The sequence below is a fragment of the Mytilus edulis genome, chromosome 7 (assembly GCF_963676685.1).
Source record: "Mytilus edulis chromosome 7, xbMytEdul2.2, whole genome shotgun sequence".
Classification (NCBI taxonomy): Eukaryota; Metazoa; Mollusca; class Bivalvia; order Mytilida; family Mytilidae; genus Mytilus; species Mytilus edulis.
In genome coordinates, this window is record NC_092350.1 from 92210897 (window position 1) to 92337835 (window position 126939).

The 126939-nt window shown below is 32.6% G+C and overlaps 1 protein-coding gene across 1 annotated transcript; it reads right to left on the minus strand.

Moving 5' to 3' along the window:
• Nucleotides 1–1409: 1409 nt before the first annotated feature.
• LOC139482479 (uncharacterized) lies at nucleotides 1410–95723 on the minus strand. The gene is made up of 19 exons (XM_071266390.1): nucleotides 95607–95723; nucleotides 88869–88930; nucleotides 87620–87838; nucleotides 71069–71209; nucleotides 64492–64515; nucleotides 63558–63647; nucleotides 50052–50153; nucleotides 49073–49257; nucleotides 48140–48241; nucleotides 45185–45280; nucleotides 43467–43542; nucleotides 34916–35173; nucleotides 27474–27947; nucleotides 7543–7700; nucleotides 5924–7150; nucleotides 4977–5054; nucleotides 4175–4255; nucleotides 2600–3080; nucleotides 1410–2036 (listed from the first exon to the last, which is right to left on the minus strand). Exons 8-19 carry the CDS (start codon nucleotides 49088–49090, stop codon nucleotides 2005–2007), a joined length of 3081 nt encoding a protein of 1026 aa, XP_071122491.1. The 5' UTR covers nucleotides 49091–49257; nucleotides 50052–50153; nucleotides 63558–63647; nucleotides 64492–64515; nucleotides 71069–71209; nucleotides 87620–87838; nucleotides 88869–88930; nucleotides 95607–95723; the 3' UTR covers nucleotides 1410–2004.
• Between the last annotated feature and the right edge of the window lie 31216 nt (nucleotides 95724–126939).

A 126939-nucleotide genomic window follows, 5' to 3' on the forward strand; every position in this document is an offset into this window, starting at 1 on the left:
TTTTTGATCCCGATTGTTCATTATAATGTGAGCTTTTCAAATGATGTAGCAGATGACAGTTTTGATGCCGATTGTTCCATTATAATGTGAACTTTTCAGATGATATAGAAGATAACGGTTTTGATTTCGATTCTTCATTATAATGTGAACTTTCCAGATGATAAGCAGATGACGGTTTTGATCCCGATTGTTCATTATGATGACAGGCTGTTACAACACTGTCCCAGGTTAGACAAGGGTTGAGCGCTCACGAACATGTTTTACCCCACCACATTATTAATATGCCTGTCACAAGTCAGAGGCCTTTAGTTAAGTGGTTGTCGTTGGTTCGTGTCCGTCATATTCTTTTTTCGTAAAGTGTTTTGTTATAAATAAGGCCGTTGGTTTTCTCAATTGATTTTTTTTATTTTTCATGTTGGGGCCTTGAATAGCCGACTACACGGTATGGGTTTTTCTCATTGTTGAAGGCCGTACGGTTGCTCATAATCGCTCACTTTATTTGAACTTCGGTTGATAGTTTAACTTGTCTTATTCAAGTTATTGGCAAGCATACTACATCTCCTTATTTTCATATTGTTTAAAGTAACCACGATGGTTTAAACATTTTTCTCTTATTTTTGTGCTAATTTCACATTTCTTGATCGGTGGCACTAATAAAATACCGTAGTTTCGTCAATAAATTGTCTGATAATGGTGATTTCCGATTGATCCCTAAAACATGATAACCAAGCATTGTCTGATAATAGTGATTACCGATTGATCTCTAGAACATAATAATCAGATATTGTCTGATAATTTTTTTTTTAATTCACCCCAAGCACATGATGACCAGACATTGTCTTATACTGGTTAATTCTGATTGCATACTTTGGCAATTGTTATATTATAGTTCGCTTCAGCGTGTGTTACATTTTAGTGTTGTGTCGTAGTTCTCCTGTTATATTTGATGTGTTTCCTACAGTTTAAGTTTGTAACACCGGATTTGTTTTTTTTTTCTCAACTAATTTATGACTTTTGAACAGCGGTATACTACTGTTGCCTTTATTTAACTCATTATTCAGACAATGTCTCAAAAAATCGATTGCTTGCTCTTCTGCACACAACAACGAACATCATTTGAAAAACACAGTTCACTACATCCATGGTAATGTAAAAAGGGGTCCAACCGATTAAAAGGATCTGTGTAATATCATATGTGTTATCATAAACTTATACTCAATAGGTCAACACGCACACATTGCAATAGATTTGTCTTTTCATGGTTTATTGCTTATTTTCATTTTGGTAAAACATTAAAACGAAACAAAAAAAAAACTGGCAAATATTTCAAGCAATACATTGCATTATTAAGACTATCAAACAACTACCTATATTTATTTAATTTTCCTTTTATTATGAATGACGGTGGATATATGTAAAAAAAAATCTGGGATAGACACATAACAAAACAATATTCCAGCCATAAAGGGGTGCCTAGATAATAAAGCTGTGAATATATATATATAGCATCAACACCTGATGCCCTTATGGACAAATATTTCTGATATCTTTCTCATGAAAAACAAAAAGAAAATGCTTTCCTGTTTTGTCTTATGTTTCTCACGGCAGTATACAATTTTTGCTGATTTCACTGTTAGAATACTTATAGATACAAGTTTATAAAGTTTCACACATATTTATTAAAGTATGTACATAGCAATTATATGATTAGTATGTTATTAGCAATATTAATATTACAATATTTGCTGCATGTGAATATTTTTGAAAAAAAACCAGTAATTATACAGTCACATATTGGTCAAATCTTTAACATTAGTCCAATATTTTTCACTTGGTTCACATTCTTCATCTTGCTGTCTATAGTTTTATGAATAGATAGTTTCAACCTGAATTTTAGATTTATGTTTCTATTATACATGTTATAGATGATCGACTTCAAATCCGTTACTTTGGCAGACTGTGTACTTCTTATGATATGTTTCTCTATTGTGGTTGAACATTGATTTAGTGCTCAATTTCAACTTCAATCGTCATCCCTAAAATAAAATGATAAGCTACTAATTGAACGATTGTTGTTATTTAATGCCCAGTGGCATTTGTATAATGCACATTTACTGATTAGGACAGGAACAATTTACCAAAGTGCAATTGGTATGTCATTTAATAGGTGCTCCATTTTTACTACCGGTTTAAAGAAGACTAAACATGACAATATTTCTATTCCCGAGTTACCTTTGTTATAACTGTTTCAAATTATACTTCAAATATTTATCACTGGCAAAATCAGTAGGCGAAGCTAGAATGACTACTCATATCAGGTAACGGAACAAATAAAATATATCGCAACAGGGTCTTAGCATGCTTAGCAAATCTCAACTTTATTAAATTGTTAAGTCTGCATACACTTACATTTTAATACAAACAAGTCTTCATTTACCATGTTTACCCTTGTTCTTTTACAAACAAGTCTAGTAATGGTCATTGTCATTTCTCGGAAATCACGAAAATAGCCCAGATTATATTAATGGAAATTAAACATTACAGGAAAAACGAAAAAGGCTAAGAAATACAAAAAAAAAACGATTAAAAACATATGTACCTGATATTTCATTTTCAATTGATTTCACGTCCTCTTTAGAAATAGATTTAGCCAGAATTTCCTTCAGTTGATCTGTATACAGCTTTGTTGGTGTGTTATGGCGATCAAATCTTTTTAAAAGGTCACTTGATATATTACTTAATTCATTGAAACGTATTTCGTCAAGTTTAAATATCTGAGAATGTTGTAATTCGTTTCTTGTCAGTCTTATGCGCTCAATATCATCTCCAATAGCTATGTCCGTATTCTTAAAATCTTGCCAACATCCTCCCCATGGTCCAGGAGGACATCGTCGGTGGTTTGAATTACTTGGAACATGTTTATTAAGTTTCCTGTGTTCTTGGTATAAGTATGTTATATCACATTCACACCTTGGACGTAGATGTGGTTTATCTGGTTTTAATAGATCATATAAAACATCAGCAAAAATATTCAATGCTATCATTCCCATCTTGGTAAAATTAATTTCCTCTTCTGTGAACTGGAAAGAATATAAGAGTTAAGAATTGTGATGTAAAACAAGAACAAGATAATCTACATTAAGACTTCACATAAGTTTTGGTTGAATCAAAAGTAAAAACACAAAAATACTGAACTCCGAGGAAAATTCAAAAAGGAAAATCCAAAATCAAAAGGCAAAATCAAAAGTCCAAACACATCAAACAATTGACAATTAACTTGGTCAAGTACTCACAGAAGTTTTAGCAAGAAACCAAAAAATAAACAGTTTATATTAATCAGTAAAACTTTAAAGGAACTGACACCAAGGACGAAACTAACTTTTGCTCAATTGGAGAAATCTGTGAATAATGTTTCAAAATAATTATTGACAAAATCTTGCCGATAATATTTAATTTATAAATTTATGTTTTTTTTCTTACATAGGAAAACCATAATAATTAAACACATGTATCATTTATTGATATTTTTTAGCATCTGGTCTAACAATTTAAAACATTCATGCTAATATGATTGCTTCAACTTAACTAACAGCAGTATGATGACTATCAAAGGGGAAAATTCCACAAAGGCAAGTGTTGAACCGAAAATAATGCCATTATTTAATGATGAAAAGGATTTATGTTGAAAAATAAAGTAACATCACAAAAATACTGAACTCCGAGGAAAATTCCATCGTAAAGTCCATAATCAAATGGCAAAATCAAATGACAAAACACATAAAAAACGAATGGACAACAACTGTCATATTCCTGACTTGGTACAGGCATTTTCAAATGTAGAAAATGGTGGATTGAACCTGATTTTATAGACATGTAAGAAAGAGAAATAGAAATAAATCTGTCAACAATTCTATTTCAAGCGTTTGAATTTACATTTTTAAATTAATTCACAATAATTTTTGTGGAAGTCAACATTTGTTCAACTTTAACCATCGATAAAAGAACACTTACATTTAATTTTTTTAACATTTTTTTTCTTCTTCTATATATATCTAGTCATTGTTCAATCCTTAATTTATTATGATATTGAATGGAAAACTGAACTTCTCCTGTTTTATTATTTCGATTTTTAGGAAATAAATATAGAACGAAAATATAATGTGGTGTTACATACCCCTTTCGAAATGGCTGTTCCTGTTGCCCTTTCATTGACATTCGAAAACACCCTCTCACCAGCTTGGACACGGACATGTACCTCAAAATAAAAAAAAAGTATGTCATTCATTTTCAATAGAAAATAGTTGGTAATATTCATGAAAAGTTTACGCAGACAATTTGTAAATGTAGGTGGCACCTATCCTATTCTTTTATTCTATTTTGATAATGATAGGTTGAATAATCGACTTATCCAAGCATGCAAGTATGTCTAAATTCTTTGGCTATGTATGCATATTAGTAAAACGAGTTAGATTTCTTTTCAGAGATGAGTTACCTGATAAAACTGGAAATTAGTGTACAATTTGGAGTCTAGTATGGGGTTCATTATCACTGAACCAGTATATATCTGCTCTATGGTCGGGTTGTTGTCCATTCTCAATTTTATTCCTATAAGTGTCATACAACTGAAGGAAATGTTTGTTTTTTTACAGCGACGAAGGTAAACGGCGCAAAATCATAGAAATAGCCTACTCGGTCAGTAATGCTAAAATGCTCAAAATGCTCAGTTAAGAGTATCATGATTTTATAACATGAATTGTCTCAATAGTTTGCATTTTGATGGAATAAACTATTACAAAGCATATAGTGTCAATCCAAAGACAATTGCTCGATTTGAGGAATGCATGATATTTTCTCAAGAATTTGTTTTAAGTAAAACAAGTAATACATATAAACTTATCTTATTTGACATTGCACTTTATGTAATACTTACTACTAGTTATACAAATATGCTATACAATAAAATAATAGCTTGTTACCTTGGTGGATTGAACTGTAGTTTGGGTTTGACTTGAGCTTTCGATATAAAGATTAGATCTGGGAACATTTTCAGAACTCTGTGACAATAAAAAATAATTTTTAAACAAAAGTTAATAACCACTATCGGTTGACCACTACTACCTTATATTTAATTAAAACATCACTCTACTTAAATCTATGAATTATTAATGAAAATAATCATAAAGTTTATGTGGTGAGAGCAAAGCTTTAATCCAATATAGAATTTACTTAACCCATATATATCGAAATCTAACATGATGTCCATTACACCCTTTGAGTACACACCCGTGGTAAAATATGAATATATTGTTCGGGCGGTTCCTATTGTACCCCCACGTCATATGTTTTTTTTTGTCACATGCAAGTAATTAAGCTATCATTTAAAATCATTCAAACCTATCTAAATACGTTATTGAAATAGTTAAAGCATGCCACTAGTTCCATTTGCTCTGTTCTTTAACGTCTTAATAGTACGTTATTTATGGGAATGGCAATTCGTTTCCTACACCGAGAGCGCCTCCATCAAAAGGAATTGCCATATTTATTCTATTAGAATAGAAATAATCCATGGGGGCTTGCATTTATACTGATTTTACCACGGGTTTGCCCTTTATGCTGATATTTCAATCTCACTGTAAAATATTCGGCATAAAGAGCTAACCCGTGGTAAAATTAATATAAATGCAAGCCCCCATGAATTATTTCTTCAATAACAAACAGTAACACACTGACCTGTTAAATTGCAAATAATATTTTTATCACTCAATAACTATAACTTTAGTACCCAGAAGAAAAGCAAGGAACACTTTCATAGGATAAAGGTAGATGGAAGGACTGAAAGATGGTAACCAGTGTACAATATACTTACACATTTTCTATATAGAATACATATAACATGTAAAATATGAATAAATCTGTAACTTACATCAGATATTTTATGTTGTAGATCTGACCATTCACCAGTGAATGTGTGGATAGTAGTACATGTCTCACAATAATATTTTTTTTCCTGATCTTCACTTAAATCAAATGATCCTGTCACACACTCTGGTTTTGTTTGGCCACATTCCCACTTCAACTCAAATCTTACATTGGACATCTTGAATCTTGTACTTATTAACTTGATTATTTCCTCTGTCACAAAGTCTGCAATGTATTTGAACAAACCTCTTTCAACTTGCTTCCCAAACTGCCAAATCTGAATTTGAATAACATTTTGACCTTTCATAATAAGTAATTTTCTCAATTTTGTCGTTTTCTGTAACTCAAAGACAGCTGAGCTTCTGAAAAGAGCAATTTGTCTTTTCTGTTCCTTAGTGACAACTTCTGCAACGTTATATTTCCTGCACAGTGACGCAATTAAATGATTCATTAAATGGGGTGGTAGAAACCTAAACATATAACATAACCAGGTAGACTTAGTACATACGTTTTCCATCACATTAAACATTTCGTATATATCACATTCGGGTTCTGATTTAATCATACAAGGTAGATAATAGAGAGGTTGGTCATCACCAGCCTCTCTTTGGGTTTCCGATGTGTTAGGACGTATAATGATATCAAATTTCTCCATTACATTCAGGATATGATCCTTGTGTTTGGAAAAAATGCTTTCACCTTTTCTAAATATGTCGTCTAAAACCTCGCTATGCAATTTGCCTCTACTATACAATTCTTTCCATTTGTTTCTATTTCTTGTACTAATAGCACTAAATTTTTTGGCTGTGACAATACATCTAAAAACATCAGACAACCACTGTGTGTCTAAAATAATATAAGAAGGAAGATCTTTGAAATAAACTAAGGCTCTGATCTCATGGTGAAATTCCAGGAACAATCTAAGTTCTTCATCATTAAGTGGCTGAGGTGTATCAATAGCAATATTCTGAATTTCTTGAAAGGAAATAATAGGTAGCACCTTCTTCTTTTCTTGAAGTCGTTTTTCAAGCTGAATAAATTTTAAAGGATAATCTATATTCCATGTTCTCATTGTTCTTGCTAAATTTAGGATGTTTTCTCGTATTTGCTGGAATACACTGGGATCATCTTCTGTATTGGAAATGAAGTATTCTTGCCTGATATGTCCTAGTTCATCGTCTGAGATATTCTCTGTATACTTAAAAATATTTTCTCTGCATGCATCATCTATCTAAAAAAAAACGTAATCCTCTTATCTATATACATGCATGATGGGTTTATTGTACTATATCATATTTCAGAAATTGTTGAAAGATCTTTTGTAAACTATTAAAACGGATTGCTTTTCCCATAAACACTTTTAACCTTACAATGTGATAAAGCTTGCATTTATATATTGTCAATATATGGCATATGTGTTGGTCTGGTGAAACAGTAAAACAGGTATCTGTACAAATAAACACTTTGCTGTTTGGGCTTTTCTCATTGTTGAAGGCCGTTCAATGATCTATAGTTGTTAATTTCTGTGTCATTTGGTCTCTTTTGGAGAATTGTCTCATTGGCAAACATACCACATCTTCTTTTTCTATACAAACATCTGACAACATTTGTAATTTCCAATACCTCTTCTTCATCACAGATCAAGGCATCTTTCCAAGTGCCAACAATAACTATCGGTGGATCAAGATCATCTGATGTTCTCTTGTTGACATCAGATTTATTTCTGTCCTCTTCCAATCTACTGTAACAGTGTATTGAATCCATCCATAATTGGAATAAATCTACAAAGAAATGTGTATAACATGTATATAGAATTCATATCACCATTCATTCAAGTTTAATGTCATAAATGTGGTATGATGGATAATGAGACAGCAATTCACAAAAGATCAACAGACCAGAAGATAAACAGCTAAAGGTCACTTTTCAACATTTTCAAATTATAGCAGATTCCAGCAATGGAGGAACGAATTCACAAAAAAATAATTATTACAATATAACAAGTTGTCTGGCTTAAAAATAACATTTTATTTTCGGCTTTTATAATGGACTGTGTCAATGATTTTCTACTATTAATTAATTATTGACCTTTTTTTACTGTTTCTATTTTACTGTATCATCAAAATTATTGCCAAAGAAATTGTTTCAGATGTAATTTAAGTGCATTGTTCTATCATGGGAAACAAGTTATGTATTCTGTCTCTATTTGTCTAAAAATGTCTTAATTCTGTTTGAGTTTGTCTTACTAATTTTGTGCGTATGAGGCGCTTTTCTAGATTAACATGATTACATGTAACCTTCATAAGGAATGCTCAAATTCAAAGATTCGAAAGCCTAATGTATAAGACCTAAACACGTTCAGAGCTGTATAACCAAAAGGCATATACTAAATAGAAAATTTCATCTAAAGTTAACTTAGACTGATGGAATTGGAACCTTAATTATTTCTTAATTTATCAAAATTGAGGAAATTCTCAGTCAGCCCTTTAATTCACATACAAAAAAAAAAACCCAGTTCAATGGTTTTCAGCACTCGAAATTATTTAATTCATAAATAAGTCATGAATTGGAGGTTTAATACCTTACTCTGAGAAAACCTAATAAGCAATATCTATGGCATTTGTTGGTAAACGGTTTTATTTGACCGTGACCTTATTTTCAAGTTTGTTTCTAAGAAACTATAAGCGACAAATCAACTATAGTTTGTGTATCAAATGATTGTAAGGTGCATATGTATTTTGGTTTAGTTTATCTGACTTTGGCTTCATGTTCTTTAATTATGTTAATGTGATACCTGTAGTAAAAGTATATATTCAGATATTTCGGACTATCAACATAAAATCAATGAACATGCGCGACATTTCAGCGTGTTCACTCTTGTTATATCTGTTGTGTATCCACTTCCTGTTTGCTAACAGTTTATCATTTTACAACACTCATTGTAAAATGAAATTTGTACAAGTTTTCTTGGCTTTTTTTAAGGGAATGATAATGTATATTTGGTGTGCAGCTTCAGTATGTTGAGTTGTAAAATATTTCCATACAACAAATACAGTTGACATATATTGCATATAGTATTATAACAAAAAGACCAAAACAAAAAAACTTCACCACTGAACCATGAAAATGAGGTCAAGGTCAGATGTCACCTGCCAGTTGGACATATGCACCTTACACTCATTCTATACACCAATTATAAAAGACTTATTGCTTAAAGTATCTGATATATGGACTAAACCAAGGAACTTAATCTTATTCACTGGTCCATGAAATGAGGCCGAGGTCAGATGAAAACTGTCTGACGGGCATGAGGACCTTGTAATGACATTAACGGTACCAATTTTCCTGCACCAGATGCGCATTTCGACAATATATATGTCTCTTCAGTGATGCTCATGGCGAAAATATTTGAAATCTAAAGCATATATAAAAGATGTAGAGCTATACTCCACAAGGTCCAAAAAGTATAGCCGAATCTGTGAAAGGAATCAGAGCTTTGCATGAGGGAGATACATTCTTAATTTATAATAATTTCTAACATTTTGTAGCAGTAAATTTTAATAACACAAAAAAATCCGTATTTTCATTCCAATACCAAAGTACTGGCTGCTGCGTTGGTGATACCCTCGGGGACTAACAGTTCACCAGCAGAGACATCGACCTAGTGGTAGTAATAACATTAACGGTACCAATTTTCCTGCACCACATGCGCATTTCGACAATACATGTCTCTTCAGTGATGCTCGTGGCCAAAATATTTGTAATCCAAAGCTTATATAACAGATGAAGAGCTATAATCCACAAGGTCCAAAAAGTATAGCCAAATCCGTGACAGGAAGCAGAGCTTTGCATGAGGAGATACATTCCTTAATCTATAATAATTTCTAACATGCATGTCCTATATATTGTTATCCTAATATGCTTAATAAGAGAGAAATTTCAAGAAGTAACTGAAGCATGAATATGAGGTCAAGGACAAGGGACATATGACAGACGGAATCTTCATAACATAAGGCATCTATATACAAAGTATGAGCATCCAAGTCTTCCACCTTCTAAAATATAAAGTTTTTAAGTAGTTAGTTAACGCCATCGTCGTCGCCAGATCACTATCCCTGTGTTGTGCTCTCTGCAACAGAAGTTGCAGGCTCGACAACAATTGCTTACTCGCTACAACTTAACACTATCAAGCTGCAAACACAATATCAAATCACTCCCTTTTACAAAAGCTAAGACAATTCTGTGATAGATTTCTTACGAACAGATGGGGTCGAGCCATTACTAGATCTCCTTCCATCTTTGGCGACGCAGGTGAAAACCGACCACAACAAAACAGACATAGTGCTGAAAGTGGTGTTTAACACCAAGTAATCAATAATTCAAACAATCAATGAAATAATTGTATTGTACAACTGGTATTAATGATCTTGTTTTACCGTTTACAGTTTTAAATAATCTATAGGAGGTTTAGAAATAATCTGCAAATGATACACATTTGTAAAATAAAACTATTACTAAGTGCAATAAATCCAACAAGGAGTCTGCTAAATTTCACACTTTTTTACTTTCATATTGATCTCAGAGAGTTTCATTCATAAGTTGTTAATGTCACAAACTCATCCGGCTGATCATTTTTCTATTTTTTTCTAAACTATTAGAGTTTTCAGGAAAATATCTAAAAATGAATTCTATAACCAGTATATTTTAGATGTCAGAATGTTAAAATGTGGAATTCAAATCATTGTTATAATTTAGTATTATAGTTAAGATATTTAGCACTAGCTTAAGAAATAATTTACTTGATAAATAGTTAATATAAATCTTCACAATTTTAGATAAGTGTAAAGCAAATTATTATGTAATCCCCTGAGGCCTAAATGACAATAGAGAATTAAGGATTAAAGAAGTGTTATATATACAAAAAGGATTTCTTACTTTTTAAGATGATTTAAGTTATGTCACAAAGACTTGATATTTGGGAATATAGATAAATAAGCATTATTATGTAAATTAGCTATTTGAGTATTAATGTTATGTAAATTGAATAATGAAACAATATATATTAGTTGACCATGTAGTTAGGGACACTTGTTTTGACAGTCACATATTGGACACTTGTGTTTTATACTTGGATTTAGACAGTTGTATTGAATTGATATTAGACATGCTGTTTTAATATGTCTCATGAACTTATGATGTGATTTAATTGTGATTGATAACTTTACTGAATGCTGATTAATAAACATTATATATTGAACTTTGAATCTGTGTTACGTTGACATGTATTCATATCAAAGCTACCAGCTAGTTCCCCCAACCTAGCAAGATGAATAACCAGGTCAGGAACGTGCAATGTACTGGCCTTGGTTATACGTGGCGGAGTGACCCAGCTTTCCGGTACTAAGGAGGGATACATGTAGGATGCGAACCTGAATACCTGAAGACAAGAGTCAGCATATCTCCATATAGGAAACAGTGCATTTTCCTGAGTGTGCAGAGGTGAGTCAACCTTTTATTTATGATCTTATATGACACCAAATCTTTAAATTTTACTTTATTTTGTAATTAAAGTTGTCAAGATCTATTAATAGGATTTTCCCTCAAAAAAAAAAAAAAAAAAAAAAAAAAAAAAGACTCAACATGTCTAATTCAGTTTATCCTGACCCCTCCTTAGCTCTAATAGCCCCCCTTTCTAAAAATATTATACATTTGCAATTAGGTAATAAAACAGTTGATTCGTTAGTTGATACAGGTGCTTCAATTTCTTGTATATCATTAAAATGTTTACAAAAATGTTTGAAAAACATCAAAATACAAAAAAGTACACAATCTGGAATTTTTACTGCTTGTGGAATGAGCTATCCAATTTTAGGAAAAGTAGATGTTGAATTAAATATAGATGATTTAATTATATATCAAGAATTAACAGTGCTTGAGAATTTGACCTTTAATATAATTTTAGGAATAGACTTTCTTAAAGCTAATAAAGCTCACATAAATTTTGAAAATAATACCTTAGCAATTCAAGAAAATCTATTGAATGTACCTTTAAATAATATAGAGACTATGGATGAACATTATGCACATGTAAAAACTATAGCAGTAGAAGTTATTCCCCCACACTGTGAAATGATTATACCCGTTAGGCTTTCTGTAAGGCATCGCAATAACAGTACAGTAATTCTTGAACCAAACTTTTCAAATGATATTAAAAATTTGGTTGGTTCAAAAGTGGTAGTTAATGTACAAAATGGAAAGGCTTTGTACAGAATTCTAAATCCTACTGGATTAAGCATAACATTATATAGGAATAAGAAAGTAGCCAAGGCTTTTGAAGTAGACAAAAATGGTATTTTTGCCTTAAATGATAATAATTCAAAAGAAAAATCTATTAAAGTTAATAAATATCAGAATGTTGAAAAAGAGTTGGGAATAAAAATAAATGAAAACTTAAATGCAAATCAAAGGAAACAGTTAACTGAGCTTCTATCAAGGAATAGAAACGTTTTTGCTAAAGACATTACAGAGTTAGGTAAAACTAGTTACCACTACCACAGAATTGATACAGGTAATGCACCACCTGTACAATCAATGCCCTACAGGCAAACACCACAAATGAGGCAAGAAACAGAAAAACATATTGATATAATGTTAAAAAATGACATTATAGAGGAATCAAACTCTCCATGGTCATCCCCAATTGTATTAGTTCGCAAAAAGAAAAGTAATATGGATGCAAAACAAGAGTATAGGTTCGCGGTAGACTATCGTAGGCTTAACAAATGCACATTAAGGGCAAAATTTAGTATTCCTAGGATAGATGATGTTTTTGACACAGTTGCTAATTCAAAAGCTGTAATATATTCAGTACTGGATCTCATGAGTGGATTTTTTCAGACACCCTTAGATCCAGAAACAAAACACAAATCTGCATTTGTAACACATCAAGGTATTTACCAATTCAAAAGAATGAGTTTCGGGTTAACAAATGCACCAATGGCTTTTCAAATGCTCATGACAAAAGTTTTAAAAGAATTGAACTGGAAAGTTGCTTTAGTATACATAGACGACATTTTGATTTTTAGTAAAAATTTTGAAGAACATTTAAAACATTTACAATTAGTTTTTGACAAACTAAAACAGGCAAATCTTACACTAAATCCAACAAAATGTCATTTTGCAAAAGAAGAAGTACATTATTTAGGTCATATTTTGTCCAAAAATGGTATTAAAGTAAACCCTGAAAAAACATCTGCTGTGCAAACATACCCAATACCTAAAAATATCAAACAATTACGTAGTTTCTTAGGATTATGCAATTACTACAGAAAATTTGTGCACAATTACTCAAAAATTGTAACCCCACTTACACAATTAACTCAGAAAAATAAGAAATACATCTGGACACAAGATTGTCAAGCAGCTTTCGAAACATTGAAGCACAGCCTTGTCTCAGCTCCAATCTTAGTGTTCCCAGACTTTGAGAAACCATTTGTGTTGTCAGTGGACGCTTCTGATTATGCTATTGGCTATGTCCTTGGACAATTAAATCCAAACACAAAGCTTGAACATGTCGTAGCCTATGGTGGTAGATCACTGAATAAAAATGAACAAAAATGGCACATAAACGAAAAAGAAGGGTTAGCACTTAAAGAGGGAATAAAACATTTTAATCCATATTTGGCCTCACACAAATTTACAGTTTATACAGATAATATAACTGTTCGTTGGATAGATACAATTAAAAATATACAAGGGAGACTAGGTAGATGGGCACTTGAACTTCAAGGATATGACTTCGAAATAATGCATAGACCTGGGAAGAAAAATAATGCAGATGCCCTGTCAAGAAGAGAGTATGAAAAGATAGGTCCAGAATATTTTCCGCAGAATGAAATTGAACAAACAGTTGCAGCCATGAGCAATAAGAAGTACGAAATCATAACATTTGATTACAAAGGAGATGACGAACAGCAACCCAACATTCTTACAATAACAGATACTGGTAATATTAATGAGGATGATGAAACATTAGAAAACATTGACCCAGAACAGTTTAAGAAGCGTAAAACATTTCGGCACCTTCAAAGACATTGCCCAGATTTTGTTGAAATTTTTAATTACAAATTAGATGGCCAAGTACCTGAGGAAAGACAGAAAGCTAGACAACTGGATGCGAAAGCCTTCCATTACGAAATTGATAATGGTATACTTTATCATTTTTTTAATGCAAGATCTAGAAGCCTACCAAAAGGACAAAACATGGTTAAGCAGCTAGCAATACCAAGAACCCTACGGAAGGAGGTTTTAGAAGCTTTCCATGACAATATTGTTGGATGTCACCAAGGAGAAGAAAGGACATATGAAGCTGTACGTCAACGATATTACTGGCCAAACATGTATACAGATATCAAGACATACATTAAGACCTGTGAAATCTGCCAAAGATCTAAAAGAAATACACACAGCCATCCATTGCCATTGAAACCAATGCCAATAGAAGAAGTTTTTTCAAGATGGCACATGGATATTTTAGAACTCCCAGAGACTCCAGAAAAATATCGCTATTTATTGTTGGTGGTTGATAGCGGATCCAAATGGTGTGAAGCTTTTCCCATGAGAACACAAGAAGCAACAGAAGTAGCCAACATCCTGTTTAGAGAGATAATTGCCCGTTTTGGTGCACCGCGCTGTATTGTATCTGATCAAGGTGCCAATTTTCTTTCAAAGCTAGTTGCAGCTTTATGTGAGCTTCTCCAAATCAAACGCCACTATACAAGTGCATATCATCCACAAACAAATGCAGCATGTGAACGGATGAACTCATTCATTGTCCAATCTTTGAGAGCTCAACTGGAAAAACAGACAGATTGGCCAAACTATATAGCACCTATAATGATGGCTTATAGAATGACACCAGCTACTCAGTCTACTCAATACTCACCTTTTCACCTTCTCTTTGGACAAGAAATGAGAGCACCTATTGATGTTGCCTTAATTCCAAAGTCAACATTGCCTAAAAACCATAGAGAATACCTCAATAAATTTATTAAGGACCTCCTATTAACAAGGGATGTTGCTGCAGAAAACACAAAAAGAGCACAAGCAAAATACAAAACACAGCATGACAAAAGAGCAGTGAAACCCACATATTTACCTGGTGATAAAGTAATGCTATTTTGTAAAAAGGTTAAAAAAGGTCAAAGTCCAAAATTAAAAGTTAGGTGGACAGGCCCATTCACAATAACAAACCTTGGACCCCCCGACTGTAATACTTTTAAACTAAGAAAGGACAGCGATAACAAAATCTCAAAGAAATTAGTTAATGCAAGTCGTCTGAAAGTATTTAACAGTAAAACAGACCGCCCTGACTACCTCCTAGATGACACTGATGATCCATTTGAAGAAGATGAGGATGATGAAGGTGAAAATCAACAAGTCCAGAATGAAGGCCCTGAAAATCTAACACAAGACACAATATTGAATTCTCAACCCAAAAATGCACCCAAGAATAATCAAAACAAACATTGTCAATCAAAACTTTCAAAGCAAAATAAAGCAGTGCCTCCTCACAATTCTATAGAAAACAAACAAAATACAAATAAAACTGCTCAACAAGCTACAACAGAAATACAAATTACACCTGATGATGTTGAAAAGATTATATCATCGGCATGGGTAAACAAGAAACTATGCTACAAAATAAAAATTAAAAACATGTCAAAATCTGAATGGGTACACCAAGATAAAATCCCAGAGAATATGAGAAGAGAATTTCATGAAAACAGAACGCATACTGGTAAAAAGAGAAAAAGACCATTACTAGGAAACAAACATAAATTTTTTGAACCTTCAAATGAACCACAAAATGTAACTGCAATAGACCAAAACAATGATGTTAAATATAAACAAAGACCAAAAATAAATTGGGATAAATTTCCAGTGCAAGCTGTAAAACTAGAAAATAACAGATTTTTCGTCAAAACCATATTGAGAAATAATAGGATATCACATTATCAACCCTTACACAGAGTAAATGGAGAAGATCAGCATGCTTTTACAAACTTGCTTGATTATTTTTATGGTGACCAGTTTTATAACATTATGCTGACCCTTACAGGCAATTCACAAACAAAAGATATGGGACCAGCATGTTTTGTTACAGGCTCTCACATTACACATTTTAAAATAGAAAATAATGTCCCAAAATGTTTCATACACTATGAGGAAAAACATATTTATGATCCAGAGTGGGTACCGTTTGAAACTTGTCCCCCAGGACTTCTTAAAATTTTCCAAAATAAATATGAAAATGAGTGGTTGAGATGTTATAACTAGATATTCAAGTAGTATTATACATGTTATGAGCAAACATAAATGCATTGTGACAATATTCTTTTGTATCATTGAAAAAATGTTATTTTTGTTCTGAATTTCGGGTTAAAGTACACAATATTCAGATTAGTTATAGTGTCTGTTAATTTAATCCTGCTGGACAAATGTATTGATTACATTAGTAGTTCTTACTATTAGATCCTTAAATATTGCAGGTGGACGGCACATCTACTGATGTACTTTTAAACCAAATTTACTTCAGATTATACAAAATGTACTTTATCAATGATACAAATAGAACTATCAAGTGTTCCCTATACATACATTGTGTATAGGCATCACTGTTTTGAGCTGTGTTTTTTTATTATGACTTAAAAGATTTTTAGCTAAAAAGATAAAATAATTAAGGAGTACTTAATAAGGAAGTACAAAATAAACTGGCATACAGTTGCTAAATATATAAATTAGAAATAAGAAGAGAAAGTATAGGAAATTAAGGAAAAATATAAAGGGAAGAGAATTAGACATTCTTACATGTAGTATGTTATTTATTGTAATATTTATAAATAGGTAGTTCAGTTACTGGCCTAAAACTGTGGTATTCTAGTGAATATTTAAGAGATAAATAAATAAAAAATCCCTCGATTCAAATGAATTAATTATAATAAGAGATAAGGGTTAATTGGTGTCATGTATGATTATGATATTGGTTGCACTTACATTCATGAAGTAACCTTCCAATGGTGGACCCACACAATGATGGAATGGTGGACCCACAAAATGATGAAATGGTGGACCCACACAATGATGAAATGGTGGACCCACACAATGATGAAATGGTGGACCCACACAATGATGAAATGGTGGACCCACAAAATGATGAAATGGTGGACCCACAAAATGATGAAATGGTAGACCCACAAAATGATGAAATGGTGGACCCACAAAATGATGAATTAGTGGACCCACAAAATGATGAGATGGTGGACCCACAATATGATGAAATGGTGAACCCATAGAAGTGACCATATTGTGCTTTTAAAAGTTAATGAAGTCAAACAATGATGGACATATAATATTTATCTAGTGAAAATTTATTTAATATTATAGGAACAAATTAGCAGAGATTTGTGATATATATATAGTGACGTTTTTATAACTGTACATGAATAGTGATGAAGATGAAGAGACAATGAGATGTTAAAGTGAAAACTTGAACCAGAAATATATGAACATTAAGCCGAAAAAAAAACCTATCAATTATATGTTTTCCCAATATGAAAAAAAACAAATTGCGTTTGCATGGAAAATGATGATTGAACCCAAGAACAAAATATTGCTTACACATATGTATTGAATATGTATTTAATACAAAAACAGTTATTATTGCTTAATGCTTATTGATATGGTTTGCTTATGAGATGTTATTAATTAATGTTTTGTGTTTTAGTTATATTAATTAGATAATTGTTTGATATATTTCATACTTATGGGTAAGGCATAGAGTAATTTTATTTTTAAGAATAATATTTATGATATGATTACTAATATTTGTAATTTTTAGCTGATGACCGATATGGATAAAACATTGATAATCTTATATTTCAGCTGTATTGTATATATTGCTATTTTTATGCCCCCTTATGCACCCAGAAATACTTCATGAAGTATGCAATGAGCTCATTGTCATTAATTATGTGAGAGTTGGACTTGTCAATATTAGTGAACTTCAGAGACCTTCCCTGATATGGACAACCTAAACTTGATCATTCTCCATCCAGGAACATGTATACATATATATATTTAGTAATGTTTTATTACAGGAATCAGTGAAATTTATTAATGTTTTCACAATTTTTTTTTTTATATATATTGTAATATTTCATTGACAGAAATCAGAAATTCAATTGTTGGTATATGATGTGTGTATTATATTAATCATTTTTATGATGCATTTTGTATTTTAATTGAAGATTGCAGGAGCAATCTTGGCGACGAAGGGAAGGGTATAACCAGTATATTTTAGATGTCAGAATGTTAAAATGTGGAATTCAAATCATTGTTATAATTTAGTATTATAGTTAAGATATTTAGCACTAGCTTAAGAAATAATTTACTTGATAAATAGTTAATATAAATCTTCACAATTTTAGATAAGTGTAAAGCAAATTATTATGTAATCCCCTGAGGCCTAAATGACAATAGAGAATTAAGGATTAAAGAAGTGTTATATATACAAAAAGGATTTCTTACTTTTTAAGATGATTTAAGTTATGTCACAAAGACTTGATATTTGGGAATATAGATAAATAAGCATTATTATGTAAATTAGCTATTTGAGTATTAATGTTATGTAAATTGAATAATGAAACAATATATATTAGTTGACCATGTAGTTAGGGACACTTGTTTTGACAGTCACATATTGGACACTTGTGTTTTATACTTGGATTTAGACAGTTGTATTGAATTGATATTAGACATGCTGTTTTAATATGTCTCATGAACTTATGATGTGATTTAATTGTGATTGATAACTTTACTGAATGCTGATTAATAAACATTATATATTGAACTTTGAATCTGTGTTACGTTGACATGTATTCATATCAAAGCTACCAGCTAGTTCCCCCAACCTAGCAAGATGAATAACCAGGTCAGGAACGTGCAATGTACTGGCCTTGGTTATAATTCACAGTAATTATTCTAACAAGGAATAATGTGACGATTTCCATCAAGCTGATCTGTTTGTTGATCTTATCTTGCTGCCTACTCTTAATTCCTCCCTGTGTGTTTAGAGGTTAGAAGACAATTTACCAAACAATAAACAACTCAATGCAAGATCGTCATTAAGAACAAAACTTTTCCATTACTTTATTTTTATTTCAAGACATTAAACAAACAATACAAAAATAATTGCTAAAAATGGACAGTTCAGGAGCAATGACTTCGAAACAGATTGTCCATTTTCCCGGAATTTTTCAGAGAAGGAAGACCTCGACTTTTGATCAGTTTTGCTCTAACTGTTTGAGATATACATCAGATACTGTTTTTTCATTAGTTTTCTATGTTGTATTTTGTATACTGTTGTTTACTTTTTGATCGTTTTTTTTTTATCTTCAGTATCTTTCACTTTTGTTTGGCATACAGTTCAAAAAGTAACAAAACTTTTCCAAACAAATCAGTCTATAAATAGTTGCTATGCCCTTGACCTTTAACTTACTGAACCGAAAAAATAATAAGTGTGTTTCCAATCACATCTGGCATGTTAAACCAAGTTTGGTTAAAGTTAAACATAATATTCAACAGATACCATCTGGAAAGATACATTTTGTCAACACTTTAGACTACTTTAGACTATCAATCTGCTGTGGACTTTGACCATCTTGACTTTAAATGTATTCATTCAAAATTCATCACCGAGTTTTGGCATTTACCAACCGAGTTTGGTAACTGCAGGTAGCCTTTATTCAAAAGATAACATCCGAAAACCAAAATTTAGCTTAATGTCTGTCAATAAATAACTGTTGTGACCTTGACCTTTGACAAACCAGAACTCATATCAGAATACATTTAATATTTAGTTAATGTTGAAATATTAACAAATTTGATTGTGAATTAATCAATTAAAATAAACTGCGTTGGATAATGTTTACCTGGGTTGTTGATCATTCCAAAATAAATAAATAAGCATTTGGCAGAACCATCAATGATAACAGAAAAGTGGAGATTATTGCTTTGTTATCATTGACTTAACCACAACTTTAGGAATATCATTGTGACACAATTGGCACATGCTATAGACTCCTTGCAGAAAAGAAAGATTAATTTATAAAAGGAATTGCTGTAGTTTTCTTTAATGAGAATTTAACCCAACGTCTGGTGATATCTAACTATTACAATGCATTGTATATGTAATAAAGAGCTGCTCAATGAGCACATGATATGCCAGTCGCTTTTTGAACAAATAAAGTTCTATAACTCCAGGATCCTCAATGTTATATCATAAATTTATAAAAATAAACTGTAATCACAGAGTTATTTCTAACTTATTAGTTATTTTTATAATGCAAATGTTGAAATTAAAATAGCAAAACTTTAACATATGGAACGCCATGACTGCCTTATGTTAATGATCAGCATTATATTGCAGTGCTCACAACACTATATGCAGTGCTCACAACATCATATGCAGTGCTCACAACATTATATGAAGTGCTCACAACATTATATGAAGTGCTCACAACATTATACGCAATGGTTTCAAAATCAATAGACAATGACTGAGGGGTAAAGACCAACTATTCACCATTGAAATGAGATGTGCTAATGTGAATACAACTGCATACCAATTACCATTGACCTACCACTAACACTTCCCCATAAACATAATCACAAACTAATACAGGAAAACTAAACAAAAAGATTTTAAAGTCAATAAACTATGACTGAGAGGTTGGCCCCTAATAATATCCATGCCTTAGTGAGCGCGCTCACATACCCCAAGTCCCCCCATGGTCACTGGAGAAATAAAATAACTGTAAGAAGAAAAAAATGTATAAGAAAAAAAATTGAAGCAGACGGACGGGTCAAAAACATTATACCTTCCGCAACTTTGTTGCGTGGGGTATAATAAGATATGCCAATGCTTATACACTTGCATGCCAAATATCATTGACATACACTAGTGGTTCCCAATACACTAATACATGTAAACTAAGCAAAGTTTCAAAGTCAATAGACCATGACTGGTGGGGCCAAAGAATCACCATGGTTATGAGATGTGCCGATGCTAATAAAACTGCACACTAAATATCATTTCAATTTCACTTATTGTTGACCATCAACTACAGACCTAATCACAAACTAATACATTGTTGACGCCCCCGATGCCGGAAACAGCATACCTGTCTCGATGTCTGACTCCGGAAAGGAGAGACAAAACTAAAAGGAGTTATTTTATTAGGTATAAACCAGTCACTAAACTTTTTTTGAGTTATTTTCTGAAAACTGGAAAATCTCCTCTTTTGGATGAATAAAAATCCCAGAACTCGTAAACGTAAAATCTCAAATTTATAAAATCCAAAAGGTATCTTATGTCATTCAATATAAACAATTCATCAAAGTTTCATGAAAATTGGTTAGAGACTTTTTGAGTTATTGTCCCATACAACGACGACGGACAGATAACGGTGTAGCTGGTCTATGTTCATATCAAACAACAGCCTACTAACAATATCGGCGAAATTTGATTTTTTAATAGATCTTGTCTTGCTGATCATTTTTGTGATTTAAAGTGTTTATTTATTTCTTATAATTTAAATCGTATAAGGCATAACGGAAAAAAATGTTTCCCTCTAAATATCATAGTTTTCATGATAATAGGCAAAAATGAAAAAAAAAATGTTATGGGCATTAACTCCTACAACAATTTATCTTACTGTTTGACGAATAAACAATTAGACAATTGGTTGAGCTCATTATGTTGAACATTTTCGCTCCATTAATATTTATAACGGTTCAAAAAATAATTGAAAAAAACTTGCATTTTACCCCTATGTTCTATTTTTAGCCATGTCCACCATGTTGATTGGTAGGCGGGGTCACCGGAAACAATTTTTAAACTAGATAGCCTAATGATGATCGTGGTTAAATTTGTCTCAGTAGTTTCTCTGTAGATTTTTGTAAAAAATTTAAAAACAATTGCAAAATATTGTAAAAAATTTAGCAACCGAACTACAGTTAATTCAATTTGTTTGTAAATTGCAGGGCATATAGATCTTAAGGGCATACGGTACAGTTACAGGTGAGATAATGACGTTGCTAACGTAAAATGTTATTTTTGCGACGTCAAACTATGACATATCGGGAAAAGATGCATTTTTCGACTGATTTTTATCATTCAAACTGATTTAATTTGAAAATTAGTGCATGGACCCCTATTTTTTAAAACTACATTTTGTTTCATTTTGCAGGGAGATTATGTGGGCCAAATTTGATTAAACTGTAAATAGTGCATTTGTTTTAATAAATATACAGCAAAAACATACGTTTTTTTCTCAATTCATGACCATTTGATAAATATGAGTTATTTCTGAATAAAACATGCATACATTTTTAGGATACTTATAAAATACAGAAATTACAAATTATTTAACAAAAAACAATTTGTGTTTATCTTTAAAAACAAACAAGAATGTGTCCTAAGTACACGGATGCCCCGCTCGCACTATCAATTTCCATGTCCAATGGACCGTGAAATTGGATAAAAAATCTAAATTGACATTAAATTTAGAAAGATCATACCATATGGAACATGCGTACTTATAAAGTTTCAAATTGTTTGGTCTTCAACTTCATCAAAAACTACCTTGACCAAAAACTTTAACCTGAAGCGGGACGAACGAACGGACGAACGGAGGAACGAACGAACGAAGGCACAGACCAGAAAACATAATGCCCCTCTACTATCGTAGGTGGGGCATAACAAAGTGTGGCTTTCTTTCGAAAGTGAAAATACGGCCACAATTCCGAATTTTGAGCAAATATACCTTGACCAAAAACTTTAACCCGAAACTCTCACTTTCATTTTCTGTGTTCAGTAGACCATGAAATTGGTGTCAAAAGTCTAATTTGGCATTAAAATTAGAAAGATCATATTATAAGCAACAAGTGTACTAAGTTTCAAGTTGATTGGACTTCAGCTTCATCAAAAACTACCCTGACCAAAAACTTTAATCTGAAACTCGCACTTTCATTTCTATATTCAGTGGACCCTGAAATTGGGGTCAAAAGTCTAATTTGGCTTTAAAATTAGAAAGATCATATCATAAGCAACCAGTGTACTAAGTTTCAAGTTGATTGGACTTCAGCTTCATCAAAAACTACCTTGACCAAAAACTTTAACCTGAAGCGGGACGAACGAACGGACGAACGGACGAACGAACGAACGGAGGCACAGACCAGAAAACATAATGCCCCTCTACTATCGTAGGTGGGGCATAAAAAAGTGTGGCTTTCTTTCGAAAGTGAAAAGACGGCCACAATTCCGAATTTTGAGCAAATATACAAAATTTCGACCTCATTTAACTAAAAAAGTAACACATGAAGGTATATTTTTTATTACATATTTAATTTAAAAAGGCAAAAAATAGCCTTTATAGTAATTTTCATCAAACTGTAAATACGGGATCAAAACTGTATCGTATGCCCTTAACCCGATATACAAACATTTTGTGTCAGATTTGCTCTAAATGCTATAGTTCCCGATATATAAGCCAAAATCTGTATGTTACCCCTATGTTCTATTTCTAGCCATGTCCACCATCTTGGTTGGGGGGCCGGGTCATAGGACAATTTTTTTGAACTCGATACCCTAATGATGATTGTGGCAAAGTTTGGTTAAATTTGTTTCAGTAGTTTCAGAGGGGAAGATTTTTGTAAAAGATTACATAAATTTACTAACAATTGTTAAATATTGACTATTAAGGGCAATAACTCCTTAAGGGGTCAATTGACCATTATGGTCATGTTGAATTATTTGTAGATCTTACTTTGCTATACATTATTGATGTTTACATTTTATCTCTATCTATAATGATATTGAATATATAAATAACCCAAAACTGCAAAATTTTCTTAAAATTAGCAACCCAACAACAGGTTGTCTGTTTTGTCTGAAAATTTTAGGGCATATATATCTTGACCTGATGAAAAATTCAATTTCATTACAGATTTGCTCTTTGGTTTCAGAGATATAAGCCAAAATCTGTAATTTAACCCCTATGTTTTATTTTTAGCCATTACGGCCATCTTGGTTGGCGGGCCAGATCATCGGACACATTTTTTAAACTAATCACCATGATGATGATTGTGGCCATGTTTGGTTAGATTTGGCCCAGTAGTTTCAGGGGAGAAGATGTTTGTAAGAGTTAACTGACGACGACGGACGTCAAGTAAATGATCACACTGCGCCATTGTAAACCTCCCCCTGCCCCAGTTTCTAAGCATCATACAGAAAAATTAATATGTATCGGACATTGACCTAATATTGTATATAAATATATATATATATATAAACAAGTCTAAATTGAAACAACGTTCAAACCTATGATTGCGTTGGATAAAAACCGCAATTTCTATACGTATGCATGCGAAACAAGTTTATTGGTAGAGGGGTCCAAATACAGAATAAACAACATTTTCCAAAAGACCAAAAAAGGTGAAAAAGTATGTTTTTACAAAACTCATTGACTAACATGTCGAACAACAAATGCTTTTAAACCCTGCTGACTAATATTGGCGATTGCCAAATAAACGGATCACAGGATGTAACAAATAGATCTTTATAATAATTTATTTACCAAATGGAAAACAATAAACTTGCGGAAAAGATGGTAAACGGCAAACAAAAGGTGAAGAAATTTTGTGTACACCATATCCAGATTTGGACAATTAATGTCTCTTCAGTGATATAAGGAATCGAAACGGTATATGGGAGGCCAAATAATTTACCTCAATTTAGGATAGACTCTTGAATTTTGAAGATTTGAAATAGACTGAACAGATCATATAATACCAAAGGCAAATATAATACAAGTCCAAACAAAAACATATAAACAAGTCTGAATTGAAAACAATGTTGAAACCTATGATTGCGTTGGATAAAAACCGTAATTTTTATACGTGTGCATGCAAAACAAATTTCTTGGTAGAGGGGTCTAAATACAGCACAAACAACATTTTCAAAAGACCAAAAAGTTGAAAAAGTTTATTTTAACAAAACACATTTGACTAATAGGTCGAACAACAAATGCTCTTAAACCCTGCTGACTGCCATTGGCGATTGCCGAATAGATAGCTGCATTTGACAATCTAGACGGTATCATGTAACGTCATGAATGGCAAAAAGATCTCAAACCCTTTTATTTTAAAATAACTTTATATGTTTTATTCTTTGGGTCCATAAATAAAAGAAAAGAGTTTCAATTTCACATATATCATCTATCTACGGTACAAGGGCAATCACTTCAATAAAACACTCATATTTTGTTCTCTTCAACATTTTATAGATATCTTAGAGAAACTAAGGCTTCAGAGCAAATGCGATGCGATTTTCATTACATTAAATATTTCAAAGAATTGTACATACGAGAGCGCTTACAGTGTAATTTTTCATAAAACAAATATTTCTAAGAGGCATATCTCTTTTAAAAAAAATGTTCATCACTGATTTTCGAATTGATCCGAGACTTTGATGATATAAACCATAAAAATCTGGCAAGAATTGTACACATGAGAGCGTTAACTATGCAATTTTCCATATAATCAATCTTTCCAAGGGGCATAACTCTTTAAAAAAAACCATTATTAACAACGACTTACAAATTCGTCAAAGACATTGATTATATAAACCTATATTATAAATTTCATGTTAATCTGGCAAGAATTGTACACATTAGAGTGCTCACAGTAGGCAATTTTCCATATGATTAATATTTCCAAGGGGAATAACTCTTTTTAAAATAATTCATCTGCACTGATTTTTGAACTTGTCCAAAACATTGCTGATATAAACTTAAATAAATTTCATAAAAAGCTGACAATAATTGTACAAATGAGATCGCTAACGATGCAATTTTCCATAAAATTAATGTTTCCATCGGCATAACTCTTTTAACAAGAATGTGTTCCAAGTACACGGATGCCCCATCTGCACTATCATTTTGTATGTTCAATTGACCTTGAAAATGGGATAAAAAAAACTCCAATTTGGCATTAAAATTAGAAAGATCATATCATAGGGAACATGTTTACTAAGTTTTAAGTTGATCGGACTTCAATTTCATAAAAAAACTACCTCGACTACCAAAACTTTAACCAAAACTTTAACCTGAAACAGGACAGACGGACGAACAGACGAAAGAACGAACAGACGAAAGAACAGACGGACGCACAGACCAGAAAACATAATGCTCATAAATGGGGCATAAACATAATTGATTGGCACTGATATTCGAACTTGTCGGAAACATTGCTAATATACACCTATGATATAAGTTTCATAAAAATCTGGCAAGAATTGTACATGTTAGCGCCCTAACAAGACCAGATGGACGGACGGAAAGCGTTGCATTTGGGACAATAAACACTAAACCTAATTCAGCTTAGATACCCGATAAACCTAGTATGTTGTCATGAGAGTATTCATGAAGACAAAAGCTTAAAACCATAAGTCATTTGTGTAGAAGATTTAGATTTTCCAGTTTTTCTACCTTATGGAAGATATAGAACCGCTGACCAATAGCATACGCATATGACAGATGTTTGACTGATAAATTTGTCCTTTTAACAAAAGCTTTAATTAGATCTTAGATATAAACAATGGTATGACTGCCAATGAGACAACTCTTCATCCAAGTCACATTTTATAAAAGGAAACCATTATAGGTCAACGTACGGTCTTCAACACGGAGCCTTGGCTCACACCACACAGCAAGCTATAAAGGACCCCAAATATTACAAGTGTAAAACCAACGTTCTAATCTATGAAAAAAAACGAGAAACAAGAAATACTTATGAACCACATCAACAAACGACAACTACTGAACATCAGATACCTGAATTAGGACAGGTGCAAACAAGCACAGCGGATTTACACGTTTTAATTGTACCAAAACTTCACTCTGATCTGATCTGAAACAATAGTGTAACATCACAACATAGAAAAACACACTATAAAATATCAATAGAAATCACTTAACTCAATCAAAAGACATGTCAACACAAGTGAACATACACTGGACGAATACATTTTATCTATGATACAATGCAACTACAAAATAAAAAAAAAAAAACTAATTGATGAATAATTAAAGTAACAGTTATAAAATGTTAAACAATTTCAGAAAAAACCAAAATCAGTTTGTATTAGGTTTTGGATTTTCAAAATGTTGGCATCAACTATCACTGAAGAGACATTCGTTGTTGAAGAAATGCGTATCTGGAATTGCAATAGTACCATTAATTTATTAATTGACTAATTGCTTCACATATTTTTCTCTGTACTCATGGTACTCTGTACTCATGGTACTCTGTACTCATGGTACTTGAAGGAATAATGGGTATATATAGTTCTTGACAACAACTTGCATCTTAAGCTTAGTAAAAATAAAATGGAATGTTAAAAATATTTCTATTCTCACTATATAAAATGTTACCTTTTGCTTTTTTGTCTTCAGCCTCATTGAGTTTTGTAACAATAAGATAAATTGCATCTGGTGACAAAAATGTTTGATGTGTGTGGTAAAATTCTTCATCCCCGGCAAAATCCCATAACAACAATGTGGCATACTCTTCTTTGTCATTTAAATCAACATTAGATTTAAGCATGGTTTCAATATCCTTTTTAGCTTCTTCTATTGATTGATTTGGCTGCTGATTGGTTACTGGAGGTTTAATTGTAGATTCAGTGGATACTTGAGGTTTAACTGTAGATTCACTGTATACTGGAGGTATTTCAGACTGCCCCGATACCGTCTCTGATACCTTTGATTCCTCACTACGTTTGTACAGAATGGTTATGAGGGTGTTGTCCGTCACAGCTTCATGTGTTTCGTCTTCTACTGATACTTCAATTGTTCCTTTGTATTGTTTCAATAGTCTTGCGTGAATTTCAGCTTCTTCATTGGTTCCTGTCATTAGAAAATTACAATCATATGGAAGAAATGTCGATAAATGTTGAGTAAGATCATATTATAAAATCAGCAATAAAAATACAACAATAAACTTTGTCCATCAATTTTTTTTTCCAATCATTAATTCTAAAAATATACACAAGGAGAGTTATCAAAATTGAAAAATTGGGTTTCTTTGGTTGGTTAGAATATTGGGGTTCAATGAAAACCCACAAAACTTGATGCATAAATTTCATATATAGATTCTGGGAGTTCCGAATTAATACAGTTGACGTGGATTTAGTAGCTTATCCTGCTCTCACATGTGAAGACATTGATATAAAAAAGTGATATGATTGCCAGGCTATACACCAAAGGACGACGTTGTAAACAATTACAACTCACTGTTTGCCTTCAAAATTATATAAAAACCCCACCGTCTCATTATGATTCAAGTTTAAATTTTTAATGCAATATTATCATTCTTAATGGAGGCTTCTTATCAATTTTGGGGAATATCAATTAAATATTATCATCAATAGTAGTTTGAAACTCTATTAAGCAAAATATTGACAATGAGATATTTGATTTTCTTTTAAATTCATATATACAGAGATACAGATGGGTGCACTCCTAACCGCTGTACAGCACGTTAACTTGATAACCAGATATTTGGACTGGTCAAAGTTAACCTGTGACCGGATTTAGGACTGCTCTGACCAGTCATAGGACCAAAATCTAGTTAACTTGAAAAGCGGACTTGGTCCTAGGACTGCTTTTATATCTGCCAAAAAGTTAACTTGGAATATTGATATAAGTTAACTTAGAACCAGTCCTGTCATAAGTTAACAGAAGTTAATTTTGAGACCAGTCCTGCCGTAAAGTTAACATAAGTTAACTTCGAAACCAGTCCTGACACAAAGTTAACATAAGTTCTGTTTGTCTTTTTCATTTTTAGCCAGGGCGTTGTCAGTTTGTTTTAGATTTATGAGTTTGACTGTCCCTTTGGTATCTTTTGTCCACCTTTTTTTAACTTTTGCTTTGACAAATCCGATCAAAACCAGACCTGTTACCAAGTTAACTTTTGACTGGTCTGCTGAACACTTGTAACCAGGACCGCTCTACATCGATTTTTTTAAAATATTTTTTAATATCTTTGTTTCGTAGTATTAACATCGAAAATAAAGTAAAATCAATACTTTCGTTATATAAACAGGATTAAATACAAATATTTGAAAATAAAGTACGCATAAAACGTTGCTTGTTACACAGATTTATCTGTGATCTGCCAATCTATAAATTAAACAAGAATGTGTCCATAGTACACGAATGCCCCACTCGCACTATCATTTTCTATGTTCAATGGACCGTGAAATTGGGGTCAAAACTTTAATTTTGAATTAAAATTAGAAAGATCATATCATAGGTAACATGTGTACTAAGTTTCAAGTTGATGTAACTTTAACTTAATCAAAAACTACCTTGACCAAAAACTTTACCCTGAACTTCGCACTATCATTTTCTATATTCAGTGGACCATGAAATTGGGGTCAAAACTATAATTTGGCAGTAAAATTAGAAAGATAATATCATAGGGAACATGTGTACTAAGTTTCAAGTTGATTGGACTTCAACTTCTTCAAAAACTACCTTGACCAAAAACTTTAACCTGAAGTGGACGGACGAACGGACGCACAGACGGACAGACGGACGAACGGAGGCACAAACCAGAAAACATAATGCCCCTCTACTATCGTAGGTGGGGCATAAAAATCTTGGTTACAATGATAACGGGCACTGAATATATATTCCAATACCTATATCATATTCAATCATATTTGCACTTTATTATGTATATCTATGAAAGGACGTATATTAGATGTTAGTTATAATGCGTCCTTGATATATGTAGCCTTAATCAGCAATATTTTAATCTCAGGAGAGAATTTATTATACAAAATGAAAGCATCATTAAAACACATGACTACAAAATTTTGTCTGCACAAATTAAGAGTCCCAGCATGTCCTCCTTTTATTCAAAATAATGATATGTAACAAAATTTCAGTGGTTTTGATACCTTAGACAGACTTGCCCAACAAAATTATTTGACTGCATCGACTAAAACTGACCTTATGTGCACTTTAATTTGTAATCTATATACCCGCATATTTTTATGTCAAGATTGAATGTATAATACAATGGACAGGAATATTGAAATACAATAACAACAATTTTTTGTTCGCATACATTTAGGGTGCCAGTATGTCCTCCTTTTAAATGTAAATCTATATACCCGCATAGAAAATCAGCCATATTTTTTATGTCAGGATTCAATCTATAATACAATGGACAACTGTATTGCAATACAATAACAACATGAACAACAAATTTTTGTTCGCATAAATTTAGGGTGCCAGCATGTCCTCCTTTTATACAAAATATTGATACGTAACAAAATATCAGTAGTTTTGGTACCTCATGCTGACTTGTACAACAAATTTATTTGAACGCATTGACCAAAACTGACCATATGACTGTGCACTTTAATTTGTAAATCTATTTACCCGTATAGTAAATCAGCCATATTTTTTATGTCAGGATTCAATGTATAATACAATGGACAGCACTATTGCAATACAATAACAACAAATTTTTGTTCGCATAAATTAAGGGTGCCAGCATGTCCTCCTTTTATTCAAAATATTGAAACATAACAAAATTTCAGTTACTGTAGTTTTGATACCTCATGCTGACTTGTACAACAAAAATATTTGACCGCATTGACCAAAACTGACCATATGTGCACTTTAATTTGGAAATCTATATACCATGTATACCCTCATAGTAAATCAGCCATATTTTTTGTGTCAGGGTTCAATGTACAATACAAGGACAGCAATGTTGCAATACAATAACAACACATTTTTGTTTGCATACATTTAGGGTGCAAGAATGTCCTCCTTTTATTCAAAATATTGATACGTTACAAAATTTCAGTAGTTTTGATACCTCGTGCTGATTTATACAACAAAATTGTTTTACCGCATTGACCAAAACGGACCATATGCGCACTTTAATTTGTAAATCTATATACCCGCATAGTAAATCAGCCATATTTTTTAGGTCAGAATTCAATGTACAATACAATGGACAGCAATATTGCAATACAATAACAACAAATTTTTGTTCGCATCAACTTAGGGCATTAGGGCATGTCTTTCTTTTTATTCAAAATATTGATACGTAACAAAATTTCAGTAGTTTTGATACCTCATGCTTACTTGTACAACACAATTATTTGATCACTTCCACCAAAACTGACCATATGTGGACTTTAATTTGGATATCTATATACCCGCATAGTAAATTAGCCATATTTTTTATGTCAGGATTCAACGTATAGTACAATGGAAAGCAATATTGCAATACAAAAAAACAAATTTTTGTTCGCATACATTTAGGGTGCCAGCATGTCCTCCTTTTATTCAAAATAATGATACATCACAAAATTTCAGTAGTTTTGATACCTCATGCTGACCAAAACTGACCATATGTGCACTTTTATTTGTAAATCTATATACCCGCATAGAAAATCAGCCATATTTTTTATGTCAGGATTCAATGTATAATACAATGGACAGCAATATTGCAATACAATAACAACAAATTTTTGTTCGCATACATTTAGGGTGCCAGCATGTCCTCCTTTTATTCAAAATAATGTTACTTAACAAAATTTCAGTAGTTTTTATACCTCATGCTGACTTGTACAACAAAATTATTTGACCGCATTGACCAAAACTGACCATATGTGCACTTTAATTTGGAAATCTATATACCATGTATACCCTCATAGTAAATCAGCCATATTTTTTGTGTCAGGGTTCAATGTACAATACAAGGACAGCAATGTTGCAATACAATAACAACAAATTTTTGTTTGCATACATTTAGGGTGCCAGAATGTCCTCCTTTTATTCAAAATAATGTTACTTAACAAAATTTCAGTAGTTTTGATACCTCATGCTGACTTGTACAACAAAATTATTTGACCGCATTGACCAAAACTGTAAATCTATATATACCCGCATAGTAAATCAGCCATATTTTTTATGTTAGGATTCAATGTCATGAATGTATAATAAAATGGACAGCAATATTGCAATACAATAACAACAAATTTGTGTTCGCATCAACTTAGGTCATTAGGGTGCCAGCATGTCCTCCTTTTATTCAAAATATTGATATTATACGTAACAAAATTTCAGTAGTTTTGATACCTCATGCTAACTTGTACAACAAAATTATTTGACTGCTTCCACCAAAACTGACCATATGTGCACTTTAAGGGCATACGATACAGTTTTGATCCCGTATTTACATTTTGGTTAAAATTTCAATATAGACTATTTTTTATCTGATTAAATCAAATATGTAATAAAAAAATACACCTGCATGTGCTACTTTTTGAGTAAAATGAGGTCGAAATTTTGTATATTTGCTCAAAATTCGGATTTGTGGCCGTATTTTCCCTTTCGAAAGAAAGACATAACTTTTTTAGTTTTAAAAGAGAAACACCAATTGTTTTTTGTTAAATATTATTTAATTTCTGTATGTTATAAGTATCAAGTTAAATAAGTTTGAATGATAAAAATCGGGCGAAAACTTAATCTTTTTTCGATAAGTCATAGTTTGATGTCGCGAAAATAACAATTTACGGTAGCAACGTCATTACCTACACTGTAACTGTATCATAGGCCCTTAATTTGTAAATCTTTATGGCTGCATTATAAATCAGAAGTTTTTTTTAAACGCTGCGATGGATTTAACCTGTCGTCTTTTATGTCTTCTCCTGACGCTCCTATGCACATTTTAGTAGGACCACACATGTAAGCAGTAATATTGGAAAACAATTAATGCAAAACTTTGTCCGCATAAATTGAGAGTGTCAGTATTTCATCTCTGTATTCATAATATTGAACAGTTACTAGAGATTGTAGTTCAGGATAGTGTGTAAAACAAAACTATTAGGCCACATCATCCAGGTACCAACACTGACAATGTCTGAATTCATTTCTACTTTATAATACAAAAGTATATGAGGTTCTCTTCTGGGAACAGTATACTGTTAATCTTTTATGTCCGTTGATTGATTTTGTTTGTAGTCAAACGTCAAATGGCAACAATGGCATTTATTCCATTCAAGTGCACACATCTCTCGACAAATCTGACGAATATTTGACGAGATTGTTGATAGTTTTACCACACTGTACATATCCGGACACTGTACAATTTTCGTTAGAATATTCTGCAGAAGATAGAAAAGTAAATCCAATGCAAACAAGTTATATAACAATGAAATATTCATGCATGTATAAATTTAGGAAGAGACATGTAAAAAACGGGGAACGAAGCAATGTCGAAAATGATGTTGATATCCCACAATATAAGAATATTGTTCCGATGCGTTAGGATAACCTTTCTTTCCGCCTTTTAATAAAAAAAACCTTTCATTTCCTTTATGATAGCTCTATGTGAATGTATAGCCATTGCTTTATGTATATAAGAATATATCAAATAAAAAAGAAAAAGAATTTTGTTGTATAATATCTAGTAGAGTCAGCGAGTAAAGAAATTTGCTATACAGGGGGAAACCATGCGGATGTAATTACTTATTTAACTAAAGCTCAAGTCTGATATGAAAACTCTTAAACTATAATCTGTCATAAGCAGACCTGTCATCAGGTCTGGTAAAAAGCAGACTTGTCCACAGGTCTGGTCAGAAGCAGACATGTCCATAAGTCTGGTCAGGAGCAGACCTGTCCACAGGTCTGGTCTGGGGCAGACCTATCCTCAGGACTGGTCAAAAGCAGACTTGTCCACAGGTGTGTTCTGGGGTAGACCTGTCCTCAGGACTGGTCAAAAGCAGACTTGTCCACAGGTCTGGTCTGGAGTAGACCTGTCGATAGGTCTGCAGCAGTCCTGAAAAACAGACTGTAGGTCTGGTCCACCAACGACGAAGTTAACTTGCTTGTCTGCTCAAAAATTCTCAAGTTAACTTAGAAAGCAGTCAACGAGTCTGCTCCAAGTTAACTTTTGTCAAGGTCAGGACCGCACCCATCTGTAGATATTAAACATGGTTTCAACTGAAATACTGGATATTTGAGGATGCCGAGTGTATGGAAAGTATGTATGTAATTTTTCCATCGTGTATTGCATTTATTTATTAATTAGTCCAAATTGTTTTAATTATAAATATATATATTACGATTTCTCACGTTATTATTTTTTAGTTATTTTTGTTATTACATATCATGAACATTGCTGCTGGAAAAAAAGTGGCTGCTATCTTGATTGGCAGCTAAAAGTGGCTGCACCTGAGTCTGGTTCAAAATTCAATAATTGTATAATAATACATAGAATAGTGTTATAACAATATTCCTTATTTCTGTGCGTCATATCCATCATCTTTTTATTACAACCTGTATAAGAATGATGTGTTTTAGGGCTAAACAGTCAAGAACACCAGTCTGAATGCTGGTTTTCCTACAGCTGACATTCTTTCCAATAACAAAACATGCTGATCACACGAACAATCAAACTCTGTTCGATGTCAAATTATGTGTTTCATACATATGGATCCAAATGAGGTGGCCTATTGTCTGGACAATAATGTAACAACAAAGGCATATTTTTCTTGTGTTCATATTTTCTAATACTGTGTAAAAGCTCATAACATTCATGATATAATTTTACTGTACGAGATATGCATTCCTACCATAAATGTCTCTTCATCTAATTAACTATTTAAGAAAATTCTTGACCTGGATTCATCATATTCATTGAAATGTAGCCTTTAATTGGATCTTTACTTGTGAGACTCCCCAATAATATTTAAATAAGTGATTTAAACTAAAAAAACAAAATTGTTATAAACATTTTCCTATGAACAGGAAACAAAATATGTTAAGCATACACATCATACCATCTAATTTATTCCACACGCCATCATCAGACATTGCCTTGCATTTTATTGTGCGGATTTCTATTCCATTTGTACTGGTAACATCTGTATTATCTTCACCAAACAATCTTTTAATCAATGAAGTTTTTCCAGCACCCTTTTTCCCAACAATTACTAAACGTATGTCTCTCTTTTTCTCAGATCCTGACTGAAGTAATTTAAGGTACAATTCAACAGATCTTTTGTCTGTCATTAATTTTATTTCAGTTGGAACTTCATCTACAAAGTCAAAGATATGAATTTTTTTTTGTGAAAAAAAACATTATCTTTCCCAATTGTATTATGATATAAGTATTATAGTATGCATATCTGTCATTGTTTGCAAATATGAAATATTTAGATGTTTTCAAATTAAGATGGTTAAACCAATAGTTAAGTGCTGTTTTAAACAGGTGATCATTTTTTTGTATCTTTATGTGCCTCTTAAATGCCAAAATTTTAAAACGGTTTTCCATTTTACAGTTAAAATTTCAGGCAATTCATAATAATATATAAAAAACTGCATTCCCAAATTTAATTCATAATTTATAATCTTAAGCATGTTAAGGTGAAATACCACTTTTCATTTTACCCAATTAGTCTTTGTTAAATTTGCACTTTTAAAAAACAAATGTGCCAAATGTATCTTTGTTTCAAATAAACATGAAAAAGAAATACTTGGCATGCGTTAAGTTTTGTCCTCTCCAGTACTATAGACGAAATTTCAAATAACATTTCATTGCATATAAGAAAATAACCATCACTGGAAATTAACCAATAAAATGTTCACCTCTGTTTTACCCGTGTACAACATGTACAAGCTTTAGTAACCAATTGTGTTACTTCAAGTTTCTAAAATATTCTATAGAAACACCAAATAAAAAAATGGTGCTTTGAAACACCCAAGATATATGTGTATGACCCAGAATTCTTTTAATGCAATGACATGTAGTATAAATTATCTACAACTGTAAAATCTGTATGCAACCGGATGTGACGTACTATGACTTGGTGGTATTACGCCAAAAATACACAAATGAAGCATCATCGACATGTGTTAAAAGAGAATTTGCTTTATAACTAGTGATAGTATCAATCTTAAATATTCGGTGATTGATTCATTAGTTGATTGGTGTTTAACACCAATTTCAACAATATTGTCATAGGGTGAAACTTGCAAATGTATTTCTTATCTAAGATCAGTATTTAATTGCCCACATTAATATGCTATGCTAACGCATGTTAATTATTTGTAGATTTATTGTTTTCATGAACTTTAGGAGACTGTCTGATTGCATGGCCGTTAAATTTATTGTATGATGCAGATGTTTTAACTGTAATTAGAAGCCGTATAATTCATGTCTCTGTTTGTTTATATTCTGTCCTTATACTTGTGTGATCTGGAGATAAATGACGATTTAATGTGTGAGAAAGTCATGAAAGTAGCCAGGGCCTTGGCAATAATAAAACTTAGTGAATGTTGAGATTCCACAGGATTGAAGATAGTTAGTGATTATAGATAGAGAATGGACATGTCTTTATATTACATGTAACAATGTAATGTAATGAAAGTGTATATATGTGAACTTGTACATAATAAATATGTATATATGAACCTGAGTTTTTAAAGCCAGTGCCTTAGAAGAGCTCCGTGACACTATTGTGTTATTTTATGGTGGTCAGTGGTGCAGGACACCGGATAGCACCTTCCCTGTGCTGGATTCGAACTCACAACCACAATGTTGACTGGCTAGTGATACAGTAGTGCAATTACTTAGACCACACACTCCGCCACCGAGGCCCTGATTTTGCAGTGAGATATGGTTTTAAGCTAAATATTGATGGCCTCAATGTGAAATTAAGAACAGCAATAAAAATAGTGTAATTTAATCCTTTGCTTAAAGTTTTATCAGTTACAGTGTTGATTTTGTACCTTCCTCAAAGCTTAAGTAAAGTGTAAAGAATTTATTGATCCGAGCAAACCAAATTAATTCAAATCATGAAAACAAAATATTTTAAAATCTAGTTTAGATTGAAAATCATATTATTGATAAGCCAGAAATGCATGTGCTTAAACAGCTTTTTAGCACTGGTTAAACTATTAAAATGATGCCAAGGACAAGATACATATGACTGACAGCTTTTTCGGAACATAAAGCATCATCTGTTTTAAGCGTTGCCATCATAACAGAACTTTGAAAAAATAGAAACCATATCAAATATTACTCAGAAATCCACAGATTGAGCAATACAAAATAATAAACAAATAAACATTTAGAGAATAAAAAACAAAACGGGCGACCTCTGAAGAGGGTTACCTGGAATATAATTCCGAAAAAACTCGAAACATTGTACTCGTAGCACGTAATCAATGTAAGGTCGGAAATGTGATCCATACTATAAACGGGTGGATATTGGATCAATATACCTACAATGTATAATTTATACTAGTGTTATGAAAAGTTTGTTATTTTGAAACTGAGTAGCAAACGTCCTTAATCAAACCAAGAGTACTTAAAAGTAAAAGCACGATATGAGAATAAAAAACTGACATTCATCTGACATACAGTAAATAAAGGCAACAGTAGTATACCGCTGTTCAAACTCATAAATCCATGGACAAAAAACAAAATTGGGGTAACAAACTAAAACTGAGGGAAGCGCATGAAATATAAGAGGAGAACAACGAAACAACAATGTAACACACACAGAAACGGACCAAGCAACAGACAAAATCCCACGAGAATAACAAATATAACATCAAAACTAAATACATGAATTTGGGATAGACAAGTACCGTGACACGTCTTATCGCAATGTGAATTTACACTAAAAAATAAGAGAAAACAAACGACGCAATGTTAAAATGTAAAACACACAGAAACGAACTATAATATAACAATGGCCATATTCCTGACTTGGTACAGGACATTTTTAAAGAAAAAAATGGCGAGTTGAACCTGGTTTTGTGGCATGCAAAACCTCCCCTTTTATAGCCATGTGAAATATAACATTAAGATGACAACTCAACACCACAGGACTACAATATTAATAAATTGGAGAATACAATTGACAAAGAAACACACGAACAACAGCCAACAAAAGGCAACAAGTTGAAAATGTTAATACGCAAGAAGTGCATTTTATCCACACAAGATCTACTAGTGATGCCTAGATACAAAAGTTTGAAAGCCGAAACAAGCACAAAGTCGAACAGCATCGAGGACTAAAAGATAAAAAAAGTTGTGCAAAAAACGGCCAGGGTTTTCTATTAGTTACCAGAACATCCTTATCATTTAGAACAATTTATACTTTTGCAAACAGTAAATTTATAAAATTAATAAACACAAGCTGTACATGATAGAACTGAAAAATTAACTAATTACAGGAAACAACTGAAATACAATGCATAACCAGACATTTGCAACACAAAATGTAGACACATCCGAATATGTTTAGTAACTATGCAACGACAGTCACACACAATTTTGAAAACCTAAGCGAAGATTTGTTCAATCAATGCAAATATTGCATAAATGTTTTGTTGCATTTAATTAATGCATTGTCATTCTCTAAACAGACAGAGAGGCATAAAAGTGAACAGAAAGACGGACAAGGATGTATCATAACACATCTCGACTACGTAGGGCAAATAAATAAAAAAAACAAGCATTCTGAGAAAACTGAATGTCAATGCATAGAACACTATCGGTTAAAACTATCATTTAACTGGGATATAATGCTAACTGAATTGGTAATGTTTGATGTTTTCCAAATTAAATAAATGTTCCACAGGAATGCATAGGTCTAACTCTGAAATTGGGGCAAGTATATACACAACATTCAATTTTGGTAGAGCTCTAAATTCAAATTTTGATTACACATTTGACACAGCATACACTACAGTCGTGGTGGACATTTCGACGTGCTCACAGTGAGCATTGGAATTGGTGGACATATTTTGTCTATGCCCACCAATGGGTCCATTTGTTCACTTTGGAAATTCCGTATATCGTCAAGTTATTCGAATTCCAATGGGGACTTACGGTGCACCACTTGTTGCGGACCTGTTTTTGTACTGTTATGAGTTACAACTTATGACTAAAATGAGCAAATACCCATCTAATGCAAAAATTTAACAATACTTTTAGATATTTGGATGATATATCAATCATGTCAATAATGCCGACTTCAGTATGTATACTAAAGAAATTTATCGTGTTGAACTTACTTTGAATAAAGCTAAAAATAACAATGACCACTGCTTTTTCCTCGATCTTGATATCTATATCAATAACGGGAAGCTTAATATTGATTCGCTTATAGGGTCTTTGCATCGGAATTAAACACATTTATCATAAAACCTGTTGTTGGCATGACACGGGTTATGTTCTTCTCATATATTTTATGATGGTAAAATACTAAACCCCTAACGGGAGGGAATGTGCTTGATATTCAAATGATGAAGACATAATCTTTCAATTAGTTTAATTGAGGTCTGGAGCTGGCATGTCAGTAATTGCTAGTAGTCTTTTGTTATTTATGTATTATTGTCATTTTGTTTATTTTCTTTTGTTACATCTTCTAACATCGGACTCAGACTTCGCTTAAACTGAGTTTTACTGTGAGTACTATTGTGCGTCTGTTTTTTTCTACATTGGCTAGATTTATAGGGGAGGGTTGAGATCTCAAGAAACATGTGACATATTTCATATAAAGTCACAGTGGTCATATTCTTAAGACACAAGAGATGTGTGATATACAGCAATGCCTTGTGACATATTTGCTTTAAAGTCACTGTGGTCTTATTCTTATGATAAAGGAGATGTGTGATATAAAGTAATGCCTTGTGACATATTTCCTATAAAGTCACAGTGGTCTTATTCTTATGATACAGTAGATATGTGATATACAGCAATGCCTTGTAATATATTTCCTATAAAGTCACAGTGGTTTTATTTTTATGATACAGGAGATGTTTGATATACAGCAATGCATTGTGACATATTTCCTATAAAGTCACAGTGGTCTTATTCTTATGATACATGAGATGTGTGATATACAGCAATGCATTGTGATATATTTCCTATAAAGTCACAGTGGTCTTATTTTCATGGAACAGGAGATGTGTGATATACAGCAATGCCTAGTGACATATTTCCTATAAAGTCATAGTGGTCTATTTCTTATGGTACATGAGATGTGTGATATACGGCAATGCCTTGTGACTTATTTCCTATAACGTCACAATAGTTTTATACTTATGATACAGGAGATGTGTGATATACAGCAATGCCTTGTGACATATTTCCTATAAAGTCACAATAGTATTATACTTATGATACAGGAGATGTGTGATATACAGCAATGCCTTGTGACATATTTCCTATAAAGTCACAATGGTCTAATTCTTATGGTACAAGAGATATGTGATATACAGCAATGCCTTGTGACATATTTCCTATAAAGTCACAATAGTATTATACTTTTGATACAGGATATGTGTGATATACAGCAATGCCTTGTGATATATGTTTTATCAAGTCACAGTGGTCTTTATAGCTTTAATTTGAAATTTGGTGCCAGTAATTTGTCAGTGTGACGATGCAGAAGTCTGTTAATGTGTTGATCTGTCAGTGTGATGATGTGGAAGTCTGTTAATGTGTTGATCTGTCAGTGTGATGATGTAAAAGTTTGTTAATGTGTTGATCTGTCAGTGTGATGATGTAGAAGTCATGTTAATGTGTTGATCTGTCAGTGTGATGATGTAGAATTATGTTAATGTGTTGATCTATCAGTTTGTTGATGTATGAGCCTGTTTATGTGGTGATCTGTCAGTATGATGATGTAAAGTCTGTTAATGTGTTGATATGTCAGTGTGATGATGTAAAGTCTGTTAATGTGTTGATGTATGATCCTGTTAATGTGATAATGTGTCAGTGTGATGATGTTGAAGTCTGTTAATATGTTGATCTGTCAGTGTGATGATTTAGAAGTCTGTTAATGTGTTGATCTGTCAGTGTGATGATGTAGAAGTATGTTAGTGTGTTGATCTGTCAGTGTGATGATGTAGAAGTATGTTAGTGTGTTGATCTGTCAGTGTGATGATGTAGAAGTCTGTTAATGTGATAATGTGTCAGTGTGATGATGTAGAAGTATGTTAATGTGTTGATCTGTCAGTGTGATGATGTAGAAGTATGTTTATGTGTTGATCTGTCAGTGTTATGATGTAGAAGTCTGTTAATGTGTTCATCTGTCAGTGTGATGATGCAGAAGTCTGTTAATGTGTTGATCTGTCAGTGAGATGATGTAGAAGCATGTTTATGTGTTGATCTGTCAGTGTGATGATGTAGAAGTCTGTTAGTGTGTTGATCTGTCAGTGTGATGATAGAGAAGTCTGTTAATGTGTTGATCTGTCAGTGAGATGATGTAGAAGCATGTTTATGTGTTGATCTGTCAGTGAGATGATGTAGAAGTCTGTTAGTGTGTTGATCTGTCAGTGTGATGATGTAGAAGTATGTTAATGTATTGATCAGTCAGTGAGATGATGTAGAAGTCTGTTAATGTGTTGATCTGTCAGTGTGAGGATGTTGAAGTCTGTTAATGTGTTGATCTGTCAGTGTGATGATGTAGAAGTCTGTTAGTGTGTTGATCTGTCAGTGTGATGATGTAGAAGTCTGTTAAAAAATTGATCTGTCAGTGTGATAATGTAGAAGTCTGTTAATGTGTTGATCTGTCAGTGTGATGATGTAGAAGTATGTAAATGTGTTGATCTGTCAGTGTGATGATGTAGAAGTATGTTTATGTGTTGATCTGTCAGTGTTATGATGTAGAAGTATGTTAATGTGTTGATCTGTCAGTGTGATGATGTAGAAGTCTGTTAATGTGTTGATCTGTCAGTGTGATGATGTAGAAGTCTGTTAATGTGGTAATATGTCAGTGTGATGATGTAGAAGTATGTTAGTGTGTTGATCTGTCAGTGTGAGGATGTAGAAATCTGTTAATGTGTTAATCTGTCAGTGTGATGATGTAGAAGTCTGTTAATGTATTGATCTGTCAGTGTGATGATGTAGAAGTCTGTTAATGTGTTAATCTGTCAGTGTGAGGATGTTGAAGTCTGTCAATGTGTTGATCTGTCAGTGTGATGATGTAGAAGTCTGTTAAAAAATTGATCTGTCAGTGTGATAATGTAGAAGTCTGTTAATGTGTTGATCTGTCAGTGTGATGATGTAGAAGTATGTAAATGTGTTGATCTGTCAGTGTGAGGATGTTAAAGTCTGTAAATTTGTTGATCTGTCAGTGTGATGATGTTGAAGTCTGTTAATATGTAGATCTGTCAGTGTGATGATGTTGAAGTCTGTTAATATGTTGATCTGTCAGTGTGATGATGTAGAAGCATGTTTATGTGTTGATCTGTCAGTTTGTCTGTATGTCTATGTGTTGATATATGAATCTGTTTATGTATTGAAATGTCAGTGTGATGATGTAAAAGTCTGTTAATGCGTTGAAAAATGAATCTGTTAATATGTTTATTTGTCAGTGTGTTGATATGTCTCCATGTTGATGTACGAGTCTGTTAATGTGTAGATCTCTTAATATGTCCCTGTGTCAATGTGTATAAAGCTTTAGAATTGTCAATGTATTAATATGTCAGAATATCAATTTGTTAACTGGTCAATATGTCAATGTGTCTATTTGTCAATGTTTGAATTTGATACCCTTTTGATATGTTGATCTGCCGATTGATTATTATGTTGATTTTTTAATAGGTCAACTGGTCACTGTGTCTATCCGTCTATGTGTCAATATCTTTATATTTATATGTCAAAAACTACTTATTCTGTATATTCCAGTTGAGCCAATGGCTGGATTTGGTTGTCAACTGAACAGGTTGAAAATGCTATATAAATCTAGTGAGAAGGAATTGAGGTTTATAGTGATCTGAAATCAACAGGTTGAGGAAAGAATAAATCGGACGAGAATGAAAGATGTTCATTTTAAGATTAATATGATCTGTACAATCAAATGATCTGTAATCAATCAATCTTCGTCAATTGCCTACTTTACTTTTCCCATTTTTTTTTTCATTTTTTTTATTTTTACATTATACGCAGATATCAAGGTTTCCATACATTAGAAATAAGTAACTATAATTCATTCCAGTGTCCATATATTAGAAATAAGTAATCTTTTAATCATTCCAGCCGGTCTATATAATAATAAACATTAGATGATTGCCTTGTGTGATGAACCAGTAGGAATGATAGTACTGCCATTGTAAGCAGACATCTAAGTTTCCATACATTAGAAATAAGTAACTTTAATTCATTCCAGTTTCCATATATTAGAAATAAGAAACTATACATCATTCCAGCCAGTATACATAATAATTAACATTAGATAATTGCCTTGTGTTATGAACCAGTAGGAATGATAGTACCGCCATTGTAAGCAGACATCTAGGTTTTCATATATTAGAAACAAGTAATTATTTTATCAGCCAGTATCTGAATAATTAATATTAGATGATTACCCCCAACTACTGGTGCTGAAGGTTCCTGTGATTGGGTGTCAGGAGTAACTTCTGGAGGTGTCTTTGACATGACAGTCTAGAAAAAAAACATATATTAAAATCATGCCTCATGTGAAAACTTGTCAAATAGCTTCATTAAAGGATGTACAGTGACCTATCGTTGTTAAATTCTGTGTCATTTGGTCTCTTGTGAAGAGTTGTCTCATTGCCAATCGATACCACATCTTACATCTATTCTAAAGTCCTTTTTTGGCACTGACAATAAAGATTGTAAGAACAATTCCAAATTTGTCCATAATTTGCATATAATGTTTGGAAATGCACAAGATCAATAAATACACATGTCAGACATGTCTTTATGGAGAAGGTGGGGATAAAAGATCACAGATCAAATTGTTACGGCGATTGGGATCATCAATCTGTTTATCTAAAATAAGCGACGACAAATAAAATTTAACTAAAATTTTGTAATATTCTTTCTTTTTCAGATAATTAATATGTTTATTTTATTTATTTATTTTGATTTCTTTCGGAAGCAGCTATTGCCAAGTTCAAAAACAGTAATGGTATCAACCACAATCATAATGGAGAAAATACATAATTTCTTTTTTGTTTTTTTATTTCTTTCATTGATTAATTGCAAAAAAGCACAAATTCTGGTGTAAGGCTGTTTTCTCATTTTTGTGATATAATGTCATTGCTTTAAGGGTGTCAGACCTCTAATTGGAAATCCCTGTCTATTACAACAATTTTTACAACTTTCACAGCTTTATAATATTTTTACATAATTATAACTTTATAGAACGTAGGTGTATACTGAATTGTACATGTATCATATATCTACCTGCCAATTATAATTCATGTTTAATGTCTTGTAGTAAAATACCAACGACCGAAGTTAAATTTATACTAAACATAGCCCCTGGTTTTTTTGGAAATCTTAAACAAATATAGTATGGAGCGCAGTAATCCTCATTTTTTTTTAATGGAAACTCATGAACAAGTAAATTATGTCTAAAAATGCTTTAAATATATTTCTCTTTCACCAAAAATGTCATTTCTGCAAATTTTTTGGTTAGTTTAAGTAACAATAAAATCAAGAGCACTACATATTTTTTAGGGAAGGACTATTTTAATATAGAACTTTACATTATAAATTGGAGTGAATGAATTGGTGGTCTGACATCTTTACCACATGTTTAATCGCCACAGTAATTGTTTTTCCTTCTATGCCATTTCACACGTGAGTTAAATTTACCGCACACTGCCTATTTAATGATGATGTGATTTATTTGTTTTTTTATGTAATTTAAAAAGGTTGTGCAGGAAATTTAATGTTAGTGAGTTTACTCATTTCATAGAGGTTTTATCTATGTAGGTGAATTTGTCTACCTGCGACATACTGAAAGGTTTATAATATATACACAGGTTGACAGCATACTAAACATTTTGTAAAGATGTGCTTTTTGTTTTAATATATGATTATCATATATTTGCATAAACATGTAAATCACAAGTTCCGCACAGAGATACATATTATGTTTACATAAAAGGAGATGATGTGATGTATATACATAGGAGACAGGAAACTTATGACACAAAAAAAAACCCAGATAGGCAACCGTTTTATTGTAACTTCAATGTACCAAGTCTGTTGTGTCTCTAACAATCTGTGACTATTTGTAAATATCTCTTTTTAATCAAGACAAAATATTTACCTTTAGGAAGTCCATCACTTCTTTCTTCTTCCTTTTTCTCTCTTCAGAATCAGGGAGAAAGCTTTCCATTGTTGCCATATCATAAGGAGTCTTACCCTGAAATACAATCAAAACTCTTTTATCAATCATACAAATATACATCTTCTTTAAATAATAGGCAATTGTTGTACTAATTTTACAATACTTGACATAAAACCTAAACCAACAACAAATATGAAGTGACATAATAAAGAGATAAATGAACCAATAATTGAGATTTTACTGTTTAAGAACATGAATTAACTAGACATCATTGAGATCGGAGCCATCTCTGTGGGTGAAGCTGTAAACAATGTGTCGTAAAAAATTTGTATATTACCATAGGACGTGGATATGTCAACTGAAACCAAAGATTTAAACCTTGACTATTAACCAAGGAAGTTGTACATACTTTATAACATATCATCTGGTGTTGGTTAAAATACATGTCAAGTATAAACTTTGAAAGCATAACGGTTCTCAATAATTAGAGCGAACACGATCTTGACCATAGGACATAGGGTTGTCAACTGAAACCCGTTTTTGACCTTGACCTTTGAGCTAGGTAGTTGTTCATAGATTATGACACACCCTCTGGTGATGGTTAATATACATGTCAAGTATAAACTTTGAAATCACAACGGCTCTCATCTCAAGATATAGAGTGATCACAATCTTTACCATAGGACATGGGGTTGTCAACTGAAACTAAAGTTTTTGACTTCCAACTTTGACCTAGAAAGTTGTACAAACATTATGACACACCCTCTGGTGTTGGTTAATATACATGTCAAGTATAAAGTATTAAAATATAACCGTTCTCTAGATATATAGAGGACACAATTTGTTATGGGCGGACGGACAGACAGACGGTCGGACAGACAGACTGATCACTATAGGGTGACCCGTCAATAAGTGGGGCCTAAATTAGTGTAGTATGTAAATTATTACGTTAAAACCAAACATACTGAAATAATAAAGTTATATTTATTATAATTCAACCATCTGTTTCAATTGACCCTATCCAACCAACCAACCAACCAACCAACCAATCAATCAATATGTATGACAGTTTATTTATGACAGTATATGATCAGCAGGGCATACATGTACTAAAAGTTCATAAAACAATGTGGTGCAGCTACCTCTCAAGAATTTTCCTAGAGAAAAGAAATGGCAATGCCATAAAAATCGCTTGCTAGCGTAAATCACAGTGAAATCCTACAATAAAATGTCCGCTCCTAAATTGAAATACTTATTTGTGTTACAAACTGGTGCTGAAAAATGTACATTATAAGAAAATAATCCTTAAACGTGTTTTAAAATTACACCAGATCAATTAAATCCAAATCATGCACTGCTGGTGAACTGTGATCAAAATGTCAATATCCTACAATGACAAAAGAAATTACATTGTGTGCATTCCGTCTATTCAACGTCCCCACATAAAAAGGAATAAATATACTAAGTTTTTTCTAATTATAAACCCGCATCACGTGATGTCTCCTCAATCTGGAGCGAGAGTCGCACGCTGGATCTGAAATAAAATAAAAACTTTCCAAACTAAACATGAAATTTCTGCGGTAACACAATAATATAGACCCCTTAAACAAACAAACAAACAAACACACACATATATCAAACAATCAAGTTTCAAAGGGGGGAAAGACCGTTTACAATTGCTTTTTAAAAGCAATTTTAAAAAGCAATTGATTTATATTGTAAAACGGCAATTTTAACCATAATGTTCCGTTTATATAAAGAAAAAAATCGCCCTTGGACCCCCTTTTGCCCCCCTTTTTTTACCCTCCACTTACAAATGCATGTAGCTTGTGTGCTATCCATCATATCAAAGGAAAAGAACGGCAACTCCAGTTTTTTCCCTATTATTAGGTCTTTCAACCTTTCGGTTGGTAGAAGGTATGTTGTAGTGTATGATTGGTGGAAGGTATGTTGGTAGTGTATGATTGGTGGAAGGTATGTTGGTAGTGTATGATTGGTGGAAGGAATGTTTGTAGTGTATGATTGGTGGAAGGTGTGTTGGTAGTGTATGATTGGTGGAAGGTATGTTGGTAGTGTATGATTGGTGGAAGGTATGTGAGTAGTGTATGATTGGTGAAAGTTATGTTGGTATTGTATGATTGGTGGAAGGTATGTTAGCAGTGTATGATAGGTGGGTGATATGTTGGTAGTGTATGATAGGTTGGTGGTATGTTGGCAATGAATGATTGGTGGAAGGTATGTTGGTAGTGTATAATTGGTGGAAAGGTATGTTGGTAGTGTAAGCCAACAAAAGACACACATCAATAATAAAATTTAACAAGATTTATTATGTATGTACACAAGTGAACAATTTGATTGGTTACCATTCAGTTGAAAAGATTGTATTAGTTATCTTTGTGTTGATATTGTTTGAATTGTGGTTTATCCGTTTTACGACTTATGTTAATAATTGATAATCCCTACACCATTTTAAATACTTGGTTCACATCATATCAAGTGAATTTTTTGTTCTATATATGAATTAAAAAAATATACATTTTTTGTTAATATAGGCCATCCATGTAAACGCGAAGCACCAGACTGATTCTTCATATTTAGTTTAACTGTTTATTATATAGGTATGTCATCATAAAGATGTACTATATTTTACATTATTGTACTGCATCTCTTTACACTCAACTATTGTATTTGTATATATATCATTGTATATTGTACTTTCTCTGATGGCTTGTATTTGTATTTATATTCATTTGTAATTATACTTTCTCTGTTGACTTGTATTTATTCTTTAGAGAATAAAGTGTCTGTCTAATAAGAAGAAAACTGAATGTTACCTGTTTTGATTTCACCCAAGGACTGCATCCTTGATCTATTAACCATGTATACATTTTTTTATTAATGAAAATAGTGAATAAGAATAAAACTGAATGTTACCTGGTTTGTTTCCACCCAAGGACTGCATCCTTGATCTATTAGCCATTTTGTTACAGCAATCTGTCCAGTCCTAGCAGCATAATGTAAAGCTGTTTCTCCATCCTATAACAATATAAAATATAAACATGTTAACGGTGTGTGATAATAAATCAAGAGAGGAGTCAAACAATTTATCTAAATGTAAGAAATATAACATCGAGTAAAACAATAAATGTTAGATTAAAATATATAAACTAAAAAATATTTTCTGATTAAGGAGGGTCTGGAGGGGGGTCTGTTATTCTGTAAACATTTAATTTTCACCCCTTTTTTCTCTAATCTTCAAAAAGTAGCTATATATATAGACCACGCATTTCTCATGTTTCTCTTATCTTCATTTTTTGTGCCCGTTATTCTCTAATTTTTTAAAGGCATTATTTCTTAATCATTTAACCCCATCCAAACCCTCATTAAGTTCAACAAAACAAGTAAACAAATAGTAACCTCTTAATTATATAAGTATAACAAGTGAAATAAATTAAGCAAGTATTTGTTGTCCATTTAACATGTTTGATTAACAACATTATTTTGTTTAGAATCAGTATAAAGATCAAAGTTGAAAAAAAAACTTTTTTCAAGGAACATCAAAACAAGTTATATTTTCTGATTCAGTACGAAGAGACAAGAAAAATAAGACCCCACTTTATATAATTCTGTCAAGTATTTGTTATTTTTAAAAGATGTTTTACATTAGATCTGTAGAATTAACATTATCTGACTAAAGATGTTAACACAATTTGTTCTCATCAACTTCTCATTAAAATCAGATGTTAACAAAATAATTTTTCGTCAGGAAACAAAATAAAACCTTTACTATCTGATTCAGTTCTGTGTTACGAATAAAATGAGACCCCACTTTATGTAATTCTAACAAATATTTGTTGTCCATTAAACCTGTCTGATTAACAACATGATTTTGTGTAGATTCTGTATAAAGTGATGTTTGGTCAGAGTAAGGTTATTATATCTATCATTACCGTGATGTTTGTGGCCTCTAACTGACTTCCCTGACTGATGAGGTACATCACTACCTCCAGGTGTCCTCCCTCAGCCGCCAACATTAATGGTGTCATTCCTCCCTGTAATATCAACATATAACAGACATCAAAACTTGTGTCATAAACTGGACGATGTTGTGTAATAAATATAAACAAAATATATATCACATGAATCAGTGGTCAAAACTGAATAAAATGACCAGTCACACTTGTATTTATATTCTACATAAACAACAAATAAACAACATGTTTTATTGTAAGATGTCAGAACTTCCATCAGAACTGTCAGGTTAAAAAAAAAAACTTTTTTCAAGAAACATAAAAACAAGTTATATTTTCTGATTCAGTACGAAGAGACAAGAAAAATGAGACCCCACTTTATATAATTCTGTCAAATATTAGGTCTCCATTAAATCTGTCTGATTAACAATGATTCAGTAGAATAATCAAAGTTAACAAAAAAAACTTTTTTTCAAGAAACATAAAAACGAGTTATATTTTCTGATTCAGTACGAAGAGACAAGAAAAATAAGACCCCACTTTATATAATTCTGTCAAGTATTTGTTATTTTTAAAAGATGTTTTACATTAGATCTGTAGAATTAACATTATCTGACTAAAGATGTTAACACAATTTGTTCTCATCAACTTCTCATTCAAATCAGATGTTAACAAAATAATTTTTTGTCAGGAAACAAAATAAAACCTTTACTATCTGATTCAGTTCTGTGTTACGAATAAAATGAGAACCCACTTTATATAATTCTAACAAATATTTGTTGTCCATTAAACCTGTCTGATTAACAACATGATTTTGTGTAGATTCTGTATAAAGTGATGTTTGGTCAGAGTAAAGTGATTATAGCTATCATTACGTAGGTGGATGTGGCCTCTAACTGACTGCCCTGACTGACTAGGTAAGTCACTACCTCCAGGTGTCCTCCCCCAGCCGCCAACATTAATGGTGTCATTCCTCCCTGTAATATCAACATATAACAGACATCAAAACTTGTGTCATAAACTTGACAATGTTGTGTAATAAATATAAACAAAATATATATCACATGAATCAGTGGTCAAAACTGAATAAAATGACCAGTCACACTTGTATTTATATTCTACATAAACAACAAATAAACAACATGTTTTATTGTGAGATGTCAGAACTTCCATCAGAAATGTCAGGTTAAAAAAAAAAAAACTTTTTTCAAGAAACATAAACAATATTTATATCAATGGACTCAGCTGGACAAGACAATTAAAATGAGACCCCACTTTATATAATTCTATCAAATATTTGGTGTCCATCGAACCTGTCTAATTAACAATGATTCAGTAGAATGATCAACAACATGATTTTGTTTTGAATCAGTATAAAGAAAAGTTAAAAAAAAACTTTTTTTCAAGAAATATTAAAACGAGTTATATTTTCTGATTCAGTACGCGGAGACATGAAAAATAAGACCCCACTTAATATACATCTGTCAAGTATTTGTTATTTTTAAAAGATGTTTTACATTAGATCTGTAGAATTAACATTATCTGACTAAAGATGTTAACACAACTTGTTCTCATCAACTTCTCATTAAAATCAGATGTTTACAAAATAATTTTCGTCAGGAAACAAAATAAAACCTTATCTATCTGATTCAGTTCTGTGTTACGAATAAAATGAGACCCCACTTTATATAATTCTAACAAATATTTGTTGTCCATTAAACCTGTCTGATCAACAGTGTTTTGTGTCGATTTAAAATAAATGATCAAAGCTTAGAAAGTATTTAGTGGTATTTCTGTGTAAAATGTTGGTGTATATCAGCTGCTTCATATCATATGAGCTGTTATAAGTGTAATGTAACAATGGTGTATGTTTGTGTTGAGTATAAGTGAAGAACTGCAATAAGCCATGTTTGTATTTGTTTCAAGTTTGCATTGCCTATAAAAGGTGTCACTCGTTTGTGATGAGCGTGAGAATGTCTTTGCAATGTCACATGTTGGAGTTGAATAAAAGAGTTTCGTTGCTAGGTCACATGATGGTGTTGAGTAAAAGAGTTTAATTGCTAGGTCACATGATGGTGTTGAGTAAAAGAGTTTCATTGCTAGGTCACATGATGGTGTTGAGTATAAGAGTGTCATTGCTATGTAACAAATTGATGTTGAGTATAATATTGTCACTGCTATGTCACACATGTTGGTGTTGAGTATAAGAGAAATTTCTATGTCACATGTTGCTGTTAAGTTTATAAGTAATTGTTGGGTGTAAGAGTGTCATGGTTATGTCAGAGGTTGGTGTTGGGTATAAGAGTGACGTTGTTATGTCATATGTTGGTGCTTAATAAAGAGTGGCATTGCTTTATCACATATTGAATTTGAGCACATGATGTCATATGTTGGTGTTGAGTATACAAGTGTCATTGCTATGTCACATTATTAGATTGAGTAAAAGAGTGTCATTGCTAGGTCACATGATGGTGTTTAGATGGAGTGTCATTTTTATGTCACTTGATGGAGTTGAGATGGTGTTGGGTAAAAGAACGATATTGTTATGTCATATGTTGGTGTTGAGTATGCAAGTGTCATTGCTATGTCATATTATTAGATTGAGTAAACGAGTGTCATTGCTAGGTCACATGTTGGTGTTTAGATGGAGTGTCATTTTCATGTCACATGATGGAGTTGAGATGGTGTTGGGTAAAAGAACGTTAATGTTATGTTATATGTTGGTGTTGAGTTTGCAAGTGTCATTGCTATGTCAATTATTAGATTGAGTACAAGAGTGTCATTTTTATGTCACATGATGGAGTTGAGATGGTGTTGGGTAAAAGAATGTTATTGTTATGTTATATGTTGGTGTTGAGTATGCAAGTGTCATTGCTATGTCATATTATTAGATTGAGTAACAGAGTGTCATTGCTAGGTCACATGTTGGTGTTGCGTATAAATGTTATGTCATATGTTTGTATGGGGAATAAGAATGACATATTTATGTCAATGTTGGTGTGAGTGTTAAAAGTATTATTGCTATGTTACACGTCGGTATAAAAGTAGAAGAGTGTCATTGCTGTCACATCAATGTTGTATGATCAAGTCATGCTCAGTGAAAGAGGTAAATAAATGTTGAATGAGCAGGTGACACATGTAATGTTCACAATAAGAGCGGTAAATTAGTGTTATATGATCAGGTGTCACATGTCATGTTCAGTACAGGAGCGGTAAATGAATGTTGTATGAGCAGGTTTTACATGTCATGTTCAGAAGAGGAGTGGTAAATTCATGTTGTATGATCAGGTGTCACATGTCATGTTCAGTACAGTAGTGGTAAATGAATGTTGTATGATAATTAGGTGTCACATTTCATGGTCAGTACAAGAGTGGTAAATGAATATTGTATAGTGTTTCCTACAGGTGGTTTTGGCGTGTAATGGCGCCCTGCCTCGATTTCTCGACGCCCTGCCCTTTTTGGGAAAAAAAATTGGCGCCCTGCCCTAATTTTGTCGAAATTCCTGACGCCATGCCTTCTCGTCGTAAATAACAACCGGTACTGAAAGACATATTTTATGAATACCACTCGAGTTATTTCCCTTCAAAACAAAAGTTCACTAGGTCGCCATTTTGTAATCGATTTCGTAATCAGCTGATTTATCATTAGCAAACTGCAATAGATTGAATAGTGAATACAGATACTAATCACGGGTCCTGATTGTATCCCCCAAGTCCCAGAAACATCGTTTTGCCTAGAAGATTAATGATAAAACATCGATGTGATGCTTAGATAATTTTTTTTTACAGCTGATAGATTTCTAATTTACATAATTTACATTGTTTGCATGGTTGAACAAGCCATAGAACGGCGATCATGAGACATTTGTCAAATTGAAAAGTAAAAATTCTTTGCAAACTATTTTTTAAATACAAATGCTTGACTGTACCTTAAATGAAATGAAAAAAAGTCCAAACTAAATTATTAAAAGCAGAATAATCCAGAAAATAAATGAATTCCTTGATCAAATGTTTTCTTTTGTTTACAAACATGTCACATGATCATTTTAGGCGGGAAAAATACTTGGGAAAACACCTAAGTAACAGACAACTATGTCTGGCTATTTATAGACATTTAAAATAAACAGCTGATATGGTAGTGCCATGAAAGTAGTAAAACTTGTTGTATCTATATTAATTTAATTTGAAAAAGGGTGTAGAGGGGAAGGGGTTAATTTGTAACGTTATTTTTTTATTTTTTTTTGTAATTTAATAAATTTTGGTTACTAAAAATGACCCTGGATATCAGGGAATGTGTCATCCTGTTTTTAGGGAAAAAAAGGAGGATTTGTCAATGACAATTGATATGACCAAAGCAATATTTTTATATACATGTATATGACATAGTGCTTTCTTGTTTTTAAAGAACTGATTTTGTTTTTAATTGTGTTTATTGTTTTAAATATTTCATATATATATGTTTTAAACACTTTTTCTTGTTTAACAATTCGTTTTAATGATTGATTACAGATGTATATGTCCTTTTTATAGTATTAAACTAGTATGTTTTAAATAAATCCATTTTATAGAAATTGCCTGTTTATGTTAAGTAAGTGCCCTAAAATTGTTGTCCATCGCGCTTAATGTGCCCTCTGAGCTAACAATTACCCTGCCCTTTTTAAAAGCTGCAGGAAACACTATTGTATGATCAGGTGTCACATGTCATGTTCAGGTCAAGAGTGGTATATGTATGTTGTATGATCAGGTGTCATATGCCATGCTCATTATATTGGGTACAGGAGTGGTATGTAAAAGTTGTATAATCAGGTGACACATGTCATGTTCAGTACAGGAGTGGTAAATCAATGTTGTATGATCAGGTGTCACATGTCATGTTCAGTACTGGAGTGGTTAATGAATGTTGAATGATCAGATGACACATGTCATGTTCAGTACAGGAGTGGAATATGTATATTGTATGATCAATTGTCACGTCATGTTCAATGCAGGAATGGTAAATACATGTTGTATGATCAGATGATACATGTCATGTTCAGTACAAGAGTGGTAAATGAATGTTGTATTATCAGGTGACACATGACATGTTCAGTACAGGAGTGGAAAATGTATATTGTATGATCAGGTGTCACATGTCATGTTCAGTACTGGAGTGGTTAATGAATGTTGAATGATCAGATGACACATGTCATGTTCAGTACAGGAGTGGAATATGTATATTGTATGATCAATTGTCACGTCATGTTCAATGCAGGAATGGTAAATACATGTTGTATGATCAGATGATACATGTCATGTTCAGTACAAGAGTGGTAAATGAATGTTGTATTATCAGGTGACACATGACATGTTCAGTACTGGAATGGTATATGACTATTGTATGATCAGGTGACACATGTTATGTTCAATACAGGAGTGGAATATGTATATTGTATGATCAGGTGTCACAGGTCATGTTCAGTACAGGAGTGGTAAATGAGTGATGTATGATCAGATGTCACATGTCATGTTCAGTACAGAAGTTGTAAATGAATGTTGTATGATCAGGTGTCACATGTCATGTTCAGTACAGGAGTGGTAAATGAATGTTGTATGATCAGGTGTCGCATGTCATGTTCAGAACAAGAGTGAATGAATGTTGTATGATCAGGTGTCACATGTCATGTTCAGTACAAGAGTGGTAAATGAATGATGTATGATCATGTGTTACATGTCATGTTCATTAGAGCAGTGGTAAATGCATGTTGTATGATCATGTGTCAAATGTCATGTTCAGTACTGGATTGGTAAATGCATCTTTTATGATCAGAGGTTGCATGGTATGTTCAGTACAGGAGTGGTAAATGCATATTGTATAGTCAGATGTCACATGGCATGTTCAGTACAGGAGTGGCAAGTAAATGTTGCATGATCAGATGTCACATGTCAATTTCAGTACAGAAGTGATAAATGCATGTTGTATAATCAGGTGACACAGTCTTGATCAGTGCAAAAATGTTAAATGAATGTTGTATAATCAGGCATCACATGTCATGTTCAGAAAAGGAGTGGTAAATAAATGTTGTATAATCAGGCATCATATGTCATGTTCAGAAGAGGAGTGGTAAATAAATGTTGTATAATCAGGCATCACATGTCATGTACAGTAGAGGAGTGGTAAATAAATGTTGTATAATCAGGCATCACATGTCATGTTCAGTAGAGGAGGGGTAAATAAATGTTGTATAATCAGGCATCACATGTCATGTTCAGTAGAGGAGTGGTAAATAAATGTTGTATAATCAGGCATCACATGTCATGTTCAGTAGAGGAGTGGTAAATAAATGTTGTATAATCAGGCATCACATGTTATGTTCAGTAGAGGAGTGGTAAATAAATGTTGTATAATCAGGCATCACATGTCATGTACAGTAGAGGAGTGGTAAATAAATGTTGTATAATCAGGCATCACATGTCATGTACAGTAGAGGAGTTGTAAATAAATGTTGTATAATCAGGCATCACATGTCATGTTCAGTAGAGGAGTGGTAAATAAATGTTGTATAATCAGGCATCACATGTCATGTTCAGTAGAGGAGTGGTAAATAAATGTTGTATAATCAGGCATCACATGTCATGTTCAGTAGAGGAGTGGTAAATAAATGTTGTATAATCAGGCATCACATGTCATGTTCAGTAGAGGAGTGGTAAATAAATGTTGTATAATCCAGTGTCACATGTCATGTTCAGTAGAGGAGTGGTAAATGCATGTTGTATGATCCAGTGTCACATGTACAGGTATGGTAAATCAGTATTAGTTTTTATTATTGAGGTGTAAAATGTTGTGTGCTTAGTATGACAAAGTTGTTAGTAAAGTGTTTATATGTCAAGAACAGAATTGGTTCACATAAGTATTGTATAAGGAAGAACTGATATATCTCATGTCTTGTGTTATGATGTATTGTGTAAGGAAGAACCGATATATCTCATGTCTTGTGTTATGATGTATTGTATAAAGAAGAACTGATATATCTCATGTCTTGTGTTATGATGTATTGTGTAAGGAAGAACCGATATATCTCATGTATTGTTTTATGATGCATTGCATTAGGAAGAACTGATATATCTCATGTCTTGTGTTATGATGTTTTGTGTAAGGAAGAACTGATATATCTCATGTATTGTGTTAGGATGTATTGTGTTAGGAAGGACTGATATATCTCATGTCTTGTGTTATGATGTATTGTATAAGGAAGATTGATATATCTCATGTCTTGTGTTATGATGTATTGTGTAAGGAAGAACTGATATATCTCATGTCTTGTGTTATGATGTATTGTGTTAGGAAGAACTGATATATCTCTTGTCTTGTGTTATGATGTATTGTGTAAGGAAGAACTGATATATCTCATGTCTTGTGTTATGATGTATTGTGTAAGGAAGAACTGATATATCTCATGTATTGTGTTAGGATGTATTGTGTTAGGAAGGACTGATATATCTCATGTCTTGTGTTATGATGTATTGTATAAGAAAGAACTGATATATCTCTTGTCTTGTGTTATGATGTATTGTGTAAGGAAGAACTGATATATCTCATGTCTTGTGTTATGATGTATTGTGTAAGGAAGAACCGATATATCTCATGTATTGTGTTATGATGTATTGTGTAAGGAAGAACTGATATATCTCATGTCTTGTGTTATGATGTATTGTGTTAGGAAGAACTGATATATCTCATGTCTTGTGTTATGATGTATTGTGTTAGGAAGAACTGATATATCTCATGTCTTGTGTTATGATGTATTGTGTAAGGAAGAACTGATATATATCTCATGTCTTGTGTTATGATGTATTGTGTAAGGAAGAAGTGATATATCTCATGTCTTGTGTTATGATGTATTGTGTAAGGAAGAACTGACATATCTCATGTTTTGTGTTATGATGTATTGTGTAAGGAAGAACTGATATATCTCATGTATTGTGTTATGATGTATTGTGTTAGGAAGAACTGATATATCTCTTGTCTTGTGTTATGATGTATTGTGTAAGGAAGAACTGATATATCTCATGTCTTGTGTTATGATGTATTGTGTTAGGAAGAACTGATATATCTCATGTCTTGTGTTATGATGTATTGTGTTAGGAAGAACTGATATATCTCATGTCTTGTGTTATGATGTATTGTGTAAGGAAGAACTGATATATCTCATGTCTTGTGTTATGATGTATTGTGTAAGGAAGAACCGATATATCTCATGTCTTGTGTTATGATGTATTGTGTAAGGAAGAACCGATATATCTCATGTCATGTGTTATGATGTATTGTGTTAGGAAGAACTGATATATCTCATGTCTTGTGTTATGATGTATTGTGTTAGGAAGAACTGATATATCTCATGTCTTGTGTTATGATGTATTGTGTTAGGAAGAACTGATATATCTCATGTCTTGTGTTATGATGTATTGTGTAAGGAAGAACTGATATATATCTCATGTCTTGTGTTATGATGTATTGTGTAAGGAAGAAGTGATATATCTCATGTCTTGTGTTATGATGTATTGTGTAAGGAAGAACTGACATATCTCATGTTTTGTGTTATGATGTATTGTGTAAGGAAGAACTGATATATCTCATGTATTGTGTTATGATGTATTGTGTAAGGAAGAACTGATATATCTCATGTCATGTGTTATGATGTATTGTGTAAGGAAGGACTGATATATATCATGTCTTGTGTTATGATGTATTGTGTAAGGAAGGACTGATATATCTCATGTCTTGTGTTATGATGTATTGTGTAAGGAAGAACTGATATATCTCATGTCATGTGTTATGATGTATTGTGTTAGGAAGAACTGATATATCTCATGTCATGTGTTATGATGTATTGTGTAAGGAAGAACTGATATATCTCATGTCTTGTGTTATGATGTATTGTGTAAGGAAGAACTGATATATCTCATGTCATGTGTTATGATGTATTGTGTTAGGAAGAACTGATATATATCTCATGTCTTGTGTTATGATGTATTGTGTAAGGAAGAACTGATATATCTCATGTCTTGTGTTATGATGTATTGTGTAAGGAAGGACTGATATATCTCATGTCTTGTGTTATGATGTATTGTGTAAGGAAGAACTGATATATCTCATGTCTTGTGTTATGATGTATTGTGTAAGGAAGGACTGATATATCTCATGTCTTGTGTTATGATGTATTGTGTAAGGAAGAACTGATATATCTCATGTCATGTGTTATGATGTATTGTGTTAGGAAGAACTGATATATATCTCATGTCTTGTGTTATGATGTATTGTGTAAGGAAGAACTGATATATCTCATGTCTTGTGTTATGATGTATTGTATAAGGAAGAACTGATATATCTCATGTATTGTGTAAGGAAGAACTGATATATCTCATGTCTTGTGTTATGATGTATTGTATAAGGAAGAACTGATATATCTCATGTCTTGTGTTATGATGTATTGTATAAGGAAGAACGATATATCTGATGTCATGTGTTATGATGTATTGTGTAAGGAAGAACTGATATATCTCATGTCTTGTGTTAATGTAATGACATATTTTATGTTTTTTGTGTTGCTCTGTGTAGTGTGTAATGACATATTTTATGTTTTTTTGAGTTGCTCTGTGTAGTGTGTAATGACATATTTTATGTTTTTTTTAGTTGCTCTGTGTAGTGTGTAATGACATATTTATGTTATTTTGAGTTGCTCAGTGTAGTGTGTAATGACATATTTTATGTTTTTTTTAGTTGCTCTGTGTAGTGTGTAATGACATATTTTATGTTTTTTTGAGTTGCTCTGTGTAGTGTGTAATGACATATTTTATGTTTTTCTTAGCTGCTCTGTGTAGTGTGTAATGACATATTTTATGTTTTTTTGAGCTGCTCTGTGTAGTGTGTAATGACATATTTTATGTTTTTCTTAGCTGCTCTGTGTAGTGTGTAATGACATATTTTATGTTTTTTTGAGTTGCTCTGTGTAGTGTGTAATGACATATTTTATGTTTTTCTTAGCTGCTCTGTGTAGTGTGTAATGACATATTTTATGTTTTTTTTAGTTGCTCTGTGTAGTGTGTAATGACATATTTTATGTTTTTTTGAGCTGCTCTGTGTAGTGTGTAATGACATATTTTATGTTTTTCTTAGCTGCTCTGTGTAGTGTGTAATGATATATTTTATGTTTTTTTGTGTTGCTTTGTGTAATGTGTAATGACATATTTATGTTATTTTGAGTTGCTCAGTGTAGTGTGTAATGACATATTTTATGTTTTTTTGTGTTGCTTTGTGTAATGTGTAATGACATATTTTATGTTTTTTTTAGTTGCTCTGTGTAGTGTGTAATGACATATTTTATGTTTTTTTGAGCTGCTCTGTGTAGTGTGTAATGACATATTTTATGTTTTTCTTAGCTGCTCTGTGTAGTGTGTAATGACATATTTTATGTTTTTTTGAGTTGCTCTGTGTAGTGTGTAATGACATATTTTATGTTTTTTTTAGTTGCTCTGTGTAGTGTGTAATGACATATTTATGTTATTTTGAGTTGCTCAGTGTAGTGTGTAATGACATATTTTATGTTTTTTTGTGTTGCTTTGTGTAATGTGTAATGACATATTTTATGGTTTTTTTAGCTGCTCTGTGTAGTGTATAATGACATATTTTATGTTTTGTTGAGCTTCTCTGTGTAGTGTGTAATGACATATTTTATGTTTTTTGAGCTGCTCTGTGTATTGTGTAATGACATATTTTATGTTTTTTGAGCTGCTCTGTGTAGTGTGTAATGACATATTTTATGTTTTTTTGAGTTGCTCTGTGTAGTGTATAATGACATATTTTATGTTTTGTTGAGCTTCTCTGTGTAGTGTGTAATGACATATTTTATGTTTTTTGAGCTGCTCTGTGTATTGTGTAATGACATATTTTATGTTTTTGAGCTGCTCTGTGTATTGTGTAATGACATATTTTATGTTTTTTTGTGTTGCTCTGTGTAGTGTGTAATGACATATTTTATGTTTTTTTGTGTTGTTTTGTGTAGTGTGTAATGACATATTTTATGTTTTTTTGAGCTGCTCTGTGTAGTGTGTAATGACATATTTTATGTTTTTTTTAGTTGCTCTGTGTAGTGTGTAATGACATATTTTATGGTTTTTTTAGCTGCTCTGTGTAGTGTGTAATGGCATATTCTATGTTTTTTTAGTTGCTCTGTGTAGTGTGTAATGACATATTTTATGGTTTATTTAGATGCTCTATGTAGTGTGTAATGACATATTTTATGTTTTGTTGAGCTTCTCTGTGTAGTGTGTAAAGACATATTTTATGGTTTTTTTAGCTGCTCTGTGTAGTGTGTAATGACATGTTTTATGTTTTTTTAGCTGCTCTGTGTAGTGTGTAATGACATATTTTATGTTTTTTTGAGCTGCTCTGTGTAGTGTGTAATGACATATTTTATGTTTTTTTGAGTTACCCTGTGTAGTGTGTAATGACATATTTTATGGTTTATTTAGATGCTCTGTGTAGTGTATAATGACATATTTTATGTTTTGTTGAGCTTCTCTGTGTAGTGTGTAATGACATATTTTATGGTTTTTTTAGCTGCTCTGTGTAGTGTGTAATGACATATTTTATGGTTTATTTAGATGCTCTGTGTAGTGTGTAATGACATATTTTATGTTTTATTGAGCTTCTCTGTGTAGTGTGTAATGACATATTTTATGTTTTTTTAGCTGCTTTGTGTAGTGTGTAATGACATATTTTATGGTTTTTTTAGCTGCTCTGTGTAGTGTGTAATGACATGTTCTATGTTTTTTTAGTTGCTCTGTGTAGTGTGTAATGACATATTTTATGGTTTATTTAGATGCTCTGTGTAGTGTGTAATGACATATTTTATGTTTTGTTGAGCTTCTCTGTGTAGTGTGTAATGACATATTTTATGTTTTTTTAGCTGCTTTTTGTAGTGTGTAATGACATATTTTATGGTTTTTTTAGCTGCTCTGTGTAGTGTGTAATGACATGTTCTATGTTTTTTTAGTTGCTCTGTGTAGTGTGTAATGACATATTTTATGGTTTATTTAGATGCTCTGTGTAGTGTGTAATGACATATTTTATGTTTTGTTGAGCTTCTCTGTGTAGTGTGTAATGACATGTTTTATGTTTTTTTAGCTGCTCTGTGTAGTGTGTAATGACATGTTTTATGTTTTTTTGAGTTGCTCTGTGTAGTGTGTAATGACATATTTTATGTTTTTTTTAGCTGCTCTATGTAGTGTGTAATGACATATTTTATGTTTTTTTGAGCTGCTCTGTGTAGTGTGTAATGCTATATTTTATGTTTTTTGAGCTGCTCTGTGTAGTTTGTAATGACATATTTTATGTTTTTTTGAGTTGCTCTGTGTAGAGTGTAATGACATATTTAAGATTTTTTTTAGTTGCTCTGTGTAGTGTGTTAAGACATGTTTTATGTTTTTTGAGCTGCTCTGTGTAGTGTGTAATGACATATTTTATGTTTTTTTGAGCTGCTCTGTGTAGTGTGTAATGACATATTTTATGTTTTTTTTAGCTGCTCTGTGTAGTGTGTAATGACATATTTTATGTTTTTTTGAGTTGTTCTGTGTAGTGTGTAATGACATATTTTATGGTTTATTTAGATGCTCTGTGTAGTGTGTAATGACATATTTTATGGTTTATTTAGATGCTCTGTGTAGTGTGTAATGACATATTTTATGTTTTGTTGAGCTTCTCTGTGTAGTGTGTAATGACATATTTTATGTTTTTTTTAGCTGCTCTGTGTAGTGTGTAATGACATGTTTTATGGTTTTTTTAGCTGCTCTGTGTAGTTTGTAATGACATATTCTATGTTTTTTTAGCTGCTCTGTGTAGTGTGTAATGACATATTTTATGGTTTTTTTTAGCTGCTCTGTGTAGTGTGTAATGACATGTTTTATGTTTTTTTAGCTGCTCTGTGTAGTGTGTAATGACATATTTTATGTTTTTTTAAGCTGCTCTGTGTAGTGTGTAATGACATATTTTATGTTTTTTTGAGTTGTTCTGTGTAGTGTGTAATGACATATTTTATGGTTTATTTAGATGCTCTGTGTAGTGTGTAATGACATATTTTATGGTTTATTTAGATGCTCTGTGTAGTGTGTAATGACATATTTTATGTTTTGTTGAGCTTCTCTGTGTAGTGTGTAATGACATATTTTATGTTTTTTTTAGCTGCTCTGTGTAGTGTGTAATGACATGTTTTATGGTTTTTTTAGCTGCTCTGTGTAGTTTGTAATGACATATTCTATGTTTTTTTAGCTGCTCTGTGTAGTGTGTAATGACATATTTTATGGTTTTTTTTAGCTGCTCTGTGTAGTGTGTAATGACATGTTTTATGTTTTTTTAGCTGCTCTGTGTAGTGTGTAATGACATATTTTATGTTTTTTTGAGCTGCTCTGTGTAGTGTGTAATGACATATTTTATGTTTTTTGAGCTGCTCTGTGTAGTGTGTAATGCTATATTTTATGTTTTTTGAGCTGCTCTCTGTAGTGTGTAATGACATATTTTATGTTTTTTGGTTGCTCTGTGTAGTTTGTAATGACATATTTTATGTTTTTTTTAGTTGTTCTGTGTAGAGTGTAATGACATATTTAAGTTTTTTTTTAGTTGCTCTGTGTAGTGTGTTAAGACATGTTTTATGTTTTTTGAGCTGCTCTGTGTAGTGTGTAATGACATATTTTATGTTTTTTTGAGCTGCTCTGTGTAGTGTGTAATGACATATTTTATGTTTTTTTGAGCTGCTCTGTATAGTGTGTAATGACATATTTTATGTTTTTTTTAGCTGCTCTGTGTAGTGTGTAATGACATATTTTATGTTTTTTTGAGTTGCTCTGTGTAGTGTGTAAATACATATTTAATGTTTTTTTAGCTGCTCTGTGTAGTGTGTAATGACATATTTTATGTTTTTTTGAGCTGCTCTGTGTAGTGTGTAATGACATATTTTATGTTTTTTTGAGCTGCTCTGTGTAGTGTGTAATGACATATTTTATGTTTTTTTAGTTGCTCTGTGTAGTGTGTAATGACATATTTTATGTTTTTTCCTTATACTTTTGTAATTTGATTACCTCCTTGGTATTTTATCCACTATTTCATCTGGTTGATAGGTGTGGTATACATCAATATTTTGTTAATTAATTTAGTTATGTGTTTTGCTGATGTGTTACAATGTTTCTTACTTCAGTCTTATGTACAATACGGAAATACCTGTAATAACCAATATTTTCTCTGTTTAACAATGAATCACTCAGAACAAACAAGGGGGATTTATATATGATTCATCTTGTGTGTACTGTCCGTAAATACATTTATATGTTTTAAATATTTCTACTTCACTTACAGCCCAACTTGTATTTTCCAAATTAGCTCCATTCTTCAAAGATAATTCCACATCTTTAATGTTTCCCGCATAAGCAGCTATACAAAGTTTCTGTAAGTAAAACAAAGCATAAGCATTTCTTTCCTGCACATAATAATGTATGATAAATAAATAAATTCAAATAAACAAACTACTTGTTTATAGTTTTAGTTATTCTGCTTAAGATGTCCGATTTTACAGTTTGCTTTCCAAATGTAACAACTAACAACTGACTAAGACAGTTAAACCGCTGTTTGTAATTTCTGAGTTTTTTTAAAAAGAAGACTTGGTATCATTGTATAATATATCAGGTTTGCTTCTTCAAATTTTGTACATTGAAATTCTTATAACTAGTGTCATTTTGATTTTTCTTCCAATTTCCATCTATATTTATAATGAACTACACACGTGGCCCGAGAACACAGTTATTTCTTAATGCATTTCTTTTAGACAATAAATTCAAATCAAAAAAATCACACCAGCTCTTTCTCAAAAAGATTTTGACAGTGTAGTGTACTACCAGTGAGACAAATACTATCAAAATTATAGAAATTTCTACCAGCTCTAACTCAAAATATTGACAATTCTGTGTTAAGGGCTGTAAAATTCAGTTTGACAGCTTCAGACGTGATAAAATTTGACCTTTTTGAACTGGACCAAATCACTAATTTTTTAACATGTAATTACATCCCCCTACCTAATATTTCATGCATTTAATATCAAGAAATAAATTGGGAAAGTGTATCAAATAAAACATGCAAGTTATACACTGTTTACACAAGCATGACAAGGGACTGTATTTGTAGACAACGAAAACCAAAGGACGATAACTGTGTCCTTGGACCACGTGTATCTTTGTGTAGTCTATAGACAACATCGGTCACATGACCTCTGAAATATAAGAACAAAATCTTACCTTATCCCAACTTGCCATTATATCCTGAAAACAAAGAAATATAAAAATTAATTTACAGGAGGTTTTAAATCTCAATAAGCTATAAATATATTTCAAGCATTAAGTTAGGCATGATGCCATTCTTTTGATCGTTCCAATTTCTTCACCTTGTTAAGTTTAATAAAAGAACAATGTCCCCCATGTTGCACTTATTTTATATTTTCAAGGGACATAACTCTTTTAAAAAAGTTGATCGTCCACAACTTGTCCAAGATACTACTGATATTAACCTGTAGTATAAGTTTTATAAAAATCTGGCAAGAATTGTACCTGTGAGAGCGCTAATGAGACCATTTTCCATAAATTTCCAAGGGGCATAACTCTTTAAATAAAAGTCGATCGTCCACCACTATAGAACTCGTCTGAGATATTGCTGATATTAACCAATTGTATAAGTTTTATAAAAATCTGGCAAGAACTACACTCGTGACAGCTCTAACAAGGCCATTTTCCATAAATTTAACATTTCAAAGGGGCATAACTTAAGTAACTGCATGCAAGTACTCTTATTTTGGTGCTTTCGTGTCTATTATTTTAATGTTAGTTATTGTTGTGCCTCATAACGATCGTTTGAGTTTAAAAGCCCATTGCAACTTATCTTTACAGTGTGTTCTTATGTTGCTCTGTAACACCACTGTTCAAATTAAGGGGAGGGTTGAACACTCACCAAGATGTTTAACCCCGCCACATTCTTAACGTGCCTCTCCAAAGTCAGGAACCTGTAAATTGTTTTCTTATAAATTAGGTTGTCACTGTGTCAGTGTTCATGTAAATTATTTCACTTTTTCATGTCAGGGACTTTTAAGGCAACTGTACAGTATGGGTTTTTCACATTGTTGAAGGCAGAACAGTTGCCTATATTTGCTTACATCCACTTCATTTTGAGCATTGGTGGATAGTTGTCTCACTGGCAATCATATCACATCCACTTAATGTATATCTATATGAGTAATGCTTTGACATCAAAGTGGGTTTTTTTTTCTTCATTTTTTAGTGGTTATCAATAGTTGCATTAGAAATTGAATAAACATGGTCTTTGTAGTTTTAGACTGTTACTCATATCTTTCTTCCGAAGACAAAGTGTTGCCTTACAATATGGTTACAACTTCATGGTGACCTTTCTTTATCACTATATTTGTACATCGGTCTTGAAGTTGGACACTTTTGGTAGATTATCAACAAGAAGAAGTCAATATTTGCAACATTTTGATTTTGAACTAATTATTTTGTTTGCTTAACAATAATTGATTTGTTATATGTCATCATTAATTTATAGTTATATATTTTTCGAATGAAACTGATGATTCTGCAAAGTTTTTAGTTCTTGGCACATTCTATGAATGCTTATAACACAGAGATATTTCATGATTGTGCAATATTTTAGTTCGTGGCACATTCTATCAATGCTTATATATACATTGTGTAACACAGAGTACCAAGTCAGGAATATGACAGTTCTTGTCCATTCGTTTTTGATGCGTTTTGTTTTTTGATTTTGCCATGTGATTATGGACTTTTCAAATTGATTTTCCTCTGAGTTCAGTATTTTTGTGATTTTACTTTTCATGATTGTGCAATGTTTTAGTTCTTGGCACATTCTATCAATGCTAATAAAATATTTCACCATACTTCGTGTTTTCAATCCCCCTTAATTAATTAATTAATCCCCATAACAATTAAACTTAAAATCGGAAATTTATAAAAAAAGATTGAAAGGGAGCTAACGTCAATAGATAAAACAATTCACCTAAATTTTAGGAAAACTGCTCAAAGCATTTTTTGAGTTATTGTCCGAAAACTGGAAATCCCCCTTTTTGTAATGAATAAAATCCCATATCTCGAAAACGTAGAATCTTAAATTTATAACCAGATGCTCCGCAGGGCGTAGCTTTATACGACCGCGGAGGTTGAACCCTGAACGGTTGGGGCAAGTATGGACACAACATTCAAGCTGGATTCAGCTCTAAATTTGGATTGTGATTGAATAGTTGACACAGCATAGGTTTCTGACACAGAATGAATGTGTTCTAATGAACTTAAAATTTTTGTTTTCTCTTAGAGCAATTCACTATGCTGTTGAATATTAATCCTCTCAAAACAAGAATGTGTCCTCAGTACACGAATGCCCCACTCGCACTATCATTTTCCATGTTCAGTGGACCGTGAAATTGGGGTAAAAACTCTAATTTGGCATTAAAATTAGAAAGATCATATCATAGGGGACATGTGTACTAAGTTTGAAGTCTATTGGACTTAAACTTCATCAAAAACTACCTTGACCAAAAACTTTAACATGAAGCGGGACAGACGGACGGACGAACGAACAGACGGACGCACAGACCAGAAAACATAATGCCCCTCTACTATCGTAGGTGGGGCATAAAAATGTTTGAAGAAATTTTCTTTTTTATTTATGAAATTTCAAATGAGAAAAATTGAACCCAATTTTTTTAATCACATCCCCCTTTCCCTTATTCCAAAACTAATCTCAATTAAAATTTCTAATGGAGTTTGCAACAATAACTACTCATTTAAATACATCATAAAATATTAAGATGTAAAAAAAACTGCTTGTTATCACTGAATGTTATTTATTATAATTTATCAGTTGGTAGTAAAAAGTGAATATACATTGTATATTGTATATAACAAAGATTTAAGTTGATTCTGGACAAAGAAAGATAACTCCAATTAAAAAAAAATCTTGCTATTGCACAATATTTTGCAATTAGATATTTCTTGCTTACTATTCTGGACAAAGAAAGATAACTCTAATTAAAAAAAAATTTGCTATTTCACAATATTGTGCAATTAGATATTTCTTGCCATTGCGCAATACTGTGTAATTGAAAAGACTTGCTATTGCACAACACTTAATATAATAATTTTAGATCCTGATTTGGACCAACTTGAAAACTGGGCCCATAATAAAAAATCTAAGTACATTTTTGGATTCAGCATATCAAAGAACCCCAAGATTTCAATTTTTGTTGAAATCAGACTAAGTTTAATTTTGGACCCTTTGGACTTTAGTGTAGACCAATTTGAAAACAGGACCAACCAGATGCTCCGCAGGGCGTAGCTTTATACGACCGCAGAGGTTGAACCCTGAACGGTTGGGGCAAGTATGGACACAACATTCAAGCTGGATTCAGCTCTAAATTTGGATTGTGATTAAATAGTTGACACAGCATAGGTTTCTGACACAGAATGAATGTGTTCTAATGAACTTAAAATTTTTTGTTTCTCTTAGAGCAATTCACTATGCTGTTGAATATTAATCCTCTCAAAAAAATGTTTGAAGAAATTTTCTTTTTTATTTATGAAATTTCAAATGAGAAAAATTGAACCCAATTTTTTTAATCACATCCCCCTTTCCCTTATTCCAAAACTAATCTCAATTAAAATTTCTAATGGAGTTTGCAACAATAACTACTCATTTAAATACATCATAAAAATATTAAGATGTAAAAAAACTGCTTGTTATCACTGAATGGTAAAGATTATTTTAATTTATCAGTTGGTAGTAAAAAGTGAATATACATTGTATATTGTATATAACAAAGATTTAAGTTGATTCTGGACAAAGAAAGATAACTCCAATTAAAAAAAAATCTTGCTATTGCACAATATTTTGCAATTAGATATTTCTTGCTTACTATTCTGGACAAAGAAAGATAACTCTAATTAAAAAAAAATTTGATATTTCACAATATTGTGCAATTAGATATTTCTTGCCATTGCGCAATACTGTGCAATTGAAAAGACTTGCTATTGCACAATACTTAATATAATAATTTTAGATCCTGATTTGGACCAACTTGAAAACTGGGCCCATAATAAAAAATCTAAGTACATTTTTGGATTCAGCATATCAAAGAACTTCAAGATTTCAATTTTTGTTAAAATCAGACTAAGTTTAATTTTGGACCCTTTGGACTTTAGTGTAGACCAATTTGAAAACAGGACCAAAAATGAAGAATCTACATACACAGTTAGATTTGGTATATCAAAGAACCCCATTTATTCAATTTTTGATGAAATCAAACAAAGTTTAATTTTGGACCCCGATTTGGACCAACTTGAAAACTGGGCCAATAATCAAGAATCTAAGTACATTTTTAGATTCAGCATATCAAAGAACCTAACTGATTCATTTTTTGTCAAAATCAAACTAAGTTTAATTTTGGACCCTTTGGACCTTAATGTAGACCAATTTGAAAACGGGACCAAAAGTTAAGAATCTACATACACAGTCATGACAGTTAGATTCAGCATATCAAAGAACCCCAATTATTCAATTTTGATGAAATCAAACAAAAGTTTAATTTTGGACCCTTTGGGCCCCTTATTATGTTGGGACCAAAACTCCCAAAATCAAACCCAACCTTTCTTTTATGGTCATAAACCTTGTGTTTAAATTTCATAGATTTCTATTTACTTATACTAACGTTATGGTGCGAAAACCAAGAAAAATGCTTATTTGGGTCCCTTTTTGGCCCCTAATTCCTAAACTGTTGGGACCTAAACTCCCAAAATCAATACCAACCTTCCTTTTGTAGTCATTAACATTGTGTTTAAATTTCATTGATTTCTATTTACTTAAACTAATGTTATTGTGCGAAAACCAAGAATAATGCTTATTTGGGCCCTTTTTTGGCCCCTAATTCCTAAACTGTTGAGACCAAAACTCCCAAAATCAATCCCAACCGTTCTTTTGTGGTCATAAACCTTGTGTCAAAATTTCATAGATTTCTATTAACTTAAACTAAAGTTATAGTGCGAAAACCAAGAAAATGCTTATTTGGGCCCTTTTTGGCCCCTAATTCCCAAAATGTTGGGACCAAAACTCCCAAAATCAATACCAACCTTCCTTTTGTGGTCATAAACCTTGTGTTAAAATTTCATAGATTTCCATTCACTTTTACTAAAGTTAGAGTGCGAAAACTAAAAGTATTCGGACGCCGGACGACGACGACGACGACGACGCCGACGCCAACGTGATAGCAATATACGACGAAAATTTTTTCAAAATTTGCGGTCGTATAAAAATGAAGAATCTACATACACAGTTAGATTTGGTATATCAAAGAACCCCATTTATTCAATTTTTGATGAAATCAAACAAAGTTTAATTTTGGACCCCGATTTGGACCAACTTGAAAACTGGGCCTATAATCGAGAATCTAAGTACATTTTTAGATTCAGCATATCAAAGAACCTAACTGATTCATTTTTTGTCAAAATCAAACTAAGTTTAATTTTGGACCCTTTGGACCTTAATGTAGACCAATTTGAAAACAGGACCAAAAGTTAAGAATCTACATACACAGTCATGACAGTTAGATTCGGCATATCAAAGAACCCCAATTATTCAATTTTGATGAAATCAAACAAAGTTTAATTTTGGACCCTTTGGGCCCCTTATTCTGTTGGGACCAAAACTCCCAAAATCAATACCAACCTTCCTTTTATGGTCATAAACCTTGTGTTTAAATTTCATAGATTTCTATTTACTTATACTAACGTTATGGTGCGAAAACCAAGAAAAATGCTTATTTGGGTTCCTTTTTGGCCCCTAATTCCTAAACTGTTGGGACCTAAACTCCCAAAATCAATACCAACCTTCCTTTTGTAGTCATTAACATTGTGTTTAAATTTCATTGATTTCTATTTACTTAAACTAAAGTCATTGTGCGAAAACCAAGAATAATGCTTATTTGGGCCCTTTTTTGGCCCCTAATTCCTAAACTGTTGAAACCTAAACTCCCAAAATCAATCCCAACCGTTCTTTTGTGGTCATAAACCTTGTGTCAAAATTTCATAGATTTCTATTAACTTAAACTAAAGTTATAGTGCGAAAACCAAGAAAATGCTTATTTGGGCCCTTTTTGGCCCCTAATTCCTAAAATGTTGGGACCAAAACTCCCAAAATCAATACCAACCTTCCTTTTGTGGTCATAAACCTTGTGTTAAAATTTCATAGATTTCCATTCACTTTTACTAAAGTTAGAGTGCGAAAACTAAAAGTATTCGGACGCCGGACGACGACGACGACGACGACGACGACGACGACGCCGACGCCAACGTGATAGCAATATACGACGAAAAATTTTTCAAATTTTGCGGTCGTATAAAAATCTAAAGGGAGCTCATGTCAATATATATAAACAATTTACCAAAGTTTCTTGCAAATTGGTGAAAGTATTTTTGAGTTAATGTCCGAAAACTGGAAAAATCCCCTTTTTGTAATGAATAAAACCCCAAAACTCTGAAACGTAAAATCTAAAATGTATTCAAACCGAAAGGGAGCTCACGTCAATATATATAAACAATTCACCAAAGTTTCATTCAAATTGGTTAAAGCGTTTTTGAGATAATGTCCAAAATGTTGATGACTGACCGACAGACGGACGGACATAGGTATACCATAATACGTCCCGTAAACAGGCGTATAAAAAGGCTAGATGTAGTGGATGTCTTAAAAGAGACACTTACAGCTATACATTAGAAACATATAATCAACACAATTAAATACCCAAACGGAAATCTGTTGGTTCTAGTTCTGAAACTGTCAATAACTACAAACTATCCTTCATCAAACTCCAATTGCAACTTCAGCTTATTTCAAAGGGTGTTTCCATGGCGTTAATACTAGCTGCCACAGGTCAATAACAATCTGCAAATAAAGAATAACATAAAATTCAAATCATGTAAAAATATAAAATGTGAGATGAACGAGGGTGGTTTTTTCACTGGGACTTTTAAATTTCTTCTAAGAGAAATTCATCATGCATTGATTTATTAACCTGAAATTTTCTTACAAATAAAAACTGGAAAATGACGATGTTTAAATTACAGCCATCTTAAATGTACTCTATAATTAAACAAATAAAAAAAAATGCAAATTTCAATAGGAACAATGCCAAAAATTTTGTCCGAAATCAACTTTTTATGATTAAATCCGTGATTATAATATGAACAGATTGAAAATTAAATTATTGATATTGATTTACTGAAACTTCACATGGAGTTTTGTGAGTAAAAAGCATGTACATGTATTTTCATCTTTTAGAAGATATTTTTTTTTACTCAGGTAAATTAATCAATGAGTGATATATTTCTCTTCTAAGAAGAAAGGAGTAGGTTCTGGTAAGGGCAAATTTCAGGTTCATCTAACGAAATATTTTTTACACTTTTTAAACACTTTAAAAGTCTTTATTTCAATTGATTTAATTAGTTTATGGGAAAGATTTTAACTGATTTAGTCATTAAAAACGCTCCGATTCAGGCTTAAATATGAAAAATCTATCAAATATGCAAAAAATCGTCACTTTTCAGATAGCTTTTGTCAAAAATGAAAGTGGCCGCATCCGTGTTCATCCTCAACCTTTATATATGTTATGTTTTATCATCAAATACAACTCACATTTCAATATTATGAATGAACACGAATGCGGCCACTTTCATTTAAGACGGACACCGTCTAAAATTTAATTAAAATGCTGAAATTGTGAAGATTTCAGTAATATAGCATGACTTAATGATGTAAGTACCCGATATATGTGCATTGTATTGTCAAAAACAGCCCATATCTGTGTAGCAGAAGCATTCTACTTTCCAATAAATAGCTAAAAGATTACATTTTCACAATTTTGTAAAACTGCTATATTTTGGGACCAAAAAGGGGTCTTACTGAACCTACTCCTTTAAAGGTCCCAGTGAATGTTGGCAGAGCTTATACATGTTATAATTATGAAAGACGAACAAGTAAGTGAAAATGAACACATTATTTGCAATATCCCACAAATCATTATAAAGCAACATATGATTTTTTTTTTAAATCTTCGTTTCTGATTATTTTTTCAGAAAACTCAAATCTACAAATTTAAAATCCACAAATATGTTACTTTTGCTCAAACCACTAAAATTGATACCTAACATGCCTAAGAAATAAAGTCCTTTCACGGTAACCAAAATACAAAATTCTGCTTGTAGACTTTGTATCAAAGTCAATGAACCATGATCATGATGATTAGGGGGGGGGGGCATATAATCTCCATGGAAATAATGCCAATAGACCTACCACTTGTGGTTGCCCATAAACTGACCAGTGACCTAATCACAAACTATACATGACCCGGGATAAATAAAATGCTCTGCTGGGCACAGCTTGATACAACCGAGAGGTCGAACCCTGAACCCAGAACAGGTGGGACACGACTGGACACTACACTTCAAGCTTGATACAGCTCTGAATTTGGATTTTGAATAAATAGTTGACACATCATAGGTTTTTGACACAGAATGAATGTGGTTAAAAAACTGAAAAAATTGAAATTGGACTTTTACCTTATATGGTCCATTAATATCCACAAGAGTGCACAGGTTGAAATATCTCGCCTATTTTACTGACCATTGGTTTTATGTTCAAAGTATTAAAGATAAAGGTTTAACTTAAAGCATCACAGAAGGCTTGGTCAGATAAATCCTGACAGAGAATATACACCATAATTTTTTTTTTACACAAAATATAGTTAACATATTGCTTATGATAAATGAAAAACAGTCCAAACCTAAAAAACATTGACCAATAAAACATGAAAATGAGGTTAAGGTCATATGATACCTACCTGACGACACCTTCACCAATCATTCCATACACCAAATATAGTTGACCCATTGCTTATACATGTAGTACTTTAAAACAGACCAAAACACAAAAACTTAACATTGACCAATGCAATAAATCATGAAAATGAGATTAAGGTCATATAGTATCTACCAGACCGACATGTTCATCTTCCAATCATTCAATACACCAAATATAATTGACCTATAGCTTATAGTACTTGAAGAACAGACCAAAACACAAAAAAACTTAACATTGACCATTGAACCATGAAAATGAGGTCAAGATCTTTGAAACCTGCCAGACTGACATGTACCAATTATAGTAATTCCATACACAACATAATGGCATTATAGTTGACCTACTTCTTATAGTATTTGAGAAACGGACATAATCACTCATCCATGAATTGAGGTGGAGGACAGGTGAACCCTGCACGATGGACATGTAGAAATTGCAAAGAACCTACATGTATATACCAAATATACATTTGTAGTTTACTCATAAATAGTGAGAAATTCAAATGATTACAAATATCAAATCTTTTTTCAAGCAGTCGCTGATACATGAAAGTGAGGTCTGACAATGACATTGGACATTCTGTGTAGTGTGTATGACACATGTATGACAGACGGAAACTTCGTAACATAATGATATATGTCATTAGAAAATAAAAGGGAAATGTGTCGATGTCTCTGCTTGCTGCAATGCATATAACACTATCAAGGGACATAACTCAATAACGATAAAAGTTACACTACCCAAATTCAGGGTGTTACTAAACGGCAGAAACGGAATACGGAACGGAATACGGTAAACGGAAACAGAAATAATTAACATCTTTTATTGTTGGTTATTTTATCTACATAGGCATGATTTATATAGTTTTGCACATGTTCACAAGAAAAAACCCAGAGGAATGAATTTAAAATAGTATTTTAAAGCATAAAGTATAGAAATAATTACCAGGAGATGATGAGACTATGTTTTTGAAATATTTGATATTAAAGTCATGTGTACGCCGTTCGTGCGATTCAGGATAGTCTGTTCGACTTTTCTTTAAAAAAAAAAACAAGTTTGATCAATGTCAATAAGATAGCAACACAACAACACAAAAAAAATCTATATAGGCTGAAAAAAAGATTGACATTGGCCTCGATTCTATAAATAGGTTGTCAAGTAATAAACTTGGGGAAATCCTCTGCATAATTTTCTTTTTTCTTTCTTAATTGCCTTGAATCAAGACGAGTGTTGTGGTGTATATCTTGTTACGTTGTTCTGTATTGCTGATTTTCGTTGAATCTTTTCTTGTATAACGGAAAGAAAACGTAAAAGAAATCTAATAGGAACTGGATAATGGTGTATGGACAAACTTCGATATATAGAAACCAGGGAACTAGAATAGAAACTTGTATATATATACTTTAATTTTATGAAAAAATAGACAAATTTCTCACTATACAAAGCCTTTCTCGCCCTTTTACAATACTCAAGGATTTGTATAGTAAATCCTTGCAATACTGAAGTATGCTGTTTGGTATTTACATAGGAAAAGCATTATATCTCCTAGAATTTCAATCAATAAATATGAATTGGTGTGCAAAAAGTGGGCGAAAAATTAGTAGCCTACATGGATATATACGATTTGCACAGTGCCCTTACCATGTCAGTAGTCGTCGTCATGTCCTAAGGTTTTCAAAATCAAATTGTCTACGCTGCTTCAAATATTATGCCACTTAAGTCTTCTCTGAAAATTCAATTCCCCTCAATTTTGCATAGTCAGCTATAAAAGGTCCCGAAATGACAATGTAAACAATTCAAACTAGAAAACTAACGGCCTTATTCATGTACACAAAAAAAACTGAACGAAAAACAAATATGTAACATATGTAAAACAAACGACAACCACCGCTGAATTACAGGCTACTGACTTGGGACAGGCACATACAAACAGAATGTGGCGGGCTTAAACATGTTAGCAGGATCCATACCCTCCCCTATCCTGGGACAGTGGTATAACATTACAACATAAAAACGAACTTACTATAAAAATCCGTTAAAAAGGCGTAACTCCTCAGATGGACACAAATACAAGTGGGCGTGGCCGAGTACTTGTACATCCCAATAACAAAAAGACAATAGGTACAGATCTAAGAGTACTCACAGTTAACTGACAGCTTTTTCAAGGCCACTAAGGCAGCAACCATTTGATTTTCTTCGGCTATGGATTTTTTTTCTGGACAAACTTTTTTTTCGCCTGTGGCGAAAAACAATCTATTTTTTTTCTTTCAATTTTAGCATTACATATAGTGGCAGCCGAGGGGGAAACAAACAATATTTTTTTTCTGAGAATCAAAAACAAATTATTTTTTTCTCCAAAAACTGGAAATAAACTTTTTTTTCAAAAAAAAATCCATAACCCCCCCACCCAAAAAATAATTCAAATGGTTGCTGCCTAACAACTAATAAAAGAATCGTGCATCTAAGACGTAAAGCATTGATGATAGTATAAAAATCTAGACGGTAACACATTATGTTGGTCTATACTATATGCTGCAGCATCTGGCAGAGAATGCATGTTTGAGATACTTAATTTTCGGAAATGCTCAAATGTCTCATGTTGTCCATTCATCAGGTATCAAAAATGCAAGCTGGTATTGATAATTGTTGAAAAAAAATGTGAATAATGATATGATAGCTGCTAATTCATTTTACATTTTTTTGTTTTACAGTCTAGGCCATAGTTATTATATTTTTAGTTCTACGAAATTTTTTGACAAAACCAATGGGTAGGAGGACGAAAAAAAAAAAACCCAGATGCTCCGCAGGGCGCAGCTTTATACGACCGCAGAGGTTGAACCCTGAATGGTTGGGGAAAGTATGGACACAACATTCAAGCTGGATTCAGCTCTAAATTTGGATTGTGATTAAATAGTTGACACAGCATAGGTTGGTGACACAGAATGAATGTGGTCTAATGAACTTAAAAAAAAAAATTCGCTATGCTGTTGAATATTAATCCTCTCAAAAAAATGTTTGAAGAAATTTTCTTTTTATTTATGAAATATGGAATGAGAAAAATTGACCCCCCCCCCCCCCAATTTTGTTTTCACATCCCCCTTTTCCTTATTCCAAAACTGATCTCAATTCAAATTTCTAATGGAGTTTGCAACAGCAACAATAACTGCTCATTTAAATACATCATAAAATATTAAAATGTAAAAAAAGTGCTTTTTATCACTGAATGGTAAAGATTGTTTTAATTTATCAGTTGGTAGTAAAAGTGAAAATACATTGTATATTGTATAAAACAATGATTTAAGTTGATTCAACTACTATTCTGGACAAAGAAAGATAACTCAAATTTTCAAAGAATATTGAAAATATCTTGCTATTGCACAAATATCTATTCTGGACAAAGAAAGATAACTCCAAATAACTGAAAATTTCTTGCTATTGCACAATATTGTGCAATAAGATATTTCTTGCTATTGCGCAATACTGTCAATTGAAGATTTCTTGCTATTGAACCATACTGTGCAATTGAAAATTTCTTGCTATTGCACAATACTGTACAATTGAAGATTTCTTGCTATTGCTGAATACTGTGCAATTGAAAATTTCTTGCTATTGCACAATACTTAATATAATAATTTTGAATCCTGTTTGGACCAACTTGAAAACTGGGCCCATAATCAAAAATCTAAGTACACGTTTAGATTCAGCATATCAAAGAAGCCCAAGAATTTAATTTTTGTTAAAATCAAACTTAGTTTAATTTTGGACCCTTTGGACCTTAATGAAGACCAATTTGAAAACGGGACCAAAAATTAAGAAACTACTAACACAGTTAGATTTGGCATATCAAAGAACCCCAATTATTCAATTTTTGATGAAATCAAACAAAGTTTAATTTTGGACCCCGAACTGGACCAACTTGAAAACTGGACCAATAATCAATAATCAATAATCTAAGTACACGTTCAGATTCAGCATATCAAAGAACCCCAAGGATTCAATTTTTGTTAAAATCAAACTAAGTTTAATTTTGGACCCTTTGGACTTTAATGTAGACCAATTTGAAAACGGGACCAAAAATTAAGAATCTACATACACAGTTAGATTCAGCATATGAAAGAACCCCAATTATTTAATTTTTGATGAAATCAAACAAAGTTTAATTTTGGACCCTTTGGGCCCCTTATTCCTAAACTGTTAGGACCAAAACTCCAAAAATCAATACCAACCTTCCTTTTGTAGTCATACACCTTGTGTTGAAATTTTATAGATATCTATTCACTTATACTAAAGTTATTGTGCGAAAACCAAGAATAATGCTTATTTGGGCCCTTTTTTGGCCCCTAATTCCTAAACTGTTGGAACCAAAACTCCCAAAATCAATCCCAACCTTTCTTTAGTGGTCATAAACCTTGTGTCAACATTTCATAAGTTTCTATTAACTTAAACTAAAGTTATAGTGCGAAAACCAAGAAAATGCTTATTTAGGCCCTTTTTGGCCCCTAATTCCTAAAATGTTGGGACCAAAACTCCCAAAATCAATCCCAACCTTCCTTTTGTGGTCATAAACCTTGTGTTAAAATTTCATAGATTTCTTTTCACTTTTACTAAAGTTAGAGTGCGAAAACTAAAAGTATTCGGACGACGACGAGGACGACGACGCCGACGCCAACGTGATAGCAATATACGACGAAAATTTTTTCAAAATTTGCGGTCGTATAAAAAAAACTGCTGCTGCTGATTTTTTTTTTTTAATACCAACCATCAATATCAAAAAAAAAAATTTTTTATTTCACCAGGAGATTTTCTACTAGTGTAACAACTATTTTTTTTTCTTGACAAGGTTTGAATTGAAAATCAATATGCAACAACTTACTAAATCACCAAGAGCATAAATTTAGATTCTTTCATGCAGTTATGAACTAAAATTTATTTATTTTTGCATGAAAAACACTGGGTCGGAGGAGAAAAAAAAATAAAAATCAACATTTTTAATTTTATTTTTTTTCCTATTTGGCAAAAATTAGGGTAGGAGGGTTCGTAAAACTAAAAATAAAAAAACTACGGCCCTATGGCCTATTTCTTCTGGTCCTCATACTTTTTATGTATTGAATCCATATTCTAATTTTGTTCTCGTCCATTCTTAAGTTATTATGTCTTTCCATTTTGGATGTAACGGTTTATTTAGTGGTACATATTTAGATGGTTACAACTCTCCACAAAAGACCAAATGGACATTGAAGTTAACAACTAAAGGTCACCATATGACTTTCAACAATGAGCAATGCCCATACGGCATAGTCAACTATTAAAGGCCCCGATATGAAAAATGTAAAACAATTCAAACATGAAAACATGAAAACTAACATTCTAGTCTTGAACAAAATAATGAATGAAACACAAATATGTTACACAGCAACAAACGACAGCCACTAAATTACAGGCTCCTGATTTGGGACAGACACATGCAGAATTATTATAGAAAAGGAGATGTTGTATGATTGCCAACAAGAGACCAAATGACACAGAAATTAACAACTATAGGTCACCGGTTAAACCTATTTTAGACTGTTTATCCTCCCAATAAAATGGGACCGCTTGTAACAGTACAACATATAGTGGAGTGACAAATCACGAAAAAGGTGCTTATTTTACGAGTTTAATGGACCGGCATACCTGCAGGCTGAAAATTATATTTTTGCAAAGCCAATACATTAATCTAACTTTTTTGCCCGGTCGTAGACATTTCGTACGGTGCAATTTTTTTTGAGAGTGAAAAGAAAATGAATTTTCGATTTTTACTTGAAATGCATTCCAAAAACATTTTTTAACATGATTTCATTTTTATAATCCACAAACTCTTAATTTTATATTTTATTAAGAGAGTAACTACACATGTATAGTATAAAATGAAAATTTGTTCTATTGAACCTTATTTTTAACTTTTTTATCCCCTTTGAAAAATGCATACTCTTTTTTTTATTTGAACGGAGAGGTTACTAAACTTGTAATTCATAATTTATCGATATATTACAAAGTTTTTTATGTGAAAAGTAATAAAACTTCATTTTCTAAACTTATGAGACCAACTTCAGCTCATTCGGATGAGTATAACTATATTTTTAGCAATTTATAAACATTGCTATGAAATTCATTGAATTTCCGGATTTTTAATTCCTTACCGATACGCAGTATTATTACTTTTGATTGATTTACCTGGATGAATCACATCAACATTTTGTCATAGTATTTTTCGTAGTTGTTCCTTTTCAAAGTCGTTTTATTAATATTTTTGTATTATAGGGTTATTAAACATTGTTAGTGTTTAATTGTTACTGATTAATTTTGAGTCAAATAGTTATTAAAATGTGTTTTTACTTTGACAAATTAATAGGTCTTTTATAATTTAAAAGTTGAATTGGTGCGGATAAGTTGTTTATCCGGAAAATGTCTACTTTTAGTAGCCCATTGAAGCTTACGGCTTCGCAAGCTAAAATTCGCTGTATGTCAAACCAGTGGAATCTTTGCATTATATGTCAAGTTTCAACAGTGGAAAAACTGTCCTCTTTATCTACGAAAGGACAGCAAACACTTTTAGATGCTGTGAATACAAGAAAAGATGACGTGTTTCGTCGACTTCATGATGAATATAGTTCACTTGCAGATGTAGACATTGAAAGATTGTGTTATCACAAATCTTGTTACAAATCCTACACTAGTAGAGTCAATTTAGAAAAGTTTGTAATGCCTGATGTTAACAATCTTAAAGACACTTCCAATGCGAATCAACCATGTTGTTCCCATCCTGTTCAGACCAGATCAATGTTCACGCCGTTTGTTTGGACTACTTGCATTTTCTGTAAGCACAAGTCGTATAAGCGTGACAAAAACCTACGTCACTTAGAAAGTGATGAAAGACTACAAAAAATAAGTGAATTAGCAGACCATAAACGTGATTTAGAGTTGAAGTCACTTCTTTTTTCGGAAGAATTTAAATCTAAAGCTCTTTACCACAGAGCTTGCATTGCTAATTATTTACTTAGCATTCCAAAGAAAGAACAATTTAATGATGAGGTGGACATTTCTGTTCATGACAAGGCTTTTCAATCCTTCGTTGGTCACATAAATGAAGACTTGCTTATTCACAAAAAGGCATACCTAATGTCTTTTCTTTTAGAAAAATACTGTTTCTTCTTACCTCCCGAATTAAAAATGAAATATACTTCAGCCAAACTTCAACGAAGGCTAGAAAAGCATTATGGAAATTCTATCGTCATTCAGACACAGAAAGGGCAGGGAAGATCCAATATAGTATTCAGCAGTTCTATATCCATTGCCGAAGCCATTCAAGCAGCTAGCCATTTAAAATGTGAGTTAAAACTTTCGGAAATTGAAGCTGAAGTTGAAATAGGACCTATAAATGAAGACCAGACTTTACATGCAGCCGCTTCAATAATCCGTAGACAATTGCAGTCCTTAGATATATCAAATGAGACTTACCCAACACCATCTGAAATATCGTTGTCTTATTCTACACAGCACACTCCTTGCTTATTAACAAAGTTTTTGTTGTGGATTATTGATGATAAGTCATACAATGGAGAGGGTAATGTTTCTGACCTTCCTGTCGATGTGATGCGTAAAGTCCTTGCAATAGCCGAATGTATTGTTTCGTTGAATAAAGGCATTTTCACCCCATTTCATCTTGGTTTGGCATTACAACTCCACCATGAGTTTGGTTCCAAAAACCTGATTGAAAATCTAAATTCACATGGCTTTTGTTCATCATACTCAGAAGTACGAAGATATCTGACTAGTCTAGCAAATTTTGAAATAGGCAGAATCCAAGACACATCATATTTACCTAATGGGATTGCTTCTTTTGAAGAAGGTGGTCATATCATTCAGGAGGGAGCTGATAATATTGATATTAATGCTGAAACCATAGATGGTAAGAATACCTTTCACTCAATGGCTAGAGTTGTCTTTCAGTATCAAAATGACACATCCAACGCAAGTATTAGTTCCATTAAGGTTAAACGTGGACCAGAAAGATCTCTGACGTTGGATGATTCTAATACCAAACTTATGGCATGCTTACCTTACAACAAGCCAAAAGAACGTTATGGCCCCCCACGATATGCAGATGCTTATGACAAGATTGTGTCGAGCTTTATTGATTCAAGACTAGATGTTGCTGATATGTCTTGGGTATTCCTTCGAATACTGTCGAGACGCAGCATTGATCCTATTCCTATTTCTGTAGAAAGTAATGAACAAATTGTCCCATTTTGGACCGGTTTCTACAAAAGATTATCTGAATCAAAATGTGAATTTACGTTTGTAGCCTATGCTCCGGTCATTGACGCCAAACCTAGCGACATGGCAACAGTATATACCACCATGAAACAATGTTTAGATATGTCAAATCGTGCTGGTCAACAATACGCTGTACAAACTTTTGATCAGCAATTATATGCTGTCGCCCAACAGGTGAAATGGTCTATGCCGGATGTTTTTCACTCCCATATAATAAGACTCGGTGGGTTTCACGGGCTTTCCTGTTTTATAGCAACAGTTGGTAAGTTATGGGCATCAGCTGGGCTCTCTGACTTACTTGTAGACTCTGGAATTTATGCTTCAAATACAGTTGATCAAATGCTAGTTGGTAAACAGTTTAATCGTGGTGTTCGAGGATTAACATTGGCCTATGAGGCTCTTATGGTTCTTTTGTTTAAGGCATTCTTTAATTGGTGTAGAGATGAAAACCGTATGGAAACGATTCAACCAAATGTGTGGAAGGTGTTCCTTGACTGTCATAGCTCATTTGCTGTCCCCAGCACACCACAAAGCACTGAAGATATTGAGGAGTTCTTCAATGTTTTTGAAGAACATATTGTACCTTTGTTTGAAGAATTCAGAACACATTATTGTAGTATATCACCAACCTTTGCATTTTGGGATATAATACATGTTTCTTCGTACAGTTGAAATATTATTACAGAATATAAGAGCTGAACGGGATGGTTTGTGGCTTTTACATTTGAAATCAGTGTCTGCAATGTTGCCATACTTCTTCATAACTAACCGGACAAACTATGCTAGGTGGACTCTAGCCTACGTTTTGGATATGTTAAATTTACCAGAAACGGTTAAGTCCTCCTTTTTGTGAGGTGAGTTTGCAGTCAGACAAAAGCCTGGAACCTTTAATGGTATCTGGAGTGACATGGCCACAGAAAAAACTATCATTAAAGATTCCAAAGGTTGTGGCGGCATTGTAGGATTGACAAGAAAAAAACCAGCATTACTTCGATGGATGCTTACAAGGCATATTCTTGCGCATTTCAGTGCTGAAATGAGAGCAAGATCTGGATTATCGACCGACACAGAAGGTGAGCACGAAGAAAACAAACCAACAGCAATGAATCGCGACGAACAAAATGTGTCTGATTTGGTTAGTTATGTGCATTCAAACATGACTGATCCATTTAACATCACCGATCATCCAAAATACTTGATCAATATTTCTACAGGGATGCAAGCCTCAAAAGACGTTCAAGATTCTCTTTTAAAATCTCTTGAACGTGGCAACCAAATGGTCAAGTCTTTTGTCGAAGGTTGCTTTAATGAAGGTGAAAACCGTGTTTTCTACAGTCCTATTTCGAGGTCTCCACTAAAGACATTTGAGGATATGACTAAGACTTCAAAACTCAAATGTAAAACAGGTGACATTGTGAAAGCCCATATAAAACCAGAGATGATATTTCGTCGCGCTTTAGCCCTGGCTGATGTTCGAGAAGATGTTACAGTAGACAAGATCTTGGCATATCCTATTGGTTCAATACCTTCAGCACTTTTCCACGATGATGGTACCATGCGTAAGTGTTGCAAATCAGATATAATTCACCTACTTGAAGAGGAAATCTGCTCTTCCTTCAACCTTCCAAGTTATGACACAGCAAATACAGTTTTGATACGTGATGGTATGGGAATTATTCAATGTATGGATGTCAAGAAATGCAACACATTTGGTGATCTGCTACGAAACTATGTAACAATGCTTCTGACGTGTTTTTTAAATGCTGGAACAGTGGTCGATGTTTTTGATCGCTACGATGTAAAACAGTCAATCAAAGAAGCGGAAAGATTGCGTCGAACCTTGTCATTTGGAGCTCAAAAGGTTTATCAGGTTATTGAAGGAAGAGCAATTCCGGACTGGAAAAAGTTCCTTTGCAATCCAGAAAATAAACAGTCACTTATCAGATTACTTGGTGAGTATTGCGAACGGTATTTTGAACAGTCTCCTTTAGAGGGAGGTACCGAATTGTTTCTCGCGGGTGTTTTTGAAAACCCAGAAGTTGTCAAGAGATTTTCTTGTGATGGCCTGTCAAATTGTACTGACTTATACAGCACACAAGAAGAAGCAGATACACGAATGATTCTTCATTCGGTGTATGCAGATGCCAATATTTTTTCGAATGATAGAAAAGGTCGTATTATTATAAAGTCATCTGACACTGATGTGTTAGTGCTCTGTGTCCACTATTTTCCTAAACTTGAAAATACAGAGGAGATGTGGTTCCAAACTGGGTCAGTATCAAATTTGAAAGATGGAAGGCGTTTTCTACCTGTTCACGATATATGTCGCTCACTTGAACCATCAATCTGTAATTTACTGCCAGCCACACATGCCCTCACAGGATGCGATACGACTTCTTCTTTTTTTGGTCTCGGAAAGAAGTCTATGTACAAACTTTTGCAGAAAAGTGCAGACAATTTCCAATCCCTTCAGATAGGTTTTTCAACGGGAGATCAGGAATCCGCCATTCATGATGGACGCAAATTTGTTGCTTTGTTATACGACCCGAAGAGGAAATTCAGTGATTTACATGAAGACCTGAACAAGTTAAGGGTGAAATTTGCCACAACAAAAGATATGAATCTTGTTAGATTACCCCCATGTGAGGCATCCTTTTTACAACACATCCTCCGTGCAATGTTACAGACGCAAGTTTGGATGCATTCACACATTGCAAAACCAGCAACCAGACAGCCCAAAAACTCTGGTTGGCAAGAGGGTAAAAATGGTTTACTACCGATTTTGTTTGAAGGACCTATGTCAGCAGATTTCCTTCAAGACCTTATTTGCACATGCAAGGGTAAAAAGGCTTGCGATAAAAATTGTGTCTGTAACCAGCAAAATCTAGGTTGTACAACTATTTGTTCGTGTGAAGGTTCTGAGAGTTGTAGAAACTATCTTACTCACATTCAAATTAGTGAAGAAGATGACGATGAAAATGGAGTCTGAGTGAATCATGTAAAGCTGTATATATTCATGACATTATTTTTAACAAAATGATTACAGTTGGTTTCTTTGTGGTTAATATCACTTCGACTATGCGATTACTTGAACCTGTGTATTTTGTTTGGTTCTTTGATTTTGTGTATGTTTTGTTTTGCATTTGCAACTGCACTTTATGACTGACCACTTTTTATTTGTTTTATGGGTTTCATGTAAGCATAACTGTCTTGCAATAAGGGAAAGTTTGTTTTTCTATCCGTACAATATGTATTTTTATTGGAGTACACATAACAATGACGCATTGGAATTAATTGTTTCGATCTCATTCACATACCTTTGGTGAAATATTTGCCACTGACAAATGGCATATACCATACCAGAAGCATAATTTACTCTCTTTTAATTTGAGAAAACGTATAAATCAGAAATACATCGTAAAATGTATATGTGAAGAAAAAAATACCAATTAAAGGTCATAAACATGTTTATCTTGTGTGTAAATATTATTGCTGATCTGAATTTTCTTTAAAATCGCCATTTTTTTTATTTTTTTTATTATTTTTTTTTTGGATAGTGAATTGTTACAGTTTATTGCTTCATTTAAGAATTAAATTTTGTTTATTAAAGCAAATGTGATATTATTTGTTTGATTGTTTATAACCCCGTGTGAATTAAATGTACTTCGGTGAAAAAATCGACCACTGCACTTTAACCCCAAATTAAAAAAAAATGCACCATATTTCGATACTACGACCAGGCAAATATTAAACTTTAATCATTTCTCTATTCAAAAATGTATAATTTAGCCTGCAGGTAGGGTGGTCCATTAAAGTTGAAAATTCATCGACTTTGTCACTCCACTAATAAGAATAAACTATAAAAAACAGTTGAAGGGGCCGGCTAATTATATCTCTTCAAATGGGATCAAAGAGTACACATGGTCGGCTACTTATGCATCCCAACAACAAAGAAACTAAGTACATATATGAGAGTACTTGTACATGTACATGATGTAGTTACTGAAAGGTTGTTCAAAGCCAATAAAAACTTAATTAAAAAACATGCTTCTAAGACTTAAATTTTATATTATATTCCATGTTTGATGATACTTCAATTAAACCTACTATCAGAAGTCCACTACTAGTGGACTTCTGCTACTATGTACAAAATAAAATATGAAAATATAAATTTTTTCATGTTTTTTTCTTCATATTTTTATATCTTATAAGAAACATTGATTAGTAACCTGTAATTATCGTCTACTAACTATGAATATAAGTTAATCACTATCAAAACAATTCCCAATTGTCCCACAAGCATGTGTCCGATTGTCCCACAAGCATGTGTGCGATTGTCCCACAAATCTTAATCATTACTTTTTTACCTGTAATTTCAAAAAGTGGGACAATCGGGAAGACACCATTTAGTTGATGTCTTCTTAGTTGATACAATTATAGTGAAAAGTTCATTCAATGTTTTTGCTCTGTCATGGTCGTTTTCTGTTGGTACTAAGACCTGTTTTAGTCTTTAGTGGTATACTTTGCGAGAGTTCTTTTTTATCTGACCTGGCCCTGTTAAGTGAGCTTTTCTCGTTTTTTGACGTTCGTCGTCCGATTTCGTCTTTGTTAACTTTTACAAAATTTCTCAGTCTCTGAAACTACTGGGCCAAATGTTATTGAACTTAAATATGTCTTTTAGGGAGTTGCCTGATAGTTTGGTTAAACTTTGCAACAATTACCATTGGTGTTTCTAATTTAAAAACTGTGTTGGATAACCCTGCCTGTCAGACAAGTTAGCTGACATGGCTTAAACTAAAGCATAGGGATAAATACAAGTGCTGTTTATTAAGAAGCGCTCAGTATGAATAACGAAAACCTGATGTGAAAAACATGTCTAATCTGACATCGGACTGGGACTTCTTTTAAAATGAGTTTTACTGTGTGTATGCTTCATATGTGTTTCTTCATTCTACATTGGCTAGAGGTATTGGGGGAGATTTGTGATCTCATATAACATGTTTAACCCCACCTCATTTTTGCACCTGTCCCAAGTCAGGAACCTCTGGCCTTTGTTAGTCTTGTATATTTTTAAAATTTAATCTCATTTATATTTTCTGGAGTTTAGTGTGACGCCCATTTTTACTGAACTAGCACACAATTTATTTAGGGGCCAGCTGATACGACCTCCGGGTGCGGGATATTCTCACTGCGTTGAAGACTTCAGATGTTGTCTGCTCTTTGGTAGGGTTGTTGCCTCTTTGACATATTCCCCGTTTTTATTCTCAATTTTATGAAAATGTTGATCTATACCTAATGTAAATTCACGTAAAAAAGTCAAATGACTTCTTACAGGAGTTATTGACCTCATATGACGGATTTTCTCACTTGCATGTTCGCCTGTTATATTGAAATATATGGTAACTAGATAAAACTTTTAATAGAAAAATTAACAGCAAGACAAAATCTATTGATTTTCCTAGTTCTTTATTTCCCGCTTTAATTCCGTCTTCCGTGACCGTTTCCGTTCCGTTTCCGCCGTTTAGCAACACCCCCCAAATTCATACTTGATCTGCAGTGTGTGGTAATGTGCATTGTGTATACCACAGTCAGAGAATTTACCTAAGGATGTAGACCTTGGTAAAGGGAAATAACTCTTAAAATCATCAGTACATTTGTGTCAACCATTTTCATAAGTGTGAGTTCGTGGTCTAGTGGTTAGTACTTTGACCTGGAGATCAATCTTCTGATATCTCTCTGGTTTGTCTGTTTCCACCGAGTGGCCTGGTGGTTCTCTCCGAGTACTTCGGCTTCCTCCACCATAATAACAGACTTTCCGGTGTCCTAGCACTCCCTTTGTGTTGGGTGGGGATTGATTGTCCTTGTAAAAATAATTGTCGTATAAATATACGTTAGTGACACATCTCCATTAATCCCGTTAGGGAATGTACATGGATGCCACTGTACCCTCGCAGCTTTCGAGGGGTTCTTCGGATATCGGAGGCATTTACCAGTACATACAAATATATTCTAAGCTTCAGGTTCCATAGATTATTTCCAATCTGTTTCATGTAAATGCTTAAATAAAATACATTGATGCAAATAACATATAATACAAATGTAATAAAGTAAATGTCAAACCTTTTGAAGACAAAAAAAGGTTGTAAACTATCAATAAATCTGCAAAGTTCATAAATTCCGCCGTCTTGCTCGATTTCAGGAAGTTGAGAAATTCGGTAAATCCAAGAAAAGGTATGCTGATCCCGTGAATGTCTTTTTTATGTCGTTGTCACTAAGAGCTCTAAATCTAATGGATTCTTTATTGAAGGTCTAAGTAATCAGTTGTCTCTTATAAAGACCCTACAAAACATAATTATAAAATACTATAAATACTGGTGCAAAGATAGATAACTCTGACATGTTTATGAACAAGTGGAATAGGATCCCAGTTACTGTAACCAGTCCGGTACCCACGAATGTAGTTCTTAAAAAAAAAACTATAACTTTTCTCTAAAATGGTGTAGTGTTATTATTACACAAGTTCTGTAACTGAATGTAGATTTATTTGAAAGGGTAGGCTTTCTAGTTAGAATTTCTGTAAAAAAATTGATTGATTTAAATAAAATCTGGCGTCAGTGCATGGAGTAAATTGTCTAAATTATAGCCTTTATTCTTCACCGGAAGTAGACTGAGTGACCCTGTTGTCAATTAAAACAAAATTTTGCAACGGAATGCCGGTCATGAGGCACTGAGATTGCACCCAGAAACTTGGAACCTAATGCCTAACATGAAACAGAAGTCCCAAGGTGGCTATCAAAATTATTTAACGAACAGCACCCCATTTTTTTACTATGAATTTCAATGTGTTTCATTGGGGCAAATAACTGGGTCCCCGTTCCAAGTACATTGCACTGTATAACATTTTAAGTAATATAATATTCTCTTTCACATCTATAGTTCTGTCTCAAAGACTCAACTTAAGACTTCAGGAGTACCTGAGATCACCCCGAGTTTTTTGGTTGGGTTCGTGTTGTTTATTCTTTAGTTTTCTATGTTGTGTCGTGTGTGCTGTTGTTTGTTTGTCTTTTTCATTTTTAGCCATGGCGTTGTCAGTTTGTTTTAGATTTATGAAACATTGTTAAACTAGCTTCTTACATGTATTAATTTAATTTATGCATCTCATAAACTGAATTGCAATAAATATTCTGTTACCATGTATATAATATATATTCTACATGAATTCTATCAATCGTAAATTTATAAACTAAGCAAAACGTAAAACATTAAAACATTAAAATTTGTACATGCAGCAACTCAGCAACGCAAAGTAAGCAAATAATTAACCAAATTATAAAACAACATAATCATTCTAATACAACTCTTTGTTTACCTCAAGTACTTATTTGAAGGTCACGAGACTTCATATGTGTATTGGCTACATCAAATATTAACCTGAAGATAAATATAAACTTATAACTAATGTGTTCCATGTCTATAATATGACTTCATAAAATGAACACATACCAAAAATAAGAAAATCTGTTCCCTTATAGATACTAAAACATAATCATGATAATCTACATGTAGGTTTAAAATGAATATTTTACTATTTAATTTACTTCTTATTTAAAAATATACACAATAAAACTTTTTTTCTATTTAATATCATTTCCCTCCAATGCTCTATTATAATCTATTATTTAGAAATTATTTAATATTTTAATCATTTATTAATCTTAAATGATTTAAAGCATGTTATGATTAATTAAGTGTATTTATATCATTCATAAAGGTCAAATTCATACTACAGATTCATTTCTCCATTTATTCCAATCAATCTAACCAAATCTTGCATACTCTGTTAAAAAACTCTAGGACTATTAAAATAATGTGAGAAAAGTATATACAACTGACCTGTAAAGTAGTAATAGGGATTCCCAAAAGATTCAGCAATAGCTATAACAATTTATATAAGACAATTTGCGAACTCCAGAATTGTGAAATATATCTGCTCAGTATAATGACTGTTGAAATAAGAGTGTCCAGAACAATGGAATTTTCCCTCCAAAAAGAACATGTGACCAAAATCACTATCCATAAGAAATATAGCCTCAATTAAGATTCTAAATATAGAAATCAAGGTAACATATATAGACAAACAGGTACGCTGGTCAGTTTAACAGTATTCAGACTGGACAAATTAAATACCATTCAATTTGTAACTAATAATATCAATAGTTTGAAAATCATTTTATTCCAATATATCTAATCAATATACATGATATATATATATATACAAATTTACATTTACAAAAATATGCTAAATTCTACTCTACCACCATGTGACCACACACAGTCAGTGTGGCGGTTGTTTTCTGCAGTAGGAGTGACTGGCCAGCAAAGAAGAACAGCAATTCAGAAACTGGGCCAACCACCAGAGAAAGCGTCTTGCTGGATATGGATGAAGAGAGACAGTAGTAGCTGGAAACCCACAACCAATGCGCAGTGATTGATCACCACTGTGGACCCCCCATCCTAAGAGTGTACCGAGCTAGGGGTCGAAACACATGATGACGGATGGCCTTGGCTAAGGACATTGATGGTGTTTGCAGTAATTCCACCTGTACTGTATGTTACTATGTAAGTAACAAGTTATCACAATTCTTTAATTTTTTAGTCCGCAATAACAAATGTATGCTGTGAGGAACCAAAGTTGATGTAAATAATCAGTTCATAACTTTTATATAATTTTCTAATCAAAAGATTTTATAGTGTACATACATGCACACTTTTGATTCTACACGCATACAAAATTTATATGAGTTTAAATGAGGTTCAGACTTGTACTTGTCTCCGTATGAACGTCCTTTAATTAGGAGCACCATCACGAGTTATGACATATAAAGGAAGACATTTGGAGTCTGTATCGGTACAGAATGTGAGCATTTGCCTACCCAGTTCCTCAGCCAGGCCGTGATGGGTCTTACTACCAGAAAGTTAACCTTCCCCAAACGTAATTCAAGGCTTGTATAAAAAAATTACTTGGTCTACAAAACTAAAGGCTCTAAAAAGCCTGTGTCGCTCACCTTGGTCTATGTGCATATTAAACAAAGGACACAGATGGATTCATGACAAAATTGTGTATTGGTGATGTGTTTGTAGATCTTACTTTACTGAACTTGGCCCAGTAGTTACAGGGGAAAATATTTTGTAAAAATTTACAAAAATGTACAAAATTTATGAAAATTGTTAAAAATTGACTACATTTTGTATAAAGGACAATAACTCCTTGAGGGGTCAATTGACCATTTTGATCATGTTGACTTATTTGTAGGTCTTACTTTGCTGTACATTATTGCTGTTTACAGTTTATCTCTATCTATATCATACCTGTCAACCTCTGAAAATGAAAAGTCAGGTCATGACCTGCATTGAGAAAAAAAATCTCAGGTCATAACGCGTACGACATTTTGCGGGCTCAATTGAAGAACAAAAATATGTTTACATATAATTTATATAGTCAATATGTATATGAAACAGTTAGAACATGTATACAAGTTTATTTCAGACTATTGTTATATTCCATAGTAGCAGACTTGGCATTCTTTAAAAGAACTGCACTTGGTTTCAGTTCATAGCAATGCAAATGTGTATTCATTTTACAAGAAAGAAGAGCACACAGTGTATCCTTATTAAGATCAGCCCTAAACTCTGTAGCTATTTTCTTTACTAAAGAAAATGCCCTCTCACTGTCTGCATTGCTGTTTGGCAAAACCAGTAATGTTTTAGCAAGTTTTGACAAAACAAAAAATCTTGGCTTGTTTTCAACTACCACTTTGTTATTTTCAACTGAAAGGGCCCTCTTTACTATTTGGGTGGTTTTAGTTTTTCCACAGGAATAACCTGAAGCTATTTCACTGTCAGAGAACATTAATTTACACAATTTTGTGAAATGGTCAGTTACTGCAAAGGAAAATTTGTGCTCAGCCACAAAGTACGAAAATAAAGTTTCTGCATTAGTTACTTTATCAGCCAAAACACTTTTGGTCTTTGTGAAGAAAGATGCCATGCCCTTAGATTCTGCCTGAGATTTTTCCAACTTTGAATGAGTCATTGTTTTAGAATGTCTGACAAGATCATTTCTTGCCCCTGCGCTAACATTGATATGTGAATTACAAAGTGTGCAATAAGCATCATTCTGGCTCCTTTCACTTGGTTTAACCCATTTAAATTCCGATTCCCAACATTTACTGTATGAACATGAATACTTTTTCCTTTTACTAATATCGTTACGTAGCTCAGGTAAACAGTCCTACATTTTGACTTTTGGTTACATTGAAAAAGACCGATAAAACCGAAGGTCGTATTGCTTCTAAATACCGGAAACAATTCCGGTCAGAAATCCGGGTGAAACGGGTAATGTTAGAAATTCCCGGGACCCGCCGGGTAAAGAAAAACTCCCGGGTGAGAGGTGAAAATAACGGGTGTCACCCGCTAAAAACGGGTGAGTTGACAGGTATGCTATATATTCAAGATAATAACCAAAAGCTGAAAAATTTTCTTAAAATTACCAATTCAGATGCAGCAACTCTACAACGGGTTGCCTGATTGGTCTCAAAATTTCAGGACAGATAGATCTTGACCTAACGAACAATTTTATCCCAGTCAGATTTCCTCTAAATGCTTCAGTTTCAGAAATATGAGCCAAAAACTGCATTTTACCCTATGTACTTTTGTTAGCCTAGTCGGCCATCATGGTTCACGGGCGGGGTCATCGGACACACTTTTCAAACCAGATACCCTAATGATGATTGTGGACAATTTTGGTTAAATTTGTCCTTATAGTTTCAGAAGAGAAGATTATGGTAAAAGATTACAAAAATTTACCAAAAAGTTTTAAAAATTGACTATAAAGGGCAATAACTCCTTAAGTGGTCAACTGACCATTTTGGTCATTTGACTTATTTGTAGATCTTACTTTGCTGAACATTATTGCTGTTTACAGTTTATCTCTATCTATAATAATATCCAAGATAAAAACCAAAAACGGCAAAATTTCCTTAAAATTACCAATTCAGGGGCAGCAACCAAACAACGGGTTGTCCGATTCATCTGAAAATTTCAGGGCAGATAGATCTTGACCTGATCAACAATTTTACCCCCATGTCAGATTTGTCCTAATTTTACTTTACATGTATGTCAGATTTGCTCTAAATGCTTTAGTTTCAGAGATAGAAGCCAAAATCTACAGTTCACCCCTATGTTCTATTTTTAGCCATGGTGGCCATCTTGGTTAGTTGGCCGGTTCACCAGACACATTTTTAAACTAGATACCCCAATGATGATTGTGGCCAAGTTTGGTTAAATTTGGCCCAGTAGAGGAGAAGATTTTCTTAAAAGTTTACCGACGAAGGATGATGGACGCCAAGTGATGAGAAAAAAGTGACAAACATCAGCGCTGTCTGGTGTCTAAAAACTCTTCAATAGTTCAAAAGATAAGAAAAGATAACTTTATTAGCACTAACACATTGACAATAAATGGTTATGGCAACAAATTAAAGACTAACTACAATAATATATATACAATGAAGGAGTGACAGTGGATAATTATGAGAGAAATATATAAAAAAATAAATGAGGAGCATATACATTATTACAAAAATCAAGTACCTTTTAATAATGAGTTTCTCACCAACAAGCATTCATTCAAATAGTTGACAACAATTTTTCATATTGTTTGGGAATTACTATTTAGAATTTATATAAGCAAGTTATACATGTTATAATATATGATAAGGAAGAAAATTTGTTGTTCAATAGAACATAATTTAATTTTTTAATAAGGTTATCTCTCACATATTTATAGGAGGAACATTTTAAAAGAAAGTGAAGTTCATCTTCAATGTCTCCATTGTTACAGCAAAGACATACCCTATTCTGCTTTGGTATTTTTAGATATCGCCCTCTTTCAATAGATAAAGTATGAGCACTTAACCTCAATTTACATAATGTTGATCTATCACTTTTGGATTTGCATTGATCAACATACGAGGGTCTTTTATTTGGTTTATAAAGTATATTAAAAAAGTTCATTTTTTTATTTTGATTGATGTCAGTCTCTTGCTTTTGGAAGGCTATATCATTGATTCTCTCTTGAATGTGTTTTAAATACATCTTAATATCAATAGGATTTAGATTAATAAAATGAAAACCAAGTCTTGAAATGAGATTTTTCATATTTATTATCCAAGAGTTATTTTTTTCAGTTGCTTTATATATTTTTAGGGCAAGTGAATTATTTGATTCAAGTATATGAAGCCAATATTTTATTGCTGAAAATTCTATTCTGGTATATAAAGGCAATCTATTTAGCTCGGCTAAACATGCAGCATTTGATGCTTTACAATGTATTCCTAGAATTTCTTTAATAAATTTATACTGCAAGTGTTCAAAGGGATCTGAATCCCTGTGTTGTTTGCCTATTCCCCATACTTCACTACCGTATAGAGCAATAGGCACAACTAGGGAGTCAAATAATTTTTCTAATAGCTTGCATTGGTTATTTAGTCCAATTGTTTTTTTTATTTTAAAAAGTGCTTTTCTACCCTTTTCAACAAGCAATGAGCTGCACAGATTTAGATTTCCTGTGTGCTGCAGTGTCATTCCAAGGTAGCAGTATGATTTGACAGTTTCCAGGAATTCGTTATTATATTTAAAAAAATTATTATGGGTTTTTCCATTTGAGTTAAATATAATGACTTTTGATTTGTTTATGTTGACTTCTAGTTTCCAGCATTTACAAAAATCGCTAAGAACATTTAAAGCTGTTTGTAGTCCCTTTTCAGAATTTGATAATAAAACTATATCATCTGCAAATAAAAGGGAATTTATTGTTGTATCTCCAATTACAATGGGATCTGTATTAGCATCTTGGAGACTTTTTACTAAATTATTTATGTAAAGATTAAATAATAAAGGACTGAGAACATCTCCCTGTTTAAGGCCACGGTTGGAGATAAATTCTTCACTGAGACCATTTTGGAATTTAATTCTACATGTAGTATCGTCATACATAGAATGAATTATATTAAAAAGTTTACAGGGTAATTTAAGTTCTAAAAGGATATAAAATAATCCATTTCTCCAAACTGTGTCTTTAATTTGAAGGGTCTAGCGTATTGCCCTTTTTGTGTATTAATGAAATGAAACTTTCATTCCATACCTTAGAAAATGTTCCTTTTTTGAAAATTAGGTTAAATAATTTAGTTAAAGGGTCAACTAGTACAGGTTTGAAATCCAGTCCTTTGCACTGGATTTGCCATTTTTTAAGGTTTTAGAGGCTTTGATTATTTCATCTGATGTTATTGGTTGGTTATATGACATATTTATATTATTGTTTTTTAGTGCATTTATTAGCTCATCTAATTTTTTAAGGATAGTTTTGTGAAATTTATTGTCCTTTGGTTGAGCCTCACAAGAATTTAAATTTTTGAAGAAGTTATAGAATGTTTGCTCGTCCAGTTTTTCAGTAGTATTATTTTTCTGATATGCTTGTTTCAATTTATTAATCAAATGCAACGCACAAAGTTTTATCGTACTGTCTTTTAAGTTAATTAACCCTCTTGCTGCCGACCGCTTTTCAATGTTGCATTTCATATGCCGGAAAATACGATAGCTCGACGTCTGTGACGTAACATGCAAAACAATGACGTCATTCAATATATGACGTCACGAAATAATGACCATTACATTTCGGACCAATTGGAGAAAACATAACACTGTTTAATCTTCGGTCTTTTAATTGAAAGAGATACAGCATTGACGAGAAGCTTGCATAGATTTAACCAAGGACATATGTGTCCCTCCGGCACTTTCAAATTTGGTTTCATACATACTTTAACCTTTAATAAAATAAAAATACTCAGTTAAATGTTCAATTGAAAATTTCTTCTCAGTCGTCGTTTAGAAAATTACGTTCAAATGCAAAGAAGAGACAAAAAAATAAAGAAATAGATCTATGTCCATCGACCTGTGGCTGAGTTCAAAATGTAAATAATTTTTTAAAATGAGAATGTCATTTCTTCACATGACTCATGAGTCAGATATAGCAGAAATATTTAAAACTTACCCTTTAAAGTCATTGATATGACATCTTCTTGGTTAAAAAGAATATTGTTTGTAGTTTGTCGATAGCCGAGTACAGGAAGTTTTGTCAAAACGAGACACTGAATAACGGGACATGGACAAGTCGGACCATGAATACTCGGACCAGTTTTAAAGAAATTAGGATTAGACAGATTTGACTAGTTTGGAAAACTGATAGGGCCCATTTCAGGGCGATTGATCATTCTGTTAATAAAATATTCCCAAATCAGGTACTATATATGAATGCAGAACTTAAAAGTGCTATTTATAAAAAAAACCATGTTGTAAAATAAATTTCAAAAATTCAGTAGTAGTAAGAACTGGGAGGCATATAAAGGTTGAGGATGATCACCCGAGTATTTTGACTGTTGCCTATATTCTTTGCAACATTTACAAAATAGTCGTTAAATATCTCACACACCTCCTCTTGTTTTGTAATTAAAAAACTTTATTTTCAGAGAGGACAGTTTCCTTTTGCTGTACATGCTGTACATTTCCCTTATTAGTAAGAAAAGGTTTCACTGTTTGCCAGAAATCTTTCGATTTTGGGCCTCCAGCACACCTCTCTACAAAATATTGGTTAATGTTTTTATTTTTTAGTTTTGTAACATAGTTGCGCATTTGCGTTGACGCCTATATGATCCTATATGAGTTCAAAATGTAAATAATTTTTTAAAATGAGAATGTCATTTCTTCACATGACTCACGACGTTCCTAATAAAACGCGGACGATTTTGACGTTGTTCCACGGAAAGTTTCAAACGTTGACCTTATATTCTACTCATGTGAAAATGCCGCTTAAATTAAAGAGATGTTCGAAGTTGCTTCTTTTAATATGGTTTTATTTTTTCAAGTCGGTGCAAATGCAAAATTCCATTGAATTAAAACAAAATTTTAGATACATGAACAATTTTTAATTTTTGCGAAGAATTGTCTGCAACAATAGCACAAAATGACAATTTGATGTCTGTAAAATGATTCAAATATATAAAAAGAAGATGTGGTATGATTGCCAATGAGACAACTCTCCAAAAGAGATCAAAATGACACAGAAATTAACAACTATATGTCACTGTACGGCCTTCAACAATCAGTTTCTTCTATTTCTTAAAACTAAGCAATGCTCTTTCTGCCAGAAGACGTCTCCTATCTTTGCTACTAGTGAAATTGTAAATATTTCGTTTCTTGTTTCTGAATCTTTTCCCCAATTACACGTTTATATATGTTTGTTGTAATTTGGTAATTTCGCTCCCTCAATTAATATTTAAATGCTTCTTGATTTGTCTTTGATTATGTGAAAGATGTGGGTAGTATATCGCAAGCTATTTTCTTTTCATTATCTTATTTTATCAACACTTTAGTCCTGGGACTATAATACTGTATACTAACGTTAATATAAAAGTCCAAGAATTTGGTTTTATTTAATTTTTCTTAAACAGTGACTTATAATTACATTATAATTCATATTACTTATTTTTAACATATAAGTAAGTCCACAATCTTAACATCAATCCCGATTTTAAGGAAAATGTTAACTATATCATTATTTAAAAAATCTCTAACAAAAAACTTTATAAAGTTTGCATCATGTTTGAAAAAGAAATACGTGCTCTTATGCTGCCGTTGCCAACTTCCAATAATTTAAAGTTGGTCGGGGTCTAAATTATTCTTTTTAAAAAGATAACGTTTTCATTGATTAAAATTTTTTAAATCAGGATTGTTTTACCAGGCAAATAATTAAGAAAATTCATGTTATGTAGGAATTTACACATTTTGCACATAAATCAGGCCGTTAGTTTTATCGTTTGAATTGTTTAACATTTGTCATTTCGGAGCTTTTCATAGCTGACTATAAGGTAAGGGTTTTGCTCATTGTTGTTTGCATATAGAAATTACTAATTGGTCTTATACGGCCGCATCTTCTACTTTATTGTGAAAATAATAACCGTGATTCTATATTGTTTTGTTTTTGCTTTCGGAAACATATTTTGCAAGCTATCCTTTCATCTGATATTTTTTTCACAAACTCAAGCTTCAAAAAAGGGTCGGCAATCAATACTTTTTTTTTTTTTAAATATTTGAAATTATAGAATTTGGCAAAGTATGGAAAACTTTTACACAGACCAATACCTACATCCGACAGATTACCAGCAGGTCGAAATCCGATTTTGAATAATACAACTTTTTTTCTTTTACTAGATGTGATTTTTTTAAGTAACTGTTACATGTGCATGTTTACATAGTTCAGTGTTTTCTCAAGCGAACAACTATGGACCGTCAGGAATGCATTTCATGCATTTTTTATACTATACAATATTTTTGGTTCCGCGCTTCCATTTTCAACATATAACTGAGTATCGGTTTACACAAAATCTTCTTTGACATTCATCTGATTATTTTTATGTTTTCGGTTTCAATCTTTTTGGTTTCGTTTTTACATTGTTTTAAAAGTATAATCAAAGTACTGAAGTACTGAACCTCGGATGACCGCAAGTTCTTGTGGATGGTCACAAGCACTTGTCTCAGAAAAAAAATCACATTTCTATACCGGAAAACTGAGGTTTATGTACAGAGATATATTATTTCTGAGACAAGTTCGTGCGTGGATGATGAATAAATGACAAGGAATTCAACTTCACTGCTTTAATATCTATTATATTGTGGTGATACAAATACGTATACTTTGGTTTGTTGTTATATATTATATTTATAATTGTATATAGCAGTTACATGTATGTATAATTTTCATCCAATTGTATATATCATTCTATTCTACGATTCTAATAAAAGTGCAGTACAAGTAAAATTGAGAATGGAAATGGGGAATGTGCCAAAGAGACAACAACCCGACCATAGAAAAAAACAACAGCAGAAGGTCACCAACAGGTCTTCAATGTAGCGAGAAATTCCCGCACCCGGAGGCGTCCTTCAACTGGCCCCTAAACAAATATATACTAGTTCAGTGATAATGAACGCCATACTAATTTCCAAATTGTACACAAGAAACTAAAATTAAAGTGCATGGTGGACACTTAGATAGATTGGATTTTAGTAGACATTCATATTTTCCCAAAAAAACTTTCTTGTGATATTCTTCCGCATGCGTTAACACAATTTTTCTGTACGTGTGCATTTTTAATGCATATAAATATTTGTAACGACATACCAATTTCCTATTATAAATTTCTGTTCTTATGAGTATTCATTGAAGAAGTGAATTTATAACAAGCGATAAGAAATTTTATTTTGCACTCGATGATATCCGCGTATTCATACGATCGGTTACCAGTTAAAAACGAAAATCAAATCTCTATGGCAACAATACATCGGAATGACCTCACGGTCATCGCGATGTAAAAATTAAAATTCAATGCTATGTTTTGTGGCGTTCTGCGAAGATAAAAAAAAAAAAGATCTACTTTACACCGAAGATTGAATGGTTGATTTTTTTTCTAGAATGAGTTGGGAGTGTCTGTAAATTAATACCTTGGAGCTAGCTGCTACATGTTTTGTGTACCATCCATCATATATGTCGGACAACTGCTCTCTCACTCTCTCTCTTTCGTTCTTTCTCAAATTATGGTAAAAGAAAAGTTTCAATATCAATATACTAGTTTCATCACATGCCTATGTACCAGGCAATTCTGTTGGAGATTCGAGAAAATAATCTTCATTCTCCCACGCTTCTTCTAAATGTAGTAACCTTATTTTTCAAACACATATTGCTAGGTAGATGACTAGGAATTGTTCTACTCACAGTAGATAAAAAATAATCGTTAGCTATACTGAAATGTTTATGACATACAAGTATTTCTCTGATAAAACGTTTTGTTAAATGAGTCGATGCGACAAAAAAAAATGATTGCACGTTTTACTGAAATGTTCACGACTAAGGTGTACTTTTTCTCATAATTTTTTGTGTGAGAATTTTCATTCATGTGCATAGCTTCGAATCTTTCAATAGCAACGCTAGGAGTTACAGATACTATCTGGCTTAGGAGGATAACTAAGAAGATCTCACTTTTGATCGCGATTTCTTTTTCAATGTATCTTGCTTTTATAAAGTGGGAGTGTGGTTATTATAGTAAGTTATCTCTTTGTTATACCTCCGGTGCCTTGTGTTCATGAAATATCCGAGTTAAATATTTCGACATCTTATATGCATGAATTTATGCAGATCTGTATTTTAATGCATATTAATGCAGATCTGTATTTTAATGCATATTAAACGAGAACTTTATTTTATATAGATCAGACCATATCATGAAATTATGTTATGCAAAATATGCAAGAAAACTCGTATACAGTTTAACGTTATTATAACGCGAACGTCAAATTACGGTTACGGGGACATTTCATTGGACATCTTAGATCGTTTCGGATTTTCTAACTGCAACTCAAACAAAAGTACATATCATATCATTTTTAAAGGAAATTAAATGTATTTTCCATTCATATCAGTTAACAGGTGTTAAAAAATTGAGTTATAGTAGAATTTCGTTTGATAAAAAGCCTCTGAACTATTCTTTGTGTTATTTTGTCCATCGGAACATTTTATTGGACACGGGAAAAATGACGATTTTTTAAAAATAAGACCGCATTTACTTAATGTTGACTTCAGATAGATTCTTCCGGACATGTATAATTTTTCTGATATTATTAAAATCCATTTTCGTCCGTTATATCTTATGAAAGTGAAGACAGAAAAAAAAAATACGGGTTGAGCAGCTAATTGGGACATTTTTTCTCTTTTTATTTAAACTCTTTTGACGATATTCCTTCTCTTAAAGTTAAAAACGTCTGTTGCTTCATTTTAAGTTAAATGTATACAAAACAATTGCAAAATTTGTTACCATTCTACTTACTAATGAATCCGCACTGGGATTCTAAAGACTCACATAAAACAAAATTGTAACAGCGGGACACCCTTGAAATGTGGTTATAGGCATCGAAATGAGCAAAGTTTTTCCTCAAAAAATAGACAAAGCACAAAATCATCTATGTTATTGATTTCTGTGGTTTATTTCCTTTCGAATGATATGCATAACATGGATATTCATTGTATAGGATAAGAGCTTGAATTTGAATAACCCGCCTTCTAACCCATTTTTCCAAAGTGACACCAATATCGTGCGCAACGTCTATTGTAAAACCCCTTACAAATATTGTTTATTTATCATTATCATCATCAACCTTCCCTGACCGTCTTAAGGAAGCTCAAGTTGCACCTATTCACAAAAAGAATAGTGTATTAGAAAAAAAGAAATTATAGACCGGTAAGTGTATTACCTGCTATTTCTAAAAAAAAACAATAAAATGCCATAGACGGACAATTAGTACAGTACTTTGATAAAATCTTCAATCCATTTTTGGCAGCTTTCAGATCAGGTTTTGGATGTCAGTCTACTTTATTAAGAGTGATTGAAGATTGGAAATTAGCCTTAGAACCAAAATAAATACCTTGCAGCTATCGTTATGGACTTGTCAAAAGCATTTGATTGTCTCCCCCATGACTTACTGCTACTGAAACTAAAAGCTTATGGTCTCTCCAAATCCTCACTTGATATGCTATATAGTTATTGAACAAAAAGAAAACAGTGTTTGAAAGTAAACCAAAATGTAAGTGGTATATATGCTTGACATATTTAAAGGGGTAACACAAGGTTCCATCCTTGGACCCATCCTATTTAATATTTTTATAAATGATTTGTTTTTTTTTTGGTAAAAAAAATGTTCTTTATATAATTATGTTGATGACAATACTTTGTCAAAGTCTGGAAATCCCTTACAAGATGTAATTTCTGCTCTTGAGGAAGACAGCAATTATTTAATACAGTGGGTTTCTTCAAATAAAATGCAGGTCAACCCATAGAAATTTCAAGCTATCTCTCTTGGCAAAAAACACATGATAAAAAGATTGTGTTTGATTTGAATGGTATTTCTATATCATGTGAAGATGAGGTTAAACTACTTCGAGTTACAATTGATTTTAAATTAAACTTCAATTTACATATTTCAAGTATTTGTAAAAAGGCTGCAAGGCAATTAAATGTTTTAAAAAGAATTGGGAAACACCTAAACAAATTGAGTTTTCTCTTTTATTATGTCAAACTTTAGTTACTGCCCTTTGACTTGGCATTTCTGTTGGGAACAAACTACCAGAAAAATAGGAAAAATGCAAGAACGAGCGCTTCGCTTTATTTATGAAGACCGTCATACATGTAGTTCTTACGAAACACTCCTGCAGATTTGAAACCTTCCATCACTACAAACTCGTAGAATGCGCTCAATTGCCTTGGAGACCTTTAAAATAATTAATAAACAATGTCCTTTATTTATTAAAGATTTAGTTGTAATAAAAAAACAATTCATATAATTTCAGGTATGTAAACACTGCTGAGGTACCTAGACCTAGAACCTAAAGTTATGGTAAAAGATCCTTTAGATTTGAGGCAGCACAAGTATGGAACTCCCTTCCCAATGAGACTAGAATCATGACCTCTTTTGACCAGTTTAGGAATTATATAAATTCCTGATGTGGGGTGCAAAAATGCAACTGTTGTTCATGCCGTTTCCATCCAGTGCTGTTTCAAAGCTGAAATTTCTTTCTTTCTTTTTATAATGGCCTTTTGCTTTGCTTTTTGTGCATTTTTTTGTGCATTTATTAAATATATCTGCTATTAAATGCTAGTGGTTAATAATTTATTTATTTATTGTTTTCATAAAAAAGAAGATGTGGTATGATTGCCAATGAGACAACTATCCACAAAAGACCAAAATGACACAGACATTAACAACTATAGGTCACCGTACGGCCTTCAACAATGAACAAAGCCCATACCGCATAGTCAGCTATAATAGGCCCCGATAAGACAATGTAAAACAATTCAAACGAGAAAACTAACGGCCTTATTTATGTAAAAAAACGAACGAAAAACAAATATGTAACACATAAACAAACGACAACCACTGAATTACAGGTTCTTGACTTGGGACAGGCACATACATAAATAATGTGGCGGGGTTAAACATGTTAGCGGGATCCCAACCCTCCCCCTAACCTGGGACAGTGGTATAACAGTACAACATAAGAACTAACTATAAATATCAGTTGAAAAAGGCTTAACTCATCAGTTTGTTATTATTTTATGATATTCAAGTGATTTGCTGATTCCCCAGTTCAATGCACATAGAGGCGCTTGCCACATGAGCTTTGACTCTGCAGAGGCTCATAAATCAAAATCAATTTGCCATTATTATTTTTTCTTGATTTTTCATTTTTATTTGTTAGTATTTGCATGATGCTGCATGATTGTTTAGGAAGTATATAAATTCCTGTTGTGGGGGTCAAAAATGCAACTGTAGTTCATGCCGTTTCCATCCAGTGCTGTTTCAAAGCTGAAAGTTCTTTCTTTCTTTTTATAATGGCCTTTTGCTTTGCTTTTTAAGGATTTTTTTATGTATTTATTAAATATATCTGCTATTAAATGCTAGTGCTTAATAATTTATTTATTTATTGTTTTTATGCTTTTTGTTTTGTTATTATTTTATGATATTCAAGTAATTTGCTGGTTCCCCCGTTCAATGTTGACTCTGCAGAGGCTCATAAATCAAAATCAATTTGCCATTATTATATTTTCTTGCTTTTTCATTTTTACTAGAACACACCCGTGATATCACGGGTCCGTGACTGAATTAAAGTATATAACTATGCCCAAGCCTTATTTTAGTATTAGTATTGTCATCTGATAAAGTCATGCCGATTATAAGGTAGTACACAGTTTTTCTCTGCTTTCAAGTCTTTCTGTTTGAACCCGTCGAACTGAAACAATAATATTAATTATTTGGAAAACAAAAGGTCATGGAGTTGAGTATTTTTTAATCAACAGCATTGTCCTATATAAGTTATAAATAAAGTTGAATTTTTTACTTCGCTGTTTTACGTCATGCCCACTAACAAATTGAAAACTGTACCTTTACGCCTTATTTTTAGTCCAGATTTTTAGTATTCGTATTGTTATCTTAGAAAGTCTTACTGATTAAAATACTACAATAGGTAACAATTTGACAATTTAGTAGTGTCAACCATGTGGTTATGACCCGTGTATATAGCATATTAATCCTGAATACAACGTTTGGTGGTGCGCCTGTCAGATGCGGAACGTACAGATAAGGTAATAGGTAACAGGTGAATATACTATTGGTATCGGTAGCGGACTCGACCCGGAACTTCTTAATTATTGGCAATATTAATTACGTGGAAAACAAAAGGGCCTGGAGTGGTGTAATTTTTAATCTACACCTTTGTACTATATTAGTTATATATAAAGTTGAATTCTGTGATTTGTCGTTTTTACGTGATGACGGCTGACAAATTGGACCTCGTAATTTTAGTATTATAGATTTATTAGTATTTGCATGATGCTGCATGATTATTTATGTGATGGTCGGTTAAAAAGCTCACCAGAGCTCATGTTTTGTCTGTTATCATGTATATATATGCCGACTCTAAATAAAATTTACTTACTTACTTACTTACTTTCTAAACATTGTCAAAGACACCTCGGAACAATGGGAAAACAATTAAGAACGCTTCTCAGTGAAATTCTAAGGAAAAAAAGGGGCGTAGAGGACGTAAGACCCGGCCCCCGTTTGATCGTCAAATAAATGACAAAACACTTTTCAAGATATATATCAATTTTTAGTATAAAAACGTCCAAACATTTTTTTTTATTTAACTGTCTTATAAACTGGTTCGAGTTGTCTTAAAATGATTTTGACAAAATGTTCATGTTTAATTCGTGAATGTCTATACAAAAGTAAATTAAACATTGTTAAATGGAGTCATTGATTCACGTAAATTTGCCAATGAACATTTACTGAATGCTATACAATTTCCCCAAGAGGAGGATCTAACAACTGATTCACCTCCGTTAAGGGGGGTGGGGGTGTAGTATCTAACAACTGAGTCATCTAAGTGAGGGTCTGGAATTGAGGGGAGGGGGTGTCGTATCTAACAACTGAGTCACCTTAGAAAGGGTCTAGAATTGAAGGAGAGGGTATCGTATCTAACAGTGAGGGTCTGGAATTGAGGGAGGGGTGTCGCATCCAACAACTGATTCACCTCAGTGAAGGTCTGGAATTGAGAGGAGGGGTGTCGTATCTAACAACTGATTCACCTCAGTAAGGGTCTGGAATGGAGTGGAGGGGGTGTCGTATCTAACAACTGAGTCTTTTTAGTGAGGGTCTGAAATTGAGGGGAGGGGGTGTCGTATCTAACAACTGAGTCACCTTAGTAAGGGTCTGGAATTGAGGGGGAGGGATGTCGTATCTAACAGTCAAGGTCTGGAATTGAGGAAGGGGGTGTCGTATCTAACAACTGATTCAACTCAGTGAAGGTCTGCCATTGAGGGGAAGGGTGTCGTATCTACCAACTGATTATCCCCAGTGAGGGTCTGGAATTAAGCGGAGGGAGTGTCGTATCTAACAACTGATTCACCTCAGTGAGGGTCTGGAATTGAGAAGAAGGGTGTCGTATCTACCAACTGATTCTCCTCAGTGAGGGTATGGAATTGAGGGGAGGGAGTGCCGTATCTAACAAATGAGTCACTCAGTGAGGGTCTGGAATTGAGGGGAGGGGTGTCGTTTCTAACACCTGATTCACCTCAGTGAAGGTCTAGAATTGAGGGGAAGGGTGTCGTATCTACCAACTGGTTCTCCTTAGTGAGGATATGGAATTGAGGGGAGGGGGTGCCGTATCTAACAATTCAGTCACCTCAGTAAAAGGTCTGGAATTAAGGGGAAGGGTGTTATATCTAACAACTAATTCACCTTTGTGTGGGTCTCAAATTGAGAGGAGGAGTGTCGTATCTAACAACTGCGTCACCTCAGTGAGGGTCTGGAATTTGGGGGCGGGGTGTCGTATCTTACAACTGATTCACCTCAGTAAGGGTCTGGAATTGAGTGGAGGGGGCGTCGTATCTAAAAACTACCCTTTAGTGAGGGTCTGGAATCGGGGATGAGGGGTGTCGTATCTAACAACTGATTCACCTCAGTGAAGGTCTGGAATTGTGGGAAATGTGTTGTATCTAACAACTGAATCAACTCTGTGAGGATTTGGAGTTAAGGGGAGGGGTGTCCTATCTAACAACTGATTCACCTCAGTGAGGGTCTGGAATTGAGGGGAGGTGTGTCGTATCTACCAACTGATTCTCCTCAGTGAGGGTCTGGAATTGAGCGATGGGGTGTCGTATCTAACAACTGATTTACCTCAGTGAGGGTCTAGAATTGAGGGAAAAGGGTGTTGTATCTACCAACTGATTCTCCTCAGTGAGGGTCTAAATTAAGAAGAGGGGTGTCGTATATCTAACAACTGATTCACCCCAGTGAGGGTCTGGAATTGAGGGAAAAGGGTGTTGTATCTACCAACTGATTCTCTTCAGTGAGGGTCTAAATTAAGGGGAGGGGTGTCGTATCTTACAACTGATTCAAATTAGTAAGGGTCTGGAATTGAGTGCAGGGGGTGTCGTATCTAACAATCAGTTGGTAGAGATGACACCCCTGCCCTCAATTCCAGACCCTCACTGAGGTGAATCTGTTGTTAGATACGACACCCTCTCCCTCAATTCCAGACCCTCACTGTTAGATACGACACCCCTCCCCTCAGTTCCAGACCCTCACTAAGGTGACTCAGTTGTTAGATACGCATTCCCTCCCCTCAATTCCAGACCCTCACTAAGAAGACTCAGTTGTTAGATACGACACCCCCTCCAATCAATTCCAGACCCTTACCGAGGTGAATCCGTTGTTAGATAGGACATCCCCCTCAATTCCAAACCTTGATAGAGGTGATTGAGTTATTAAATACGACACAACTTCCCTCAATTCCAGACTATCACTGAGGTGAATCAATGATATAGATACAATGGATAAGCGTTGATTTTTGAAAAAGAAAGCATGAGCCCTGAGGGCGAATGGTTTGTTTTTCATGAATCAACGCTTATCCATTGTATCTATAACATAAACTATTGTGATAATGTCTTTTAAAAATTATCGCCTATTCTTAATTAGAAGGTATTTTTAGTGAGTTGAAATAACCATGTAATCGTGTCAAATGATTCATTACAATAAATTGAATATCACAATTAAATGGTTAAAACAAAAATACAAATATTTTATAACACAACATGTCTGTCCTTAAAGATCTTCATACTTTCAGGCATCAGAACATTGTCTGCTTTTACAAAAAAAAAAGAGGGACGAAAGATACCAAAGGGACAGTCAAACTCATAAATCTCAAACAAACTGACAACGCCATGGCTAAAAATTAAAAAGACAAACAGAAAAACAATAGTACACATGACACAACATAGAAAACTAAAGAATAAACAACACGAACCCCACCAAAAACTAGGGGTGATCTCAGGTTCTCCGGAAGGGTAAGCAGATCCTGCTCCACATGTGGCACCCGTCGTGTTGCTTATGTGATTACAAATCCGGTTAATAGTCTAATTCGGTAGGTCACATTCATGAAATGGAAGGGGATTGTAGTTACGACGTAAGGAACATATCCGATATCATTTGTGAAACGGTTATTCCATAACGGTCAACCAACTCGTGATGGCGTCCGTAAAATTTACGAAGAGATGATTTCAACTTCACCATTTGGAACTCTTGGTTTAATAGCTTCCTTGTGAGCAGTAACCCTCTATCAAGAAAATCAGGATAAGATATACTTTAACTTATTTCTATTAAAATTGAAAATGGAAATGGAGAATGTGGCAAAGGGAATACAACCCGACAAAGAACATATATATAGTGCATATACTAATTAAGTATGTTTCCGAAATTTCTAACAAATAGCCTAATTCTAGACACATCACGATTTATCTAGCATAGGAATTTACGAATTAACAGATGTAAAATTATGTAGTAAAACAGATGAAATCATATTATATTAATTTATAAAACAAAAATGGACAAATCATTAGAATGTAATCATTTTTGCTTCCAACATGTGGAATAGCCAACAATAATAATAAAAAAAGAAAACCGACCAAACTCGCTTTTATTACACAAATTATCCACAATAACATACAAAACAAGAACAAAACTGGAAAAGTAGAGAATAGGGACAACAAAGAGAATTCAGGGATTCGAATCTAAAAATACAAGTCCGTACCTTACACTCATTTATCTTAACCATGAATCCTCGTGGCTACCAATTCATAATATTCGTTTGCCTATTATGTATATATATAAAGGTAGAAGCCCTGTTTGACTGTTGTGCCGATGTATATCATAATTATATTCATTGATATAGATAAAATAGACGTTTAAATCGTAACCAATTGTTAGCCCAGAGGTTTCGTCGATATGTTGATGCCAGTAACACGTATCAGAATTCATGGACGGGTTCGAATCCCAGTGAAGGCATATAGAAATCACAAAAATTAAGGTAGCACAATACAAAGATTTGTTCACTCCCAATCAGACAACCTTAAACTGATGTAATTCATTTCATCCTTCTTTATATTTTATAAATGAGGTACCAAAAGAAAGAAGAAAGATTAGTGAATGAATTTAGCTTCTTTGTTCTTCATAGCATCCCAAAATATTTGATAGATTCTTGTACAACACAGCTTGACCTCCAAAACTGTGTCTTAGATTTCCAAAAACATCAATAGAATTTCTTTTATACCACATTGAATTTAGTGATCTCTTATGAATTGATGTTGCAAACTTCATTGAAGATTTATGAGAGAATGAAATACAATAGGAATAATCTGAGACACAGTTTTGGAGGTCAAACTGTGTTGTGCAAGAATCTATAAAATATTTTGGGATGCTATGAATAACAAAGATGCTAAATTCATTCAAGTATGGACATCACAATATAGCAACTAGTTACATAACAATTAATTATGTAATACTTATGTCATAATGAAATTATGACAATTTGAAAGATTACTCAATCTTCTTTCTTTTGGTACCTCATTTATAAAATTTAAAGAAAGATGAGTGGAATTACATCAGTTTAAAGATGTCTGATTGGGGATGAAAAATCTTTGTATTGTGCTACCTTAAAGGTAAGTTTGTAAAACAATTCCATTAGTGAACAGAAATCAGTTAATTAGTCAATTCAAACTTAATGAAATTAGGCACACAAAGGAAACAAAAGAATCTATAATGGTGAACCCATTTCAGCGACAGATTTAGGAAGCGTTGATTCTAGAAAAAGAATCCACGGTAAATGAATAGGCTGACTTCACTACAATGGTTTAAGTTGTTAGATAGGACACCCTTCCCATCAATTCCAAACCCTCACAGAGGTGGATCAGTTGTTAGATACGACACCCCTCCCTCAATGTCAGACCTTCACTGAGGTGAATCAGTTGTTAGATACGACACCCCTCCCCTCAATTCCAGACCCTCACTGAGTTGAATCAATTGTTAGATACGACACCCTCCCCTCAATACCACCATATTAAGATAAATAAAGTCGATATCTAGAATGTATACATCAAGACCTATGTGTATTATTTGTGAAGTTGACACGGAATATTTATCAACAAGGTCTTGGTATCTACTGATGACCTTTTTTTTTTTTTTTTAGAAAAATGACGAGATGCAAGCTCTTAAGGTGGTACCTAACACTACAGGGAGATAACTCTGTAAAGTCAGCTAAACGTTTTAATTACGTTGTGTTGTAAAAGAAATATTAAGCTTCTCAATGATTAAAATTCCTGTTTATCAAACTGCTATATAACCAGTGTAATTTTTCTGATAAAACGGTTGGTTCAAATTTTTTTGAAATTTTTATATTTTTGTCAAAGGGTCAAAGTAAACACTTTGTCAAAATTGAAAGAAAATTAAACGAGCCAAATAAATTTTAGTTAAAGTGTTAGGTACCACCTTATATACCGAATTAGTTGTGAAATAGATAAACAAGACACATTTAGTTTGTTACAGTAAAAATCAATAATAAATGACAATAAAAGAAATACAAAATTCATCATTAAGCTTCACAACATTAATGTCCTATGCCGGATACTGTGGAAGAAGAACAGACATTATTGTGTATTGTTTATAAGTAAGAAATTATGCCATGCAGTGTTTTATTTGTGATGTACTATTCTATTAAGTCAGTTGGCATTCATTTCTGTATTTTTGTATCTAATAAGTATTTTACCTCTCGTGAAAACACTATATCATTACATTGATTGCATGACAAATCAAACTATTTTACAGTACGAAATAATCTGTTCTTTATTCATTTTGTTTCTCGTAAATAAAATGTAAGTTATTGTTCCAAGTTTCACTTTGAACACTTCGACATATGTCGTACTGATCAATTGAAATTTCTATAGTCTTACAATTACATTCGTCAGTTTGATATGACATCTAACCTTCAAATCAAAAGCTTTGAAAAGCAATTAACTTAATTACGTATATATAAAATTTAGTCCTGGTATCTATAATGAGTTTATTTACAACCACTGGGTCGATGCCACTGCTGGTGGAGATTTATTTCCCCGAGAGTATCACAAGCCCAATAGTCAGCACTTTTTGTGCTGACATGAATTATCATTGATATTATTATATTTATAAATTAACTGTTTACACAATTTTGAATTTTTTGAAATACTAAGGCTTTTCTACCTCAGGCATAAATTACCTTAGCTGTACTTGGCAACACTTTTTGGAATTTTGGATCTCAATGCTCTTCAACTTCGTACTTTATTTAGCTTTTTTTTAAAACTGTTTTTGGATTCGAGCGTCACTGATGAGTCTTTTGTAGACGAAACGCGCGTCTGGCGTATATATACAGTTTAGTCCTGGTATCTAGGATTAGTTTCGTTACTACAGTCGTATCATTAATTCTATCTGCCACAGTACAGGATCATTTGAATATTTAATATATTCCAATTTACCATGCGTATTGTATAACGTTATACACAGAACAATAAATTAAATGGTTTGGAAAATTGTCTACAGCTCGTGTCATATGATATGAATAGTTCAGGATTAAAGTACCTGAAAATGCTTCTCTCTTTATTCAAAGCATAATGTGACTAATTTTTACCCTTACTCAGCATACTTATACAATTCAGTTCTCAATATTTCTCTTAGAAATAAACCAGGGGATTTTATGGTTCAATTGCTTTCTATGTTAAATTGTGACAACTTCAAGCCTTGACAGTTATGTTGTATTTTTGTTAAATAAAATGCCATTTCAAAACTTCACTTTAAACAACAATGCAGTACGATTTTAGACAACATGGTCAACTTAAAAAGAACCACTCATTTGAGTCTGGCGTAAATACAAACTTTAATCCTGGTATCTATGATGAGGGATTTTTTTACAACCACTGGGTCGATGCCATTGCTGATGGAGTTTTAATACAAGCCCAGTAGTAATCTGTGCTGATATGAATTGTCATTGATATGGTCATATTTATATATTAACTGTTTACAAAAAGTTTTGAATTTTTGAAATACTAAAGCTTTTCACCCTAAGGAATAGACTACCTTAGCTGTATTTGGCAACACTTTTAGGAATTTTGACCCTCAATGCTCTTCAACTTCTTACTTTATTTAGCCTTTTTAACTTTTTTTATTCGAACGTCACTGATAAGTCTTTTGTAGACGAAATGCACGTCTGGCGTATATACAAAATGTAATCCTGATTTCTATGATGAGTTTATTGAGAAAGTTTGAAAACCAAGACTGTTTAAATACACACCTTTGAGATGGTATGTGTTTAAAAACACACCTTTGAGATGGTATATGTTTAAATACACACCTTTGAGATGGTAAATAAACACCTTTGAGATGGTAAATACACACCTTTGAGATGGTATATGTTTAAATACACACCTTTGAGATGGTATATGTTTAAATACACACCTTTGAGATGGTAAGTACACACCTTTGAGATGGTAAATACACACCTTTGAGATGGTAAATACACACCTTTGAGATGTTAAATACAGACCTTTGAGATGGTAAATACACACCTTTGAGATGGTAAATACACACCTTTGAGATGGTAAAAACACACCTTTGAGATGGTAAATACACACCTTTGAGATGGTTAATACACACCTTTGAGATGGTTAATACACACCTTTGAGATGGTAAATACACACATTGATGAGTTTATTGAGAAAGTTTGAAAACCAAGACTGTTTAAATACACACCTTTGAGATGGTATATGTTTAAAAACACACCTTTGAGATGGTATATGTTTAAATACACACCTTTGAGATGGTAAATAAACACCTTTGAGATGGTAAATACACACCTTTGAGATGGTATATGTTTAAATACACACCTTTGAGATGGTATATGTTTAAATACACACCTTTGAGATGGTAAGTACACACATTTGAGATGGTAAATACACACCTTTGAGATGGTAAATACACACTTTTGAGATGGTAAAAATACACACCTTTGAGATGGTAAATACACACCTTTGAGATGGTAAAAACACACCTTTGAGATGGTATATGATAACTTTATTTGGCGTTTGGTTCTTGAAACTTTACTTTCGGTAAAGTAATCTACTATCTGATAGCTAAGGATTAATTAACGAGTGTGTGTTATGTAGCTTTTTAGCATTATTCTAAACACAAATTATAAACTCTAAAGAAGTCATGATTTTAACTACAAAATCAATTATTTTTTTAAACAAGAACATATTCTTTTTGTTTACTGTAAATACTCAAAATTGTTAAGATACATAAACAAACTGAAAACCAAATAAAATCAGATTGAAAAGAATGTTTTTTCATAAAGGCAACAGTAGTATACCGCTGTTCTAACTCATAAATCCATGGACAAAAAACAAAATCGGGGTAACAAACTAGAACTGAGGTGTATCTAATAAGTGTTTTATGGCTTGTGAAAACACTGTCATTACATTTACCCTTTGGGATCTTTCGTCCCTCTTTTATTAAATACTAAATAGAAACATTTAGCAGAACAAAATAATCTAATGTTTTACTTCGTTTATCTCTTAAATAAAGAGACGTTTGGGTTTACTTTACAACAGCTGGGATTTAATTTTTTGCTTGTCAAACAAGGCTTTGTTTTGTTTGTGTTATGTTTTTGTATTCTTCGGACAAAAGACGGACATAAGATATCCTTGAAGTACTAATTAAATACACTAGCCATATTGATAAACATCTATTTGAACAGGACTTATTTCTTTCTTTATCACTTTTGTCTTCAAAAAAGTACGTTTGGGTTTACTTAAGAAAGTATCAAAAATAAGGCCATCCCTGATAAAATAGAGAAATTTTAAACATTTTCAATACAAGTCCATAGAGTACAAAGGACAAAAACAATGAAATACAAAATTAATATCCAAACTTCTTAAAATTTATGTCTGATGCGTAATACTTTGTAAGGTTTGTTGAACGAGGAACACTGCTTTCTAAAAAGTTGCTAAGACAGGGCTATGCATCAATCAAATTAAGGTCATCAATCAAGAAATTTTATGGTCGCCATCATGAGCTGATTGGCCATTATGACAAAAGTGTGTCAGAAATCATATCTGATATTCTTCCTCAGTCATAATAACCTTCCATCATTACCGAACTAAACAAAGAAATAACATGACGGGTGCCGTATACGGTGTAGAAAAATCTTACCCTTCCGGAACACCTGATTTTACTCCCGGTTTTTAGTGGAGTTCGTGTTGTTTCTTATTTATTATTTATAACTGTTGATGTAAATGTCCTTTGGTTTTTTAGTCTTTGTTTACTCCTTGGGTTTGATTGTTTTTGTCTTATACGATATCATGTAAAAGGGGAACATACATTTGTTATTCTACGTTTATAAATAAGCAATTTTGACACACTGTGATGGACGTGATATAGTGTTATAGAAAGGCGATCGGCCGGTCATTTGAACCTACAAGAACATCTGTATTTGTTGTATCTAATAAGTGTTTTATGGCTTGTGAAAACACTGTCATTACATTTACCCTTTGGAATCTTTTGTCCCTCTTTTATTAAATACTAAATAGAAACATTTAGCAGAACAAAATAATCTAATGTTTTACTTCGTTTATCTCTTAAATAAAATGTTATTGTTTGGTCCCACCTTTAAAAGCACTACGACCCAAACGATTGTATAGGCTTTCAAAACAATAAACGTAAGTCCTACAATCATATCATAAACTCCTATCTGCCACGGTACATAGTCTTATGAACCTTTTATATATTCACCATTTATTAAAAATTGGTATTGTTATAGAAAATAGAAGAGTACCATGCATATCATACAACGCTACACACGGAAAAAATGAATATAGAATTTGAAAAATATTCTCCAGTACGTACAATAAGTTTGTCGACAATCAATCGACATTTTATATCTTATTATATAGTATACCAAGTCCTCTGTGTTTTTTGTTTTCTAATTTATTATGAATACGGAAAGATAAAAATACTTTATTCGGTAATAAAACGTTAGATACTAGTCAACTGTTTTGGTCTTTTTGCCAAAGTTTACCGATCGTAAACTTGATAAACAATAAACAAAAGAATAATAGCACGAAAAGAAATAAGTGAGGATACATTTTGTGATATCTTGTCCATACGCATCATTTTGTTAACCAAACTTGATCATCCCAGTTCGTACATAATTTGGTGAATTACTATTTTTTCTTTCAGAATTATCTATCTTTTACGTTTCTTTTCCAGCGCTAGGTGAGTGATTGCTAACAGAGCTTTCCAAACAGAAAGTATAACTCTCTCAGTCGTCAGCACTTTTGTTGAACTAATTCATCATTGGCTAATTCCTATATACAAACCAACATATTTTACGTCTTATAAAAGGTACAGCTTTTGAGATAACAATTTTTTTGGTTGTTTTTTTTCCCAATAGGAATGGTTTACTTTAGCTGTTTTTGATAAAATGTTTCCGCATAATGGGTCCACAAATTTGCCTTTTTTGGCCTCTTTTACTTTTTGATTCAAGCTTTGCTGGTGAGTTTTTTCTTTTCATGAATGTGACCTACCGCCGTAAACTATTTACCAGATTTGTTATAACATAACCACAAGACGGTAGCCACATGCTGAGCAGGATCTGCTTAGCCTTCCGGAGCACCAGAGATTATCCATTATTTTTGTTTGGGTTCGTATTGCTTATTATTTAGTTTTCTGTGTTCAGTCATGTGTTTTACATGTTCTATTGTTGGTATGTTTGTCCTTTTCATTTTTAGCCAGGCGTTGTCAGTTTATTTTCGATTTATGAGTTTGACTGTCCCTCTGGTATCTGTCGTTCCTCTTTTGTAGATGACATGCATTTCTGGTAAACGAAACTATCAGACGGGTTTCTGAGTGCGTTTTATTTACCTTTTTTTGAACAGGTGTCGTTCATTGAACTTGCACTCTGTGTTTGTCAAAGAGTTAACGAGAGGTTTATGTGATAAAGTCACTACATGCGGAAAAGCCATCGATGAACTATAGTGCGGAAAGACATATGTTCAATATAGCAGTACATTTCTAAAGATTAAGAATTTTCTATTACATTTAAACTCCTCTACAGATGTTTTATATTAAATCTGAGCCATTCAAGAAAAAAAGACATATTTAACTTTTGTTTATTTAGAAGTCAAAATTACTGCAACTACTGTCACTTTTTTCTTCTTCTCATTACAGTTAAAACAAAACGTGATTGATCCCTGTCTTAGCAGGAATAAATCGTAATCATTTCAGAATTAACATGATCTCTTGACAGTCTAAAGGATATTCGAATGTGGCATATAAGACCATGAATAATTGCACAGTTCTAACTAGATCATTTTACATTTTCTTTTGCATAGTTCTTTAATTATTTGTGATTCTCAAACTACATGAACTATACATTCAAAAACTGATTTTACTTTAAGAGAATTTAAACACTACATTCCTATGGTTACATTGTTGTTTCCGTGAATTAGTAAGATAAAAACAACAGTTATCCAAACAACTTTTGAAAATACGATGCAATGTGTCTGCAACATATTTACATATTTCAAACTTGAGCATGTTGAGTAAGAGATTGAAGGAGTTAGAAAAAAGGAAAATTGGAATTTCTAATGGTTCAAATTGATGTTTGGTACATGCAAAGTATAATTTTCATTTAAGTCAAAATCTTATTCGGGGTTTTGTAACAATTAACATGTTGATTTCATAAGAGCTAATTTTATTTTCGACTCTGAGCTGAACTTTTAAACTGTTTAGAGTTGTCAATACACAGTTTTCTTTGTGCAACAATACAGATAATGTCATTGCTTAAAAACTACGTGGTTTTATTGTAAGATCGAACGAACTTATCAGATGGGGTTAACGAAGCAAAAAAACATGTGGTTTTGGAAGAGTAAAGACTTATTGAGGCTATTCCAACACGCGTTCTATCTAGTCTTTATCAGCATGTTAAACGTGCAATATACCAATTTAGCAAGTGGGAATGAGTAACAATCTTGGAATTGGTTCCTGTGTTAACTAGTCAAGACACTTACGAAAGGCAAAGGGACAAATATGATCCATGGGAATCCTTTGGACAACTCTTTGTGAGGCTTCTTCATCTTATCAGGAGCTTGTAGATTATGGATGTAAGAATGCCACGGTAAATGTTGAAAATCAGGACTACTATTGGGAATAAACATGTATTTGTGGACATAATTAAGTAATTCTAAAGATGTTTCAGTACTTTGGTGATTTTATTTTGTTTTAATCAATCTATCCAAAACTCTACATCAAGTTTTTTTTTCGTCGAAAGTGTTTACTTTGTATTCAAACATTTACTACATGATATAATTGGTGGTTTTGAGGATAATTTGAAGCCAACAGTTTAATGACAAGCACAATACACAACATTTTATTAACATTTTCCCAAAAAATTGATTATTTAAATAAAAAATTGATATTTCTATGTCCGCCCGATTGGGAATTGCCGGAAGTAGTGGTTTTAAAGACATTTGTCCTATAAATTGTATCCATGAGATGCATCAAGAAAGGTTCCTGTACAATGTAATCATATTAGCAATACGTTAAAACACTTTCTAATTACCCTCCCTACAAAATAGGTCTATTTAAGTACAATGTCCGCCATGCGGAATTTTACCGAAAGTAAGGTTTTGAAAGACATCTTATCTATATCATATATTCAAAAGTAGTCATAACAAAGGTTTTTACCAAATATATTGATAGTAGCATGATAATAACACCTTTTCACATACCAGCCTTCGATATTGGACTGATTTAAGTATGATGTCTTCCATTTTGGATTTTACTGGAAATAAGACATTTTTTCAAATGCATGATGAATGAAAAGAGTAATAGTTGAGGAGGGTCTATCATGCCAAATTTCATGCTTGTAGCAGGATGTGCACAATTTTTCACAAAGCCGCCTTACTAGTTGAAATGACAGTCGATAATGTCAAAAGAACAACAAATACACATGTTAATTTTACAGCCGCAATCACGAGTTTGTTGACCGTTTTTAATCCTGGTATCTATGATGAGTTTATTTGTTTAAATCGTTGAAATAAAAAATAAAACATCTTAATGCACGGATACTGCCGTCATAAAACCATGATGTGTTTGAATCCTACTGTAAATAGATATAACTCATTTTTGTGGATACTTTGTTTTGAGTAAAGCAATTTCAATCAACTTCGCGGCGATTTATTTACGCGGTTTAATCATTCTTTTTTAATGTAATCATATAAGAGAAGTTTCAAGTAAAATGCATACGCAACGATTAATGTTCGCGATATTTTTCAATTCGCACAAAACACGAAAAGGAATTCCCCGCCAAAATGTGTTTGTTGTATTATGAAATGGTAACTTTCTAGCACAAATATTTTTTTTAATCTTCTTTTTATATTCATATCAACTTAGAGGTCAGCACGATCATAGAATAGAAATCAAACTACTTACTTGAATTATTCAAAATCTGTCATCATTCGACCAATACACAATGCTACTCTTCTCAACGGGTAGAAGTGTAATTGTATACAGAGGTCACATCAACTGATAAAAAATGAAAAAAGGTTCAAACGAAATATATCCTGTTAAATATACACGAACGTCTGTAGGAAACATTATGAATGAATGAAATAAAACATTTAATTAACCAACTTTTTATACCGGTTTTTGTCCCCTTGTCACGTGATCGATCATAACACAATTGTCTATAAACCATTTGAATAAGAAAAGTCATTGTTCGGAACCATCATGTGTGTCAATGTATTTAAGCGGATTTTTCTTCAATTCATTTTTAAAAAGTTCTTTGTTCCATTAAAATATTTAGAAAACTGTAAAAACAAATTATGCAAATGTGTAAAATCAACATATTCCTCTGTGCACGCGGATCAGTAACTTAAACAAACAAACATCAGATCAATCGGTGTTTGTGACGAATCTTAGCATCTTAAAAACCTTAAGTTTTCGTTACCGAGGTCTACCGATTTTTCGATATAGTTCTGGAAGGAATTAAATCGATATTTATGTGTCCATATATTAATAAAAAGAAGAAGTGATATGATTGCCAATGAGACAACTCTTCACAAACGACCAACTGACACAAAAAATAACAACTATAGGTAACCTTACGGCGTTCAACGATGAGAAACTCAAGCCAAAATCCAATTGAAAGCAAACTTTACGGGATTGTTTGTTTTTCTCAGGCTGTACATTTTCTTATATTTACAAACATCCACCTGATTTGATTAGTTTGTAACCCGGATTTGTTTTTTCGCTATCGATTCATGAATTTTGAACAGCGGTATACTACTGTTGCCTTTATTTGGTGTATAGTTATCTCATTAGTTTTCTCGTTTGAGTCGTTTTACATTCGTTATAAATTAGCTGTCGACTTAACATGTATATTATGATAAATAAACAGTTAGTTTTCGGTGCAAATGTAGGACACATGTAAACAAGAATAATAGAGAAAATACATTTTGATAATAATAGCACATTTAAAGCGAACGCAAACAATGGTGTCATAATGCATTCGAAATTACATAGAATTAAATTATATACGTTATCCCTATAAAACAAAATGCAAATCAACTCTTTTTTAAATGACAAGGTAGTAACAAATTTAAATGCTATTTTTCACTTTTCGACATGAGTTCAACATATCATTTTCATTTTTTTTAAAGTAATTATAAACTATTATAATAATACCTGGACATTTAGGATAGCAATAAAACCAACAATCTATATCAGTTTGTGATCGTATTCGCTTTACAATCAAATTGAATTAGAATTTATAAACTCAATTCGTCGAATCAGTTCAGTTTTCTTGGATCTAGTCTTTGCAAAAAGCAAAAAAAAAAATTCAAATATTGTTTTTATCAAATCATCATCGTGGTGATGATGATTTGATAAAAACAATATTTGAATTTTTTTTACCACCAACAATTTGACATTAAAATATTTTATTTTGATTCGACTCATGTAAAAACTGAAATCACAAAAAAATACTGAATTTCGAGGAAAAAACAAAACGGAAAGTGCCCAATCAAATGGCAAAATCAAAAGCTCAAAAACCTGTTCATACAGTTAAAAAAGAAAGTGCTGATGCAACAGATGTCTTACAAAATTCAGAATGGATATGGGGAATGTGACAAAAAGACAACCACCCGACCAAAGAGTTTGTGACCTGTATTAACATTGAATGGAATTGTGTTTTTTTTCCGTATTCAATAACTGAACAGACTGATGGTGCTGTTTATTCTTCAATTTACATGTTTTAAATGCTCCTATATTTCTTGAATTGGTCATCAGATATTGACAGTTCGGACGAAGGACTATTTGATGATACATGTTTTCGAATCGTCTGTTAGGGGGTAAGAGTAGCGTTTACAAGGACTTCTTTCATTGACTAATATAAACTTACTTAAAAATGTGTCTTTATTCATTTCAAAGTTAACTAAAATATTATAATATTAAAATATTATTAGGGACTCTGTGGGATTTTGTTTAGAGGGATTTCATTATTAATATATATGTATTATTTGAATGTACACTATGACAGAAGAAATTTAACGTTCATAGTTTCAGACAATCATTTGACCTTTGACCTCTAGCTCTTGGCAGAATTTGAGGACAATGCAATTTTTTTCTGCCAAATTTCTGTCCTCAGTGCATAACTATACTTGTATGTACAAAATTTGTAAAATGTGGATCACTTGAATATATTGACTATAAAACATTTTTTTTCAATTTACCAATACCCCAAATTGTTGTCATCAGCTTTTTTTTTTTTAAATATGATCAATGCTTAAAATATGACACATAGAGAGACTATGAAAATGAAAATGGAAAAAAATATAGAAAGCCATTTTAAAAAACTTAACCACGTTTAGCAGGACAGTGGTTGATTAACTGCTTGAAAATTTAAAGAATGGTAAAAGACTGTAACTGTTTTGGTACAAAACAACACAATTCCAATCATTATTAAACTTGAGATCAAACAGGGGAAGGTATTACAGCAGTGAAAAGGGGAAGTTATTCAATGAAACACATACACAAATATCACACTGAAATGAATTTATTTTAGTTTTTTGTTGTCTTTACACCACATGTACAAATAAATGTCTTTAAAAATCTGTAATGGTCAACATGTCCTCTTAATAAAAAAAAAGTTCCACCACCAACAGCTCAGTGGCACCACCTGAAAGTATAAAATAGACAAGTAATTACCATTTGTTCTGTACTTATTAATTTTAACAAACATATATTATGTTTATCATATTGTATACATCATATCTTTAATAACAGGAAAATTACTTGCCAGAAATATAGATTGGTTGCTTTATGTCCATTGACAAATATTTCATGTGTATTCGGGCTGATGAAAGGATATATAAAAATGCTCTTGTTAATTGATGAAAAATACAAAATGTTAATTTTTGTAATGTAAATTTGTCAATATTACCATGTAATTAATTCAAATTTGTAAATCTTGAAACTTTTTTTTATAAAAACTACATAACAAAATAGCTGAGTTTCATTTAAGACATAAACATCAACAACAACAAAAACACTCAAAAATAAATACTGAAAGATTTTATTGAAATGTTTAGAGTAAAATATTTAAAGCCATTTTTTTACAGTAAATTTATTTTATTAAAGTTGTGTAAGCTTTTGGTAATAAATTATTCTAAACTTTCAGAAACTTTATTTTTTATGAACAGAAATGATTTACCAAAATCATGTAAATCCTCAGCAATAGGATGTTCCAAGATCTGAGTAGGAACTGCTGCATTACCTTGTTTTTTAATCAACGTTTTTAAGTTTTTTGTCAACTGAGAAATTGTGACTGGCTTTTTGTTCACCTGAGAAACTTAGAACAAAGTGTTTTCACCAGGTTGTTTTAGAACAAGTTGCCTAAGTTTTATTTTAGTTTTTAAAATCTCTCTTTTGTTCTTTATAAATTTAATTTTTGTCAATTCCTGGTCGACCTTTAGTGCATTGTCCCAAAGTCCTAATTTTAGAATGTGTTCTACAAGTTTCTTTTTTTCGTTACACTTCTTTATCAGTATCCTTTTTGCTGTCTCTTCTTTCTCTCGACTTATTCTTTCAAATTCATTTTTCAAATCCAGCAGTCTTTGTTTTTCAGTAATTTAAATATCTTTAATTTTTAATTTGATCTGTTAATAAGTTCCTGTACATTTTGTTCTGTCTGCTGATTTAGCTATGCACCAGTTTTATTTACATTGTAAACTATTTGGGCTTTATTTGCTAGGCGAGATGCATTGGGTCTGTGTTTGATTAGCCAATCTAAATGATCAAAAATAAATTCTGTTAATTTATTATGGGGCAAAACAGAATCGAAAGTTTTGCTGCGATCGATACCATATTGTGTATGTTGGCCATCGTCTAGAGAATAAAGTATCTATCTTTCTTCTTCTTTCTTCTAAATGATATTCAACTTTTGTGACAAAGCCTTGCTAGTAGCAGAACACATCTGTATAAAAAAGGCAGCGCATTGTTCATCACTGTGATTGCTAACAAGAGATGCCCAAATGTCATCCTTTTTCAGCTCAAAAGATGGAAATGGTACGAGTTCTCCTGTTATGAACAATTTAATTTTCTCAACATCAGTTGAAACATCTTCCAGAAATTGAACTAAATGTTTGTATTGCTGGTTCATGTGCAATATATGTATATCCCCTTCAAGTATTTTCCACCATGGGGAGGTAATACATTTATTGAATAGACCAAGAGCCCGACATCCTACCATTATTGTGTCATTCTGCAAATAAGAGAGTAAGGCTTTTAGTAGCTGATTTAGCTTGCCTGGTGTTCCTTCGCCTACATTTTTTATGAAATTAGTGATATAACTTCTGAAGTGATAAATTGCTCCAGCATTGTGGAATACAACATTAAAGCAGTTTCCAAGGAAAGGTTTGATTTCATATTTATTGATTTGTTGACGTTGTAAGTATGTTTTGAATTCCGGATATACACCGTTTTTCTCATCTGCCCCGGATGCTTTACTTGCAATTCTAACAGCATTTAATACGGAGGACTCACCTTTCAGACTTATTTCAGGATGTTCAATACCTTCGGGGGGATCTTTGTGGAAATTATTGAACACGTTGTTCATTAATTCAGCAATATTAACTAGGAGATGTAAACCGCAGATGAAATTGTACATTTTGCTAAGTAACATTTGGTCAGGTGATTGCAACAGGTGATCATTTTCAAGATGTTCTTGTAACATGGATGATCTATAGGATTCTATGAGTTGGTTAAATGATACCTGGGTAGCAGCTCTATCTGACGTGGTACATTTTATATTTTGTAACATTTTGATGGATAATAGATTATTTACGTCATTAGTTGTCACCTGATAATATCGCAACTCGATTTCACCTAAGATTTGCTTTAATACATCTAGTTGTGTTTGGGCAGCCTTGTCCGACATTTGACGTAACCTTAAAAGAAATGGCTTCTTGTCCTCATTTGTCGTAACGAAAACCCCATATGGCTGCCCATTCTTCTTTGTTTCGTCAGTGTATAAAGTCTGGTTTTCCTGTTCAGAGCATACAATTGCTGCATGAGCCTGACTTACAAACAGTCTTGTTGAACTGATGGTTGAGACATAGTCTTTCTTTTGAGAAATGTTATTTCTACAGTCAACATAACATAGTTTCATGGCACTTGAAGGACACAAGACACCTTCTCAAAGGCGAAATTTGTATCAAAAATTCCATGATGCCTAAATTAGTATCTGTTGAAAACGTATATTTCCCATTAGGTGCCGGTACAGTCAAGTCTACCTGTTTTTTTTCCATATAAACTATCCAACAAGAAATGCAACTCATCTTTAGTTTTATGTATTTCATGTTTGTTTGCCTTTTGTTCTTGTCTCATATTAAGTATCTGCTCTTGCAATATTTTTACTTCAGTCTCATGTTTTGCTTGTAAATGATCTTTTAGGTATCTTGTTTTTTGTGCAATCTTTTCCCAATATTTACATTTCTCTATTGGTCTTTTCTTTTCCATCCGTGTTATATTATTAATATATCTTGTCCGTATTTTTTCATTTTGTAAACATTTTTGCATTGCTTTCATACCTGTTTCTGCATTTTTAGCTGAATTCTTCAGTATTTTGTTTGACTTCGGTAATTTTACTTCTGCTTTTGATCTGTTTGCTAAACTATTCTTTAAGTCAACCAATCTTTTTTTCATACTAAATATATTTTGAATACTGTTTCTGTAAGATTTCTGTAGTAGAGTGTTTTGTTTCATTACGCCGTTACACATATTAACCTGTTTTGTCAAATCTGTCTTCAAAGGTTTAGTTGCAGAGACTTTGTGATGTTGCTCATTCAGCTATTGCGAAAACTTGCCATGCAGAAATTTGCCAAGTTTATCTTTCCCAAAACTATTTGCTGATTTTCGCAATTTTTTTTTCTTTATTTCTAATATATTTCATAGATTTGTTCATTTTTGTTATACTGTTTTTAGATATGTCTAGATCTCTACCCAGAAGTTGACAACACCAAACATAAACAAACTTGTTTGTAACACTCAGTGACTCCTTAAGTTTACTCAATTCAAGAACCATGCCATTAGTAAGGCATTGTCCTTGAGACAAAATTCTAAAAAATATCAAATGTGCAGTTATTCCTAAACAGAACTTGTACCCAAGGGCTTGTAGTTGTGGATACATATTTCTAAAATCAAGAAGAAGAGTATTTTCCACTACATGTACAGTACATATTTGTTTTATTGTACTACATTCATTGAATAAAGGACATCAAACTGCACTAAACATTTACTTCAAAGAGATGACAATAGGTTCATTCTTTTATTTTAGATTCAACTCATTGAATTAATTTGTTAAAACTTTTCTAAATGATTATTTCACTCCTACAAATGTTGTTGAATTTTGGCTTTTCACTTTTGAAAGATAAATTTCTTGGTTGTAGCAGTTGTCATCGTTTATAAGACTGCTTTCTTCAAATGTCAAAATACCACAAATAATTCAGACATTTAAAAATAATATATACCTTGTAGAATAATGCTTCTTTTGGTTTACTTCTTCAACTTTGTTATCTAAAAGTAAAATAACAGCTCACTTCATATTGCAATCATGGTGAAATGTATGCCTAGCTTTTACAAACACTTGGTGTGTGTGTGCTTATATTGATTTTATGTGTTTGGCCTAATGAATTGGTCCAACAAAAAAGGGTGTGACATTGTAACTGTTATGACAAATAAAAGATTGATGGAATAAATGATTGGTTTATGTACAGTCTAGTGTCAGTTATTTCATTTGTGTTCAGGATAGCAAACTAGTTGAAATGTGAAAATTATACTCCTGTCATAATAATTTGGTAAACATAAAGTTGATGAGACCTAAAAAAAAAACATCACACAGAATAGCATGCTCATATGTAGTCTCATTACAGATTTCAGGAAGCATTGATTTTAATTTTATACATAGTGTTAGGTGATACTTAAGTAATTGTTGAACAGAATATGATAACTAAGCAATCATTCTTAAAAAGTTAGATAAATGACAAAATATTTTCTTGTTAGAGACCAACAATAGAAATGTGATGACTTATTGCAAGGATTCTTAAATATTCAAAATGCAAATCATTTCCTATCAATTCATCATAATTAAGTTCTCCATTCCAACTGGACGTGACTATGTATTAATACATCCAACACAGGTAAAAAGACACATCACTTTTAAAGAGGATTTTCCTTATGAAACGGTAGTAATCTAGGGATAAACATATTTTAACGCTGCAGTCGACCCTTAGGTCTTAATCAAAAATCAAAGTCTTACCTCACTGCATTAATTGAGTCTTTCATTATTAAAAGTTATGATTACTTTGTAGCTGATTTCAACTTGTGACCTGCAAACATAACAGTATATGTATAATAAAGTAATTAACACTTATTCAAAGGAAAAATACAGTTTGTGTCTTGCATGATTTTTTCCACAATCTAACTGCTTTGCTCATCTCATTTACAGACATTATTTCAACTTGTTGTATTTACTGGAAGTGTTACTGTTTTTAGTTAACTAGTTTTAAATTTCAGTGGATGTGCTTTAAAAAAATATACAACAGAAGTACCAATTCTTTTTACCAAAATGCAGAATTGGCCACAGTAATCATTATCACATTTAAATATATTAAAAATTATGAAGCGTATATATTATTTATTATCCGGCATAGTGCCTTAAATAGTTTTTACCTGGAAAGGTAATTAACCCATATTGAAATAATAAAATACCAGGATTCTATCGATGTTATCAAATTCATCCAATGTGAAGAGTCATACTATAGTGTTCTCCGTGTAAGACGACAAAATTGAAACACAATAATGGATAAAATATGATTATAAACATGGTTATTAATCTTATGAACAAGGAAAACACTTCTATGAGGCGCCAATTGTATTGTTTATGTTAAACTTGAATCTACGGAGAAAAACATTTCATGAACTTCTGTGTAACGTCGTAAACGCTCACGGCTATCTTTATTCTCCTTTTCTTTGACGAAACATACCATGTTTACCAGGATCGCGCCTTGCATATGTAGAACAGATCAACACATATTCGACATGAATTTACGCAGAAAGTATTCTAGATTTCGGAAAATTATGGATCCCCGGGTTATTTTTAGAAATAACAATTATTTTTTACAAAAAACATAGAAAAATGTGGTTCTTATAAAAAAAAATCCCTACCTTCTTATACACTTTTACACGAGATACTTACAAATTTGCATTCCTGGTGCATTCCTGCACTTGTGTGTGATTTCTCGTCGTCTTTTTACCTTTCTATAAATAGCGCGAGGAACGGAAAGGGTATGTATTTACATTGATGGAAACGTTGTTTTATTTGCAGTTACAAAAAAGTTTCAAATGCAAAAAATACATTGCGGCAGATATAGGTGTTTTAACGTGACGTTCCTTCAGAGTCCATTTATTTTAATATAAAGTTAAATAATTTTCTAAATATCTCATTTCTAGTTGTTTTATTTATTTATTTATTGTATGTGATTGTATTTTGTAACTTACCTCTTGTTTCACATGTCAATGTGACGGAGTGTTTTTGAAATAAAGCATATTGTATTGTATTGTATTGCTAGTTGATATGCTCAAGGGTTGCTGTCATATTGTCGTATATATCCTTTATCGTTTTGCTTTTAGAAAAATAGATATATAATTGTTAATCTTATAACACGTTGGTCATTGAGAATTGGTCTGTTCTGTAAATCAGAATAAAAAGAAAATCTTTCAGTTTTATGTTAATGTATTTGATAAATATATCATAGATTGACTATACAAATACTGTTTTATGTTAATGTTTTGATAAATATATTATAGATTGACTATACAGATACTGTTTTATGTTAATGTATTTGATAAATATAGTATAGATTGACTATACAGATACTGTTTTATGTTAATGTATTTGATAAATATATTATAGATTGACTATACAGATACTGTTTTATATTAATGTATTTGATAAATATATCATAGATTGACTATACAGATACTGTTTTATGTTAATGTTTTTGATAAATATATTATAGATTGACTATACAAATACTGTTTTACGTTAATGTTTTGATAAATATTTCATAGATTGACTATACAGATACTGTTTTATGTTAATGTTTTGATAAATATATTATAGATTGACTATACAAATACTGTTTTATGTTTCCATGTAATTCTAATATCGTCATTTGTCAGTTTGTTTTTCAATTTATGAGTTTGACTGTTCCTCTGTTCCTCTGGTATTTTTCGCCCTTCTTTTA

Excerpts from the sequence above, each read along its gene's own strand:
- LOC139482479 (XM_071266390.1), bottom strand. Across the intron at positions 4,256-4,976 it reads CTACAGTTCAATCCACCAAG|GTACATGTCCGTGTCCAAGC; the intron begins GTAACAAGCTAT and ends TTTTATTTTGAG. Across the intron at positions 3,081-4,174 it reads GAACAGCCATTTCGAAAGGG|TTCACAGAAGAGGAAATTAA; the intron begins GTATGTAACACC and ends TATTCTTTCCAG.